The sequence below is a fragment of the Carcharodon carcharias genome, chromosome 23 (genome assembly GCF_017639515.1).
Source record: "Carcharodon carcharias isolate sCarCar2 chromosome 23, sCarCar2.pri, whole genome shotgun sequence".
In the NCBI taxonomy this organism is placed as follows: domain Eukaryota; kingdom Metazoa; phylum Chordata; class Chondrichthyes; order Lamniformes; family Lamnidae; genus Carcharodon; species Carcharodon carcharias.
Window position 1 is genome coordinate 52,313,498 of NC_054489.1, and position 144,179 is coordinate 52,457,676.

A 144,179-nucleotide genomic window follows, 5' to 3' on the forward strand; every position below is an offset into this window, starting at 1 on the left:
ATTCATTTTAATGAAGTTCCCCAATATACCGTAGCCAACTCACCCCTCATACCTTCCTAGATTCCTTTAGTTAGAGTTAGGACCCTAGTTTTGGGTTGGATTACTTCACTTTCCATCCTGATGAAGAATTCTTTCATGTTATGGTCATTGTTCCCTCAAGGACCCCACACAAGGTTATTAAATAACGCCTTCTCATTGCACAGTACTAAATCTAGGATAACCCATTCCCTAGTTGGTCCCTTGATGTACTGGTCTATAAAGCCATCTTGTGCACACTCCAGGAATTCATCTGCCACAGTATTATTGCTAATTTGGTTTGCCCAGTCTACATGTAAATTAAAGTCACCCATCATTACTGAAACAGCCTTGTTACATGTATCTCTAATTTCCTGTTTAATGCTGCCCCTACCTTATCCCTACTGTGAATGTTTTCCACCCCCTGTTGCTTTTTAGCTCCACCCAGACTGATTCTTCATCTAGATTTTCTAAGCCAATATTCTTTCTCACTATTGCACTGATTTCATCCATAACTAACAACACCACACCACCTCCTTTTCCTTTTTTGCCTGTCCTTCGTAAATGTCAGCTACCCTTGGATATTCAGTTCCCAGCCTTGGTCACCCTACAGCCATATCTCTGTAATTGCAATCATATCATACCTGTTTACATCTGTTTGCGCTGAGTATTCAGATGCAGTGCCTTTAAACTTGTCTTTTTAACATTTTTATGTGTAATTTTTTGCACTATGGCCCCATTTGCTGCTGGCCCTTGTTTGCTTTCTACTTTTCTGTCTTTCATTCCTATTTTTGTTTCCCTCTCTTGTGTCTCCCCGCTCCGGTTCCCATCCCCTTGTCACTCTAGTTTAAACCCCCACAGTACTAGCGAACACCCCTGCGAGGATATTGGTCCTGGTCCTCTTAGGGTACAACCTGTCCAGCTGGTACAGGTCCCATCCTTCCCAGCATCAGTCCCAATGCCTCAGGAATCTAAATCCCTCCCTCCTACACCATCTCTCCAGCCACACATTAATCTGGTCTATTCATCTATTCCTGATCTCGCTAGCGCACGGCACTGGGAGTAATCTTGATATTACTATTACTATCTTAGAGGTGCTGTGCTTTAACTTATTTTCCCAGTTCCCTATATTCTGCTTTCAGAACCTCATCCTCTGTCATTAGTACCGATATGGACCACGACCTCTGGCTGTTCACCCTCCATCTTCAGAATGTCCTGCAGCTGCTCAGTGACATCTTTGACCTTGGCACTAGGGAGGCAACACACCAACCTTGGATCACGTCTGTGGCCACAGAGACATCTATCTGTTCCCCTTACCATAGAATCCCCTATCGCGATTGTTCTCCCACATTTCTTTTTCTTCCCCTCTTGCAAGGCTGAGCCACTTGTGGAGCCATGAACTTGGCTCTTGCTGCACTCCCCTGAGAAACCACCTCCCCCAGCAGGATCCAAAATGGAAAATCTGTTAGAGAGGGAGATGGACCCAGGGGACTCCTGCACTTCTTGCCTAGTGTCTTTAATCTGTCTGGCGGTCACCCAGCCCTTTTCCACCTATCACTCTTCGCCTGCGGTGTGACAACCTCTGTACATGTTATCCACAAAGATCTCAGTCTTGCAGGTGCTCCACAGTGACTCCAGCCTTAGCTCCAGATCCAAAACACTGATTTTGAGTAGCTGCAGCTGGGGCACCTCTTACACACGTTGCTCTGGACACTGGAAGTGTCCCTGATTTCCCACAGTGCGCAGGAGAAGCATTCCACTTGGCCAAGCTGCCCTGCCATGACTTACCAGTAAGCTGCTCCCTTTACTTTTACTTCCTCTAGTTTAAGGAATATTAAATATATATTAGGGACCTTACTTCTTATACTTTAAACACTACTTAATCTAAACTTAAGACCAATTTTTACTTTAAAGACCGGACAGGTCCTACTTACCAAGACTGCCGCTGCTGTCATGCTGGCTCCCAATCCCGTTTTGGTCTCAGGCCTGGTTCCCCTCACTCTTTAAAGCCACTCTCCCCTCGTGTTATTAAATGCCAAAAACAAAGGAGCACCTCTTTCTGCGACTCCCTCAATCACCCAGCTCCCAGCACTCTATTCTAAATCACAGTAAGTTGGCTGCCTTTATATGCTTCGAACATGAAGGCTAGCTGACCCAGTTACAGAGGAACCCGTTTCTGCTTCTTTAACTAAGCCCAACTGTTTACCCAGTAGAGACCTTGTTAAAACCCTGCTTAAGGTTGGGAACTTTAGAATTTAAACTGTGGATTTCAGTTAAATGCTAACTACAAACAAAATTAGATTTTTATAAAAAGATTTTTTAAAAATTAAGACTCCTTACCAACCACCAGCACCCAGTCCCATAAAAGTATGATGTTCACACCAATCAGAGGAGCCACTGACACCACTGGGTCTACAGACATCAGGCCTGTGGTTGTTCAAAAGGAGTGCGGGTCAAATTGAGACTCCCAATGTGGTTATTGATTTCTGCCTAAATATATATAAAAACAAAAAAACTGCGGATGCTGGAAATCCAAAACAAAAACAGAATTACCTGGAAAAACTCAGCAGGTCCGGCAGCATCGGCGGAGAACAAAAGAGTTGACGTTTCGAGTCCTCATGACCCTTCGACAGAAGTGGAAACTTTTGTAGTTCTGTCGAAGGGTCATGAGGACTCGAAACGTCAACTCTTTTGTTCTCCGCCGATGCTGCCGGACCTGCTGAGTTTTTCCAGGTAGTTCTGCTTTTGTTTTTGTTATTGATTTCTGCCTGTTTATTTTACCACAATTGTTTCAAATCAAATATTATCAGTAAAATCACTCTCTCAACACTAAACCAACAGCATTGGAAATGTTGACTTGGCACAGTGGTAGCAAGCTTTCCCTTCAGTTCAAAGTCATGAATATGAGCTCCACTTAACTGACTTGAGCACATAGTCCAGGTTAATACTTCAGGACCGGACTAAGGTGCTACAGTGTTGGACATACCCTCTTTCAGGTGAGATATATTATTGTTTGGAAGAATTATAAAAGAACCTGTGAGATTATCCCTCTGACTACTGCCTGGCACTCAGCCCTGCACTGAAACTGGTTCCTGGGTTCAGTTGTTTGCATGATCCTGCTATGTACAGATTAGCTGCAACATTTGCTTGAGTGCACCTCAGAGCCAATTTAGATTCCGAGGATGTGAAAAGTATTACAAAATATGCAAGGTTTTTTTTCAGGTGCTTGGGCCAGAAGGAAGAATCATGGAAATTCGAATGATCTGCACTGGAAAAATAGGAGCAGGAGTAGGCCATTCATAGCCCCTCAAGCCTGCCCCACCATCTGCCCCAGGCTTCAACTCCTTTTCCATGCCAGCTCCTCATAGCCCTTAACTCCCTGATTTAAAAATCTATCTTCCTTCTCTTTAAATATTTTCAGTGATCTAGCCTCCACAATTTTCTGGGGTAGAGAATTCCAGACATTCACTACCCTCAGAGAAGAAATTCCTTCGCATCTCAGTTTTAAATGAGTGTCTCCTTATTCTGTAACGATGTTCCCAAGTTCGAGATTCCCCCACTAGTGGAAACATCTTCTCCACATCTACCCAGTCAAGCCCCCTCAGAATCTTGTACGTTTCAATAAGATCACCCCTCATTCTTCTAATCTCTAATGAATAATGGCCTAACCTGTTTAGCCGTTCTTAGTAAGTCAACCCCTTCATCCCAGGAATCCACTTTAGTGAATCTCTTTTGAACTGCCTCCAATGCCAGTATATCCTTTCTTAAAAACGGGGACCAAAACTGTGCACAGTACTCCGGGTGCAGCCTAATCAACACCCTGTACAGTTGTAACAAGACTTCCCTATTTTTAAACTCCAACCCCCTAGCAATACAGGCCAAAATTCCATTTGCCTTTTTAATTACTTGCTGCACCTGCATGCTAACTTTGTGTTTCATGCATAATAACACCCATGTCCCTCTGTGCTGCACTTTTTTGGAGTCTCTTTCCATTTAAATAATAGTCTGCCTTTTGATCTTTCCTACCATAGTGTATGATCTCACACTTTCCTACATTAAACCCCATCTGCCAAGTTTTTGCCCATTACTCAACCTGTCTATATCCCCTTGCAGATTCCTTATGTCTTCACCACAACATGTCCTCCCGCCTATTTTTGTATCATCAGCAAATTTGGATACATTACACTCTGCTCCCACCTCCAAATCATTAATATAGATAGTAAATAATTGAGGCCCTAGGACTGATCCTTGTGGCACTCCACTAATTACATCTTTCCAACCTGAAAAAGCTCTATTAATACTGAATCTCTGTCTTCTGTGTGTTAACCAATCCTCAATCCGTGCTAATAATCCATGCCAATACTGTGAGCTCCTATCTTGTGCAGTAACCTTTTATGTGGCACCTTATTGAATGCCTTCTGGAAATCCAAATACACTACATCTACCAGTTCCCCTTTATCAACTCTGCTTGTTGTATCCTCAAAGAACTCTAGCAAATTTGTCAAACATGATTTCCCTTTCACAAAACCATGTTGACTCTGATTGAATTAAGCTTTTCTAAATGTCCTGCTATTTCTTCCTTAATAATAGACTCTAGCATTTTCCCAATGACAGATATTAGGCTGACTGGCCTATAGTTTCCTACTTTTTGTCTCCCTCCCTCCTTGAACAGGGGCGTCACATTAGCGGTTTTCCAATCCGCTGGGACCCTCCCAGAATCCAGTGAGTTCTGGAATATTTTGACCAATGCCTCCACTATCTCTGCAGCCACTTCCTTTAAAATCCTTGATGCAGGCCATCAGGTCCTGGCGACTTGTCTGCCTTCAGTCCTATTAGTTTGTCAAATACTTTGTCCCTCGTGATAGAGACTGTTACAAGATCTTTCCTCCCATGAGCTCCTTGCTTATCTGATATTATTGGAATGTTTATAGTGTCCTCCACCATGAAGAGCAATGCAAAATATTGGTTTAAATTATCTGCCATTTCCCTGTTCCCATTATCAATTCTCTAGTTGCATCCTCCAAGGGTCCCATGCTCACTTTAGCTGCTCTTTTCCTTTTTTATCTACCCGTAGAAGCTCTTGCTGTCTATTTTTATATTTCTTGCCAATTTACTTTCATAATCAGTTTTCTCCCTTTTTATTGGGTTTTTAGTCATCCACTGCTGGTTCCTAAAAAAATTCCCAATCCTCTGGCCTACCACTAATTTTTGCCGCTTTATCTACTGTTGAAGATGAAGATTAAAACCTGACCCTTCCAACCCCAGCTCCTGTTTGCACCAATCTCAAAAACCTGAAAAAGCTGACAAATTCACAGAACCTTTATAATTCAAAATGCAAGTTATAAATGCAAAACAGCCTCAAATAAAAAGAGAGACCTGCATTTATATAGTGCCTTTCACAACCTCAGGACATCTCAAAGCCCTTTACAGTCAAACAAGTACTTCTGAAGTATATTGACTGTTGTAATATAGGAAACAGCAGCCAATTTGCACTCAGCAAGTTCCCACAAGCAGCAATGTGATAATGACCAGATCATCTGTTTCTGTGATGTTGACTGAGGGATAAAAATTGGACAGGACAACGGCATATCTTCGAAATAGGGCATGGAATCTTTTACTTCCGTGTGACACTGCCCTCGAGCAATTGATTTAACGCATCATCCAAAACAAAGGGCAGATTTTACAACCCCGTTTCGGTGGGGACAGAGCTGTAAAATGCAGCGAGACATTCTAAACCTCGTTGACTTCGGCAGGAATGTAAAATTTGCCTGCTGTAAGATTTTTCCCAATGTCTCCAACAGCGCAGCACTCCCTCAGTACCACCCTGGACTGGCAGCTTTAATTTCTGCTGTGGAACTTGAACCAACAACTTTCCGACTTGGAAGTAAGGGTGCAAACACTGAGCCACAGCTGCCACCTACCTTTTCAATGAAGGTTATTGCTTTAATAAGCAACAAATAAGTTAACTTCCTAATTATTAGAAACAATGAGTGTTAACCAGAGAATGAGAAACCAAATACTGAAAAGAGAGTGAGAAATGGACAAAGTGGAGAGGGAGACAGAAAGAAAGGGAGAGAGGCAAGGAAATTGACAGCAAGGGATGGAAACAGTGACAGATACAGAAGACAGAGAAAAGAATAGATGAGAAAGCATGGTAGATGGACAGATACAGAGTGAGGAAGATAGTGGGAGGATAGATTGATTAAAGAGAAAGGGACAGGCCAAATAAGAAATAGAGACACAGCTGGGGAAAGAAGGCAAGACACTCAACAAGAGGTTTGTTTGCACCCAGAAACCTGTTCATAGTGACCACCTGTCTGGTAGTAGGCTGCCAAGTGCTGTCTCCCAGGGATGCTACTTTTGTCCTTGGGATACGGGAAAAGAAAGACTGCATTTATATATCACCTTTCACAACCCCAGGATGTCCCAAAGCATTTTACAACCAATGAAGTACTTTATAGTCATTGTTGTAGTGTAGGCATCACAGCACCAATTTGCACACGGCCAAGATCCCACAACTAAAAACGTGATAATGACCAGATAGGAAGATAGGAGCAAGAGTAGGGTCATTGTGGTTCAGGAGGAACAGGAGTGCTTCATCACCTCCCAAGCTAAACTGCTTGCTCCCCTCAGCATCTTGGTCCACCCCAGAATTGCCAAACTCTCCTCATAATCAATAACCTCCCCCTCAGCATTGCAGACTTTCTCCACCCTAAAATTCAGATCCCTCCCAGGATTCTCGAACCTTCCCCATGATCTCCAACGTTCCCTTCAGCATTGTGGATCACCCCCAGGATCTTGGACCCCTCATTAATCAGGTTACAGGCTCCCTCAGTCTCCTGCAGCTGACAGGAAGTCTAACCTGTCAATTAGGTCAGTTTATAATCACCCAGGTATTCAGTGTTTAAAACCATCACAAACCCTTGATTAGATTCCAGCCTGTAACCCATTCACAAGCCTCTGTTATTCTATGTGAATAACCAGATTTCCGCAATCTATCTCTGAGAGAGGTGTGTTAGGTATTTGTAGTTTTACTGTATACTGAGCTGATATAAAATGGGGGGGATGGTGGTGGTGGCATGGCAGTGTGTGTTAGAGGACAAGCTGTAGGGCCACAACATATGGGAAATCCCATCCACTGAACACAGTAACCCATAGCACTGTGTAGTGCATACTATTCTGTACTGAGACTGGGTACAGTGCTGTCCAGTCCATGCTGAGTCTTGGACATATAATTGGAGAGATTGAATTTGCAGTGTTATGGGGAAATTGCTGGGTTGGAGGTCCAAATTGGAGAGTTTTTTTCAAAGACCAGTCACAGGCATGTTCTGGTGAAAGACCTCCCAATGTGTTGTAGGATTCCATGTTGTCAGTGTTGCTACTCAGCAGATTCCAGGAGTTTTCCGAAATGCTTGAGGGATGAATTCTGTTACTGTCAGCTCTAGCAGCCCAGCTGACCTTTTTAAAATAACCTGATGGTGCATCAGGGCTCACATAGGTCCTTCCAGAAACATCCAATAACATTAAAGGTTCAGCCAGCAAAATACAAATCAAGGTAAATTACTCAACATTGGAGTTTCACCAAACACTCCCAGGACAGATAAAGCATGCGGTTAGATACAGAGTAAATATCCCTCTATGCTGTCCCCATCAAACACTCCCAGGACAGGTACAGCACGGGGTTAGATACAGAGTAAAACTCCCTCAACGCTGTCCCCATCAAACACTCCCAGGGCAGGTACAGCACGGGATTAGGTAGAGAGTATATCTATCTGTACGCTGTCCCATCAAACTCTCCCTGGGCAGGTACAGCATCGGTTAGATACAATGTCTGTATGAGTGCAACTTCAACACTCAAAAAGCTTGAGACCATCCAGGACAAAGCAGCCCACTTGATTGTCACCCAGATGGCCACACCTACAACATTCACTCTCTCCACCCCTGATGCACAGTAGCAGCAGTGTGTGTTATCTGCACGATGCACTGCAGCAGCTCACCAAGGCTCCTTCAACAGCACCTTCCAAACCCACAACCACTACCATCTAGAAGGACAAGGGTGGCAGATACATGGGAACACCACCATCTGGAAGTTCCCCTCCAAGCCACTCACCCTCCTGGCTTGGAAATATATCACCGTTCCTTCACTGTCACTGGGTCAAAATCCTGGAACTCCCTCCCTAACAGCACTGTGGGTGTACCTACACCACATGGACTGCAGTGTTCAAGAAGGCAGCTCACCACTACCTCAAGCAATTAGAGATAGGCAATAAATGTTGGCCCAGCCAGGGATGCCCACACCCCATGAATGAATATAAAAATAAATTGGATAGGATTGGCGGGTCAAATGGGCCACTCCAGTGCTATAATTTCAATGGGCTTGAAATCCTTGCTCAGATCCAGTGTGATCGCTGCTCTGAAACCCCTGCAGAACCTGGTAGCGTGGAGAAGACACCCTGCCCCCCAACCTACTTTTCTCTTCTCCCTCTCCCTCCCTCCTCATCCTCCACAATCCACTCTATCCCACACCCCACCCTTCCCTACTTCCTTTCATTCTCCATCCACACTCACCATCTGCCCCACTCTCTCCTCCTACCCTCCCCCATGCTCCCAAACTCTCCAACTACTTCCAAACCCCATTCCCCCTCTGCTCCCCACCACTCCCCCTCCACCCCTCTCCCCATCACCAAGTTAAGGGCTGTTCCCATCCCTCAACCTCCCCTCCCTCATCCTTCCTACCTCTCCTCCACTTCTTCCTTTCCATTTCCCCATTCTTGCCCTCCTCCCCTGTTTCTCCCTCACCCTCCTTTGTCTTCTCTGAGGGCAGGCTCAGCTCCATAATTGAGCGTTCACTCTCATTATGGGAACTTTACATCAAGTTGTTTCATTCACAGTTTATCTATCATTCAGTGGTTGAGTGGGCACCTGGTAACAGTGGGCAATTGATACCTGGGTAGATGTCAGCAGGTTCAGTGGTCATTGGATACAGTGGCCAGTGAGAAGCTGGGTTCTGTGGGTATAGAGGTCAGTGGATATAGAGGTCAATGGGTACAGTACTCAATGGGTTTAATGGTCAGTGGGTTGAGTTCAGTGGGTAGGGTGGTCAGTGGGTATAAAGTTCATTGGATATAGTGGTCAATGAGTACAGTGGTCAGTGGTTAGATGTCAGTGGGTACAGTGGTCAGTGGATACAGTGGTCAGGGGGTAGAGTGGTCAGTGGGAAGCAGGGTACAGTGGTCGCCAGGCGGATGAAAAAGAAAGGCAGGGATGGGGTTTTAATAATTTTCTATAAGCTCCTTCCTCACACATTGCTCCTGCAGACAGGCACTGACAGATGGCAGCTCATTCAGCGCTAGCTCCTCTAGCCCAGGGGTGTTGCTCAGCCTCCCTGGTACTATCCGTTGAAAAAGCTATTTAAAGATTTGGAGCATCATCTCTCTGATCTCTGGGGCACTGAAGTGCACCGGATAACGGGGCTTTTACGAAGCGCTGGCTTTGTAACATTAAAGGGGCATTTCATTGCAGAGAAAATCTTCACAAGCCTTTTGTTCATTTGCAAGCACCAACCCCAATGGTAGAAGCTTTGTCCAAACACATCTTTGCATCACTGCAGCTTTACTTAAAGTCACTGGGTGATTCGCCTTCTTTTGGTCTCCGCTGCCTCAAAGAGTTTGTCAAATACCTATTCAGGGGGAGAGTTTCCCTTTAATTGTTTTAGCTCAGATTTCATGACCTGTCGGTTTTCTGGTTGCCATGGCAGCGCCAGCTGATGGAAGCCGCCAGCAATGCTCCAATATTCCCTGGAGGGATGGAGATTTCTTCCATTTATAGGCAGTGATTGCTGCTTTCTCAGCTGTCTAGTGGCTGAGTGAGGGTGCTATATAAGAGTGGGCTGGGGGCTGCGGATGCTCGTCCGTCTGCTTACCGCTCCTGCAGACGCTCCTCCCGCTAAACCATGGCCCCCAAGAAAGACTTGAAGAAGGAAGCTGCAAAGGCAGCACCTGCCCCCCCTCCTGAACCAGAGCCCCCCAAGGAACCAGTCTTTGACCCCAAGAGCGTGATGGTAAGTAGAGCAGCGGTGGCTCTGCCAAGGCCAGCCTGATAATGTGGGAGAATAATTATTGTGCTGTCTACCTGCTGTTAGTGGCTCCATGCTTTTTTGAAAGGAGACAATACAAAGACAAAACCAGATACCGAGGAGTTAAAGCGTTTGTTTTATTTATTTTTTGCTTTTTACTAACCGTGTGCAGAAAATCCCATTGTGGTTTAAAGGTGATAGCTTTCATTTTCCATCTTGTCAAAAGCTTCAATAAGAATTTGTTAATGCAGCTCCTGCACTGGGAGAGTGGTTACTGTTTCTCTCAGCTTCTGCACTGGGAGAGTGGGTAGTTTCTCTCAGCTCCTGCACTGGGAGAGTGGTTACTGTTTCTCTCAGCTCCTGCACTGGGAGATTGGGTACTGTTTCTCTCAGCTCCTGCACTGGGAGAGTGGGTACTGTTTCTCTCAGCTCCTTGTTCTCTTTGTTAACCCAAAATTAGATCAATAAATAGCTGCAAGCGTCTTTATCTTTTCTCATTCCTCGTCTCGCTCCCTGCCCCCCAAAGTCTCTGGTCCTCCCCAGGTACCAGCTCCATGATTCCAGGGGGTTTCTCTGTGGCCATAATCAGTAAGCATCTAGTCCAACTACTGCACCTTGAGGAAGCAAGCATTTTGACCTTGACTCACCTACACCCATCCCTCAAATGCTCCCCACCATTGCCCTGGTTGTGTTGAGGGAAACTGCTCCTTAACTCCTCCCTAAGCTGTGATAAATGAAAATATTCTCCTGTTTAAATTAATCTAATTCCTGGCCAATTCTACATTTCCTATATTTTACCAAAAGTTTCAGGCCAAGGTGAGCCAGCAGTAGGGGTGTTTTCTCAAGCCACTGTCTCCTCCACTGTCTAAAGAAATATTTCTATCTAAGGTGGCTCCATGAGCTGAAAAAGCTATTGGTGAATGTGTGTGTGATCTGTCCCGTATCACAGAGTACCCGTCACTGCAGCCTCCAACTCCCTGGGAACAGAAACATTCCTCAGTAACTGAAACAGAAGCAATGGCAGAGATACTCACAGCCTTCACAGAGATACTCACAGAGATACTCACAAAGATACTCACAGCCCTCACAGAGATACTCACAGAGATACTCACAGAGATACTCACAGAGATACTCACAGAGATACAGAGATACTCACAGCCTTCACAGAGATACTCACAGAGATACTCACAGAGATACTCACAGCCTTCACAGAGATACTCACAGAGATACTCACAGCCTTCACAGAGATACTCAGCCTTCACAGAGATACTCACAGAGATACTCACAGCCTTCACAGAGATACTCACAGAGATACTCACAGCCTTCACAGAGATACTCACAGAGATACTCACAGAGATACTCACAGCCTTCACAGAGATACTCACAGAGATACTCACAGAGTTACTCACAGCCTTTAGTCTAAATGAGGAGTGGAAATCTTAGGCGCTCCAGATAGACACAGTAACTGGATCAGGTTAGTACACTACCCGTCCGGCTGTGTGACCTCCACGCTGTCTCCGCATGAACTCAGCACACAGCTGGAGAGCCTTTACTGTCAGCTAACATCTGGCAGGCTGCTGCTGAACAAACTAGTCCTGGGTCTGGGTATTTACGCTTCCCAGGGATGTTTTTGACTTACAGAGGGCTGTGCAGTGAGGGTAATTTTTACATTGAAAAAGCGACAGTCCATTAACTGAGAGGGAAATGCAGGCAGGCATAATGCAGGATTGCTGCACAGGAATGACTTCAATTAAACTGCTGAAACTTCCTCTGAAACACAGAAGTTAGCACACAAAACACTTTAACGTTACACTGATTGGTCATCTGGACAGTGACATTCATTTGGCTTTAAGCGATAAAGTTGAAAGTTCCTCTGGGACTCTGTTAGTTGCTGGAACTCTGGCTGACTAAAGGACCCAGCTGGGGAGGGAGAGAAGCAGCAACCACGCTTCTGTACCTAGTGACTGTCCAATGGCTCGTGTGGCAAATGAGTGAAGGTCCTGAGTTAAAATGATAAACTGTGCAGGCATATCCCCTCTCCCAGAAAAACAGTCACTGAAGGAGATACCAGAGGGAAATGGGTAAGTGTCAGCCTGAAACCTGGGACAAGTTGGAAAAGCAGGGAGGAAATTGGAGGGAGAAAAACTCAAAAAGGAGGGAAGGAATTGAAACGTTGGGGAAGGAATGATGACAGGGGATGGAGCAGAGAATGATAGGAATGGTAGAAATATTGAAAATCCACTTGACCAGAGTTTTTATGACAGAAGGGTAATGAAACAAAGGCTTCAATGTTGAATGAGTTTTAAAAGAATGTTAATACAGATGGGAGAGAAAGAGAGAAAATAATTGGCATCTAGTGAAACTATAAAAAAGTTTAGATAGTTTGCAACCATCCTTACTCAAAAAACTAGACAGGAAAGAGTGGAAGAACTAGTTTACATATCCAGAAGCTCTATAGAGGGTTGAGGGAGCGCCAGAGGACTGGCAAACAGCTAATATTGTTCCTACATACAGAAAGGAAATTTGAACAAGAATTGGGAATTATAGACCAGTCAGCTTAATGACAGGAAATATGATAAAGGCAGCCTAAATTTCAAAAGGCTAATTTATGCTTAATTACCCCAATAGAATTATTTAAGGAGATAATGGAAAGAGTAGACAAGGGTAATGTGATAGATACCATATATTTGGATTTTCAAAAGGCCTTTGATGAAAGGCTCATGGCAAAGGTTAGGTTATGTGGAGTCAGGGGGCAAATAGTTGAATGGATCAGACATGTGGAGTCAGGGGGAAAATAGCTGAATGGATCAGACATGTGGAGTCGGGGGAAAATAGCTGAATGGATCAGACGTGGAGTCAGGGGGAAAATAGATTTAAAAAGAGGCTGAGATTATTTATGGTCCTCGTTATGTGTAAAGGATAGTTATTCAGATTGGAGGGATGTAGAAAGCAATGTTCCACAAAGATCAGTGCTATGACCATGGTTATTTATAATTTACATTCATGATTTCAATTTAGGGCTAAGTAACTTGATATGAAAATTTGCAGATGATATCAAACTGGAGGTTTACAGCCAACAAAGGGAAGAATGCAACACAATACCAGGTGGCATCTGAAAACTTGCAGACCGGGCAGTTTAATGACTAATGGAATTTAATATGGGAATATGTGAGATGATGAAATTTGATAGGAAATAGAAACTAAATAGGATAGAAGAGTAAAAGAATCTTCAGATATAGGTGAACAAATCATTAAAATCAGCATCAATTAAAAATGCCAACTACACACTGGAATTTATTTATAGGGATATAGAATTTAAAAGTAGTGAAGTTACAGTATATTAAACTTCTACAGGACCCTGAGCAAGCTGCGCTTGGAAAGTATTGTGCACAATTCTGGTCTTCATTATATAAAGGACGTGGAAGCACTGGATAAAATATAAAAAGGATTTACAAAGATACTTTTGGAGAGATTTGAACAGGTTGCTGCTTGGAAGAGACCTGATGAGGTATTTAAATGTATTAATGGACAGGGTAGATGTGGAGAGTATGTTTCCACTTGTGGAAGAATCTAAAACTAGGCCCACAAAAACAAGATAGTTACTAATAAATACAATAAGGAAATAAGGTTAGAATGTGAAACTCAGCACCACCACTTGTGGTCGAGGCAAAGAATTCAGCTGCTTTCAAAAGGAGAATGGACAAGCATATGAGAGAGCACATGAACAAAAATAAAATGGTGCATTGAAAGGCCAAGATGAGCTTGTTAGAAAGGGTGGGTCTAGACTAGTGTGGAGTATAAACAGCAGTGCAGATTTGTTGGTCCATTTGTCCTGTTTCTGTGCTGTGTATTCTATACAATTCTATGTAAAGAGAGAGAGAGATAGGGAAGGAGAATAGAGATGGCAAAAGGTATAGAGTGACGAGGATGGAAAGGGAGATGGAATGGAGGGACAAAGGGGTTGAAGGGATAGAGAGAGAGAGAGAGAGAGAGGGAGATGGGGGATGGAGAGAGAGATGGAAACGAGGAGAGAGAAATTTAATTCTGAAATTTAATACAAAGAAGTGTGAACTGATTCATTTTGGTAGGAAGAGCAGGGAGAGGCAATATAAAATAAAGGGTACAATTCTAAAGGGTGTGCAGGAGTGGTCACTCTGTGCATGTCGCAAGACAGTACAACATCCCAGAGCAGGATATTAACTTCTTCAAAACCTTATACAGCGACTCCAGCTGCTGCATCAAGACCAGCACGAGCATCACAGACTCATCACGAGCATCACGGACTCATTATCATCACCGGAATATGGCAATGCTCCACACTCTCCCCATTCCTGTTCCTCTTGGTTATTGATTACATCACGAGGAAGGTGATGGTGGCTGCAGACTTTGACATCCCGTTGAAACACCACTGGTTGACGGGTGTGATTTCACAGATGACACTGTCTTGCTGGCTGAAGAATTGAACACCCTCCAAGACATGACACTGATCTTGAGAGTAGCGGCACCAAGGGTGGTCTACGCTTCAGCTGTGAGAAGACCAAGACAGTGATGGCTGGACAGCAACACAGCCCTCCCATCACCAACGGTCAACAGGACATCGAGAGGTTCCCTTACTGAGGAAGCAACATCTCTGGGGGAGGGGGGTGTTGTAGAGATCGATGTCCACACAAGAAACTACAAAGTGGCATTGGCCGTCCAGCAGCTCCACACCGTCTGGGCAGCCAATACCATCAACACGGCCATGAAGCTGTGACTCTCCATGCCCATAGTAATACCAACTACAGTCTATGCCAGTGAGACATGGAAGAGGACAGCAATGGTGTCACGTCTTTCACCAACATTGCCTACATAAGATCCTGGGCATCACATGGTAAGACAGCATCACAGTGAGGAAGTGCTACAGAGGACTGGTCAGAGGCACCTGCGTGACATTGTGACAGAGAGATGACTGAGGTTGGCAGGATGTGGGTTTCACCTCCCGGACCTACATCCCACCAGAGCGTCAGATGGAAGAAGAAGACGGGGCTGGGCAGAGGAGACCTGGCGAAATACATTTAAGGAGGAGCTTCTGGAGTGGGACACCATCCAGGCTGGAGTGAAAGAGCTTGTGATGGACCAGGGGCCAGTGACTGAGTCTTGCTGCCCATTGTCCCACACGGGACTGGAGAAACAAAGTCTAATTAAGTAAGCAGGAGCAGTGGGACCTGGGTTTTATATGCATAAATCATTGAAGGTCACAGGATAGCTGGGAAAGTGGTTATGAAGGCATATGGGATTCTGAGTTTTATAAATAGAGCATGGAGCACCAAAGCAAGGAAGTTATGATGAATCCTCATAACACACTGGTTCAGCTTCAACTGGAGTATTTTGTTAAGTTCTGAGCACCACACTTTATGAAAAAAGCTATGGAGAATGGGTGAAGGAATGGGACTGGCTAAATATTTCTTGCAGAGAGTCGGCTAGGACTGGACAAACCAAATGGCCTCTTTCTATACTGCAACCATTCTCTGAGTGTACAGAGGAGAGAGAGTTAGGGGACTGTAAAGATCATGCTGATGTCACACTGAACAATGACAATGATCAGAGTTTCAGTGATATCTTTAACTGATTTGATTGGATGATCTGAATCAATGAAGACATATGAGATTGTGATTTGCTGATGTGATTATATGTTTGGTCGACATGAATTCTCAATGAGATTGGATGTTGCAATTTGGGCTAGAGATTTGGTGGTATGAGTGAGTAATGTGATGCATGTTAAGATTGGGTGATCAGTGGTAAGGTTGGTGATGTGTAGCAGTGCTGTATTTAGGTGTTATGGCTGGGTGATTTAATTGGAGATGTGATGATGCACTGCACATCAATGATGTGGATGAATGATGTGATTAGGTGTTGTGATTGCGTGAGGGAAATTAATTTGTAAATGAAAATTTCAAAAGCCTATGTGACATTACAAACAGTTGCTAAAATAACAGCTATTGGGAGTATTAATTGAGGGATTTGGATGGTTTATATATAGAATAAGAGATATCTGGGAGTAATCTGATTGGATATCGCATGATATCGTGACACCAAGAGTGTGTTTTCTAGTGGTGTAGTGTCACTACAGTTTGTGATTGGTTATTGCTGCCTAGCAGCCAATGACAGGAATCTTTATTTCAGCATGTGCACCCTTCCTGTGTTGAAGTGTGATACTGTGACAAACAATTTCCTGTGTTGAAGTGTGATACTGTGACAGACAATTTCCTGTGTTGAAGTGTGATACTGTGACAGACAATTTCCTGTGTTGAAGTGTGATACTGTGACAGACAATTGTGTCTCACTATCAGCTGACAACTAGGCTACTAACAATACCATTCCATGGGTACAATAGTGGAGTCAGTGCCATGTGTACGTCAGAGTCCTGTTGCTCTCTGCTCCAGGGTGTAGACATATCAGTATGTGAGGGTTCGACCACCCCAGCTCATGTCGTAAAGCTTTGACCAGGGGCCAGATTTTTGCCTTTGGGTCTGGGGCAGAGACAGAAGAATTCCCACTCCGGAAACCCAACCTTTATAAATGGCTGCCCGGACATCAGGTTTTCAATCTGGGAGGTGTGGGCTGGATTAGACCAGAGAGAAACTGAGGAGGATGCTGGCTGCGGAGGCGAGCTGGGCCGAAGGCCTGCTTCGAAGCTCTAGCACTGTGTCCATGGTTTAAAAATAAAGATTAAAATATGAAACACGCCTCCAGCCTTCACCCCTCACACTTCTCACTCCCCCACACAGCCCCCATGTCCTACCTTTAACATCTCATGCCCCTGACCCACCCCATAACCCCTCATACCCTCCATGCCAACCTGTGCACCTCACCCACTGCCCTTTGGCCTTACACCTACCACACCAACTCACCTAGTATCCAACATGGGCAGACCTCAGGACCCATGCAGAGATAAAATAAAGTAAAGGTCTATTGCAGTCTTTACTATATTGACAAAGCACTGTCATTCATAAAAACACATTTTCTACATTTACATGCCTTCAACTAAATAAAGCCTCATAACAAGAAACATTTCCTTCAAGTACAATCCCTCATAACATCAAGCATTTGAAAGCATAGTCCCACTTCAAAGAGTCTGTAATCCTGTTGCTGTGAATCAAACTGGGAAATGACAGGCACCCTGCTGTGATAATGGATGGTTGTGAAATCAGTTATGTAGCGCTAATCCACTAATGGAAACAGTCAGGCTTATGTCAGCAGACTGAGTGAATGATCAAGGAATTTTTATTTTAACACCAGACACCTTTTTTCAAAAATTTTAAAGAGCAGGTCTTTTAAATGCCTTGATAGTTTTGACAGGTCCCTTTGACTGGCACTTCTGACAGTTTTAACAGTTGATTTTGATAGGACTGGTGACAATCCCAATGAGCTTGAAAGTAACGCACCCTTAGGCACCTTTTACGCAGACTTTTAAAAATTCCAATGGGCCTGACCTACTCAAAAGAGCACCTTACCTCCCCCAAAGTTATCCCGGGACCAGATCCAAAGGGGTAACCTATCTCGTCACGGGGTGCCCAGACTATCCAAACAAATCCACCAAGTTCTGACCTCTTGCTTGGTTTAATCTGCACACTCTGGGTTTCACATTCCTGGCCAAACTCCCACTTCAGTGGAGGCAGCTGGTGATTTAAATGGCCAGTTGCCTACATAAAACACGCAAGTGTGAAACATGCCCCACCCCTAGAAAAAGGGGAAGTGCCATTTTTGGGGGCAGGGGACTTACGATTTTTGGCCGCATCCATCATTTTTGCCACGCGTGATGGGGAAAACGTGTCCCTAGGTCCTGCAGTTTCTACACTTTGTGTCAATGTGCTCGGGATATGTTCACTATTTATGGAGTTGGTCTAAGCCAATTTGCCGTTTCTAGTGTTCTTGAGAGAACATCACCTTTATCCAAGGTGAGCTCAGATAATTCCTGCACGTTTCACATTTCTTGTCTCAGACAGCAATAGGCAGTTTTTTGACTCAATCTGAGGTGGAATGTGGCAGTTGCAGAGGCTTTGAAGAGAGAGCAGATTGAGGTTCCTCACCACCCTGAACCAGGAATATTGTAGCAGCTTCACCTTTGTGAAATTTATTAGATTGACACATTATAGCTAAGAATGTACAGCACGGGGTTAGATACAGAGTAAAGCTTCCTCTACACTGTCCCCATCAAACACTCCCAGGACAGGTACAGCACAGGGTTAGATACAGAGTAAAGCTCCCTCTACACTGTCCCCATCAAACACTCCCAGGACAGGTACAGCACGGGGTTAGATACAGAGTAAAGCTCCCTCTACACTGTCCCCATCAAACACTCCCAGGACAGGTACAGCACGGGGTTAGATACAGAGTAAAGCTCCCTCTACACTGTCCCCATCAAACACTCCCAGGGCAGGTACAGCACGGGGTTAGGTACAGAGTAAAGCGCCCTCTACACTGTCCCCATCAAACCACCCCACCAAGGCAGAGATTTCCTGTGAATTGGTTCATATGGATGCAGTTTGTGACAATGTTGATGCAGTGGTAAGAAGGAGAGGAAGGTTGTGGGAGAAGGGGTGAGGAGCAGGATGAGGATGGACATGGTGGAGGGAGGGAGGGAAAAGAAAAGGGAGGGGAGTGGGGAGGCAGGAGAGGAGCCACAGTCCAGGAATAGGAGAGTGAAGTTTGAAAACCAGGAGGTTGGGGGAGGGGGCTTCAAGGACATGAAGGACTTTGGAAATATGTGATTTTAACTCTCACTGTTGTCTTGCTTTGCCCAAAATGGGTGCCTGTAACAAACAGTAAATGCTGTTCTGGTTATTGTAGCTAGCTGTTAAGATGTTTCTGGAGCCAGGCTGAATGTAATGGAGAATAGAGACAGGGATTTTAACCTGCCTTGACCAGAAATTCAGCCTGATACCTGTCTGATCTGATTAACCTTGTATGTAACAAACTAAATGGCCCAATATGAGGTTAAGAGGCTGGAACATTCTCTCATAAACATTTCCCCTTTAATAAGCTTGACTTTGTTTCTGTTTCAGATTGACTTCAGTGCGGACCAGATTGAAGGTGAGTTGACGTTCTTCCAAAGCAAACACTATCAAATCTTCAACTCCTTCATTCTTGCTGCTGATTGTGCTCTCAATCTTCTTAAAGCAGCTCATCCAGCCAAGGGAATGGGGGAGGGGAGTGGAATCAGGCCACAGGCTCTTCCACTGCTCTTACAAGAGAAACATATCATCATGAGATGCAGTCTGAGCATAATCGGGCAGCAAAATCTAGTTCAGTAAAATTAAAGGGGGAAAGATTTGCTGCAGCCTAAATGCAAGCAAACAGGAACCATTCCTGTGCCAGGATGGATCAATGGGGCTCACCTATCATCAGGCTTTGGGCCTCATTATCATCAAGCTATGATAACTGCACAAATACTAAAATGGAGATATAATGGGGGATCTCTATAAAATCTTACTAAGACCACAATTGGAGACTCTGCCGTTTTCAGCTCCGCACAATAGGAAGGGCTTCGAGGTAGCAGAGAGTGGAGGGTACAGTGCAGGTTCACTGAGACACCGTTGAGTATGAAGAAACACAAACACAACTGATGACTTAAAAATTATGAACATTTTCCTTAGAATAGAGGAGATTAAGGGGCATTTTAATGGGACTGTTTCAATTATGAAGGAATACAGTAAGGTAGATAAAAACAGTGATCAAGGGGTCTAGAGAAAGAGGACTTAGAGACAAGATTAAATGTAGAAGGGATTGGACAACAAACAGGAGAACATTTTTTCCACAGGGGGTTATGAGACTGTGGAATCCACGACCTTTTGTGATTGAAGTGGAAGTCATGTCAACATTTAACAATAGGTTGGATAGGTTGTTGAAGTAATGGGAGGGTTAAGGGAATAGGGGAGCAGACAGCCTTTTGGTGAGATGTGTTGGCTGTAGCTTGTTTGGTAGCACTGTTGCCTCAGACACAAGGTTGTTGGCTCATGTTACGATCTAGAATTTGAGTGTAGACACAAAGGCTGCTGCCTTTTGGGTATTGTAGATTCTGCGTTTTGGGTGAGACATTAAATTGAGGCCCTGCCTGCTCTCTTAGATGATCGCAAAAGATACCACAAGATTATTTTAAAGATCACGTGAAACCTCCCCCTGGAGGTTCTGGACAATATTTATCCTTCAATCAGCATCAATCAAAACAGATTATCTGGGTCATTATCACATTGCTGTTTGTGGAATCTTGCTGTGCACAAATTGGCTGCTACATTTCCTACATTACAACAGTGACTACACTTCAAAAGTACTTTATTGGCTGTAAAGCACTTTAAGAATATTATGTTGTTATAATGACATAAAAGCAACAATCACACATCAGGGATTAGGTAAACACACTGTGGGTTCATTTAATAAGACTAGGCACATGAGAACAGTTAAACATGGGCGCAAAGCTTGAAGGCATCTGAGCTGCAGAGCTGTGTGCTCTGCTTAAAAGCAAAAGTGAAACTAAAACTGGATTGCATGACACACCTCCTTTCCAGTGATGTCATGTTCCTATTCCTTAAATGTACAGGACAACATCCCCAATTCTTTTTAAAGAAGTATAATTATTTACAATCAATGTTCATGTTTAGTTACCATTATATAAGTGTATAGGACTGATGAATCTATGAATCTCTAAAGCGTAAAGTTAATCTGTCAGTATGGCCAGATCCTGTGATGGTAACCTTGTCTGGAGGTTTCTTTAATTGCTCACAGTGATCTGTGGGATTGTCATCCTTGGATGTTGCTCCTGGTTGCATTTGGGATCTTTTCCATGATGCAACAGGACTGCACGGTGGTTGATGAGCTGGAATGGATCTGATTGGTAAACGGTTATGCCTCATTACATGTGTAATGACTTCGTATTGTCTTGGTTCTGAACAAATCCTTGTCACCCCGGCTGGTTGCCACGTACCTTCTGTGTGATCCTGGATGTGAACTTGTTGTCCCAACTGTAAACTTAGCAATTCTGTATCTGCATTTTATAGTGCACATTGGTTTTCCCTTGTAGCTTCAAAAGTTACACTCTAGTTCTGGGAGAGTAGGATGGGTAAGACTAGGTAAATTAGTACACATTGGTCTACCAAACGTGAGCTTGGCAGTGGTGGAATAGCTGCACTTAAAGGTGTCACTCTCAGATTTGAGAATTAGGGATTTCACCATGCAATTCATTTAGCTAGGTCGTTAGATCTAGGGTAATGAGGAGAAGAAGTAGTGCGATCGATATTCCACTTTTCACACATATCCTAAAATTGCTTATCAATAAATTGCGAACCATTATCCATAATGATCTCTCTCAGCACAACAAATAAACTGAAAATTGAATGTAGAGTGTGCACAACAGTTGTGCATGATGTATTGTGCAATTAGTCGATCAACATGAAGTTAGTGACATGGACATTAAAGAGTCGGATGTGATTTTGGACAAGGATGAGTAGGAACTTCATGTGGAATCAGTGGTGCTTTGTGCTGACTTGGCATATACTCTTGACATGGTTCACACTTCTTGGCTTTGACTTCAAAGTCATTGTTCATATCTGGCCAATAGGTTGTCTCTCTTGTGAGTCTTCTCATCCAGTCAATGCTCATTTGTGATAAAGTTGTTGAAGAATATCAGGTCATAAAGATTCTGTTATGATTTAAAAATGACACCCAGGGAGATGCTTGACTGTCCTGATGAGGCCAAAACAATCTCGTGTTCATGAACAATGCTGAATTGAATCAGGCCATCCTTCGAGGATGGCTTTTCACAATTTCTGTAGTGAATCATTTGTCATTTCTTCTTGTATCCGCTAGTATTTGCATTGCACAAAATATATCAGATCAATGGATGGATTTGCAATCTCCTGCAAGTGGAATGTTGCAGCTCCCTTGAAATTGCCATTTTTGTTGAAATATTCTGGATATTTCAATGTTAGGTCATGAACTGAGGTAAGAGGAGTAGTTTCTCAGGTTGATCTGCCTTGTGATGTCTGACTGATTCCATGGATTGTTACTAGTCTGAGGTCACAGCATGCCGGTAGACCTGCAATCGCTGGGCCTTTAGTCTCCATGATGTAGAATGTCTGTGACACCCAGGAGGATTGATTGTGCTTGCACTCCAGGACTATGGAACCTAGTGAACTGTTGTATACTGAAGGTTTCACAACAGGAGGTTTCGCAATGACTTTCCATGTCTGTGGATTTATGCCTTTTAGAATTTGCAGGGGCAATATTTTGGCACTTTCCCCTATATCAATCTTTGCCAAAAATAAATAGTTACCAACTTCCTTAGGGAAGATAATTCAGGTTTTGGCAAACACTTTGGACGGTGTGATGCATTGATTTTTTCCATGAGATTGACGATGTGAAATGTGTTCACCGCTCTTCATCTCATCGTCCACATCATCGTTGTATTCAGGTTTGTCAATCACCTCGTATATATTTCTGACAGGATACCGAATGGTTATTATTATTGCTTGAAGGTACCCATTGTGTACAGTCTGTTTGGATCAGTACATGGCTCTTTGTAACTGCATCAGCCTTTGTTCTTGTGCACTGTCCCTGCCAATGGCCCTTTCTGCCACATGTCTTGTAGCTGGAAAGCTGGGCGTTTCCTTGGTGCATGCAGAAGACCACACCTGCCACATGTCTTACTAGGTTTGGGTGTTCTAGTGAGTGTGTCAACATTTGGGGTTGTACTTAGGAGCTGTAAGCTCTGTCAGCCTGTGAGGATCACTTCATACTTACTCCATCCTTCAGTAGCTCTTTGATGATGTAGGTTATGGGCTTGTCTAGCAGATCTTCCTAGAATTATTCAATGGGAGTGGATGCAATCACCAACTCAACAATTCTGTCTGCTAGCTCCGTGTTTGAACAATCACAGTACGTACCCTTTTCTCTGCATCTGCTGATGAAGTGGTCTATGGATTCTGTAGGCTGTTGTCGAAATGACACAAACTCTAGTTGGTGAATACGGAAGTTTAACCTGATTCTATCTTTTGGGGATCCTTTAGCTCTTCTGTTGTTAATCCTGACATGTTCAGCCTGTGTAGACCTTAATTCCCAATTGCTTGGTGAATTTTTATGGCTTCCTTGTCTGGTTCAGACACACCTGAATCAAGAAACCAGAGTTCTGTGCACTGTTTAAATATTCTGAATTCAGATAGTAGGTCAGCTGCATCCCAATTCAAACTGGGGAATTTGGTGGACATTTTGACCTTCCTTCTCCTGTAGTACCAGGGATGAGTGTCGCTATGACCACTGGCGTGTGCTTTTCTGAAGCTCCATCTATGATAATCGCAATTTTCTCTGGCTCAGTTTTTATTACATTTTTTTGGGTATTTTTTTGTTTGCCTCTCCCTCGCTCGGTATTGATCTGGTCCACACTCTGGTCACTCACTTTTCCTGACCGAGCTAACCAGGGGCTGGTCCTCTTGACACGCTGTCCTACTCACTGAACAGACAGGCTATGCACAGCAATCTCACCACAAGGGATCTGTCTGCTTACCAGCTCTTTATTTGAGCGCTGTGTCTTCAAAGCTTTTCTATGCAGTCTCCATGCTATGTTATCAATACTCTCCGACAATTCTGACTAAAGGTCTGACCAAAACGTCTAGGGCTGTCTCATGCCAGGTAGCATGATCTAAGACAGTTCACCATGTCGTACCTGTATGTAACCTTGCTGCCAGGCTGAACAGGGTGTGTAATGATATAAAGACACACCAATCACTCATAAGGAATTGGCTAAATACGTTGTGGGTTCTAGGCACATGTGAACAGATATATATGGATAGAAAGCTTGGAGATATCAGAGCTGTATGTGTGCTCTGCTCAAAAGCAAAAGTGAAACTACATCTGGATCATATGACACACTTCCTTTCTAATGATGTCATGCTGCAATCCTTTAGAGGCATATTACAACAGAAATCTCCAGTGGCCATGAAAGGTGCTATACAAATGCAAGTCTTACTTTAATTAGGACTCAGTTCATGTGGAGCACAAACACCAACAAGGCCGAATGGCCTCATTCTTTCAAATCCACAATCCTGATAGTGACCACAGCTCCTCACACTGACCACTCTCCTTACACTGGCCACATACCCTGACATTGACCAACACTGACCACACATCCTAATACTGATCAACCTCTTGACACTGACATTGATATTAACCTTCCTGATATTGGCCACACCCCCAAAACTGACCAACCTCCTGCTAATGACCACATCTCCTGACATTTCCCACACCCCCTTTTTTTGGTAAGGTGCAAAGCTTTGGTTTGATTTTTTTTTCTTCATTCTTTTCATGGGATGTGGGCATCACTGTCAAGACCAGCATTTATTGCCCTTCCCCAATTACCCTTCAACTGGTGGTTTACTAGGTTATTTCAGAGTCAACCACATTGCTGTGGGTCTAGAGTCACATGTAGGCCAGTCTGGGTAAGGACGGCAGATTTCCTTCCCTTAAGGACATTAGTGAACCAGATGGGTTTTTAACAATAATCGATGATAGTTTCAAGATCACTATCACTGAGATTAGCTTCCAATTCCAGATTTTATTGATTGAATTTAAATTCCACCAGCTGCCATGCTGGGATTTGGACCCATGTCCCCAGAGCATTAGCCTAGGTCCCTGGATTACTCGTCCAGCGACATTACCACTAGGCTACTGTCTCCCCACTATGTATGGTACAAGTGGCCTTATCTATCCAACAATACTGTAGAATTGAACCCAGTATTGTTGGCTGCCATCTGGCTGTGTCTGAATATGTTTAGTTTCTGTCTGATTCTCTCCAGTTGTGACTGGTTATATCTGGTTATGTCTGGTTTGCGTCTGGCTATGTCTGGTTGGTGTAATTCCTCACGTGTGGAATAACCGTCTCACCATTTGTGTCTTCAATTTCAGAGTTCAAGGAGGCTTTTGCCCTTTTCGACAGGACTCCATCCTGTGAGATGAAGATTACTTATGGACAGTGTGGTGATGTCTTACGTGCCTTAGGACAGAACCCCACTAATTCTGAGGTCATGAAAGTTCTTGGCAAACCCAAACCGGAAGGTGAGCATCAGAGAGCAAGTGGGGCTGCTCCATTTCACAGGAACACTGCTCTCACTCTGCTTTACAATACTGACTATGATCAACAGCAGTGATGGTGGCTAAGAGGCACTGGTGTGATGGTGAATGGGGTCCTGGGCTCAGATTTGTGTTGGGATGATGGAGCGGCAGGATGGGAGGAGGAAAATAACTTGGGGGAAAGAAACATGGTACATGTCTGCAAATATACATGCATGCGTGCGCTCACACACGCAAATATACATGCATGCGCACACATGCATGCAAATATACATGCATGCGCGCACACACACAAATATACATGCATGCGCACACATGCACGCACATGCACACACACATCCACACACGTGCAAACGTGCATACGTGCACACACATGCATAGACACATACGGACATGCACACACAACAAGCACATGCATATATAAACACACATACATGCATAAACACCCACACACCTAAAGTACACATGCACTAATTTACAAATATATTCAATGAAATACAAATGTGAATATACACATGAATGAACATCCCAAACACCTCATAATAAACATTTACAGCTTCATTAAGATCCATTAGAATGGGCCTTATAGTATTTTAACTTGTTTTCTATTGACTTCCTGAATCATCCTGAGGATCCTAGCAGATAAAATTTTTTTAACATACTTTTTCCCTTGAGATGTGAGGAGCTTCAAGCTTCTCCCACTCTTGACCAAGACGCCTTATGGAGGCGCCCATCAGTCTGAGTGACAGTCTGTTTGGCTCCTTGCAGAGATGAATCAGAAGATGTTGGACTTTGAGACCTTCCTCCCCATGTTGCAGCACATCTCCAGGAACAAGGACTTGGGCACGTACGAGGACTTTGTAGAAGGTTTGAAAGTCTTTGACAAGGAAGGAAATGGCACAGTCATGGGAGCCGAGCTTCGCCACGTGTTAGCTACACTGGGTAAGTTATTATAGGAAATCTTCAGTTTGGAGGGATGGATGAGCCTGGAGATGATGCCATTGCAGACATGTGGCCTGGATAGTGATGTTAGATTAATATTGATCCTTAATGAGTACTCTTTTCCCTCCATATAACTATTCAGCAAGTAACCCTCACGAGCTTCTTGTCCCTGCCTCTCTGCTGCTCAATTCTCTTAGTGGAGGCTGTACAGCTATTAGCTTCTTTTAAACGAACCACTGCCCACACCCACCGCCTCTCACCTCCACCCACACTCACCTCCACCCACACTCACCTCCGCCCACACTCACCTCCACCCACATTCACTTCCGCCCACACTCACCCCCGCCCACACACACTGTCACCCACACTCACCTCCGCCCACACTTACCTCCACCCACATTCACCTCCACCCACACTCACCTCCGCCCACACTCACTGTCACCCACACTCACCTCCGCCCACACTCACCTCCACCCACATTCACCTCCACCCACACTCACCTCCGCCCACACTCACCCCCACCCACACTCACCCCCGCCCACACTCACCTCCGCCCACATTCACCTCCACCCACACTCACCCCCACCCACACTCACCCCCGCCCACACTCACCTCCGCCCACATTCACCTCCACCCACACTCACCTCCGCCCACACTCACCCCCACCCACACTCACCTCGGCCCACACTCACCTCCGCCCACATTCACCCCGCCCACACTCACCTCCACCCACACTCACCCCCGCCCACACTCACTGTCACCCACACTCACCTCCGCCCACACTTAACTCCACCCACATTCACCTCCACCCACACTCACCTCCGCCCACACTCACTGTCACCCACACTCACCTCCGCCCACACTCACCTCCACCCACATTCACCTCCACACACACTCACCTCCGCCCACACTCACCCCCACCCACACTCACTTCCGCCCACACTCACCTTCACCCACACTCACCTCTGCCCACATTCACCTCCACCCACACTCACCTCCGCCCACACTCACCCCCACCCACACTCACCCCCGCCCACATTCACCTCCGCCCACATTCACCTCCAGCCACACTCACCCCCGCCCACATTCACCTCCGCCCACATTCACCCCGCCCACACTCACCCCCACCCACATTCACCTCCACCCACACTCACCTCCGCCCACACTCACCTCCGCCCACACTCACCTCCGCCCACACTCACTGTCACCCACACTCACCTCCGCCCACACTCACCTCCGCCCACACTTACCTCCACCCACATTCACCTCCACCCACATTCACCTCCGCCCACACTCACTGTCACCCACACTCACCTCCGCCCACACTCACCTCCACCCACATTCACCTCCACCCACACTCACCCCCGCCCACACTCACCTCCGCCCACATTCACCTCCACCCACACTCACCTCCGCCCACATTCACCCCCACCCAGACTCACCTCCGCCCACACTCACTGACACCCACACTCACCTCCGCCCACACTCACCTCTGCCCACACTCACCTCCACCCACATTCACCTCCACCCACCCTCACCTCCGCCCACACTCACCCCCACCCACACTCACCTCGGCCCACACTCACCTCCACCCACACTCACCCCCGCCCACACTCACCACCGCCCACATTCACCTCCTCCCACACTCACCACCGCCCACACTCACCTCCGCCCACACTCACCTCGGCCCACACTCACCTCCGCCCACATTCACCTCCACCCACACTCACCTCCGCCCACACTCACCCCCACCCACACTCACCCCCGCCCACACTCACCCCCACCCACACTCACCCCCGCCCACAATCACCCCCACCCACACTCACCCCCGCCCACACTCACCCCCGCACACACTCACCCCCGCCCACACTCACCTCGGCCCACACTCACCTCGGCCCACACTCACCTCGGCCCACACTCACCTCGGCCCACACTCACCTCCACCCACACTCAACTCCACCCACACTCACTTCCGCCCACACTCACCTCCGCCCACACTCACCTCGGCCCACACTCACCTCGGCCCACACTCACCTCCACCTACACTCACCTCCGCCCACATTCACCTCCACCCACACTCACCTCCGCCCACACTCACCCCCGCCCACACTCATCCCCGCCCACACTCACCTCCGCCCACACTCACCTCGGCCCACACTCACCTCCGCCCACACTCACCACCGCCCACACTCACCTCCGCCCACACTCACCTTCACCCACACTCACCTCCACCCACACTCACCGCCGCACATATTCACCTCCGCCCACACTCACCCCCGCCCACACACCCCCCCGCCCACACACCCCTCCGCCCACACTCACCCCCGCCCACACTCACCTCCACCCACACTCACTTCCGTCCACACTCACCTCCGCCCACACTCACCTCGGCCCACACTCACCTCGGCCCACACTCACCTCCGCCCACACTCACCACCGCCCACACTCACCTCCACCCACACTCACCGCCACACATATTCACCTCCGCCCACACTCACCCCCGCCCACACTCCCCTCCGCCCACACTCACCCCCGCCCACACTCACCTCCACCCACACTCACTTCCGTCCACACTCACCTCGGCCCACACTCACCTCGGCCCACACTCACCTCGGCCCACACTCACCTCCATCCACACTCAACTCCACCCACACTCACCTCCGCCCACACTCACCTCGGCCCACACTCACCTCCGCCCACACTCACCTCTGCCCACACTCACCTCCGCCCACACTCACTTCCGCCCACACTCACCACCGCCCACACTCACCTCCGCCCACACTCACCTCGGCCCACACTCACTTCCGCCCACACTCATCTCCGCCCACACTCATCTCGGCCCACACTCACCTCCGCCCACACTCACCTTCACCCACACTCACCGCCGCCCACACTCACCTTCGCCCACACTCACCTCGGCCCATACTCACCTCCGCCCACACTCACCTCGGCCCACACTCACTTCCGCCCACACTCATCTCCGCCCACACTCACCTCCGCCCACACTCACCTTCACCCACACTCACCTCCACCCACACTCACCGCCGCCCACACTCACCTTCGCCCACACTCACCTCGGCCCATACTCACCTCCGCCCACACTCCCCTCCGCCCACACTCACCGCAGTCTCACCCCTGCCCACACTCCCCTCCGCGCACACTCACCCCCGCCCACACTCACCTCCGCCCACACTCACCCCCGCCCACACTCACCTCCGCCCACACTCACCCCCGCTCACACTCACCTCCGCCCACACTCACCTCGGCCCACACTCACCTCCGCCCACACTCACCCCCGCCCACACTCACCTCTGCCCACACTCACCCCCGCCCACACTCACCTCCGCCCACACTCACCCTCGCCCACACTCACCCCCGCCCACACTCACTGCAGTCTCACCCCCACCCACACTCACCTCCGCCCACACTCACCCCCGCCCACACTCACCCTCGCCCACACTCACCCCCGCCCACACTCACTGCAGTCTCACCCCCACCCACACTCACCCCTGCCCACATTAACCTCCGCCCACAATCACCACCGTCCATACTCACCTCCGCCCTCACCTCCACCCACACTCACCCCCGCCCACACTCACCTCCGCCCTCACTCACCTCCGCCCACACTCACCTCTGCCCACACTCACCTCCACCCACACTCACTTCCGTCCACACTCACCTCCGCCCACAATCACCACCGTCCATACTCACCTCCGCCCTCACCTCCACCCACACTCACCTCCGCCCACACTCACTGTCACCCACACTCACCCCCGCCCACACTCACCTCCGCCCTCACTCACCTCCACCCACACTCACCCCCGCCCACACTCACCTCCACCCACACTCACTTCCGTCCACACTCACCTCCGCCCACACTCACCTCGGCCCACACTCACCTCGGCCCACACTCACCTCCGCCCACACTCACCTCCGCCCACACTCACCCTCGCCCACACTCACCCCCGCCCACACTCACTGCAGTCTCACCCCCGCCCACACTCACCTCCGCCCACACTCACCTCCGCCCACACTCACCTCCGCCCTCACTCACCTCCGCCCACACTCACCTCCGCCCACACTCACCTCCGCCCACACTCACCTCCGCCCACACTCACCTCTGCCCTCACTCACCTCCGCCCACACTCACCTCCGCCCACATTCACCTCCGCCCACACTCACCTCCGCCCACACTCACCTCCGCCCACACTCACCTCCGCCCACATTAACCTCCGCCCACACTCAACTCCGCCCACACTCACCTCCGCCCACACTCACCTCGGCCCACACTCACCTCGGCCCACACTCACCACCGCCCACACTCACTTCCGCCCACACTCACCTCCGCCCATACTCACCTCCACCCACACTCACCTCCTTAACAAACTGACTGTTTCTGATGTCTTAAAACCTCCCAACACCATAACTGAATAGTAAATACCCAGAAGGAATAAAAGCAGTTTGGCCCTGTACTCTTATTTCCCAGTTTTTACTGTTTTTTCTTTCTGGGTACCCTGTGACAGGCAGGGTCCATCGCTGCCTGTGATCAATTGGCACCATCTTGCACCTTTACCCAGTCCACGGGCAGGTGAACCTTTGGGTGATGGGGTTACTGCAGATTCTCTCTCCACTGATGCTGCCAGACCTGCTGAGTTTTTGCCAGCATTTTCTGTTTTTATTTATGATTTCCAGCACCTGCAGATTTTGCTTTTATTTGAGTGCAGAGGTATGCCCACTGATGGGCTTTGATTTGCCATGACTCATCCAAAAGTATGGAGGTTAAATTTCAATTATACAGAGCACCAGTGAGGCCACATCGGGAGTACTGTGGACAGTAATGGTCACCTTATTTAAGGAAGGATGTAAATGCGTTGGAAACAGTTCAGAGAAGGTTTTACCAGACTAATACCTGGAACGGGCGGGTTGTCTCATAAGGAAAGGTTGGACAGGGTAGGCTTGTATCCACAGGAATTTCGAAGAGTAAGAGGCAACTTGACTGAAACATATAAGACCCTGAGGGGTCTTAACGGGGGGATGTGGAGAGGATGTTTCCTCTTGTGGAAAAATCTAGAACTCGGGGTCACTGTTTAAAAATAAGGGATCACCCATTTAAAACAGAGATGAGGCAAAATTTTTATACTCAGAGGGTCATGACTCTTTGGAACTCTCTTCCTGAAAAGGTGGTGGAAGCAAAGTCTTTGAATATTTTTAAGGCAGAAGTGGATAGATTCTTGGTAAGCAAGGGGGTGTAAGATTATTGGGGGTAGGTGGGATGCAGATTGAGGTAACTATCAGATCAGCCATAATCTTATTGAATGGCAGAGGAGGCTCAAGGGGCTGAATGGCCTACTCCTGCTCCTTGTTCCTATGTTTGTATTTAGTTGTCCCTAGGGCTAACCCCAGTCAGGAACAATCTAGCAGAATCCTCCAGGACTGCAGTTAATCACTAGCAAAGAACTAAGGGAGTGTCTTAAACCAGAGGCTCGGAGGAACATCCTCCCCTACAACAGGTAATTGGAATAGCGGTTAGAGACAATAATTGGAATGGATGTAGGGCTCCCTCTAGAGCAGTTCAGCACTGGGAGGGAGCAGGAGAATTGTTTGTACAATATAATGGGAATGATTTGCTTTGAGATCCAGGTTTTGGCCATTGTCCAGCCATCAGAAGTTGGGACAGTTGTGATTGTTGTTTTAAGGCCAGCCTTACTGAGTGAGGGCCACGTGGTCAGAACAGCCAATCAACACTGAGCGCGAAGAATCTCATAAGGGGGTGGAGTTTTCCTAGCTTGTGGGAAAGTATTGTAGCCTTGCTGGAAGCAGGCAGCTTATCCAACAGCTCTGTAAATAAAGTTCATTGTTCAACTAAAGAAGCCTCTTGGTAGTACATCTCTACAGCTGGTGATGAGGTTAAATGATCATGGCTCTGTCTCTTGCCTTACAACTGTGAGTATCTCGTTTTAAAAAAGGAAGGAAAGAAAAAGAATATACTCACCAGGATGCTTCTCTTCGGGAAGATTGACCCGTTTTACTCCTCCACGGAGGACTGGACTTAATACATCAAACTCCTCGGGTTTTATTTGCGGGCCAACAAGATAGGGGAGGAGGCACAGCACAAAGCAATTCTCTGGAGCATCTGTGGGAGTCAAACCCACGATCTTATTCACAGTCTCACAGCCCCAAGTGCACCCAACTCCAAATCATTCAGTGAGCTTGTGGGTTTAGTGCAGGGCCGTTTTTATTATGCTAAGATTTAAATGTAATATGAGGCTGAGGGCCCCAGGTGAATCGATCGCGACTTATATTGCTAAGTTGAAGCAATTGTCAGAGAATTGTGATTTGGGAGCGACCTTAAATGACCTGCTGTGGGACTGGATAGTTTGTGGCGTGCGCAATGATGCCATTCAGCGTCGATATAGTCGATATAACTTTGAAATGAGCATTGGAGATGGCGCAGGCCATGGAAGGTACTGAAAACGATTCACAGGAGCTACAGAGTTTGCAAAATGGCACCGTTTACTGGTTAGAGTGAGATCCTGCGCCAAGCTTGGCACCAAAACTGCCGAAGCAACCGTGAAGCGAGAATCATTCCCAATCATCCAGAAATCAAGAAGATATACCGGAGACAATCAGACAGCAATCCTGAAGTTGAAATGTTACTGATGTGGGAGTAACTACACTCCTGAAATATGTAGATTTAAGGAGGCTGAGTGCTATTTACTGTCGCAGAAGAGGATATGTGATAAAGCCGTGCGGAGCTAAGTCCAGGCAGCCAAGTAACCAGCCAGCAAAGATGTTAGAAGTACATAACGTGAAAGAGCCTGAAATAACTGATTCTGACATTCACTCTCTTTTTAATCTTAAAGCAGTCAAAGCAAACCCTATTACTGCCACACTCCACATAAGTGGGGAGCCTCTCATCATGGAGGTAGATACAGGGGCATCAGCCACAGTGATGGGTGAGCACACATTTCAGTACCTGAGAGTGGGTTCCCAATCCTTAAGCCTGGAGAGAGCTTCTGCCCAGTTGAAGACTGACACAGGAGTAGCAATGTAAGTAAAAGTCCCCGCCATGGTACCTGTGAGTAGGCAGCCCAGCTCCCAGTAATAATAGTGACTGGGGAAAGACCGAGCCTTCTGGACCATAAGTGGCTAAAAGAGATCAAGTTAAATTGGTCCAAGATCTCTCAATTGCGGCCAGGAGGACCGCTAGAATTGTTAAAACAAAACATCGTCCCCATACTGAAACCGGATAAGACAGGCTGCATTTGCGGCGATTATAAGCTAACAGTTAATCGGGCCGCCAGGTTGGATAATTATCCAGTTCCAAGAGCTGAAGACTTGTACACAAAGCTGGCAGGAAGTCAATCCTAAACGAAGTTTGGATATGAGACTCACGTACCAGCAACTCGAGTTAGATAACACATCCCGGGGTAGGTCACAATAAACACTCACAAAGGCCTGGTCCAGTATACGCGCCTCCCTTTTGGCATGTCCTCCGCATGTGCGACATTTCAAAGGACGATGGAGAGTTTGTTACAGGGAGTACCACAGGTTGGAGTATACCCTGATGATATCCTCATGACTGGATTGACAGAGGCCGAGTATTTAGCAAATTTAGAGGAGGCATTAAAAAGATTTCTGGAAGCTGGAGGTCACCTAAAAAAGGAGAAATGCACTTTCCAAATCACCATGGTTACCTGTCTGGGGCACTGTGTAGTCACCATGGTTACCTGTCTGGGGCACTGTGTAGTCACCGTGGTAACTGTCTGGGGCACTGTGTGGTCACCGTGGTTACCTGTCTGGGGCACTGTGTAGTCACCGTGGTTACCTGTCTGGGGCACTGTGTGGTCACCGTGGTTACCTATCTGGGGCACTGTGTAGTCACCGTGGTTACCTGTCTGCGGCACTGTGTAGTCACCGTGGTTACCTGTCTGGGGCACTGTGTAGTCACCGTGGTAACTGTCTGGGGCACTGTGTGGTCACCATGGTTACCTGTCTGGGGCACTGTGTAGTCACCGTAGTAACTGTCTGGGGCACTGTGTGGTCACTGTGGTTACCTATCTGGGGCACTGTGTAGTCACCGTGGTAACTGTCTGGGGCACTGTGTAGTCACCGTGGTTACCTGTCTGGGGCACTGTGTAGTCACCGTGGTTACCTGTCTGGGGCACTGTGTAGTCACCGTAGTAACTGTCTGGGGCACTGTGTGGTCACTGTGGTTACCTATCTGGGGCACTGTGTAGTCACCGTGGTAACTGTCTGGGGCACTGTGTAGTCACCGTGGTTACCTGTCTGGGGCACTGTGTAGTCACCGTGGTTACCTGTCTGGGGCACTGTGTAGTCACCGTGGTAACTGTCTGGGGCACTGTGTAGTCACCGTGGTAACTATCTGGGGCACTGTGTGGTCACCGTGGTTACCTGTCTGGGGCACTGTGTGGTCACCGTGGTTACCTGTCTGGGGCACTGTGTGGTCACCATGGTTACCTGTCTGGGGCACTGTGTAGTCACCGTGGTTACCTGTCTGGGGCACTGTGTAGTCACCGTGGTTACCTGTCTGGGGCACAAGGATTACACCATTTGGAAGAAAAGGTTAAGGGGATAAAGGAGACGTCTTCCCCACAAATACCATGGAATTCAAATCATGTTTAGGGATAGTTAAACACCACGGGCAATTTTTACCCAACCTATCGACTGTACTGGCCTCCTGGCACTTACTGCTGAAGAAGTACTATCGTCAATCCTGGAAGGGTCCCCAGGAGGAAGCCTTCAACAGATTCAAACAACTGCTGCACTCCTCAGCCTTGTTAGTGCACTTCGACCCATCTAAAGAATTAATATTGACCTGCGGCACCTCTCCATATGGCACTGGTACAGTATTGCCCCATGGAATGGATGATGGCTCTGAAAGGCCAATAGGTTACGTATCAAGAACCCTCTCAGTGGCTGAAAAAGGTTATTTGCAGATCGAGAAGGAAGAACCGTCAATAGTCTTTGGAGTTAAAAAAATTCCACCAGTACTTACTATCGTCTCCGATCATAAACCACTTTTGGGCCTTTTCAAAGACAAGGCTATCCCACCAATAACCTCGGTAAGAATTCAGGGACGGACATTAATTCTGCCCGCCTATGAATACACTTTCAAGCACCGACCTGGGGTACACATCGCAAATGCGGATGCTCTTAGCTGCCTGCCCTTGCAAGAAAGCATCGGCTGTACTTCTGTACCCCAAGAAATCGTCCTTGCAGTGAATTTTTTGGACATATCGCCCATCTGCGCAAAGCAGATCAGGAACTGGACCAATCGAGATCCTCTTCTGTCCAAAGTGAGAGCCCAGATACTTACAGGATGGTTAAATGAGCCAGTCTCTGAGGAAATGAAACCATTTTTTTACCCGCAAATACAAATTGAATTGTCAGGATGGATCATACTCCAGGGAGAAAGAGTAGTTGTTCCTGTGCCAGGCAGAGAACTCCTCCCGAATTACACAGCACTCATCCTGGCATTTCTAAGTTGAAAATGCTCACCAGGAGTGACATGTGGTGGCCTGGTATAGATGCAGCTATCGAGGAGCTAGTCAAGTACTGTCAACAGTGCCAACTGCAGCAAAAGTTGCAGCCACAGACCCCCTACAACCTTGGAAATGGCCTGGTCGGCCATGGGTGTGGATCCATATAGACTATGTGGGTCCATTCCTAGGCACTATGTTTCTGCTCAGAAGGAGGTATTGGGCTGGGGGGAGCATGTTGGTGATAGTGACCATAACTCAGTAAGATTTAAGGTAGTTATGGCAAAGAACAAAAATGGACTGGAAATAAAAGTCCTGAATTGGGGGAAGGCCGATTTTAATACGATAAGAAAGGATCCGGTCAAAATGGACTGGGAGCAGCCACTTGTAGGAACATCTACACCAGAGCAGTGGGAGTCATTCAAACAGGAAATAGTGAGAGTGCAGGGCCAACATGTTCCCGTAAAGGTGAAATCTGGGACCGACAAGTCCAGAGAACCCTGTATGTTGAGGAATGTACAGGATTGGATAAGGGAAAAAAGGGAAGCTTATGGTAGATACCGAGGGCTCAAAATAGTGGAAGCCCTGGAGGAGTCTAGAAAGTGCAGGGGGTTACTTATAAAAGAAATTTGGAGAGCGAAGAGGGACAATGAAAAAACACTGGCAGAAAGAATAAAGGAAAATCCAATGACGTTTTATAAGTATATTAGGGGCAAGAGGGAAAGAGTAGGACCCATTAGGAACCAGAGTGGAGTCTGAAGATATAGGTGAGATTTTAAATGAGTACTTTGCATCTGTATTCATTATAAAGAAGGATGATGTAGGTATAGAAATCAGGGAGGGGAACTGTGATATACTTGAACAAATTAGCATTGCAAGGGAGGAGGTATTAACGGTTTTAGCATGTTTAAAAGTAGATAAATCCCCAGGCCCAAGTGAGATGTATCCCAGGCTGCTATGTAAGGCAAGGGAGGAGATTGCAGGGGCTCTGACACTAATTTTCAAATCTTCTCTGGCCACAGGAGAGGTGCCAGAGGACTGGAAGACAGCGAATGTGGTACCATTATTCAAGAAGGGTGGTAGGGATAAACCAGGTAATTACAGGCCAGTGGTAGGGAAACTTTTGGAAAAAATTCTGAAGGACAGAATTAATTTCCACTTGGAGAGGCTGGGATTAATCAAGGATACAACAGGGCTTTGTCAGGGGGAGATCATGTCTAACAAATTTGATTGAATTTTTCGAGGAGGTGACTAGGTGTGTAGATGAGGGTAGAGTACAGTTGATGTAGTCTACATGGACTTCATTAAAGGCTTTTGACAAAGTCCGTTATGGGAGACTGGTCAAGAAGGTAAGAGCTCATAGGATCCAGGGCAATTTGGCAAATTGGATCCAAAATTGGCTTAATGGCAGGAGGCAGAGGGTGATGGTTGAAGGTTGTTTTTGTGATGAATGGTGTACCGCAGGGATCAGTGCTGGGAGCCTTGCTGTTTGTAGTGTACATTAATGATTTAGACGTGAATGTAGGAGAGATGATCAGTAAGTTCACAGGTGACGCGAAAATTGGTGATGTCGAAATAGTGAGGAGGAAAGCCTTAGCTTAAAGGTCGATATCGATGGGCTGGTAAGATGGGCAGACCAGTGGCAAATGGAATTTAATCTTGAGAAGTGTGAGGTGATGCATTTTGGGAGGACTAACAAGGCAAGGAATTATACAATGAATGGTAGGACCGTAGGAAGTACAGAGGATTAGAAGGACCTTGGTACATGTCCATAGATCCCTGAAGGCAGCAGGACAGGTAGATAACGTGGTTAAGGAGGCACGTGGGATACTTGCCTGTATTAGCCGAGGCATAGAATATAAAGGCAGGGAGATTATGTTGGAGCTGTATAAAGTGTTAGTTAGGCCACAGCTGGAGTACTGCAGTTCTGGTTGCCACATTATAGGAAGGATGTGATTGCACTGGAGAGGGTGCAGAGGAGATTCACCAGGAAGTTGCCTGGGCTGGAGCATTTCAGAAGAGTGATTGGATAGGCTAGGGTTGTTTTCCTTAGAGCAGAGAAGGCTGAGGGGGGACAAAATTATGAGGGGTAGACAGAAAGCAACTTTTCCCCTTAGTGGTGGGGTCAATAACCAGGGGGCATAGGTTTAAGATAAGGGGCAGGAGGTTTAGAAGGGATTTGAGGAAACATTTTTCACCCGGAGGGTGGTTGGAATCTAGAACACACACTACCTGAGGGGGTGATAGAGGCAGGAACCCTCACAACATTTAAGAAGTATTTAGATGAATGCTTGAAACACCATAGCACACAGGGCTACAGACCAAGTGCTGGAAAATGGGATTAAAGTAGATAGGTGCTTGATGACCGGCACGGACACGATGGGCCGAAGGGCCTGTTTCTGTGCTGTATAATTCTATGGCTCTATTACTCTAAACGACGCACACCCAAAATGGATGGAGATTTTTCAGCTTTTCCACTCACTGATTACCCAGAGCCATTTTATCAGACCATGGAGCCATATTTACAAGTGCTGAATTTCAGAACGTCACCAATTTAAATAGCATTAAACACATCCAAATTGTGCCTTACCACCCAGCATCAAACGGACTAGCCGAGAGAGCCATCCAAACTTTCAAGTCAGGACAAAAAAAATTGTCCAGAGGCACCTTGGAAACCAAAATCTCACGTTTCCTTCTTAGCTACCACACGACTCCAAAGTAACAACGGGAGTTCCACCAGCAGAAGCGCCTGTGAAGTGTTGTCTCAGAACGAGACTGAACCTTTATTTCCAAATTTGCCAGGGAGGGTAGAGAATGACCAAGGTAATCAGAAAACAAATCACATTTACAGAGGAGAGCCTGGAAATTTATGGTAGATGTTGCTGTATATGTAAGAAACTTCGGTAGTGCTCCAAGTTGGATCCCAGGAATTACTATCCGTGAGATCAGATCCCTTTCATACCAAGTAAACGTGGAAGGCTGGATCTTTCGTAAACATGTGGATCACCTGAGGAGCAGGGAGACGCTTCCACAGTCAGTGCTGCCACCCAGGAATGTTATCGAACCTGTAAGCACTGAAGTACCTGATCGACCTGTTATAGACATAACTGATGTTTCCATTGAATCAAATAATGATGAACTGCTTGTTCCAAAAAGAGATACCCGCTATTGCAGTTCCTGTTAGTGTCAACCCTGCAGGAGAGCCTCAGGCTATAGAATTACACCACTCCACCCAGAACAGAAAACCCTCTGAATGACTTGATTTGTATTTCCTGGACCTGTGTAAGTGTGTAATCTGAATTCATGACAAAGTGCCAGAGTGATTATTTCTAAGAGTTTGATATTGTTTTCTATTCACCTGTATAAAGTAATTTGTGTAAGGAATGTAAAACAAGGAATTAAAGGGGCAAGGGATGTGGTAATTGTTGCTTTAAGGCCAGTCTTAGTGAGTAAGGGTCACATGGTCAGAACAGCCAATCAACACCAAGCGTGAGGAATCTCATCAGAGGGTGGAGTTTTCTGAGCCTGGGGGTGTGTATTGTAACCTTGCTGGAGGCCTGTACTAATCTAGCAGATCTGTAAATAAGGTTTGTTGTTCAACTAAAGAAGCCTCTCGGTTGTACATCTTTACAGACCCAGACCAATTTTCATTGCTCTCTATTCTGCTGGAGCAGGGATAGCACTCACCTTCCACATGACCAGGTGCACCCCATCGGTTTCTGGTTTCAGAACATTGCTGCACAGCCTCACCGTGCAACAAGCCAGGAACAGAGGCTCATTCCCAGAATTCAGCCATAGCGAGCCCCAGGCTGTTAGTCACAGTCTCGTCCTAACTGCGCAGTCTTTCTGTGAAGTTACAAGATGTGAAGGGCCTATCATTCTCCAGCTGTCCACTAGACATCAGGTAGAGCTGGGTGTCAATAGCAGTGAATTGCAGCAGCTAGGCTGTTCCCGCACTGGGCTGTATGACACTGGTCTAGAGCAGCTCCGATTCTGAGGACATGTATAATCTGCTACTTCCACCAAGGCAACATCACCCATCTCTGTCCCTAGCTCAACTCATCTGCTGCTGAAACCCTCATCCCTGCCTTTGCCACCTCTAAACTTGACTATCCCAATACGATCCTGGCTGTCCCCCCCCTTAAACCTGACTTCATCCAATCTCTGCCACCCCATCAGTATGACATCTGTTCCACACCAAATCATGTCAATGAGTGCTCACAGCAGCGGTTAATGCCATCCCAATACCTGTGGGTGATCAACCTGAATTCCTTTCACCTCTTTCTGTGGAGTCTGCTAATACAATTGACTCCATCCAGCCTGAAACTTAAGCACATCCAGATCACCAAACCTATCAGATTCATCATTCCAGCCCACTAGATCACATCCAGATCACTAAGACTATCAGAGCTCATCATTCCAGTCCACTAGATCACATCCAGATCACCAAACCTCAGAGCTCATTATTCCAGTCCACTAGATCACATCCAGATCAACAAGCCTAACAGAGCTTATCATTCCAGCCCACAAGATCACATCCAGTTTACCGAACCTATCAGAGCTCATAATTCTAGCCCACTAGATCACATCCAGATCAATCTGTTATTCTGTATATAAACTCCCTGAGCCCTTCGCATAGATTACAGTCTGTAACTCATTCTTGAGTATCTGTTATTTTATACAAATTTCCTGAACTTCTTGAATAAATTCTAGCCTTTAACTCAGTCCCAGGGATCTTTATGTCTATATAGAAACCATCTCAAATCCCTCAGTAAGATCCCAGCCTACAGTTTATGTTGTTTTGGTCCCATTGTGGGACATTTAGACATTTTTGAACCTGAGAAGATAAATGAAGCTGGTATTATTGCTGGGATACAGCAGCCCATGTTCAAATGCAGCAAGACCTGGACAATATCCCGGCTTGGGCTGACAAGTGGCAAGTAACATTCGGGCCACACAAGTGCCAGGCAATGACCATCTCCAACAAGAGAGAATCCAACCATTGCCACTTGATGTTCAATGGCATTACCATCGCTGAATCCCCCACTATCAACATCCTGGGTATTACCATTGACCAGAAACTGAACTGGACTAGCCATATAAATACTATGGCTACAAGAGCAGTTCAGAGGCTTGGAATCGTGTGATAAGTAACTCACCTCCTGACTCTCCAAAGCCTGTCCACCATCTACAAGGCACAAGTCAGGAGTGTGATGGAATACTCCCCACTTACCTGGATGAGTGCAGCTCCCACAGCACTCAAGAATCTTGACACCATCCAAGACAAAGCAGCCCGCTTGATTGGCACTACATCCACAAACATTCACTCCCTCCACCACCGACGCACAGTGACAGCACTGTGTACCCTCTACAAGATGCACTGCAGGAACTCACCAAGTCTCCTTAGACAGCACCTTCCAAACCCATGACAACTACCATCTAGAGGGACAAGGGCAGCAGATAGATGGGAACACCACCAGCTGGAGGTTCCAGTTCAATTCACTCACCATCCTGACTTGAAAATATATCGCCATTCCTTCACTGCCACTGGGTCAAAATCCTGGAACTCCCTTCCTAACAGCACTGTGGGTATACTTACATCACATGGACTGCAGCGGTTCAAGAAGGCAGCTCACCACCACCTTCTCAAGGGCAACTAGGAAGGGGCAATAAATGCTGGCCTAGCCAGCGAAGTCCACATCTCATGGATGAATAAAAAAAAGTATTGGTATTATTGCTGAGATACAGCAATATTGGCATCATTGCTGGGATACAGCAGTCTTGGTATTATTACTGGGATACGGCAATGTTGGTATTATTACTCAGATACAGCAGCATTGGTACTATTGCTGGGATACAGCAGCATTGGTATTATTGCTTGGATACAGCAGTGTTGGTGTTATTACTTGGATACATCAATATTGGCATTATTACTGAGATACAGCAGTGTTAGTATTATTACTGGGATACAGCAGTGTTGGTATTACTACTGAGACACAGCAATATTGTTATTATTAGTTGGAAACAGCAGTATTGGTATTATTGCTGGGACACAGCAGTGTTAGTATTATTATTTGGAAACAGCAGTATTGGTTTTATTGCTGGGATACGGCAGTGTTGGTATTATTACTGAGATACAGCAGTATTGGTGTTATTACTGGTATACAGCGGTATTGGTATTATCACTTGGAAATAGTAGTATTGGTATTATTATTACTGGGGTACAGCAATGTTGGTATTATTACTCGGATACAGCAGTATTGGTATTATTTCTGGGATACAGCAGCATTGGTATTATTGCTTGGATACAGCGGTGTTGGTGTTATTACTTGGATATATCAATATTGGCATTATTACTGAGATACAGCAGTGTTGGTATTATTACTGGGATACAGCAGTGTTGGTATTATTACTGAGACACAGCAGTATTGTTATTATTAGTTGGAAACAGCAGTATTGATATTATTGCTGGGACACAGCAGTGTTGATATTATTACTTGAAAACAGCAGTATTGGTATTATTGCTGGGATACGGCAGTGTTGATATTATTGCTGGGATATAGCAGTAATGGTATTATTAGTTGGAAACAGCAGTGTTGGTATTATTACTGGGTTACAGCAGTACTTGCTTTATTACTGGGATACATCATTATTCGTATTATTACTGGGATACAGCAGTATTGATATTATTGCTGGGTTACAGCAGTATTTGCATTATTATTGGGATACAGCATTATTGTTATTATTATTGGGATGCAGCATTGTTGGTATTATTGCTAGGTTACAGCAGTATTTGCATTATTACTGGGATACATCATTATTGGTATTATTACTGGGATACATAAGTAGAGAGGGTTTTTCTCCTAACTGAGCTACCATTAATAATGTAATGAGTCTGTCACTCGGTAGGTGAGAAGATGACAGAAAATGAAGTGGAGCAGCTAATGATCGGTCAAGAGGATTCGAATGGATGTGTCAATTATGAAGGTGAGACCAGGATAAAAGCTGCAAACACCTTTCCAAACACCATTGAGAAAGGTCACTGAGGTACACAGCTCTCTCCAACTCACACTCTGTCCCCTCACTCCAAATCTCTCCAACTCACACTCTGTCCCCTCACTCCAAATCTCTCCAACTCACACTCTGTCCCCTCACTCCAAATCTCTCCAACTCACACTCTGTCCCCTCACTCCAAATCTCTCCAACTCACACTCTGTCCCCTCACTCCAAATCTCTCACACTCACACTCTGTCCCCTCACTCCAAATCTCTCCAACTCACACTCTGTCCCCTCACTCCAAATCTCTCCCACTCACACTCTGTCCCCTCACTCCAAATCTCTCACACTCACACTCTGTCCCCTCACTCCAAATCTCTCCAACTCACACTCTGTCCCCTCACTCCAAATCTCTCACACTCACACTCTGTCCCCTCACTCCAAATCTCTCCAACTCACACTCTGTCCCCTCACTCCAAATCTCTCACACTCACACTCTGTCCCCTCACTCCAAATCTCTCACACTCACACTCTGTCCCCTCACTCCAAATCTCTCCAACTCACACTCTGTCCCCTCACTCCAAATCTCTCACACTCACACTCTGTCCCCTCACTCCAAATCTCTCCAACTCACACTCTGTCCCCTCACTCCAAATCTCTCCAACTCACACTCTGTCCCCTCACTCCAAATCTCTCCAACTCACACTCTGTCCCCTCACTCCAAATCTCTCCAACTCACACTCTGTCCCCTCACTCCAAATCTCTCACACTCACACTCTGTCCCCTCACTCCAAATCTCTCCAACTCACACTCTGTCCCCTCACTCCAAATCTCTCACACTCACACTCTGTCCCCTCACTCCAAATCTCTCACACTCACACTCTGTCCCCTCACTCCAAATCTCTCACACTCACACTCTGTCCCCTCACTCCAAATCTCTCCAACTCACACTCTGTCCCCTCACTCCAAATCTCTCACACTCACACTCTGTCCCCTCACTCCAAATCTCTCCAACTCACACTCTGTCCCCTCACTCCAAATCTCTCACACTCACACTCTGTCCCCTCACTCCAAATCTCTCACACTCACACTCTGTCCCCTCACTCCAAATCTCTCCAACTCACACTCTGTCCCCTCACTCCAAATCTCTCACACTCACACTCTGTCCCCTCACTCCAAATCTCTCACACTCACACTCTGTCCCCTCACTCCAAATCTCTCACACTCACACTCTGTCCCCTCACTCCAAATCTCTCCAACTCACACTCTGTCCCCTCACTCCAAATCTCTCACACTCACACTCTGTCCCCTCACTCCAAATCTCTCACACTCACACTCTGTCCCCTCACTCCAAATCTCTCACACTCACACTCTGTCCCCTCACTCCAAATCTCTCACACTCACACTCTGTCCCCTCACTCCAAATCTCTCCAACTCACACTCTGTCCCCTCACTCCAAATCTCTCACACTCACACTCTGTCCCCTCACTCCAAATCTCTCACACTCACACTCTGTCCCCTCACTCCAAATCTCTCCAACTCACACTCTGTCCCCTCACTCCAAATCTCTCCAACTCACACTCTGTCCCCTCACTCCAAATCTCTCACACTCACACTCTGTCCCCTCACTCCAAATCTCTCCAACTCACACTCTGTCCCCTCACTCCAAATCTCTCACACTCACACTCTGTCCCCTCACTCCAAATCTCTCACACTCACACTCTGTCCCCTCACTCCAAATCTCTCCAACTCACACTCTGTCCCCTCACTCCAAATCTCTCCAACTCACACTCTGTCCCTCACTCCAAATCTCTCCAACTCACACTCTGTCCCCTCACTCCAAATCTCTCACACTCACACTCTGTCCCCTCACTCCAAATCTCTCCAACTCACACTCTGTCCCCTCACTCCAAATCTCTCCAACTCACACTCTGTCCCCTCACTCCAAATCTCTCACACTCACACTCTGTCCCCTCACTCCAAATCTCTCACACTCACACTCTGTCCCCTCACTCCAAATCTCTCCAACTCACACTCTGTCCCCTCACTCCAAATCTCTCACACTCACACTCTGTCCCCTCACTCCAAATCTCTCACACTCACACTCTGTCCCCTCACTCCAATCTCTCACACTCACACTCTGTCCCCTCACTCCAAATCTCTCACACTCACACTCTGTCCCCTCACTCCAAATCTCTCACACTCACACTCTGTCCCCTCACTCCAAATCTCTCACACTCACACTCTGTCCCCTCACTCCAAATCTCTCACACTCACACTCTGTCCCCTCACTCCAAATCTCTCACACTCACACTCTGTCCCCTCACTCCAAATCTCTCACACTCACACTCTGTCCCCTCACTCCAAATCTCTCACACTCACACTCTGTCCCCTCACTCCAAATCTCTCCAACTCACACTCTGTCCCCTCACTCCAAATCTCTCCAACTCACACTCTGTCCCCTCACTCCAAATCTCTCCAACTCACACTCTGTCCCCTCACTCCAAATCTCTCACACTCACACTCTGTCCCCTCACTCCAAATCTCTCACACTCACACTCTGTCCCCTCACTCCAAATCTCTCACACTCACACTCTGTCCCCTCACTCCAAATCTCTCCAACTCACACTCTGTCCCCTCACTCCAAATCTCTCCAACTCACACTCTGTCCCCTCACTCCAAATCTCTCACACTCACACTCTGTCCCCTCACTCCAAATCTCTCACACTCACACTCTGTCCCCTCACTCCAAATCTCTCACACTCACACTCTGTCCCCTCACTCCAAATCTCTCCAACTCACACTCTGTCCCCTCACTCCAAATCTCTCACACTCACACTCTGTCCCCTCACTCCAAATCTCTCACACTCACACTCTGTCCCCTCACTCCAAATCTCTCACACTCACACTCTGTCCCCTCACTCCAAATCTCTCACACTCACACTCTGTCCCCTCACTCCAAATCTCTCCAACTCACACTCTGTCCCCTCACTCCAAATCTCTCACACTCACACTCTGTCCCCTCACTCCAAATCTCTCACACTCACACTCTGTCCCCTCACTCCAAATCTCTCACACTCACACTCTGTCCCCTCACTCCAAATCTCTCACACTCACACTCTGTCCCCTCACTCCAAATCTCTCCAACTCACACTCTGTCCCCTCACTCCAAATCTCTCACACTCACACTCTGTCCCCTCACTCCAAATCTCTCACACTCACACTCTGTCCCCTCACTCCAAATCTCTCCAACTCACACTCTGTCCCCTCACTCCAAATCTCTCACACTCACACTCTGTCCCCTCACTCCAAATCTCTCACACTCACACTCTGTCCCCTCACTCCAAATCTCTCACACTCACACTCTGTCCCCTCACTCCAAATCTCTCACACTCACACTCTGTCCCCTCACTCCAAATCTCTCCAACTCACACTCTGTCCCCTCACTCCAAATCTCTCACACTCACACTCTGTCCCCTCACTCCAAATCTCTCACACTCACACTCTGTCCCCTCACTCCAAATCTCTCCAACTCACACTCTGTCCCCTCACTCCAAATCTCTCACACTCACACTCTGTCCCCTCACTCCAAATCTCTCACACTCACACTCTGTCCCCTCACTCCAAATCTCTCACACTCACACTCTGTCCCCTCACTCCAAATCTCTCACACTCACACTCTGTCCCCTCACTCCAAATCTCTCCAACTCACACTCTGTCCCCTCACTCCAAATCTCTCCAACTCACACTCTGTCCCCTCACTCCAAATCTCTCACACTCACACTCTGTCCCCTCACTCCAAATCTCTCACACTCACACTCTGTCCCCTCACTCCAAATCTCTCCAACTCACACTCTGTCCCCTCACTCCAAATCTCTCACACTCACACTCTGTCCCCTCACTCCAAATCTCTCACACTCACACTCTGTCCCCTCACTCCAAATCTCTCCACTCACACTCTGTCCCCTCACTCCAAATCTCTCACACTCACACTCTGTCCCCTCACTCCAAATCTCTCACACTCACACTCTGTCCCCTCACTCCAAATCTCTCCAACTCACACTCTGTCCCCTCACTCCAAATCTCTCACACTCACACTCTGTCCCCTCACTCCAAATCTCTCCAACTCACACTCTGTCCCCTCACTCCAAATCTCTCCAACTCACACTCTGTCCCCTCACTCCAAATCTCTCACACTCACACTCTGTCCCCTCACTCCAAATCTCTCACACTCACACTCTGTCCCCTCACTCCAAATCTCTCCAACTCACACTCTGTCCCCTCACTCCAAATCTCTCACACTCACACTCTGTCCCCTCACTCCAAATCTCTCCAACTCACACTCTGTCCCCTCACTCCAAATCTCTCCAACTCACACTCTGTCCCCTCACTCCAAATCTCTCACACTCACACTCTGTCCCCTCACTCCAAATCTCTCCACTCACACTCTGTCCCCTCACTCCAAATCTCTCCAACTCACACTCTGTCCCCTCACTCCAAATCTCTCACACTCACACTCTGTCCCCTCACTCCAAAATCTCTCACACTCACACTCTGTCCCCGCACACCAAATCTCTCACACTCACACTCTGTCCCCTCACTCCAAATCTCTCACAATTCACACTCTGTCCCCTCACTCCAAATCTCTCACACTCACACTCTGTCCCCTCACTCCAAATCTCTCACACTCACACTCTGTCCCCTCACTCCAAATCTCTCCAACTCACACTCTGTCCCCTCACTCCAAATCTCTCACACTCACACTCTGTCCCCTCACTCCAAATCTCTCCAACTCACACTCTGTCCTCACTCCAAATCTCTCACTCTCCACTCTGTCCCCCTCACTCCAAATCTCTCACACTCACACTCTGTCCCCTCACTCCAAATCTCTCCAACTCACACTCTGTCCCCTCACTCCAAATCTCTCCACTCACACTCTGTCCCCTCACTCCAAATCTCTCACACTCAACACTCTGTCCCCTCACTCCAAATCTCTCCAACCTCACACTCTGTCCCCTCACTCCAATTCGTGCGCACACGTCACACTCTCGTCCCCTCACTCCAAATCTCTCACACTCACCACTCTGGTCCCCTCACTCCAAATCTCTCACACTCAACACTCTGTCCCTCACTCCAAATCTCTCCAACTCACACTCTGTCCCCTACGACTCCAAATCTCTCACACTCACACTCTGTCCCCCTCACTCCAAATCTCTCACACTCACACTCTGTCCCCTCACTCCAAATCTTCTCCAACTCACACTCTGTCCCTCACTCCAAATCTCTCCAACTCACACTCTGTCCCTCATGCAAATCTCTCACACTCACACTCTGTCCCCTCACTCCAACTCTCTCACACTCCACACTCTGGTCCCCTCACTCCAAATCTCTCACAACTCACACTCTGTCCCCTCACTCCAAATCTCTCACACCTCACACTCTGTCCCCTCACTCCAAATCTCTCACACTCACACTCTGTCCCCTCACTCCAAATCTCTCACACTCACACTCTGTCCCCTCACTCCAAATCTCTCACACTCACACTCTGTCCCCTCACTCCAAATCTCTCACACTCACACTCTGTCCCCTCACTCCAAATCTCTCCAACTCACACTCTGTCCCCTCACTCCAAATCTCTCCAACTCACACTCTGTCCCCTCACTCCAAATCTCTCACACTCACACTCTGTCCCCTCACTCCAAATCTCTCACACTCACACTCTGTCCCCTCACTCCAAATCTCTCACACTCACACTCTGTCCCCTCACTCCAAATCTCTCCAACTCACACTCTGTCCCCTCACTCCAAATCTCTCCAACTCACACTCTGTCCCCTCACTCCAAATCTCTCACACTCACACTCTGTCCCCTCACTCCAAATCTCTCACACTCACACTCTGTCCCCTCACTCCAAATCTCTCCACTCACACTCTGTCCCCTCACTCCAAATCTCTCCAACTCACACTCTGTCCCCTCACTCCAAATCTCTCCAACTCACACTCTGTCCCCTCACTCCAAATCTCTCCAACTCACACTCTGTCCCCTCACTCCAAATCTCTCACACTCACACTCTGTCCCCTCACTCCAAATCTCTCACACTCACACTCTGTCCCCTCACTCCAAATCTCTCACACTCACACTCTGTCCCCTCACTCCAAATCTCTCACACTCACACTCTGTCCCCTCACTCCAAATCTCTCACACTCACACTCTGTCCCCTCACTCCAAATCTCTCCAACTCACACTCTGTCCCCTCACTCCAAATCTCTCCACACTCACACTCTGTCCCCTCACTCCAAATCTCTCCAACTCACACTCTGTCCCCTCACTCCAAATCTCTCACACTCACACTCTGTCCCCTCACTCCAAATCTCTCACACTCACACTCTGTCCCCTCACTCCAAATCTCTCCAACTCACACTCTGTCCCCTCACTCCAAATCTCTCACACTCACACTCTGTCCCCTCACTCCAAATCTCTCCAACTCACACTCTGTCCCCTCACTCCAAATCTCTCACACTCACACTCTGTCCCCTCACTCCAAATCTCTCCAACTCACACTCTGTCCCCTCACTCCAAATCTCTCACACTCACACTCTGTCCCCTCACTCCAAATCTCTCACACTCACACTCTGTCCCCTCACTCCAAATCTCTCACACTCACACTCTGTCCCCTCACTCCAAATCTCTCACACTCACACTCTGTCCCCTCACTCCAAATCTCTCCAACTCACACTCTGTCCCCTCACTCCAAATCTCTCCAACTCACACTCTGTCCCCTCACTCCAAATCTCTCACACTCACACTCTGTCCCCTCACTCCAAATCTCTCACACTCACACTCTGTCCCCTCACTCCAAATCTCTCACACTCACACTCTGTCCCCTCACTCCAAATCTCTCACACTCACACTCTGTCCCCTCACTCCAAATCTCTCACACTCACACTCTGTCCCCTCACTCCAAATCTCTCCAACTCACACTCTGTCCCCTCACTCCAAATCTCTCCAACTCACACTCTGTCCCCTCACTCCAAATCTCTCCAACTCACACTCTGTCCCCTCACTCCAAATCTCTCCAACTCACACTCTGTCCCCTCACTCCAAATCTCTCCACACTCACACTCTGTCCCCTCACTCCAAATCTCTCACACTCACACTCTGTCCCCTCACTCCAAATCTCTCCAACTCACACTCTGTCCCCTCACTCCAAATCTCTCACACTCACACTCTGTCCCTCACTCCAAATCTCTCCAACTCACACTCTGTCCCCTCACTCCAAATCTCTCACACTCACACTCTGTCCCCTCACTCCAAATCTCTCACACTCACACTCTGTCCCCTCACTCCAAATCTCTCACACTCACACTCTGTCCCCTCACTCCAAATCTCTCACACTCACACTCTGTCCCCTCACTCCAAATCTCTCACACTCACACTCTGTCCCCTCACTCCAAATCTCTCCAACTCACACTCTGTCCCCTCACTCCAAATCTCTCACACTCACACTCTGTCCCCTCACTCCAAATCTCTCACAACTCACACTCTGTCCCCTCACTCCAAATCTCTCACACTCACACTCTGTCCCCTCACTCCAAATCTCTCACACTCACACTCTGTCCCCTCACTCCAAATCTCTCACACTCACACTCTGTCCCCTCACTCCAAATCTCTCACACTCACACTCTGTCCCCTCACTCCAAATCTCTCACAACTCACACTCTGTCCCCTCACTCCAAATCTCTCACACTCACACTCTGTCCCCTCACTCCAAATCTCTCACACTCACACTCTGTCCCCTCACTCCAAATCTCTCACACTCACACTCTGTCCCCTCACTCCAAATCTCTCACACTCACACTCTGTCCCCTCACTCCAAATCTCTCACACTCACACTCTGTCCCCTCACTCCAAATCTCTCACACTCACACTCTGTCCCCTCACTCCAAATCTCTCACACTCACACTCTGTCCCCTCACTCCAAATCTCTCACACTCACACTCTGTCCCCTCACTCCAAATCTCTCACACTCACACTCTGTCCCCTCACTCCAAATCTCTCCAACTCACACTCTGTCCCCTCACTCCAAATCTCTCACACTCACACTCTGTCCCCTCACTCCAAATCTCTCCAACTCACACTCTGTCCCCTCACTCCAAATCTCTCACACTCACACTCTGTCCCCTCACTCCAAATCTCTCCAACTCACACTCTGTCCCCTCACTCCAAATCTCTCACACTCACACTCTGTCCCCTCACTCCAAATCTCTCACACTCACACTCTGTCCCACACTCCAAATATCTCACACTCACACTCTGTCCCCTCACTCCAAATCTCTCACACTCACACTCTGTCCCTCACTCCAAATCTCTCACACTCACACTCTGTCCCCTCACTCCAAATCTCTCCACTCACAGCTCTGTCCCCTCACTCCAAATCTCTCACACTCACACTCTGTCCCCTGCACTCCAAATCCTCTCACTCTCACACTCTGTCCCCTCACTCCAAAACTCTCACTCACACTCTGTCCCCTCACTCCAAATCTCTCACACTCACACTCTGTCCCCTCACTCCAAATCTCTCACACTCACACTCTGTCCCCTCACTCCAAATCTCTCACACTCACACTCTGTCCCCTCACTCCAAATCTCTCACACTCACACTCTGTCCCCTCACTCCAAATCTCTCCAACTCACACTCTGTCCCCTCACTCCAAATCTCTCCAACTCACACTCTGTCCCCTCACTCCAAATCTCTCACACTCACACTCTGTCCCCTCACTCCAAATCTCTCACACTCACACTCTGTCCCCTCACTCCAAATCTCTCCAACTCACACTCTGTCCCCTCACTCCAAATCTCTCACACTCACACTCTGTCCCCTCACTCCAAATCTCTCCAACTCACACTCTGTCCCCTCACTCCAAATCTCTCCACTCACACTCTGTCCCCTCACTCCAAATCTCTCACACTCACACTCTGTCCCCTCACTCCAAATCTCTCCAACTCACACTCTGTCCCCTCACTCCAAATCTCTCACACTCACACTCTGTCCCCTCACTCCAAATCTCTCCACTCACACTCTGTCCCCTCACTCCAAATCTCTCACACTCACACTCTGTCCCCTCACTCCAAATCTCTCAACTCACACTCTGTCCCCTCACTCCAAATCTCTCACACTCACACTCTGTCCCCTCACTCCAAATCTCTCACACTCACACTCTGTCCCCTCACTCCAAATCTCTCCAACTCACACTCTGTCCCCTCACTCCAAATCTCTCACACTCACACTCTGTCCCCTCACTCCAAATCTCTCACACTCACACTCTGTCCCCTCACTCCAAATCTCTCCAACTCACACTCTGTCCCCTCACTCCAAATCTCTCCACTCACACTCTGTCCCCTCACTCCAAATCTCTCACACTCACACTCTGTCCCCTCACTCCAAATCTCTCCACTCACACTCTGTCCCCTCACTCCAAATCTCTCACACTCACACTCTGTCCCCTCACTCCAAATCTCTCCAACTCACACTCTGTCCCCTCACTCCAAATCTCTCACACTCACACTCTGTCCCCTCACTCCAAATCTCTCCAACTCACACTCTGTCCCCTCACTCCAAATCTCTCACACTCACACTCTGTCCCCTCACTCCAAATCTCTCACACTCACACTCTGTCCCCTCACTCCAAATCTCTCACACTCACACTCTGTCCCCTCACTCCAAATCTCTCACACTCACACTCTGTCCCCTCACTCCAAATCTCTCACACTCACACTCTGTCCCCTCACTCCAAATCTCTCCAACTCACACTCTGTCCCCTCACTCCAAATCTCTCCAACTCACACTCTGTCCCCTCACTCCAAATCTCTCACACTCACACTCTGTCCCCTCACTCCAAATCTCTCACACTCACACTCTGTCCCCTCACTCCAAATCTCTCACACTCACACTCTGTCCCCTCACTCCAAATCTCTCACACTCACACTCTGTCCCCTCACTCCAAATCTCTCCAACTCACACTCTGTCCCCTCACTCCAAATCTCTCACACTCACACTCTGTCCCCTCACTCCAAATCTCTCACACTCACACTCTGTCCCCTCACTCCAAATCTCTCACACTCACACTCTGTCCCCTCACTCCAAATCTCTCACACTCACACTCTGTCCCCTCACTCCAAATCTCTCACACTCACACTCTGTCCCCTCACTCCAAATCTCTCCAACTCACACTCTGTCCCCTCACTCCAAATCTCTCACACTCACACTCTGTCCCCTCACTCCAAATCTCTCACACTCACACTCTGTCCCCTCACTCCAAATCTCTCACACTCACACTCTGTCCCCTCACTCCAAATCTCTCCAACTCACACTCTGTCCCCTCACTCCAAATCTCTCACACTCACACTCTGTCCCCTCACTCCAAATCTCTCACACTCACACTCTGTCCCCTCACTCCAAATCTCTCACACTCACACTCTGTCCCCTCACTCCAAATCTCTCCAACTCACACTCTGTCCCCTCACTCCAAATCTCTCACACTCACACTCTGTCCCCTCACTCCAAATCTCTCCAACTCACACTCTGTCCCCTCACTCCAAATCTCTCACACTCACACTCTGTCCCCTCACTCCAAATCTCTCCAACTCACACTCTGTCCCCTCACTCCAAATCTCTCACACTCACACTCTGTCCCCTCACTCCAAATCTCTCACACTCACACTCTGTCCCCTCACTCCAAATCTCTCACACTCACACTCTGTCCCCTCACTCCAAATCTCTCACACTCACACTCTGTCCCCTCACTCCAAATCTCTCACACTCACACTCTGTCCCCTCACTCCAAATCTCTCACACTCACACTCTGTCCCCTCACTCCAAATCTCTCACACTCACACTCTGTCCCCTCACTCCAAATCTCTCCAACTCACACTCTGTCCCCTCACTCCAAATCTCTCACACTCACACTCTGTCCCCTCACTCCAAATCTCTCCAACTCACACTCTGTCCCCTCACTCCAAATCTCTCACACTCACACTCTGTCCCCTCACTCCAAATCTCTCACACTCACACTCTGTCCCCTCACTCCAAATCTCTCCAACTCACACTCTGTCCCCTCACTCCAAATCTCTCACACTCACACTCTGTCCCCTCACTCCAAATCTCTCACACTCACACTCTGTCCCCTCACTCCAAATCTCTCACACTCACACTCTGTCCCCTCACTCCAAATCTCTCACACTCACACTCTGTCCCCTCACTCCAAATCTCTCACACTCACACTCTGTCCCCTCACTCCAAATCTCTCCAACTCACACTCTGTCCCCTCACTCCAAATCTCTCACACTCACACTCTGTCCCCTCACTCCAAATCTCTCACACTCACACTCTGTCCCCTCACTCCAAATCTCTCACACTCACACTCTGTCCCCTCACTCCAAATCTCTCACACTCACACTCTGTCCCCTCACTCCAAATCTCTCCAACTCACACTCTGTCCCCTCACTCCAAATCTCTCACACTCACACTCTGTCCCCTCACTCCAAATCTCTCACACTCACACTCTGTCCCCTCACTCCAAATCTCTCCAACTCACACTCTGTCCCCTCACTCCAAATCTCTCCAACCACAACACTCTGTCCCCCTCACTCCAAATCTCTCCAACTCACAATCTGTCCCCTCACTCCAAACTCTCTCACACTCACACTCTGTCCCCTCACTCCAAATCTCTCCACCTCACACTCTGTCCCCTCACTCCAAATCTCTCACACTCACACTCTGTCCCCTCACTCCAAATCTCTCACACTCACACTCTGTCCCCTCACTCCAAATCTCTCACACTCACACTCTGTCCCCTCACTCCAAATCTCTCACACTCACACTCTGTCCCCTCACTCCAAATCTCTCACACTCACACTCTGTCCCCTCACTCCAAATCTCTCCAACTCACACTCTGTCCCCTCACTCCAAATCTCTCCAACTCACACTCTGTCCCCTCACTCCAAATCTCTCACACTCACACTCTGTCCCCTCACTCCAAATCTCTCCAACTCACACTCTGTCCCCTCACTCCAAATCTCTCACACTCACACTCTGTCCCCTCACTCCAAATCTCTCACACTCACACTCTGTCCCCTCACTCCAAATCTCTCACACTCACACTCTGTCCCCTCACTCCAAATCTCTCACACTCACACTCTGTCCCCTCACTCCAAATCTCTCCAACTCACACTCTGTCCCCTCACTCCAAATCTCTCACACTCACACTCTGTCCCCTCACTCCAAATCTCTCACACTCACACTCTGTCCCCTCACTCCAAATCTCTCCACTCACACTCTGTCCCCTCACTCCAAATCTCTCCAACTCACACTCTGTCCCCTCACTCCAAATCTCTCACACTCACACTCTGTCCCCTCACTCCAAATCTCTCACACTCACACTCTGTCCCCTCACTCCAAATCTCTCCAACTCACACTCTGTCCCCTCACTCCAAATCTCTCACACTCACACTCTGTCCCCTCACTCCAAATCTCTCCAACTCACACTCTGTCCCCTCACTCCAAATCTCTCACACTCACACTCTGTCCCCTCACTCCAAATCTCTCCAACTCACACTCTGTCCCCTCACTCCAAATCTCTCACACTCACACTCTGTCCCCTCACTCCAAATCTCTCACACTCACACTCTGTCCCCTCACTCCAAATCTCTCACACTCACACTCTGTCCCCTCACTCCAAATCTCTCACACTCACACTCTGTCCCCTCACTCCAAATCTCTCCAACTCACACTCTGTCCCCTCACTCCAAATCTCTCACACTCACACTCTGTCCCCTCACTCCAAATCTCTCCACTCACACTCTGTCCCCTCACTCCAAATCTCTCACACTCACACTCTGTCCCCTCACTCCAAATCTCTCACACTCACACTCTGTCCCCTCACTCCAAATCTCTCACACTCACACTCTGTCCCCTCACTCCAAATCTCTCACACTCACACTCTGTCCCCTCACTCCAAATCTCTCCAACTCACACTCTGTCCCCTCACTCCAAATCTCTCACACTCACACTCTGTCCCCTCACTCCAAATCTCTCACACTCACACTCTGTCCCCTCACTCCAAATCTCTCCACTCACACTCTGTCCCCTCACTCCAAATCTCTCACACTCACACTCTGTCCCCTCACTCCAAATCTCTCACACTCACACTCTGTCCCCTCACTCCAAATCTCTCACACTCACACTCTGTCCCCTCACTCCAAATCTCTCACACTCACACTCTGTCCCCTCACTCCAAATCTCTCACACTCACACTCTGTCCCCTCACTCCAAATCTCTCACACTCACACTCTGTCCCCTCACTCCAAATCTCTCACACTCACACTCTGTCCCCTCACTCCAAATCTCTCCAACTCACACTCTGTCCCCTCACTCCAAATCTCTCACACTCACACTCTGTCCCCTCACTCCAAATCTCTCACACTCACACTCTGTCCCCTCACTCCAAATCTCTCACACTCACACTCTGTCCCCTCACTCCAAATCTCTCACACTCACACTCTGTCCCCTCACTCCAAATCTCTCACACTCACACTCTGTCCCCTCACTCCAAATCTCTCCACTCACACTCTGTCCCCTCACTCCAAATCTCTCACACTCACACTCTGTCCCCTCACTCCAAATCTCTCCAACTCACACTCTGTCCCCTCACTCCAAATCTCTCACACTCACACTCTGTCCCCTCACTCCAAATCTCTCACACTCACACTCTGTCCCCTCACTCCAAATCTCTCACACTCACACTCTGTCCCCTCACTCCAAATCTCTCACACTCACACTCTGTCCCCTCACTCCAAATCTCTCACACTCACACTCTGTCCCCTCACTCCAAATCTCTCACACTCACACTCTGTCCCCTCACTCCAAATCTCTCCAACTCACACTCTGTCCCCTCACTCCAAATCTCTCCAACTCACACTCTGTCCCCTCACTCCAAATCTCTCACACTCACACTCTGTCCCCTCACTCCAAATCTCTCACACTCACACTCTGTCCCCTCACTCCAAATCTCTCACACTCACACTCTGTCCCCTCACTCCAAATCTCTCACACTCACACTCTGTCCCCTCACTCCAAATCTCTCACACTCACACTCTGTCCCCTCACTCCAAATCTCTCACACTCACACTCTGTCCCCTCACTCCAAATCTCTCACACTCACACTCTGTCCCCTCACTCCAAATCTCTCACACTCACACTCTGTCCCCTCACTCCAAATCTCTCCAACTCACACTCTGTCCCCTCACTCCAAATCTCTCACACTCACACTCTGTCCCCTCACTCCAAATCTCTCCAACTCACACTCTGTCCCCTCACTCCAAATCTCTCACACTCACACTCTGTCCCCTCACTCCAAATCTCTCACACTCACACTCTGTCCCCTCACTCCAAATCTCTCACACTCACACTCTGTCCCCTCACTCCAAATCTCTCCAACTCACACTCTGTCCCCTCACTCCAAATCTCTCACACTCACACTCTGTCCCCTCACTCCAAATCTCTCCAACTCACACTCTGTCCCCTCACTCCAAATCTCTCACACTCACACTCTGTCCCCTCACTCCAAATCTCTCACACTCACACTCTGTCCCCTCACTCCAAATCTCTCACACTCACACTCTGTCCCCTCACTCCAAATCTCTCACACTCACACTCTGTCCCCTCACTCCAAATCTCTCACACTCACACTCTGTCCCCTCACTCCAAATCTCTCACACTCACACTCTGTCCCCTCACTCCAAATCTCTCACACTCACACTCTGTCCCCTCACTCCAAATCTCTCCAACTCACACTCTGTCCCCTCACTCCAAATCTCTCACACTCACACTCTGTCCCCTCACTCCAAATCTCTCCAACTCACACTCTGTCCCCTCACTCCAAATCTCTCACACTCACACTCTGTCCCCTCACTCCAAATCTCTCACACTCACACTCTGTCCCCTCACTCCAAATCTCTCACACTCACACTCTGTCCCCTCACTCCAAATCTCTCACACTCACACTCTGTCCCCTCACTCCAAATCTCTCCAACTCACACTCTGTCCCCTCACTCCAAATCTCTCCAACTCACACTCTGTCCCCTCACTCCAAATCTCTCACACTCACACTCTGTCCCCTCACTCCAAATCTCTCACACTCACACTCTGTCCCCTCACTCCAAATCTCTCACACTCACACTCTGTCCCCTCACTCCAAATCTCTCACAACTCACACTCTGTCCCCTCACTCCAAATCTCTCACACTCACACTCTGTCCCCTCACTCCAAATCTCTCACACTCACACTCTGTCCCCTCACTCCAAATCTCTCACACTCACACTCTGTCCCCTCACTCCAAATCTCTCCAACTCACACTCTGTCCCCTCACTCCAAATCTCTCACACTCACACTCTGTCCCCTCACTCCAAATCTCTCACACTCACACTCTGTCCCCTCACTCCAAATCTCTCACACTCACACTCTGTCCCCTCACTCCAAATCTCTCACACTCACACTCTGTCCCCTCACTCCAAATCTCTCACACTCACACTCTGTCCCCTCACTCCAAATCTCTCACACTCACACTCTGTCCCCTCACTCCAAATCTCTCACACTCACACTCTGTCCCCTCACTCCAAATCTCTCACACTCACACTCTGTCCCCTCACTCCAAATCTCTCACACTCACACTCTGTCCCCTCACTCCAAATCTCTCACACTCACACTCTGTCCCCTCACTCCAAATCTCTCACACTCACACTCTGTCCCCTCACTCCAAATCTCTCACACTCACACTCTGTCCCCTCACTCCAAATCTCTCACACTCACACTCTGTCCCCTCACTCCAAATCTCTCACACTCACACTCTGTCCCCTCACTCCAAATCTCTCCACACTCACACTCTGTCCCCTCACTCCAAATCTCTCACATCTCTGTCCCCTCTCTCTCTCTCACACTCACACTCTGTCCTCACTCCAAATCTCTCCACTCACACTCTGTCCCCTCACTCCAAATCTCTCACACTCACACTCTGTCCCCTCACTCCAAATCTCTCACACTCACACTCTGTCCCCTCACTCCAAATCTCTCACACTCACACTCTGTCCCCTCACTCCAAACTCTCACACTCACACTCTGTCCCCTCACTCCAAATCTCTCACACTCACACTCTGTCCCCTCACTCCAAATCTCTCACACTCACACTCTGTCCCCTCACTCCAAATCTCTCCACTCACACTCTGTCCCCTCACTCCAAATCTCTCCAACTCACACTCTGTCCCCTCACTCCAAATCTCTCACACTCACACTCTGTCCCCTCACTCCAAATCTCTCACACTCACACTCTGTCCCCTCACTCCAAATCTCTCCAACTCACACTCTGTCCCCTCACTCCAAATCTCTCCAACTCACACTCTGTCCCCTCACTCCAAATCTCTCCACTCACACTCTGTCCCCTCACTCCAAATCTCTCACACTCACACTCTGTCCCCTCACTCCAAATCTCTCACACTCACACTCTGTCCCCTCACTCCAAATCTCTCACACTCACACTCTGTCCCCTCACTCCAAATCTCTCACACTCACACTCTGTCCCCTCACTCCAAATCTCTCCACTCACACTCTGTCCCCTCACTCCAAATCTCTCACACTCACACTCTGTCCCCTCACTCCAAATCTCTCACACTCACACTCTGTCCCCTCACTCCAAATCTCTCACACTCACACTCTGTCCCCTCACTCCAAATCTCTCACACTCACACTCTGTCCCCTCACTCCAAATCTCTCACACTCACACTCTGTCCCCTCACTCCAAATCTCTCACACTCACACTCTGTCCCCTCACTCCAAATCTCTCACACTCACACTCTGTCCCCTCACTCCAAATCTCTCACACTCACACTCTGTCCCCTCACTCCAAATCTCTCACACTCACACTCTGTCCCCTCACTCCAAATCTCTCACACTCACACTCTGTCCCCTCACTCCAAATCTCTCACACTCACACTCTGTCCCCTCACTCCAAATCTCTCACACTCACACTCTGTCCCCTCACTCCAAATCTCTCACACTCACACTCTGTCCCCTCACTCCAAATCTCTCACACTCACACTCTGTCCCCTCACTCCAAATCTCTCACACTCACACTCTGTCCCCTCACTCCAAATCTCTCCACTCACACTCTGTCCCCTCACTCCAAATCTCTCACACTCACACTCTGTCCCCTCACTCCAAATCTCTCACTCACACTCTGTCCCCTCACTCCAAATCTCTCACACTCACACTCTGTCCCCTCACTCCAAATCTCTCACACTCACACTCTGTCCCCTCACTCCAAATCTCTCACACTCACACTCTGTCCCCTCACTCCAAATCTCTCACACTCACACTCTGTCCCCTCACTCCAAATCTCTCACACTCACACTCTGTCCCCTCACTCCAAATCTCTCCAACTCACACTCTGTCCCCTCACTCCAAATCTCTCCACTCACACTCTGTCCCCTCACTCCAAATCTCTCACACTCACACTCTGTCCCCTCACTCCAAATCTCTCACACTCACACTCTGTCCCCTCACTCCAAATCTCTCACACTCACACTCTGTCCCCTCACTCCAAATCTCTCCAACTCACACTCTGTCCCCTCACTCCAAATCTCTCACACTCACACTCTGTCCCCTCACTCCAAATCTCTCACACTCACACTCTGTCCCCTCACTCCAAATCTCTCACACTCACACTCTGTCCCCTCACTCCAAATCTCTCACACTCACACTCTGTCCCCTCACTCCAAATCTCTCACACTCACACTCTGTCCCCTCACTCCAAATCTCTCCAACTCACACTCTGTCCCCTCACTCCAAATCTCTCACACTCACACTCTGTCCCCTCACTCCAAATCTCTCACACTCACACTCTGTCCCCTCACTCCAAATCTCTCCACTCACACTCTGTCCCCTCACTCCAAATCTCTCCACTCACACTCTGTCCCCTCACTCCAAATCTCTCCAACTCACACTCTGTCCCCTCACTCCAAATCTCTCACACTCACACTCTGTCCCCTCACTCCAAATCTCTCCAACTCACACTCTGTCCCCTCACTCCAAATCTCTCACACTCACACTCTGTCCCCTCACTCCAAATCTCTCACACTCACACTCTGTCCCCTCACTCCAAATCTCTCACACTCACACTCTGTCCCCTCACTCCAAATCTCTCACACTCACACTCTGTCCCCTCACTCCAAATCTCTCACACTCACACTCTGTCCCCTCACTCCAAATCTCTCACACTCACACTCTGTCCCCTCACTCCAAATCTCTCACACTCACACTCTGTCCCCTCACTCCAAATCTCTCACACTCACACTCTGTCCCCTCACTCCAAATCTCTCACACTCACACTCTGTCCCCTCACTCCAAATCTCTCACACTCACACTCTGTCCCCTCACTCCAAATCTCTCACACTCACACTCTGTCCCCTCACTCCAAATCTCTCACACTCACACTCTGTCCCCTCACTCCAAATCTCTCACACTCACACTCTGTCCCCTCACTCCAAATCTCTCACACTCACACTCTGTCCCCTCACTCCAAATCTCTCAACTCACACTCTGTCCCCTCACTCCAAATCTCTCACACTCACACTCTGTCCCCTCACTCCAAATCTCTCCAACTCACACTCTGTCCCCTCACTCCAAATCTCTCAACTCACACTCTGTCCCCTCACTCCAAATCTCTCACACTCACACTCTGTCCCCTCACTCCAAATCTCTCACACTCACACTCTGTCCCCTCACTCCAAATCTCTCACACTCACACTCTGTCCCCTCACTCCAAATCTCTCACACTCACACTCTGTCCCCTCACTCCAAATCTCTCACACTCACACTCTGTCCCCTCACTCCAAATCTCTCCAACTCACACTCTGTCCCCTCACTCCAAATCTCTCCACTCACACTCTGTCCCCTCACTCCAAATCTCTCACACTCACACTCTGTCCCCTCACTCCAAATCTCTCACACTCACACTCTGTCCCCTCACTCCAAATCTCTCCACTCACACTCTGTCCCCTCACTCCAAATCTCTCCAACTCACACTCTGTCCCCTCACTCCAAATCTCTCACACTCACACTCTGTCCCCTCACTCCAAATCTCTCCAACTCACACTCTGTCCCCTCACTCCAAATCTCTCACACTCACACTCTGTCCCCTCACTCCAAATCTCTCACACTCACACTCTGTCCCCTCACTCCAAATCTCTCACACTCACACTCTGTCCCCTCACTCCAAATCTCTCACACTCACACTCTGTCCCCTCACTCCAAATCTCTCACAACTCACACTCTGTCCCCTCACTCCAAATCTCTCACACTCACACTCTGTCCCCTCACTCCAAATCTCTCACACTCACACTCTGTCCCCTCACTCCAAATCTCTCACACTCACACTCTGTCCCCTCACTCCAAATCTCTCACACTCACACTCTGTCCCCTCACTCCAAATCTCTCACACTCACACTCTGTCCCCTCACTCCAAATCTCTCACACTCACACTCTGTCCCCTCACTCCAAATCTCTCCAACTCACACTCTGTCCCCTCACTCCAAATCTCTCACACTCACACTCTGTCCCCTCACTCCAAATCTCTCCAACTCACACTCTGTCCCCTCACTCCAAATCTCTCACACTCACACTCTGTCCCCTCACTCCAAATCTCTCACACTCACACTCTGTCCCCTCACTCCAAATCTCTCACACTCACACTCTGTCCCCTCACTCCAAATCTCTCACACTCACACTCTGTCCCCTCACTCCAAATCTCTCCAACTCACACTCTGTCCCCTCACTCCAAATCTCTCACACTCACACTCTGTCCCCTCACTCCAAATCTCTCCAACTCACACTCTGTCCCCTCACTCCAAATCTCTCACACTCACACTCTGTCCCCTCACTCCAAATCTCTCCAACTCACACTCTGTCCCCTCACTCCAAATCTCTCACACTCACACTCTGTCCCCTCACTCCAAATCTCTCACACTCACACTCTGTCCCCTCACTCCAAATCTCTCCAACTCACACTCTGTCCCCTCACTCCAAATCTCTCACACTCACACTCTGTCCCCTCACTCCAAATCTCTCACACTCACACTCTGTCCCCTCACTCCAAATCTCTCACACTCACACTCTGTCCCCTCACTCCAAATCTCTCCAACTCACACTCTGTCCCCTCACTCCAAATCTCTCCACTCACACTCTGTCCCCTCACTCCAAATATCTCCAACTCACACTCTGTCCCCTCACTCCAAATCTCTCAAACTCACACTCTGTCCCCTCACTCCAAATCTCTCCAACTCACACTCTGTCCCCTCACTCCAAATCTCTCCAACTCACACTCTGTCCCCTCACTCCAAATCTCTCCAACTCACACTCTGTCCCCTCACTCCAAATCTCTCACACTCACACTCTGTCCCCTCACTCCAAATCTCTCACACTCACACTCTGTCCCCTCACTCCAAATCTCTCACACTCACACTCTGTCCCCTCACTCCAAATCTCTCACACTCACACTCTGTCCCCTCACTCCAAATCTCTCACACTCACACTCTGTCCCCTCACTCCAAATCTCTCCAACTCACACTCTGTCCCCTCACTCCAAATCTCTCACACTCACACTCTGTCCCCTCACTCCAAATCTCTCACACTCACACTCTGTCCCCTCACTCCAAATCTCTCCAACTCACACTCTGTCCCCTCACTCCAAATCTCTCACACTCACACTCTGTCCCCTCACTCCAAATCTCTCACACTCACACTCTGTCCCCTCACTCCAAATCTCTCACACTCACACTCTGTCCCCTCACTCCAAATCTCTCCACTCACACTCTGTCCCCTCACTCCAAATCTCTCCAACTCACACTCTGTCCCCTCACTCCAAATCTCTCACACTCACACTCTGTCCCCTCACTCCAAATCTCTCCAACTCACACTCTGTCCCCTCACTCCAAATCTCTCACACTCACACTCTGTCCCCTCACTCCAAATCTCTCCAACTCACACTCTGTCCCCTCACTCCAAATCTCTCACACTCACACTCTGTCCCCTCACTCCAAATCTCTCCACTCACACTCTGTCCCCTCACTCCAAATCTCTCACACTCACACTCTGTCCCCTCACTCCAAATCTCTCCAACTCACACTCTGTCCCCTCACTCCAAATCTCTCACACTCACACTCTGTCCCCTCACTCCAAATCTCTCCAACTCACACTCTGTCCCCTCACTCCAAATCTCTCACACTCACACTCTGTCCCCTCACTCCAAATCTCTCCAACTCACACTCTGTCCCCTCACTCCAAATCTCTCAACTCACACTCTGTCCCCTCACTCCAAATCTCTCACACTCACACTCTGTCCCCTCACTCCAAATCTCTCCAACTCACACTCTGTCCCCTCACTCCAAATCTCTCACACTCACACTCTGTCCCCTCACTCCAAATCTCTCACACTCACACTCTGTCCCCTCACTCCAAATCTCTCACACTCACACTCTGTCCCCTCACTCCAAATCTCTCCAACTCACACTCTGTCCCCTCACTCCAAATCTCTCACACTCACACTCTGTCCCCTCACTCCAAATCTCTCCAACTCACACTCTGTCCCCTCACTCCAAATCTCTCACACTCACACTCTGTCCCCTCACTCCAAATCTCTCACACTCACACTCTGTCCCCTCACTCCAAATCTCTCACACTCACACTCTGTCCCCTCACTCCAAATCTCTCACACTCACACTCTGTCCCCTCACTCCAAATCTCTCACACTCACACTCTGTCCCCTCACTCCAAATCTCTCACACTCACACTCTGTCCCCTCACTCCAAATCTCTCACACTCACACTCTGTCCCCTCACTCCAAATCTCTCACACTCACACTCTGTCCCCTCACTCCAAATCTCTCACACTCACACTCTGTCCCCTCACTCCAAATCTCTCACACTCACACTCTGTCCCCTCACTCCAAATCTCTCAACTCACACTCTGTCCCCTCACTCCAAATCTCTCCAACTCACACTCTGTCCCCTCACTCCAAATCTCTCACACTCACACTCTGTCCCCTCACTCCAAATCTCTCCAACTCACACTCTGTCCCCTCACTCCAAATCTCTCCAACTCACACTCTGTCCCCTCACTCCAAATCTCTCACACTCACACTCTGTCCCCTCACTCCAAATCTCTCACACTCACACTCTGTCCCCTCACTCCAAATCTCTCCAACTCACACTCTGTCCCCTCACTCCAAATCTCTCACACTCACACTCTGTCCCCTCACTCCAAATCTCTCACACTCACACTCTGTCCCCTCACTCCAAATCTCTCACACTCACACTCTGTCCCCTCACTCCAAATCTCTCCACTCACACTCTGTCCCCTCACTCCAAATCTCTCACACTCACACTCTGTCCCCTCACTCCAAATCTCTCACACTCACACTCTGTCCCCTCACTCCAAATCTCTCCAACTCACACTCTGTCCCCTCACTCCAAATCTCTCCAACTCACACTCTGTCCCCTCACTCCAAATCTCTCCAACTCACACTCTGTCCCCTCACTCCAAATCTCTCACACTCACACTCTGTCCCCTCACTCCAAATCTCTCACACTCACACTCTGTCCCCTCACTCCAAATCTCTCACACTCACACTCTGTCCCCTCACTCCAAATCTCTCACACTCACACTCTGTCCCCTCACTCCAAATCTCTCCAACTCACACTCTGTCCCCTCACTCCAAATCTCTCACACTCACACTCTGTCCCCTCACTCCAAATCTCTCACACTCACACTCTGTCCCCTCACTCCAAATCTCTCACACTCACACTCTGTCCCCTCACTCCAAATCTCTCACACTCACACTCTGTCCCCTCACTCCAAATCTCTCACACTCACACTCTGTCCCCTCACTCCAAATCTCTCACACTCACACTCTGTCCCCTCACTCCAAATCTCTCACAACTCACACTCTGTCCCCTCACTCCAAATCTCTCCAACTCACACTCTGTCCCCTCACTCCAAATCTCTCACACTCACACTCTGTCCCCTCACTCCAAATCTCTCCAACTCACACTCTGTCCCCTCACTCCAAATCTCTCACACTCACACTCTGTCCCCTCACTCCAAATCTCTCCAACTCACACTCTGTCCCCTCACTCCAAATCTCTCACACTCACACTCTGTCCCCTCACTCCAAATCTCTCACACTCACACTCTGTCCCCTCACTCCAAATCTCTCACACTCACACTCTGTCCCCTCACTCCAAATCTCTCACACTCACACTCTGTCCCCTCACTCCAAATCTCTCACACTCACACTCTGTCCCCTCACTCCAAATCTCTCACACTCACACTCTGTCCCCTCACTCCAAATCTCTCACACTCACACTCTGTCCCCTCACTCCAAATCTCTCACACTCACACTCTGTCCCCTCACTCCAAATCTCTCCACTCACACTCTGTCCCCTCACTCCAAATCTCTCACACTCACACTCTGTCCCCTCACTCCAAATCTCTCCAACTCACACTCTGTCCCCTCACTCCAAATCTCTCCAACTCACACTCTGTCCCCTCACTCCAAATCTCTCACACTCACACTCTGTCCCCTCACTCCAAATCTCTCACACTCACACTCTGTCCCCTCACTCCAAATCTCTCCAACTCACACTCTGTCCCCTCACTCCAAATCTCTCACACTCACACTCTGTCCCCTCACTCCAAATCTCTCACACTCACACTCTGTCCCCTCACTCCAAATCTCTCCAACTCACACTCTGTCCCCTCACTCCAAATCTCTCACACTCACACTCTGTCCCCTCACTCCAAATCTCTCACACTCACACTCTGTCCCCTCACTCCAAATCTCTCACACTCACACTCTGTCCCCTCACTCCAAATCTCTCACACTCACACTCTGTCCCCTCACTCCAAATCTCTCACACTCACACTCTGTCCCCTCACTCCAAATCTCTCACACTCACACTCTGTCCCCTCACTCCAAATCTCTCACACTCACACTCTGTCCCCTCACTCCAAATCTCTCCAACTCACACTCTGTCCCCTCACTCCAAATCTCTCACACTCACACTCTGTCCCCTCACTCCAAATCTCTCCAACTCACACTCTGTCCCCTCACTCCAAATCTCTCCAACTCACACTCTGTCCCCTCACTCCAAATCTCTCACACTCACACTCTGTCCCCTCACTCCAAATCTCTCACACTCACACTCTGTCCCCTCACTCCAAATCTCTCCAACTCACACTCTGTCCCCTCACTCCAAATCTCTCACACTCACACTCTGTCCCCTCACTCCAAATCTCTCACACTCACACTCTGTCCCCTCACTCCAAATCTCTCACACTCACACTCTGTCCCCTCACTCCAAATCTCTCACACTCACACTCTGTCCCCTCACTCCAAATCTCTCACACTCACACTCTGTCCCCTCACTCCAAATCTCTCACACTCACACTCTGTCCCCTCACTCCAAATCTCTCACACTCACACTCTGTCCCCTCACTCCAAATCTCTCACACTCACACTCTGTCCCCTCACTCCAAATCTCTCCAACTCACACTCTGTCCCCTCACTCCAAATCTCTCCAACTCACACTCTGTCCCCTCACTCCAAATCTCTCCAACTCACACTCTGTCCCCTCACTCCAAATCTCTCACACTCACACTCTGTCCCCTCACTCCAAATCTCTCACACTCACACTCTGTCCCCTCACTCCAAAATCTCTCACACTCACACTCTGTCCCCTCACTCCAAATCTCTCACACTCACACTCTGTCCCCTCACTCCAAATCTCTCCAACTCACACTCTGTCCCCTCACTCCAAATCTCTCACACTCACACTCTGTCCCCTCACTCCAAATCTCTCACACTCACACTCTGTCCCCTCACTCCAAATCTCTCCAACTCACACTCTGTCCCCTCACTCCAAATCTCTCACACTCACACTCTGTCCCCTCACTCCAAATCTCTCACACTCACACTCTGTCCCCTCACTCCAAATCTCTCCAACTCACACTCTGTCCCCTCACTCCAAATCTCTCACACTCACACTCTGTCCCCTCACTCCAAATCTCTCCAACTCACACTCTGTCCCCTCACTCCAAATCTCTCACACTCACACTCTGTCCCCTCACTCCAAATCTCTCACACTCACACTCTGTCCCCTCACTCCAAATCTCTCACACTCACACTCTGTCCCCTCACTCCAAATCTCTCACACTCACACTCTGTCCCCTCACTCCAAATCTCTCACACTCACACTCTGTCCCCTCACTCCAAATCTCTCACACTCACACTCTGTCCCCTCACTCCAAATCTCTCCAACTCACACTCTGTCCCCTCACTCCAAATCTCTCACACTCACACTCTGTCCCCTCACTCCAAATCTCTCACACTCACACTCTGTCCCCTCACTCCAAATCTCTCACACTCACACTCTGTCCCCTCACTCCAAATCTCTCCAACTCACACTCTGTCCCCTCACTCCAAATCTCTCCAACTCACACTCTGTCCCCTCACTCCAAATCTCTCACACTCACACTCTGTCCCCTCACTCCAAATCTCTCACACTCACACTCTGTCCCCTCACTCCAAATCTCTCCACTCACACTCTGTCCCCTCACTCCAAATCTCTCACACTCACACTCTGTCCCCTCACTCCAAATCTCTCCAACTCACACTCTGTCCCCTCACTCCAAATCTCTCACACTCACACTCTGTCCCCTCACTCCAAATCTCTCACACTCACACTCTGTCCCCTCACTCCAAATCTCTCACACTCACACTCTGTCCCCTCACTCCAAATCTCTCACACTCACACTCTGTCCCCTCACTCCAAATCTCTCACACTCACACTCTGTCCCCTCACTCCAAATCTCTCCACTCACACTCTGTCCCCTCACTCCAAATCTCTCACACTCACACTCTGTCCCCTCACTCCAAATCTCTCACACTCACACTCTGTCCCCTCACTCCAAATCTCTCACACTCACACTCTGTCCCCTCACTCCAAATCTCTCCAACTCACACTCTGTCCCCTCACTCCAAATCTCTCACACTCACACTCTGTCCCCTCACTCCAAATCTCTCCAACTCACACTCTGTCCCCTCACTCCAAATCTCTCCAACTCACACTCTGTCCCCTCACTCCAAATCTCTCCACTCACACTCTGTCCCCTCACTCCAAATCTCTCACACTCACACTCTGTCCCCTCACTCCAAATCTCTCCAACTCACACTCTGTCCCCTCACTCCAAATCTCTCACACTCACACTCTGTCCCCTCACTCCAAATCTCTCACACTCACACTCTGTCCCCTCACTCCAAATCTCTCACACTCACACTCTGTCCCCTCACTCCAAATCTCTCACACTCACACTCTGTCCCCTCACTCCAAATCTCTCACACTCACACTCTGTCCCCTCACTCCAAATCTCTCCAACTCACACTCTGTCCCCTCACTTCCAAATCTCTCACACTCACACTCTGTCCCCTCACTCCAAATCTCTCACACTCACACTCTGTCCCCTCACTCCAAATCTCTCCAACTCACACTCTGTCCCCTCACTCCAAATCTCTCACACTCACACTCTGTCCCCTCACTCCAAATCTCTCACACTCACACTCTGTCCCTCACTACAAATCTCTCACACTCACACTCTGTCCCCTCACTCCAAATCTCTCACACTCACACTCTGTCCCCTCACTCCAAATCTCTCACAGCTCACACTCTGTCCCCTCACTCCAAATCTCTCACACTCACACTCTGTCCCCTCACTCCAAATCTCTCACACTCACACTCTGTCCCCTCACTCCAATATCTCTCCAACTCACACTCTGTCCCCTCACTCAAATCTCTCCAACTCACACTCTGTCCCCTCACTCCAAATCTCTCACACTCACACACTGTCCCCTCACTCAAACTCTCACACCTCACACTCTGTCCCCTCACTCCAATCTCTCCAACTACACTCTGTCCCCTCACTCCAATCTCTCCAACTCACACTCTGTCCCCTCACTCCAAATCTCTCACTCCACACTCTGTCCCCTCACTCCAAATCTCTCACACTCACACTCTGGTCCCCTCACTCCAAATCTCTCCACACTCACACTCTGTCCCCTCACTCCAAATCTCTCCACTCACACTCTGTCCCCTCACTCCAAATCTCTCACACTCACACTCTGTCCCCTCACTCCAAATCTCTCCAACTCACACTCTGTCCCCTCACTCCAAATCTCTCACACTCACACTCTGTCCCCTCACTCCAAATCTCTCACACTCACACTCTGTCCCCTCACTCCAAATCTCTCACACTCACACTCTGTCCCCTCACTCCAAATCTCTCACACTCACACTCTGTCCCCTCACTCCAAATCTCTCCAACTCACACTCTGTCCCCTCACTCCAAATCTCTCACACTCACACTCTGTCCCCTCACTCCAAATCTCTCACACTCACACTCTGTCCCTCACTCCAAATCTCTCCAACTCACACTCTGTCCCCTCACCTCCAAATCTCTCACACTCACACTCTGTCCCCTCACTCCAAATCTCTCACACTCACACTCTGTCCCCTCTATCTCCAAATCTCTCCAACTCACACTCTGTCCCCTCCCTCCAAATCTCTCACACTCACACTCTGTCCCCTCACTCCAAATCTCTCCAACTCACACTCTGTCCCCTCACTCCAATCTCCAACTCACACTCTGTCCCCTCTCTCCAAATCTCTCCACTCACACTCTGTCCCCTCACTCCAAATCTCTCACACTCACACTCTGTCCCCTCACTCCAAATCTCTCACACTCACACTCTGTCCCTCACTCCAAATCTCTCCAACTCACACTCTGTCCCCTCACTCCAAATCTCTCACACTCACACTCTGTCCCCTCACTCCAAATCTCTCCACTCACACTCTGTCCCCTCACTCCAAATCTCACACACACCTCTGTCCCCTCACTCAAATCCACAACTCACACTCTGTCCCCTCACTCCAAATCTCTCCAACTCACACTCTGTCCCTCACTCCAAATCTCTCACACTCACACTCTGTCCCCTCACTCCAAATCTCTCACACTCACACTCTGTCCCCTCACTCCAAATCTCTCACACTCACACTCTGTCCCCTCACTCCAAATCTCTCCAACTCACACTCTGTCCCCTCACTCCAAATCTCTCACACTCACACTCTGTCCCCTCACTCCAAATCTCTCACACTCACACTCTGTCCCCTCACTCCAAATCTCTCACACTCACACTCTGTCCCCTCACTCCAAATCTCTCACACTCACACTCTGTCCCCTCACCTCCAAATCTCTCACAACTCACACTCTGTCCCCTCACTCCAAATCTCTCACACTCACACTCTGTCCCCTCACTCCAAATCTCTCCAACTCACACTCTGTCCCCTCACTCCAAATCTCTCACACTCACACTCTGTCCCCTCACTCCAAATCTCTCACACTCACACTCTGTCCCCTCACTCCAAATCTCTCACACTCACACTCTGTCCCCTCACTCCAAATCTCTCACACTCACACTCTGTCCCCTCACTCCAAATCTCTCACACTCACACTCTGTCCCCTCACTCCAAATCTCTCACACTCACACTCTGTCCCCTCACTCCAAATCTCTCACACTCACACTCTGTCCCCTCACTCCAAATCTCTCACACTCACACTCTGTCCCCTCACTCCAAATCTCTCACACTCACACTCTGTCCCCTCACTCCAAATCTCTCACACTCACACTCTGTCCCCATCTCTCCAACTCACTCGTCCCACTCAATCTCTCACCACACTCTGTCCCTCACTCCAAATCTCTCACACTCACACTCTGTCCCCTCACTCCAAATCTCTCAACTCACACTCTGTCCCCTCACTCCAAATCTCTCACACTCACACTCTGTCCCCTCACTCCAAATCTCTCACACTCACACTCTGTCCCCTCACTCCAAATCTCTCCAACTCACACTCTGTCCCCTCACTCCAAATCTCTCACACTCACACTCTGTCCCCTCACTCCAAATCTCTCCAACTCACACTCTGTCCCCTCACTCCAAATCTCTCACACTCACACTCTGTCCCCTCACTCCAAATCTCTCACACTCACACTCTGTCCCCTCACTCCAAATCTCCTCACACTCACACTCTGTCCCCTCACTCCAAATCTCTCCAACTCACACTCTGTCCCCTCACTCCAAATCTCTCACACTCACACTCTGTCCCCTCACTCCAAATCTCTCCACTCACACTCTTCCCCTCACTCCAAATCTCTCACACTCACACTCTGTCCCCCTCACACTCCAAATCTCTCACACTCACACTCTGTCCCCTCACTCCAAATCTCTCACACTCTCACTCTGTCCCCATCACTTCCAAATCTCTCCAACTCACACTGCTGTCCTCCACACTCCAAATCTCTCAACTCACACTCTGTCCCCCTCACTCCAAATCTCTCCACTCACACTCTGTCCCTCACTCCAAATCTCTCACACTCACACTCTGTCCCCTCACTCCAAATCTCTCACACTCACACTCTGTCCCCTCACTCCAAATCTCTCACACTCACACTCTGTCCCCTCACTCCAAATCTCTCCAACTCACACTCTGTCCCCTCACTCCAAATCTCTCACACTCACACTCTGTCCCCTCACTACCAAATCTCTCACACTCACACTCTGTCCCCTCACTCCAAATCTCTCCAACTCACACTCTGTCCCCTCACTCCAAATCTCTCCACTCACACTCTGGTCCCCTCACTCCAAATCTCTCAAACTCACACTCATGTCCCCTCACTCCAAATCCTCTCACACTCACACCGCTGTCCCCTCACTCCAAATCTCTCACACTCACACTCTGTCCCCTCACTCCAAATCCTCACACTCACACCTCTGTCCCCTCACTCCAAATCTCTCACACTCACACTCGTGTCCCCTCACTCCAAATCTCTCCAACTCACACTCTGTCCCCTCACTCCAAATCTCTCAACTCACACTCTGTCCCCTCACTCCAAATCTCTCACACTCGACACTCTGGTCCCCTCACTCCAAATCTCCACACTCCACTCTCGTCCCCTCACCCAAATCTCTCCAACTCACAACTCTGTCCCCTCACTCCAAATCTCTCACACTCACACTCTGTCCCCTCACTCCAAATCTCTCCAACTCACACTCTGTCCCTCACTTCCAAATCTCTCCACACTCACACTCTGTCCCCTCACTCAAATCTCTCAACTCACACTCTGTCCCCTCACTCCAAAATCTCTCACACTCACACTCTGTCCCCTCACTCCAAATCTCTCCACTCACACACTCTGTCCCCTCACTCCAAATCTCTCACACTCACACTCTGTCCCCTCACTCCAAATCTCTCACACTCACACTCTGTCCCCTCACTCCAAATCTCTCACACTCACACTCTGCCCCCTCACTCCAATCTCTCACACTCACACTCTGGTCCCCTCACGCGTCCAAATCTCTTCCACTCACACTCTGTCCCCTCACGTCCAAATCTCTCACAACTCACACTCTGTCCCCTCACTCCAAATCTCTCACACTCACACTCTGTCCCCTCACTCCAAATCTCTCACACTCACACTCTGTCCCCTCACTCCAAATCTCTCACACTCACACTCTGTCCCCTCACTCCAAATCTCTCACACTCACACTCTGTCCCCTCACTCCAAATCTCTCACACTCACACTCTGTCCCCTCACTCCAAATCTCTCACACTCACACTCTGTCCCCTCACTCCAAATCTCTCACACTCACACTCTGTCCCCTCACTCCAAATCTCTCACACTCACACTCTGTCCCCTCACTCCAAATCTCTCACACTCACACTCTGTCCCCTCACTCCAAATCTCTCACACTCACACTCTGTCCCCTCACTCCAAATCTCTCCAACTCACACTCTGTCCCCTCACTCCAAATCTCTCCAACTCACACTCTGTCCCCTCACTCCAAATCTCTCACACTCACACTCTGTCCCCTCACTCCAAATCTCTCCAACTCACACTCTGTCCCCTCACTCCAAATCTCTCACACTCACACTCTGTCCCCTCACTCCAAATCTCTCACACTCACACTCTGTCCCCTCACTCCAAATCTCTCCAACTCACACTCTGTCCCCTCACTCCAAATCTCTCACACTCACACTCTGTCCCCTCACTCCAAATCTCTCACACTCACACTCTGTCCCCTCACTCCAAATCTCTCACACTCACACTCTGTCCCCTCACTCCAAATCTCTCACACTCACACTCTGTCCCCTCACTCCAAATCTCTCCAACTCACACTCTGTCCCCTCACTCCAAATCTCTCACACTCACACTCTGTCCCCTCACTCCAAATCTCTCACACTCACACTCTGTCCCCTCACTCCAAATCTCTCACACTCACACTCTGTCCCCTCACTCCAAATCTCTCACACTCACACTCTGTCCCCTCACTCCAAATCTCTCACACTCACACTCTGTCCCCTCACTCCAAATCTCTCACACTCACACTCTGTCCCCTCACTCCAAATCTCTCACACTCACACTCTGTCCCCTCACTCCAAATCTCTCACACTCACACTCTGTCCCCTCACTCCAAATCTCTCACAACTCACACTCTGTCCCCTCACTCCAAATCTCTCACACTCACACTCTGTCCCCTCACTCCAAATCTCTCACACTCACACTCTGTCCCCTCACTCCAAATCTCTCACACTCACACTCTGTCCCCTCACTCCAAATCTCTCAAACTCACACTCTGTCCCCTCACTCCAAATCTCTCACACTCACACTCTGTCCCCTCACTCCAAATCTCTCCAACTCACACTCTGTCCCCTCACTCCAAATCTCTCACACTCACACTCTGTCCCCTCACTCCAAATCTCTCCAACTCACACTCTGTCCCCTCACTCCAAATCTCTCACACTCACACTCTGTCCCCTCACTCCAAATCTCTCCACTCACACTCTGTCCCCTCACTCCAAATCTCTCACACTCACACTCTGTCCCCTCACTCTCCAAATCTCTCACACTCACACTCTGTCCCCTCACTCCAAATCTCTCACACTCACACTCTGTCCCCTCACTCCAAATCTCTCACACTCACACTCTGTCCCCTCACTCCAAATCTCTCCAACTCACACTCTGTCCCCTCACTCCAAATCTCTCACACTCACACTCTGTCCCCTCACTCCAAATCTCTCCAACTCACACTCTGTCCCCTCACTCCAAATCTCTCACACTCACACTCTGTCCCTCACTCCAAATCTCTCACACTCACACTCTGTCCCCTCACTCCAAATCTCTCACACTCACACTCTGTCCCCTCACTCCAAATCTCTCACAACTCACACTCTGTCCCCTCACTCCAAATCTCTCACACTCACACTCTGTCCCCTCACTCCAAATCTCTCACACTCACACTCTGTCCCCTCACTCCAAATCTCTCATCTCTCACACTCTGTCCCTCCTCCATATCTCTCCAATCACACTCTGTCCCCTCACCAAATCTCACACTCACACTCTGTCCCCTCTCTCCAAATCTCTCCACTTCACACTCTGTCCCCTCACTCCAAATCTCTCACACTCACACTCTGTCCCCTCACTCCAAATCTCTCCAACTCACACTCTGTCCCCTCACTTCCAAATCTCTCACACTCACACTCTGTCCCCCTCACTCCAAATCTCTCACACTCACACTCTGTCCCCCTCACTCCAAATCTCTCACACACTCACAACTCTGTCCCCTCACTCCAAATCTCTCCAACTCACACTCTGGTCCCCTCACTCCAAATCTCCACACTCCCCCCCCCTCTCTCGTCCCCTCACTCCAAATCTCTCCAACTCACCACTCTGTCCCCCACTCCAATCTCTCACACTCACACTCTGTCCCCTCACTCCAAATCTCTCACACTCACACTCTGTCCCCTCACTCCAAATCTCTCCACTCACACTCTGTCCCCTCACTCTCCAATCTCTCACACTCACACTCTGTCCCCTCACTCCAAATCTCTCACACTCACACTCTGTCCCCTCACTCCAAATCTCTCCACTCACACTCTGTCCCCTCACTCCAAATCTCTCACACTCACACTCTGTCCCCTCACTCCAAATCTCTCACACTCACACTCCTGTCCCCTCACTCCAAATCTCTCACACTCACACTCTGTCCCCTCACTCCAAATCTCTCACACTCACACTCTGTCCCCTCACTCCAAATCTCTCCAACTCACTCTCTCTGTCCCCTCACTCCAATCTCTCACACACACTCTGTCCCTCACTCAAATCTCTCAACTCACACTCTGTCCCCTCACTCCAAATCTCTCACACTCACACTCTGTCCCCTTCACTCCAAATCTCTCACACTCACACTCTGTCCCCTCACTCCAAATCTCTCACACTCACACTCTGTCCCCTCACTCCAAATCTCTCCACTCACTCTCTGTCCCCTCACTCCAAATCTCTCACACTCACACTCTGTCCCCCTCACTCCAAATCTCTCCAACTCACACTCTGTCCCCTCACTCCAAATCTCTCACACTCACACTCTGTCCCCTCACTCCAAATCTCTCCAACTCACACTCTGTCCCCTCACTCCAAATCTCTCACACTCACACGCTGTCCCCTCACCTCCAAATCTCTCCAACTCACACTCTGTCCCCTCACTCCAAATCTCTCACACTCACACTCTGTCCCCTCACTCCAAATCTCTCACACTCACACTCTGTCCCCTCACTCCAAATCTCTCACACTCACACTCTGTCCCCTCACTCCAAATCTCTCCAACTCACACTCTGTCCCCCTCACTCCAATCTCCACACTCACACTCTGTCCCCTCACTCCAAATCTCTCAAACTCACACTCTGTCCCCCTCCACTCCCAAATCTCTCACACAACTTTCACACTCTGTCCCCTCACTCCAAAATCTCTCACACTAACACTCTGTCCCCTCACTCCAAATCTCTCACACTCACACTCTGTCCCCTCACTCCAAATCTCTCCAACTCACACTCTGTCCCACTCAATCTTCTCCAAATCTCTCACACTCACACTACTCTGTCCCCCTCACTCCAAATCTCTCCAACTCACACTCTGTCCCCCTCACTCCAAATCTCTCCAACTCACACTCTGTCCCCTCACTCAAATCTCTCACACTCACACTCTGTCCCCTCACTCCAAATCTCTCCACACTCACACTCTGTCCCCTCACTCCAAATCTCTCACACTCACACTCTGTCCCCTCACTCCAAATCTCTCACACTCACACTCTGTCCCCTCACTCCAAATCTCTCACACTCACACTCTGTCCCCTCACTCCAAATCTCTCACACTCACACTCTGTCCCCTCACTCCAAATCTCTCACACTCACACTCTGTCCCCTCACTCCAAATCTCTCACACTCACACTCTGTCCCCTCACTCCAAATCTCTCACAACTCACACTCTGTCCCCTCACTCCAAATCTCTCACACTCACACTCTGTCCCCTCACTCCAAATCTCTCACACTCACACTCTGTCCCCTCACTCCAAATCTCTCACACTCACACTCTGTCCCCTCACTCCAAATCTCTCACACTCACACTCTGTCCCCTCACTCCAAATCTCTCCAACTCACACTCTGTCCCCTCACTCCAAATCTCTCACACTCACACTCTGTCCCCTCACTCCAAATCTCTCACACTCACACTCTGTCCCCTCACTCCAAATCTCTCACACTCACACTCTGTCCCCTCACTCCAAATCTCTCCACTCACACTCTGTCCCCTCACTCCAAATCTCTCACACTCACACTCTGTCCCCTCACTCCAAATCTCTCACACTCACACTCTGTCCCCTCACTCCAAATCTCTCACACTCACACTCTGTCCCCTCACTCCAAATCTCTCACACTCACACTCTGTCCCCTCACTCCAAATCTCTCACACTCACACTCTGTCCCCTCACTCCAAATCTCTCACACTCACACTCTGTCCCCTCACTCCAAATCTCTCCAACTCACACTCTGTCCCCTCACTCCAAATCTCTCACACTCACACTCTGTCCCCTCACTCCAAATCTCTCACACTCACACTCTGTCCCCTCACTCCAAATCTCTCCAACTCACACTCTGTCCCCTCACTCCAAATCTCTCACACTCACACTCTGTCCCCTCACTCCAATCTCTCCACTCACACTCTGTCCCCTCACTCCAAATCTCTCACACTCACACTCTGTCCCCTCACTCCAAATCTCTCACACTCACACTCTGTCCCCTCACTCCAAATCTCTCACACTCACACTCTGTCCCCTCACTCCAAATCTCTCACACTCACACTCTGTCCCCTCACTCCAAATCTCTCACACTCACACTCTGTCCCCTCACTCCAAATCTCTCCAACTCACACTCTGTCCCCTCACTCCAAATCTCTCACACTCACACTCTGTCCCCTCACTCCAAATCTCTCCAACTCACACTCTGTCCCCTCACTCCAAATCTCTCCAACTCACACTCTGTCCCCTCACTCCAAATCTCTCACACTCACACTCTGTCCCCTCACTCCAAATCTCTCACACTCACACTCTGTCCCCTCACTCCAAATCTCTCACACTCACACTCTGTCCCCTCACTCCAAATCTCTCACACTCACACTCTGTCCCCTCACTCCAAATCTCTCCAACTCACACTCTGTCCCCTCACTCCAAATCTCTCACACTCACACTCTGTCCCCTCACTCCAAATCTCTCACACTCACACTCTGTCCCCTCACTCCAAATCTCTCACACTCACACTCTGTCCCCTCACTCCAAATCTCTCACACTCACACTCTGTCCCCTCACTCCAAATCTCTCACACTCACACTCTGTCCCCTCACTCCAAATCTCTCACACTCACACTCTGTCCCCTCACTCCAAATCTCTCACACTCACACTCTGTCCCCTCACTCCAAATCTCTCACACTCACACTCTGTCCCCTCACTCCAAATCTCTCCACACTCACACTCTGTCCCCTCACTCCAAATCTCTCACACTCACACTCTGTCCCCTCACTCCAAATCTCTCACACTCACACTCTGTCCCCTCACTCCAAATCTCTCACACTCACACTCTGTCCCCTCACTCCAAATCTCTCACACTCACACTCTGTCCCCTCACTCCAAATCTCTCACACTCACACTCTGTCCCCTCACTCCAAATCTCTCACACTCACACTCTGTCCCCTCACTCCAAATCTCTCACACTCACACTCTGTCCCCTCACTCCAAATCTCTCACACTCACACTCTGTCCCCTCACTCCAAATCTCTCACACTCACACTCTGTCCCCTCACTCCAAATCTCTCACACTCACACTCTGTCCCCTCACTCCAAATCTCTCACACTCACACTCTGTCCCCTCACTCCAAATCTCTCACACTCACACTCTGTCCCCTCACTCCAAATCTCTCACACTCACACTCTGTCCCCTCACTCCAAATCTCTCACACTCACACTCTGTCCCCTCACTCCAAATCTCTCACACTCACACTCTGTCCCCTCACTCCAAATCTCTCACACTCACACTCTGTCCCCTCACTCCAAATCTCTCACACTCACACTCTGTCCCCTCACTCCAAATCTCTCACACTCACACTCTGTCCCCTCACTCCAAATCTCTCACACTCACACTCTGTCCCCTCACTCCAAATCTCTCACACTCACACTCTGTCCCCTCACTCCAAATCTCTCACACTCACACTCTGTCCCCTCACTTCAAATCTCTCACACTCACACTCTGCCCCTCACTCCAAATCTCTCCACTCACACTCTGTCCCCTACTCTCAAATCTCTCACACTCACACTCTGTCCCTCACTCCAAATCTCTCACACTCACACTCTGTCCCCTCACTCCAAATCTCTCACACTCACACTCTGTCCCCTCACTCCAAATCTCTCACACTCACACTCTGTCCCCTCACTCCAAATCTCTCACACTCACACTCTGTCCCTCACTCCAAATCTCTCACAACTCTACACTCTGTCCCCTCACTCCAAATCTCTCACACTCACACTCTGTCCCCTCACTCCAAATCTCTCACACTCACACTCTGTCCCCTCACTCCAAATCTCTCCAACTCACACTCTGGTCCCCTCACGTCCAAATCTGCTCACACTCACACTCTGTCCCCTCACTCCAAAATCTCTCAAACTCACACTCTGTCCCCCTCACTCCAATCTCTCCACACTCACACTCTGTCCCCTCACTCCAAATCTCTCACACTCACACTCTGTCCCCTCACTCCAAATCTCTCCAACTCACACTCTGTCCCCTCACTCCAAATCTCTCACACTCACACTCTGTCCCCTCACTCCAAATCTCTCACACTCACACTCTGTCCCCTCACTCCAAATCTCTCACACTCACACTCTGTCCCCTCACTCCAAATCTCTCACACTCACACTCTGTCCCCTCACTCCAAATCTCTCACACTCACACTCTGTCCCCTCACTCCAAATCTCTCCAACTCACACTCTGTCCCCTCACTCCAAATCTCTCCAACTCACACTCTGTCCCCTCACTCCAAATCTCTCCAACTCACACTCTGTCCCCTCACTCCAAATCTCTCACACTCACACTCTGTCCCCTCACTCCAAATCTCTCACACTCACACTCTGTCCCCTCACTCCAAATCTCTCACACTCACACTCTGTCCCCTCACTCCAAATCTCTCACACTCACACTCTGTCCCCTCACTCCAAATCTCTCACACTCACACTCTGTCCCCTCACTCCAAATCTCTCACACTCACACTCTGTCCCCTCACTCCAAATCTCTCACACTCACACTCTGTCCCCTCACTCCAAATCTCTCACACTCACACTCTGTCCCCTCACTCCAAATCTCTCCAACTCACACTCTGTCCCCTCACTCCAAATCTCTCACACTCACACTCTGTCCCCTCACTCCAAATCTCTCACACTCACACTCTGTCCCCTCACTCCAAATCTCTCCAACTCACACTCTGTCCCCTCACTCCAAATCTCTCCAACCTACACTTTGTTGCCTCATTCCAACTCTCTCCAACTCACACTCTGTCCCCTCACTCCAAATCTCTCCAACTCACACTCTGTCCCCTCACTCCAAATCTCTCCAACTCACACTCTGTCCCCTCACTCCAAATCTCTCACACTCACACTCTGTCCCCTCACTCCAAATCTCTCACACTCACACTCTGTCCCCTCACTCCAAATCTCTCACACTCACACTCTGTCCCCTCACTCCAAATCTCTCACACTCACACTCTGTCCCCTCACTCCAAATCTCTCCAACTCACACTCTGTCCCCTCACTCCAAATCTCTCCAACTCACACTCTGCCCCTCAGTCCAGCTATATGCACTAACAACCCTGAAAGTCTCTAAATGTTGTATTGTGTTAAAATCAGTGAGACTGGAGGTGCAATGAAAAGCCCTTATGGACCCAACGATGTACAATAATACAGTTAGAGTGCAATAAGGACACCCATATTTGAATAAACGAACAAAGAGCAGGTGAAGGCCTTTCAGCCCCTTGAGCCTGTTCAACCATTTAATAAGATCATGGCTGGTCTGATCGTAACCTGTAATCTGCATCCCACTGACCCCCAATAACTTATCATCCCCGTGCTTAACAAGAATCTATCCACCTCTGCCTTAAAAACATTCAAAGACTCTGCTTCCACCACCTTTTCAGGAAGAGAGTTCCAAAGAGTCATGACCCTCTGAGTGAAAAATTTTGCCTCATTTCTGTTTTAAATGGGTGACCCCTTATTTTTAAACAGTAATGCCCGAGTTCTAGATTCTTCCACAAGACGAAACATCCTCTCCACATACACCCTGTCAAGAATTTATGTTTCATTCAACTCACCTCTTACTCTTCTAAAATCAGCAGATACAAGCCTCGTCTGAGCAACCATTCCTCATAAAACAACCCACCCATTCCTGGTATACCTTCTTTTAACAGCTTCCAACACATTTACATCCTTCCTTAAATAAGGTGACTAATGCTGTCCACAATATTCCAAATGTAGTCCCACTAGTGCCCTGTAGAACTGAAGCATAAGCTCCCTACTTTTATATTCAAATCCCCTCACAATAAATGATAACATTCTATTAACTTTCCTAATTATTTGCTGCACTTGCATACTCGCCTTTTGTGATTCATACACCATGTCAGCCAGATCCCTCTGCACCTCAGAGCTCTGCAATCCCTCACCATTTAGGTAATAAGCTTCTTTTGTTCTTCCTGCCAAAATGGACAATTTCACATTTTCCCACATTAGACTCCATTTGCCAGATCTTTGCCCACTCACGTAACCTACCTACATCACTGTGTAGCCTCCTTATGTCCTCTTCACAGTTACTTTACTACCTACCTTTGTGTCATCAGCAAATTTGGCAACCATTCCATCCATCCCTTCATCCAAGTCATTTATATAGATTGTTAACAGTTGAGGTCCCACCACTCAAACTCAAGTTCTGTCGAAGGGTCATGAGGACTCGAAACGTCAACTCTTTTCTTCTCCGCCGATGCTGCCAGACCTGCTGAGTTTTTCCAGGTAATTTTGTTTTTGTTTTGGAGGTCCCACCACTGATCCCTGTGGTATACCACTCGATAAATCTTGACAACCTGAAAAAGACCCATTTATGCCTACTCTCTGCCAACCAATCTTCTATCCATGCCAATATGTTACCCCCTATACCATGAGCTCTTATTTTCCACAATAATCTTTGATGTGGCACATTATTAAATGCCTTCTGGAAATCTAAGTACAGTACATCCACAGGTTCCCCTTTATCCACAGTAAATGTTACTTCCTCAAAGAACTCCAATAATTGGTTAAACACGATTTTCCTTTCACAAAACCATGTTGACTCTGCCTGGTGACCTGGAACTCATTCCAGTGCCCTGCTATCACCTCTTTAATAATAGCTTCCATATGACAGATGTTAAGTTAACTGACCCAAAACACATTAATTCTGCTTCTCTCTCCACATATGCTGCCAGATCTGTTGAGTTTTTCCAGCATTTTCTATGTTTATTATGACAAAATGTAATTTTGTAGAGAAGCAAAAAAAAAACCTGAATAAGCTCTAAACCCAGAAATACTGTATAGAACCCAGATACACATATTTTATATTTTGACAAAGTTACAGAAAGTATCTTCTTTTATATTTATCATGTTGTCCAAAAGGATATGGTAGTTGATGAGAGACAGATAGTGGAGAGGTAGAAACAAGGAGTAATGTAGACCCCATATGCCTGTGTTCTGGTATACCAGCCCACATTGCTTCAATAAATTTTGTTAATTGAATGACAATAATTTTTTTGTTTATTTTTCAGCTTTTGCGAAACACATCTTATCAGGATGAAAAGTTCCACACCGGTGAGTTAGCTAAAGTCCCAGGTGATTAGTGTATGGAGGCTTTTCAGCTTGAAATGCCATGATTCACTCAATGAGACTGAGGCGCCGGATGGTCAGTCAGTGAAAATGGATCCAATGTAGAGGAAACTGTACTTCAAATAAACATAAGAATTAGGAGCTGGATTAGGCCATTTGGCCCCACAAGTCTGCTCCGCCTTTCAATAAGATCATGGCTGATCTTCTATCTCCTCTCCACTCCCCTCCACTATCACCATATCTCTTAATCCCCTGAGTATCCAAAAATCTATCACACTCTGTCTTAAATATACTCAAAGGCTGAGCATCCACAGAATTACAAAGATTCACAATCCTTTTGAATAGGGTGGCCAGACATTGGGTTTTATACTGGACAGTGCAGTTTTTAGCTGTTCCAGCCACTGTCTGGTACTGGATAGCTTTTCATCTGATATTTTGACCCATAGTCCACCTACCTTAGGAAAGGTGCAGCAGGGGCCTCTCCTGATTCCTTTCCCAGTCTGCAACAGCCTCAATTTGAAGGGAGCACAGAAAGCTGAGTTGATTCATATCATTTCTGATCCTCCCACCCCCAACCTGGTGGACCCTCCAAACGTGGTGATGTAATATGTACATGAGTGTGAGATGATGTCACCTGACACGTGCCATGAAGGTGTCTGGTTAGTGTGGCCTTTGACCACCCTAACGTTGAGTGAAGAAATTTCTCCTCATCTCAGTCTTAAATGACTGACCCCTTATCCTAACACCATTGGACCTCTTGATTCTGATGAAGCCAAATGTGCTTGTGCATACACACCCAAGTGCAGCTTAGTGTCTATAATCAGCCCTTTTTAACTTTCAAGGGCTCAGTATAGATTGGTTCCAATAACAAATCTCTTGCTGGAATGTTGCTGTCTGCCCCTCCCCTTGATGCTGGCTCAATTCGGCCATTTTAATGCAACATGTGGAATCAACATCAAATATCTGTGGGCTTTCAATGCCTACCCGCAAAGTATTATCAAAATAATTATATTGGGGTATGTGGGTGATATCAGTAATACAGGCACTGCACCTTCTGCAGTCATCGAAAGCAGCCTCTGAGACTGTGAGGCTGTATTCTAGATTCCCCAGACTGTGGGGCTGTGTTCTAGATTCTTCAGACTGCGAGGCTGTGTTCGAGATTCCTCGGACTGTGAGACGGTGTTCTAGATTCTCCAGACTGTGGGACCGTGTTCTAGATTCTCCGGACTGTGGGGCCGTGTTCTAGATTCTCCAGACTGTAAGTCTGTGTTCTAGATTCCTCCCACTGTGAGGCTATGTTCTAGGTTCCCCAGACTGTGAGGTTGTGTTCTAGGTTTCCCAGACTGTGAGGCTGTGTTCTAGATCCCCCAGCCAGTGGGATACATTTACTCAATATCCAGCCTGTCAAGCCCTTAAGAGTTTTACATGTTTCAATTAGATATCTCTCGTTCTCGAAACTCCAGGGAATATAGCCCTGGTGAAGAATCCTCCACTCCCACCATCAGTGGGAATCCTGGCGGACAGAGGAGCAAGATCTGGCAGGAGGCCAAAAATCAGTTTCCCAATGGCAGGAAATTAGTTTAGAATCTTGTTCTCCCGGCTTTCATGGCAGTTTTAAGGCGGTTCCGAGATCCCACGGAGCTATGTCGGGAGTACCATTTGCATGTCATGAATGCTCATTAAAAGGCCAACATACAGGAATCTTGTTCCCCCTCCAAATTTAACACCCGCCAGTGAGAATTTAGAACATTCACTTTCACTACTGTACATAAGTGGTGTGCAGGAGGTGAGGTAGACCTCTTCCTGGACTTTCAGGTCAGTCGATGCTGCTTACTCCTTCCTTTCACACTGTCACTGAGAGATTGCCTGTAGCACAAGCTGCACCGAGGCTGGGAATGGGAGAGGAGTCAGACCAAAGTAAGACTGGGCGAGAGGTCAAGGAGCAGAGCAGGAGAGTGAATGGCTGTCCAAGTGCTGCTTTAAGTAGTGCCTGGACGTTGGAGCCTGTGAGGTGACGGTGGGGCAGGTCACTTCCTGCCCGCCTCCCAGGAGATTCACCCTGCTTCTCACGGATGTATAATTAATGAGCTGAACAGTGCAAGATCCTCACGTCTATCCCACTGTCCAGCAGAACTCACTTCGACTTCCGCTCCTGCCACTGGCCTTAGTCTCCAGTGGGGAAGATTCCACCCCTAGTCCACTAAATCCTTCTCACTGGACACACTCCTCCTCCCAGGAACCAGTCTGGTGAACTTTGTTACACTCTCTCTAGGGCAGATATGTCCTTCCTTAACTAAGGAGACCAAAACTGGACACAATGCTCCCAGCGTGATCTCATCAATTCTAAATATAATTCTTTACCCATATACTCCAATCTGTGTGCAATGAAAGCTAACTCACAATTTACCTTCCTAATTGCTTGTTATAACCACATGTTAACTTTCTGTGATTCATGAACAAGGACCTTCTGAGTACAAACATTTCCAATCCAACCTCTCACCATTAAAAAATTGCTTTATTATGTTCCTGCCAAAGTGGATGACTTAATGTTTTGCCACATTATATTCCATCTGTCAGGGTCACTCACCAAAACTGTCTCAATCACTCTGCAACCTCTTGTGTCCTTTTCACCAGTTATTTTCCCACCTAATCTTGTATCATCTGCAAACTTGGATATATTACACTCATTGGATATATTACACATGGAGCTGCCTCAGGGAGATTGAAGCGCTTTTAAAAAAAATACATTAAAAACTTAATGAAACATGTCCCCTCATGTGACTGTTACATAAAATGGGACATGTTTTTATTTTTCAAATCCATTTTTTATTTAATTTGTAATAGCTTTAAGAAACTTCATGTTGTTCATTAGGCCGCTTGGCCTTTTCGCCTGCAGCATAAAGTTCACCTTAGTTACCTTGTTAGTGGCCCTAACAGGGTCTTTCAATTATTGGCGGACACACAGCCGAGTCCAACACACACCCGCCGAGCGCAATATCACACGAGTTCATGATGACGTGGGGATGTACACCCAGCGTGATCACGCATTCTTTTACATTCCAATGTGTTGGGCACGCACCCACACACCAAACTTAAAATTCTGCCCATTAATATAAATTGTAAATAGTTGGGACCCATGTACTGATCCTTGTGGTACCCTGCGAGTTACAGCCTGACAATCCAAACATGTCTCTTTTATCCGTGCTCTCTGTTTTCATAAACAATAGGAGTAGGAATTCAACATTCAACATGATCATGGCTAATCTTGGGTTTCAACTCCATTTTCCCAGATCCCCTGATTCCCTGAGAAACCAAAAATCCTGTCTATCCCAACCTTAAATATATGCAATGATGGAAAATCCACAACCCCCTGAGGTAGAGAATTCCAAAGATTCACAACCCTTGAGTGAAGTAATTTCTCCTCATCTCAGTCCTAAACGATCACCCCCTTGGCCTGAGATGAGGAAAAATTTGCATCCTAGATCTAGATTTCCCAGCCAGAGGGAACAATGTCTCAGTGTCTACCCTGTCAAACTCCTTCAGAATCGTGTATGTTTCAATGAGATCACCTTCTAAACTCCAGAGAATATCGACCCAATTTACTTAGCCTCTCATCATAGGACAACCCTCTCATCCTAGGGACCAATCTAGTGAATCTTTGCCATTCTCTAGTAACTTTCTTTGTTCCTTGTGCATGTACAGCCAAGTCTCTCTGAACATCAGTATTTACATGTTTCACACTTTTTAAAAAGTATTCTGCTTTTCTATTCTTTTGACCAAAGTGAATAACTTCATACTTCCCATATTATACTCCATCTGTAACCTTGTTGCGCACTCAGTTAACCTGTCTGTATCTCTTTGCAGTCTCTTTGTGCCCTCCTCACAGCTTAAATTCCCATTAATTTATTTTTTTTTTACACGGAAAATAACTCGGTTTATTTTTCATTTCCAGAAACAGGAGAAAATGTTCCATAATTACAGTCGAGAATTTTCTGTCTGTGTTGTTGCTCAGTATAAGTATTTACAGCATTTGCGGGGAGGAGGGGGGCCAATGAAGTACCCACAGCCACTTCCCTACCCGGGGGGAAACACCCACAGTCCCCGAGGGCCGTACCCAGTGTGGCCTCCGCTCACTCCCCACTCAGCCCCCAGTAAAAAATTCCCATTAATCGTCAGCAAACTTAGGATTTAGATTAGAAACAGCTGAGGCCCAAGCACTGATCCTTACGACACTCCAGTAGTCACAACCTGCCAACTTAAAATGTTAACCACTGTCTATTTACCTCCTTACCTTCCAGACTATTTATCCAATTAAATTTAGCCAGCTCTCCCCTCCTACCAATGTAACCGGTAATGTTTAAGTTTAACATTCTTGTTTATGATTGAAGTATGTCATTTTCAAACTTAAAGTAGAATTCAATTAGATTATGATCACCATTTCCCAGTGAATCTTTTACTAATTAATCTTAGGTCACGTTAATTTGTGTTGCAGTTCTGTGAATGTTAATGTCTGGCCTCCTTTCTAATTGCTGATCATTTTCTTTCTTTTGGTTCCAGAGTGTGAACAGTGCAGTTGCCAATGAACACATAACCAGAAGCAGTCAAATCTTTACATCAACAACCTTTCCTGATTCCACACTGATGTCACTCAGCGAGTGAGAAGCCATTGTGTGTCATTGGGAAGACCTACTCAGTCCTGACATTAGCACTGAAATCAATCTGCTCATACCATGTGTGCTGTATGTGGATATGTTCCATCACACTCAGCCCATGCTCCATTGTCCAGTAACTTGTATTTTAATTTATATGAGTTTTTACCATAAATTAAATTCAACAAAAACATTTCTGCTTTTTTCTTCCTGCACATTTCCTTGGGGCTTAAGTGAGAAAATAACTGCACAGCATGGCCACAGGCAACAATTCCGGGTACAGATCACAGACAGGAATTACAAGTTGGGATTAGACATATCCTGTCAACACCAGAACCACAGGGAGAAGCCTCACCCACAGAGGCCTCACCTACAGGGAGAAGTCTCTTGGCATCAGGTCAAACATGGGCAAGGAAACCGCCTGCTGATTACCATGTACCGCCCTCCCTCAGCTGATGAATCAGTGCTCCCCCATGTTAAACATCACTTTGAGGAAACACTGAGGGTGCCAAGGGTGCAGAATGTACTCTGGGTGGGGACTTCAATGTTCATCACCAAGAGTGGCTCGGTAACATCACTATTGACCGAGCTGGCCGAGTCCTAAAGGACATAGCTGCTAGACTGGGTCTGCAGCAGGTCAAAAGGGAACCAACAAGAGGGAAAAACATACTTGACCTCATCCTCACCAACCTGCCTGCTGCAGATGCATCTGTCCATGACAGTATCGGGAGGAGTGACCACCACACAGTCACTGTGGAGACGGAGTCCTGCCTTTGCATCGAAGATACTCTTCATCGTGTTGTGTGGCACTACCGCTGTGCTAAATGGCATAGATTTTGAACAGATCTAGCAACTCAAGACTGGGCATCCATGAGGCACTGTGGGCCATCAGCAACAGCAGAATTGTATTTGAACACAACCTGTAACCCCATCGCCTGGCATATCCCCCACTCTACCATTACCATCAACTCTGGTTCAACGAAGAGTGCAGGAGGGCATGCCAGGAGCAGCACCAGGCATACCTAAAAATGAGGTGTCAATCTGGTGAAGCTATAAAACAGGACGACTTGCGTTCCAAACAGCATAAACAGTAAGTGATAGACAGAGCTAAGCAATCCCACAACCAATGAATCAGATCTAAGCTCTGCAGTCCTGCCACATCCAGTCGTGAATGGTGGTGGACAATTAAACAACTCTCTGGAGGCAGAGGCTCCATAAATATCCCCATCCTCAATGATGGAGGAGCCCAGCACATCAGATAAGGCTGAAGCATTTGCAACCATCTTCATCCAGAAGTGCCGAGTGGATGATCCATCTTGGCCTCCTCCAGAGGTCCCCAGCATCACAGATGCCAGTCTTCAGCCAATTTGATTCACTCCTTGTGATATCATGAAACGGCTGAAGGCACTGGATACTGCAAAGGCTATGGGACCTGACAATATTCTGGAAATGGTACTGAAGACTTGTGCTGGACAACTTGCTGAGCCCCTAACCAAACTGTTCCAGTACAGCTACAACACTGGCATCTACCCGGCTATGTGGAAAATTGCCCAGGTATGTCATGTATACAAAAAGTAGGACAAATCCAACCCGGCCAATTACTGCCCCATCAGTCTACTTTCCATCATCAGCAAAGTAATGGAAGGGGTCATCAACAGTGCTAATAAACAGCATTTACTCAGCAATAATCTGCTCATTGACACCAAGTTTGGGTTCTGCCAGGGCCACTCAGCTCCTGACCTCATTACAGCCTTGGTTCAAACATGGGCAAAAGAGCTGGACTCCGTGGTGAGTTGAGAGTAACTGCCCTTAACATCAAGGCAGCATTTGACCGAGTGTGGCATCAAGGAGCCCTGGCAAAACTGGAGTCAATGGGAATCAAGGGAAAACTCTCCACTGGTTGGAGTCATACCCAGCACAAAAGAAGATGGTTGTGGTTGTTGGAGGTCAGTCATCTCAGTTCCAGGACATCACTGCAGGAGTTCCTCAGGGTAGTGTCCTGGGCCCAACCATCTTCAGCTGCTTCATCAATGACCTTCCCTCCATCATAGGGTCAGAAGTGGGGATGTTCACTGATGATTGCACAATGTTCAGCACCATTCACAACTCCTCAGATACTGAAGCAGTCCATGTCCAAACGCAGCAAGACCTGGACAATATCCAGGTTTTGACTGACAAGTGGCAAGTAACATTCATGCCACAAAAGTGTCAGGCAATAACCATCTCCAACAAGAGAGAATCCAACCATCACCCCTTGATGTTCAGTTGCATTACCATCACTGAATCCCCCACGATCAACATCCTGGGGTGGGTGGGGGGTGGGGTTACCATTGACCAGAAATTGAACTGGACTAGCCATATAAATACTGTGGCTACAACAGCAGGTCAGAGGCTAGGAATCCTGCAATGAGTAACTCAACTCCTGAATCCCCAAAGCCTGTCCACCATCTATAAGACACAAGTCAGGAGTGTGATGGAATACACTCCACTTGCCTGGATGAGTGCAGCTCCCACAACACTCAAGAAGCTGGATACCATCCAGGACAAAGCAGCCCACTTGATTGGCACCACATCCATAAACATTCACTCCCTCCACCATCGATGCACAGTAGCAGCAGTGTGTACCATCTACAAGATGCACTGTAGGAATTCACCAAGACTCCTTAGACAGCACCTTCCAAACCCACGACCACTACCATCTAGAAGGACAAGGGCAGCAGCCATATGGGAACACCACCACCTGGATGTCCCCCTCCAAGCCACACACCATCCTGACTTGGAAATATATCACCGTCCCTTCACTGTCGCTGGGTCAAAACCCTGGAACTCTCTTCCTAACAGCACTGTGGGTGTACCTACACCACATGGACTGCAGCGGTTCAAGAAGGCAGCTCACCACCACCTTCTCAAGGGTAACTAGGGATGGGCAATAAATGCTGGCCCAGCCAGCGAAACACACATCCCGTGAATGAATTAAAAAATGCTTCAGCCATTTTAAATGGTCATTGTCCAGTTTTTTTAAAGTTTAGAAACTAGCCATGAGGATATATATAGCATGAAGTCTAAGCTCCCTGGCAATGGCCTTCAACTTTTCAAATGCCTTTTAGCATGACTGACCATTCGGACATCCGGGGCAAAATTTTGACCGATGGCATGTCACGATGGCAGAACAGGAAGTGGGTGCCACTTCTGCTGTCTTGCTTTTTGCTGGTTCCCATGTGATCCTGTCATTTTCCAGGAGGTGCTGGAAATATGCAGCAGGTGCAGCATCTGTGGAGAGAGAATTACCTCCTCTCTTACATTGTTTAAATTCCACAGGCTCTATAATTGGGCGCATTTATAGTTTAGTTTAAAGTGTCTACTGCAGGTCCCACAATCCTACTGACACCCCTGGCCCTGGTCTTCTACTGCCCTGTGTCCGTTTCCTGGATCCTGCCAATCCCTTTGTCGCTGCCCATCCCCTGCCCCACAAACCCCTAGACTTTCTCACTGCCCATCCAACTCTCTCACTGACCTTCTGGCCAGTGTGTCGACTGGGGCCTAACCGCTAACCTTGCCTATCCCCTTCCCAACAATTCATCCCACCCACTGCTGACCCTGTGGACTCTGCCAGCAGATCATCTCTCATTGCCCCTCTACACAGCCTTTTCCAGAATGTCTGTTCACTTGTGACCGAAGTTCTTTGCCATCCAAGGACCTTATTGTGGATGATTGCATCAATATCATGTCTTAACAGAAAGCCAGCTGAGGGCTGATGATTCTTTCCTCCCAACTGAAGCCTCATCCAATGGCCCCACCACCCCTGACTATTCCTACCACAAGTTGTCTTGCCTAGACTGTCACGTGATAAGTGTGGAGCTTATCACAAAATCACACCTTGCACACCTTGGCCTGTCCCCTGATCCTTTGGCAGTTCTCCTCCTATCAGCATCTCACCTTGTTCCACCCTCTCACCTTTCATGAAACTCTTTCTACTCCATTGCCCAACCCCCAGCCCAACGCCCCCAAAAGTACAATCAAAATGTTCTCACTGAGCTATCCTCACTGCTCTCCTCCCTCAGCCTCAGGGCTAATGATTTCTTATCCTCATTGATTTCAACTTGCATCTAAATTCATCACACTATCTCTCCTCTGAATCCACTGCCCTCCATTCCTCCCCTGAAGTGCTCCCACATATAATCTTTTCTATCCAAAGTGTACTGTCTCCAGCTCCTACAAATCTGCTCTCATTACCCCTCAAAACAAACTAACCCTTCTTTTCAAATATCACCATCTCCAAACTCCTTTTTCTTTCCAAACTCCTTGAACTCATTGTCACCTCCCAAATCCATGCCCACATTTTCCTAAATTCCATGTTTGAATCCTTCCAATCAGGTTTCTGCCCAAGCCATTGTATTGAAAAGGCTCTTATTAAGGAAGCAAATGACATCCTGTGTGACTGTGACAAAGATAAACTTTCACACCACGTCCTTCTCGACCTGTCTGAAACCTTTGACACCTCCTCCCACAACCCCTCTCCATCATATCCAGCTGGGTGGGACCTCCTCCCACAACCCCTCACCATCATATCCAGCTGGGTGGGACCTCTTCCCCCAACCCCTCTCCATCATATCCAGCTGGGTGGGACATCCTGCCCCAACCCCTCTCCATTGTATCCAGCTGGGTGGGACCTCCCCCCCCCAACCCCTCTCCATCATATCCAACTGGGTGGGACCTCCTCCCCCAACACCTCTCCATCGTATCCAGCTGGGTGAGACCTCCTACCCCAACACCTCTCCTTGTATCCAGCTGGGTGGGACCTCCTCCCCCAACACCTCTCCATTGTATCCAGTTGGGTGGGACCTCCTCCCCCGACCCCTCTCCATCATATCCAGCTGGGTGAGACCTCCTCTCCCAACCCCTCTCCATTGTATCCAGCTGGGTGGGACCTCTTCCCCCAACCCCTCTCCATTGTATCCAGCTGGGTGGGACTGCACTCATTTGGTTCTAGCGTATCAGTTGCAATGGCTTCTCTTCCCATTTTCACAACAACTGACATTTATATAGCACCTTGAACATCATGAAACATCCCAAGGTGCTTCACACAAGCAGTATAAAACATAGTATGACACTGAGTCACATGAGCACATATTAGGTCAGATGACTAAAAGCTTGGTTAAAGAGCCAAGTTTTAAGAAGTCTCCTAAAGGAGGAAAGGGTGGGAGAGAGACACAGCGGTGTAGGGAAGACATCCCAGAACTTCAAGCCTAAGTAGCTGAAGTCATGGCCACCAACTGTGGAGTGATTAAATCCAGGGAAGCTCAAGAATCCAGAATTAGAGGGGCACAGATATTTCGGGCTGTGGGGTTGTGGGGCTGGAGGGGATTACAGAGACAATGGAGTGAATTGGAAACAAGGAATTTTTAAATCAAGACATTGCTTGACCAGGAAACATTGTCGGTCAGCAAGAGCAGACCAATTTGGTGAACTAGACTTGTTGCAACTTAGGACAGAGGCAGCAGAGTTTGGAATGAACTCTAGTTTATGGAGGGTAAAATGTGGGAGACCAGCCAGGTGTGAATTGGAATAGTTGAGTCTGGAGGTAACCAAGGCCTGAATGAAGGTTTCAGTAGCAGATGCACTGAGAAAGGGGTGAAGTTGGGCAATATTAGCGCAGTGGAAATAGGTGGTCAAAGTGATTGTGCAGATATGTGGTTGGAAGCTCATCTTGAGGTTAAATGTGACTCCAATGTTGTGAACAGTCTGGTTTAGCCTCAGTTAGTTGCCAAGGCAACGGATGGAGTTGGTAGTTAGGGAATAGAGTTTTGGGCGGGGACTGAAAACAATGGCTTCAGTCTTCCCAATATTTCATTGGAGGAATTTTCTCTTATCCAGTGCTGGATTTTGGATAAGTGATTTGATAATTTAGTAAGAGTGGAGGAGTTGAGAGAGGTGGTAATGAGGTAGAACTGTGTTTCATCAGTGTACATGTGAAAATTAATGTTGTGCTTTTGTCTGATGTCACCAAGAGACGATATGTAGATAACATAAGACCCCTCAAGCCTGTTGTACCAGTCAGCATGATAATGGTTGCTCTCCTGGTTCAACTCCACTTTCTGTGCATCCATTCCGCAGCCAGAGAAACCTCTCAATGTCTAACTTGTCAAGACCCCTTTGAAATCACTTATCCTTCTAAACTTCAGAGAGTATAGGCCCAATTTACCTAGTCTCTTAACACAGGTCAACCCTCTCAACCCTTTCCTTAATAATAGATTTCAACATTTTCTCAATGACTGATGTCAGGCTCTCTGCCCTGTAGTTCCGTTTTCTCTCTCTCCTGCGTTTTTGAATATCGGTGTTATATTTACCTGTAATCTGCTGGCACTGTTCCAGAACCTAGGGACGTTTTGAAGATCACAATCAGTGCATTCACTATCTCTGCAGGTAACTCTTTCAGACCCTGAGCATGTAAGCCATCCTGATCCTGAGGATTCGCCAACTTTCAGTCCTTTAATTTTCTCTAATATCCTTCCTCTGCTGAGGTCAATTACTTTAAGGCCAGGATTTTCTCTTTAGCATGTGGGGGGAAGGCCCCGCAAGCTGATGTGTAAAACGACACACCGTGACAGCGAGCGTGCGTCCTGACATCACCCCGTGTCATTCTGATCTTCCGCTCGGCGAACACGCAGCAGAGTCGGCTATGAGCGCATCGAGCTGTCAAAGGCCTGTTAAGGCCATTAATCAGCCAATTAAACAAATTGTCAGGGCTGCCTGTGCAACCTTAATGTTGTCGGGGGGCAGGTGAAGAGCCCAGGCGGCCTTCGCATTTTTCATGAAACCTCATCCACGGGCGGGATGAGGTTTCATGAAGGTTTTATTAATTAAATAAAAAATTTTCAAATGTTTGATACACATGTTCCAGCTCATGTGATGCTGTCACATTGAGGGGACATGTCTAAATAACTTTTTTCTGCCTTTAATAAAAACTTTCATTCCGAACTTAGTTAGTCCCTGAGTTGGCTCTGTGCCTCAGGGAGATTTCTGAGCTCTTCCACGTGCATGCTTGAAGGAGCACAGGCCCCGACTCTCCCTCCTCCCCCCGCCCGCACAGGTAGCACTGAGAACTACCGAGCGCATGTCACGCTGGGCAGGCCTCAATTGGCCCACCCATGTAAAATGGTGGTGTGCAGCCGATCGTGGGTGGTGATAGGCTCCACGCCTGCCTGTGCCTGCTCCTGACCATCCCTCCTGACGGGGAGAAAATTCTCCCCTAAGTTTCTCATTTTTATTAGCCCCTACTTACCCTCTATTTTTGGTACGTAATTTGCATCTTCTACTGTGAATTTAGATATAAAATATTAATTCACCACCTCTGCCATTTTCTCATTCCTTATGATCTCTTCGAAGAGACCAATGTTTACTTTAACAACTCTCCTCCTCATTAAAGACTTGTAAAAGCTCTTGCAATCTGCTTTTCGATTCCTGGTTGGTTTACTCTCATAATCTATTTTTTTCTCTTCTTACCAACTTATGGGGATGCTCTCCCCGGTTCCATTCTTGTTTATTGAGTCATAGCCCGACAATTACCTGCAATGACTTCTTTTCCTGCTATCCTGGGCCCCCTGTTCTTTCTCACCAACATGCTGTCCCTCAGCGATATGATCTGAAAACATAGCATTTTCCCCTGTTCACTGTTGACATTCAACTTTACTTCATCATCATCTCTCTTAACCCATCCAGTGTATCTAAGTTATCAGACTGGATGAGAAGGAACTTCCTCCAGTTAAATATTGGGAAGACTGAAGCAATAGTCTTCAGTTCCTGCTACAAACCTGCTCCTCAGCCACTAACTCCATCCCTCACCCTTGCAGCTGGCAGACGGTTAACAGTGTTGATGTCCTATTTGATGCTGAGATTCCAACTCCATAACCTCCCCATCAGTAAGATAGCCCACTGCCACCTCTGTAATATGGCTTTTCTCTGCTCCTGCCTCAATCCATTGGCTTGTAACCTTCAGTGATGCCTTGTCACCTCTAGATTTGACTGTTCCAATCCTCCCCTGGCCAGTCTGCCATTTTGCATGCTTTGTAAATTTGAAGTCATCCAAACCTCTGCTGCCTATACTGCTCTTACTTGCACCAAGTCCCACTCTCCAATCATCCCTGTGCTTGCTGATGTACATTGTCTCCTGTTTAAGTAATGCCTCAGGTTCAAAATTCTCATCCTTGTTTTCAAACTCTCCATTGCCTTCCCCACCCTATGGCCATGATTTTCCGGCCCCGCCATGGTGGGACACACTGTGGGGGATGTGATGGGCCAGCCAAAATTCCATTGACTTTCGGTGGAACTGAAAGACTCCAGCGGCAGGAGGGACTGGAAAACCCTGGCCTAGTCTGTAAACTCTTGCAGCCCAAACCCCTCCAAGATACCTGCGCTCCTCCAATTCTGACCTCCTCTGGCATTTCTGATTTCAGTTGCTCTATCATTGATGGCCCTGCCTTCAGCCTGGGCCTGAATCTCTGGAAGTTCCTCCCTAAACCTCTCACCTCTCTCTACTCCTTTATGACCTACTCTCTTTGACAGAACTTTGGTCGCCTGTCTTATTATCTCACGCGCCTCGGTTTTATTTGAGAATCGCCACTACAAAGCACCTTGAGACATTTAATAACATTTAAACCGCTATACAAATGCAAGTTGTTGTTGAGTAGAGGCCTGTAAATCGAAGTATGCAACAAGTCCTGCAGCCTGTACTTCAGTTCTTATGAGGCTCTGAGGACTTATTCCTAAAAAAAAAATCACAATCAGTGTAAAGTAACATTTTTCTCTTGCTTAACCTTTCAGCTTTTCCTAAAAATCGCAGACCCAGTTTCACTCTCTGAAAGTCACCTCTGATTTCGTTACACAGGCTGGCAAACAGCGAGGGCCAAGAACCACACATTTCACAGCTGGGAATTTATTTTTTAGTTCATTCATGGGACATGCTAGAACAGCATTTATTGCCCATCCCTAGTTGCCCTTGAGAAGGTGGTGGTGAGCTGCCTTCTTGAACCGCTGCAGTCCATGTGGTGTAGGTACACAACAAAAACAGAATTACCTGGAAAAACTCAGCAGGTCTGGCAGCATCGGCGGAGAAGAAAAGAGTTGATGTTTTGAGTCCTCATGACCCTTCGACAGAACTTGAGTTCGAGTCCAAGAAAGAGTTGAAATATAAGCTGGTTTAAGGTGTGTGTGTGGGGGGTGGAGAGATAGAGAGAGAGAGAGGTGGGGGGGGTGTGGTTATAGGGACAAACAAGCAGTGATAGAAGCAGATCATCAAAAGATGTCAACAACAATAGTACAATAGAACACATAGGTGTTAAAGTTAAAGTTGGTGATATTATCTAAACGAATGTGCTAATTAAGAATGGATGGTAGGGCACTCAAGGTATAGCTCTAGTGGGGTTTTTTTTTTTATTTTTTTTATAATGGAAATAGGTGGGAAAAGGAAAATCTTTATAATTTATTGGAAAAAAAAAGGAAGGGGGAAACAGAAAGGGGGTGGGGATGGGGGAGGGAGCTCACGACCTAAAGTTGTTGAATTCAATATTCAGTCCGGAAGGCTGTAAAGTCCCTAGTCGGAAGATGAGGTGTTGTTCCTCCAGTTTGCGTTGGGCTTCACTGGAACAATGCAGCAAGCCAAGGACAGACATGTGGGCAAGAGAGCAGGGTGGAGTGTTAAAATGGCAAGCGACAGGGAGGTTTGGGTCATTCTTGCGGACAGACCGCAGGTGTTCTGCAAAGCGGTCGCCCAGTTTACGTTTGGTCTCTCCAATGTAGAGGAGACCACAGTGGGAGCAATGAATGCAATAGACTAAGTTGGGGGAAATGCAAGTGAAATGCTGCTTCACTTGAAAGGAGTGTTTGGGTCCTTGGACGGTGAGGAGAGAGGAAGTGAAGGGGCAGGTGTTGCATCTTTTGCGTGGGCATGGGGTGGTGCCATAGGAGGGGGTTGAGGAGTAGGGGGTGATGGAGGAGTGGACCAGGGTGTCCCCGAGGGACCGATCCCTACGGAATGCCGATAAGGGGGGTGAAGGGAAGATGTGTTTGGTGGTGGCATCATGCTGGAGTTGGCGGAAATGGCGGAGGATGATCCTTTGAATGCGGAGGCTGGTGGGGTGATAAATGAGGACACTAGAGCTATACCTTGAGTGCCCTACCATCCATTCTTAATTAGCACATTCGTTTAGATAATATCACCAACTTTAACTTTAACACCTATGTGTTCTATTGTACTATTGCTGTTGACATCTTTTGATGATCTGCTTCTATCACTGCTTGTTTGTCCCTACAACCACACCCCCCCCACCTTTCTCTCTCTCTATCTCTCCGCCCCCCACACACACTTCTTAAAAAAGCTTATATTTCAACTCTTTCTTGGACTCGAACTCAAGTTCTGTCGAAGGGTCATGAGGACTCGAAAGGTCAACTCTTTTCTTCTCCGCCGATGGTGTAGGTACACCCTCAGTGCTGTTAGGGAGGGAGTTCCAGGACCTTTATCGACAATCAGGATCTGGAGTATAGGGTTTCAGGACCTATACAGACAGTGCTGGAGTCATCACTCATAGCTTGCCCCAGACCTTCCCCGTCCCAACCTGGACAAGGCCAGTGTAGTGAGGGTTTTAGCTTGAGGCTTCACTTTACATTACAGTTTTTTCCATGCTGACTCAGCCCTTTACCCTTGTCATAATCTGACAGCTAATTTTATCTCAGGCTACATTAACACGACGCAACTGCCAAATTAGGGGCATCTTCAAGCTTCCAAGTGATGTTCATTGGGGACCAACCTGAGATACCCATTAGGCCTCTATCATAGCTGTGTTATGTGAGCCTCAAGCATTCTCTAAACATTCAAGAGCAGGTCTCCTGATGCTTCTGCTCTCCAGATCCCTTTAATTAACATTATCTGTGTCCACAAATAGTTCCTAAAATAAATAATGAGCCTCCAGGCTGCCCAGAGGCCTCATTATAACCACTAACAGGACAGGACAGCTCAGTAGTTACTGGCCTCACTCCCAGTCATTCACTGATACATCAGTTCAATGTAACTTCTTCACTTCCTGAAAGGTGTTGTTAAAGGGAACACAAGGGGTGGAATTGTCCCAGATTTGCACTAAGTGCAGCAGTGGATGGGAGAAACATTTTACTCATCGACCACAATGGCGGCTTCTCTCGCCTCATCATCCCAAATTAATTATGCAGCCCTGGGAAACACCGTTTTGATGGCAGACAGGATCCGATTCACCTGTCCCGCCTGTCACCTCACCGCTTCATCATACTGGGAACCATGTTTAAAGTGCAGCCGCGCTCGAAGTCTCTCTACTGTACAAAGAACAAAGAACAAAGAACAATGGAAAGTACAGCACAGGAACAGGCCCTTCGGCCCTCCAAGCCTGCGCCGATCATATTGCCCGTCAACTAAAACATTTTGCACTTTCGGGGTCCGTATCCCTCTATTCCCATCCTATTCATGTATTTGTCAAGCTGCCTCTTAAACACCACGATCGTACCTGCTTCCACCACCTCCTCTGGCAGCGAATTCCAGACACTCACTACCCTCTGTGTAAAAAACTTGCCCCTCACATCTCTATAGTTTTCTTCTCTCACCTTAAATCTATGTCCCCTAGTAATTGACTCTTCCACCCTGGGAAAAAGCTTCTGACTATCTACTCTGTCCATGCCACTCATAATTTTGTAAACTTCTATCAAGTCACCCCTCAATCTCCGTCGCTCTAGTGAGAACAATCCGTGTTTCTCCAACCTCTCCTCATAGCTAATAACCTCCAGACCAGGCAGCATCCTGGTAAACCTTCTCTGCACCCACTCCAACACCTCCATATCCTTCTGGTAATGTGGCGACCAGAATTGCACGCAATATTCCAAGTGTGGCCTATCCAAGGTTCTATACAGCTGCAGCATGACTTCCCAGCTTTTATACTCAATACCCCTACCAATGAAGGCAAGCATGCCATGTGCCTTCCTGACTATCTTATCCACCTGCGTTGCCACTTTCAGTGACCTGTGGACCTGTACACCCAGATCCCTCTGCCCCCCAATGCACTTAAGGGTTCTGCCTTTTACTGTATAATTCCTGCCTGTATTAGACCTTCCAAAATGCATTACCTCGAATTTGTCCAGATTAAACTCCATCTGCCATTTCTCCGCCCAAGTCTCCAGCCGATCTACATCCCGTTGTATCCTTTGACAATCCTCTTCACTATCTGCAACTCCTCCAACCTTAGTATTGTCTGCAAACTTACTAATTAGCCCAGTTACATTTTCCTCCAAATCATTTCCGTATACTACAAACAGCACTGATCCCTGCGGAACTCCACTAGTCACAGCTCTCCATTCAGAAAAGCACCCTTCCACTGCTACCCTCTGTCTTCTATGACCAAGCCAATTCTGTATCCATATTGCGATTAATCCCGTGCGACTTTACCTTCCGTACCAGTCTGCCACGAGGGACCTTGTCAAAGGCCTCACTGGAATCCACGTATATAACATCCACTGTGGGAATGGGCGGTCTAGGGATGAGGAGGAGACTCTTCCAATTCCTCCTGACTGTACCATATGGACTGCAGTGGTTCAAGAAGGCAGCTCACCGTCATATTCTCAAGGGCTGTTAGGAATGGGCAATAAGTGCTGGCCTAGCCAGTAAAGCCTACATCCCATAAATGAATAAAAATATCCTCTGGGGTGCCAACCAGTTGGACTCGGGTTAGTCATCATCCTTCCTGATGATAGAACCCCTTTTCTCTCGAGATCTTTAATCCAGGCCTTGTCATCCTTTTACAGTTGTGGTGAGTGCCTGGTGTGGTAACTTTTCCTGTAGGAGGAAGTCTGCTTCCACCTGTAGGCCTGTTCTCTTGTTTGGATGTCCTGGTGGTTCTTGGTGACCAATCCTGGTTTGAGATTTCTCAGCAGGATTGGAAGTTGTATGCAGAGATTCTTGCCCATCAGGAGTTCAGAAGGGGCCAGGCCAGGGGTGAACCCGTAGGTGACCTGTGCTGTAGGAAAGTCTTCATTCCTTTGTAGGAGGACTTTCACTGTACAGGACCCTCTTTCAGCCTCTTCATTTGACTGTGGGTATTGCGGGGAGCTGGTACAGTGGTGGAAGCCAGATGTGGTGGCAAAGTGCTCAAAGTACTCATTTGAAAATTGTGAGCTGTTATCGGACACAATCTCGTCCAGGATGTTGTGGCTACAAACATCTCTTTCAATGTTTTAATTACTGCCTCTGTGGTAAATGTAGAGAATTGCTTCATCTCAACCTATCTGGAACAGTAATCCATCACTATAAGGAATGATTTGCTGCTGAAGACAAATAGGTTGATGCCCAGCCTCTGCCATGGCCTGGTAGGGAGCTGTGTGGGGATGAGGGGTTCTCTTTGGTCCTGTCTGTGCAGTGCACACACCTGGCTGTTTGCTATATTGTTCTCAATTGTCCTGGAAATGCCTGGACACCAGACAGCGGATTGGGCCCGTTTCCTGCACTTGGTGATGTCCAGGGGGCCCTAAAGTATTTTTTGAAGGTTCTCCGGCTAAAGGGAAACTGGGATGACCAGCCACTCGGTGTAGACAAGGCGATTGTCTATGATTGGAACATGCTTTTGTTGTTTGAATCAAGCTTTCATGGTCCTGCCACTTTGTTTCTGTTGTGACAGATTTGATGGCAGTAAGGGTTATCGGGTGTAAATGGGTCTGTGGAACTCGAAACACAAACAGATCAGCCATGATCATATTGAATGGTGAAACAGGGTCAAGGGGCCGAATGGCCTATTCCTGCTCCTATTTCGTATGTTTGTTAAATTCCCAGCCTTGACCTGCTTTTGTCTGTCTGTCTGTCTGTCTGTCTGTCTGTCCGTCTGCTTGCCACCATTCCTACCAGGAGATTTGCTGTCTGCCCTTCTGTATTGTGCCATCCTCATCCCATGTACGTTGCCTGTGATCGCTCTGTGATGCCCATCATCCAGCTACTCCGAGGTTGACCCCTCTTTCTGCTGCTCTTGTAGCCACAGTATTTATAGAGATAACCCAGTTAAATGTCCAGTGTAATAACTCAATGAAGCAGCAAGTTTGGTGAAGAAAAGGCTAAACTTTATTTAGGAGACATGTAGAGGTGTTTACACACTAGACACAATCTCTCTGTCGAAAGCCCTGCCCACAGGATTACTGCGCAATAAGCTTATTTGTCGATGCCCCCATAATCGCATCACATGACAGGATTGACAGGAGGGAGGGTCAATACATCGAGTTACTATATTTCTTCCCCTTTAAGTTTCTTACATTTACAATAAAATAAATCAGTAAAACCAGCAGGAGGTCACTGAAGAGGATTAATGGGATCAGGGGCTGCTCTCGAAGATACATCATTGGAACTGGTTAGTTTTGTATTTGGAAACTCGTTAGATACACCAGGAATATCAGCTCTAGGACAATCACACACCTCAGAGTCAACGGCGAAACATCAATCACAGGTTGACCTTGCAGTCGTTGGGATGTTTCTCTATCCCCAAAATGATCTACCTGTTTAGATACAATTCTATCTTCAACTTGCACTTGAAAAGATAATGGACCACTCTCTGAAATGATGGCTCCTGGAGTCTAACAGGATCGACTTCCAAAATTACACACGTACACAGGGTCACCTACATGGAACATACAAGCCTTGCTGTGTAGATTGGGGTGAATTTTTGATTATTCTAGCTCTGTGTCACCTTCCCTCTAGATTTGGAAACAGCATGTGTAAACGCTTACGCAAACAGTAACACTGCAGATGTCGAGCCTGTAGTAGTAAGTGGTGTTTCACAGTAACTGAAATCTGGAAAGGCCAGACTCCAGAGTACCTGCAGATAACTTCTTCATACCAGCTTTAAAAATCTGGGCAGCTGTTTCGGTGAGACCATGGGATGAAGGATGCCAGGGAGTGGTCTTTATGTGCCAGATACCGTTCAGATCTGTGAATCCCTGCAATTCCAAGCTGGTGAAATCTGTTGCATTATCAGAAACAATAATCTCAGGTAAACCATGTATACTGAAGGAATGATGCAGCTTTTCAATAGTTGCAGCTGAAGTTGGCATTTTTACTTCATAGACATCAAGCCATTTTGAATGTGCATCGATATTAATTGGAACATGGTGCCTAGAAACAGTCCCATTTAATCGATATGCAGTCTAACCCAAGGTTGAGCTGGCCATTCCCATGGGTGAAGAGGAGCTGAAACAGGTAGCTTCTGGTGTTGCTGCCAAAGGGAACAGTGTTTAACCATGCTCTCGATGTCACTGTCTATTCCTGGCCAACAGACATAACTACATGTCAGCATCTTCATCTTCGATATGCCTGGGTGTGCACTATGGAGCTCTGCCAAGAGTGACTCTCTTACCCTGTGATGGGACCATGACTCTTGAATCCCACAGCAAAATTCTGTCTCGACAACTCAATTCAGTGTTTCTGGAATAAATCTGGAGTAAGTGATCAGACACAAGTGTTCTTGGCCATCCTTGTAGAAAAAGTCTTTGACTTTTGACGGGTACTGGGTCTCTGTTCATCCAATTCCTGATCTGTTTGGCACATTCGGGTGATCAATCCAAGAAATTTAACAATAACACTAACTCTTGTGGAACAGGTGTAATGACGAGACTACCCACTAATGGAAGATGGCTAAGTACATCAGCATTCACTATATGTGAGACAGGGCTGTACGCAGAATCACAGAATCACACAGTGCAGAAGAGGCCCTTCGGCCCATCGAGTCTGCATCGACACGTGAGAAACACCTGACCTACCTACCTAATCCCATTTACCAGCACTTGGCCCATAGCCTTGAATGTTATGATGTGCCAAGTGCTCATCCAGGTACTTTTTAAAGGATGTGAGGCAACCCGCCTCCACCACCCTCCCAGGCAGCGCATTCCAGACTGTCACCACCCTCTGGGTAAAAAAGCTTTTCCTCACATCCCCTCTAAACCTCCTGTCCCTCACTTTGATCTTATGTCCCCTTGTGACTGACCCTTCAACTAAGGGGAACAGCTGCTCCCTATTCACCCTGTCCATGCCCCTCATAATCTTGTACACCTCGATCAGGTCGCCCCTCAGTCTTCTCTGCTCCAACAAAAACAACCCAAGTCTATCCAACCTCTCTTCATAACTTAAATGTTTCATCCCAGGCAACACCCTGGTGAAGCTCCTCTGCGCCCCCTCCAGTGCAGGAATGTGTACACATAAGCCAATAACATCAAAGTCCAACACTGTATTCTCATTGAAGCTACAGGCAGAATAGCTTTGTCATCACTGAACAAACCTGTCAGTGGCTTATGGGCACCGACTAGGTATTGGTGAAACTTCTGGACACCAACTACAACCGACAAACCTTCTTTTTCCAACTGAGTCGCTCGTTTCAGCTTGGGAAAATGTTCTTAAAATGTAGCCAGGGTGAGGCAGTAATAACCTAACGCAAAATTAAATTGTGGAAATAAGACGGAAGGACAGTTAAGATGTAACTATCATACACAGTGGGTGTTGACTGTGTGGAACTGACTGGGCGAGGTGGGGGGTTCTGGATAGTTTGATAGAGGGATTTGAACAGGGTGATCAACTCTAATGAAATAAAATAAGGGACATGTGGTACTGGGGTGGGGGAAGGAGGGTGTGGGTCACTGCTGGCCGTACCTCCCCTGCTTTCTGACACCCGCAATGCACATGCTCGCAAAAGGAAACTGAGAGGCAAAAGCAATCGGAGACTCCCCGGTTCAGACTCCCACAGGCTGCCCTAGAAACAAAGGACAAAAGGCATCCCTTAGGGGACCTGGGACAATCCCTTAAAACACGGGACAGTTGGTCACCCTGAGAGATATTACAATTTGTGAAATGTCCCAGATGCTGAGCTCCAGCTGTTCACACTCCAACATTCCATTGGCTAAGGTCATTCTACCAATAGAATTGCTTATATGCTAATCAATGCAGGAAGCTGAAGTCAGAGAGCTTGCTGGGACATGCAAGAGATTAAGAAGGTTTAATCTCTGATTTTAGACAAGATGTTTGATTACACAGTGCAGCCTGCACACTCATATTCTACCCTGTGGAGCCATCACATGCTATACTGGGCTGGCCGCTCTGTAGTCACCCAGATTGCCTGCCTGAAACAGCTGCTGGGCCCAATGTCTGCACAGGCTAAGGGCCTATGGTGCTTATTTCAGGCCCAGTCCCTAAGATGGTTCTGGTTGATCCAATTTCTCAGGCTCTGTGAGCTGAATATCAGTAACAACAGCAGCAGCCAGTCAAAAACCACATTCCTGGAAAACCCAAAGACACAGGCAAGCAGCAGGCCCTGCTATTTAAGTCAACGAGCCACTTACTTAAGATCTCCAGTAATACTTGATGACCATTTATAGACCTGACCTGTTGTGGGGGCAATGGGAAATGATTACACAGAAATAATTGCCTCACCCTCAGGAGGATTGAGACATTTCACTCTAATGTCATTAGCGCCCTCTAAGATGATGTTCATCCGATCCCTCTCCAAACAGTGAAATGTAGATCCCAGCCCTTCACCATGTGAGGGGTGAAACATTCTAGCAGACATGCCTGTAACTGAGACACTACATCCAGTTCAAAGATTGAGCAACAAGGTCTGCAGCTTGTCATGTAAATCTAACATCCTGGCCCAGACTAGCAGCTCCGCACTGGGGCTGTGGCCTTCACACTGGGACTGTGGACTCCACACTGGGGCTGTGGGCTCCACAATGGGGCTGTGGGCTCCACACTGGGGCTGTGGACTTTACACTGGGGCTGTGGCCTTTACACTGGGGCTGTGGACTCCACACTGGGGCTGTGGGCTCCACACTGGGGCTGTGGACTTTACACTGGGGCTGTGGACTTTACACTGGGACTGTGGACTTTACACTGGGACTGTGGACTTTACACTGGGGCTGTGGACTTTACACTGGGGCTGTGGCGTTTACACTGGGGCTGTGGACTCCACACTGGGACTGTGGACTTTACACTGGGGCTGTGGCCTTTACACTGGGGCTGTGGACTTTACACTGGGACTGTGGACTTTACACTGGGGCTGTGGCCTTTACACTGGGGCTGTGGACTTTACACTGGGGCTGTGGACTTTACACTGGGGCTGTGGACTTTACACTGGGACTGTGGACTCCACACTGGGGCTGTGGACTTTACACTGGGGCTGTGGCCTTTACACTGGGACTGTGGACTCTGCACTGGGGCTGTGGACTTTACACTGGGGCTGTGGACTTTACACTGGGGCTGTGGACTCTGCACTGGGGCTGTGGACTTTACACTGGGGGTGTGGACTTTACACTGGGGCTGTGGACTCTGCACTGGGACTGTGGACTTTACACTGGGACTGTGGACTTTACACTGGGGCTATGGACTTTACACTGGGACTGTGGACTCCGCACTGGGGCTGCGGACTTTACACTGGGGCTGTGGACTTTACACTGGGGCTGTGGACTTTACACTGGGACTGTGGACTCTGCACTGGGGCTGTGGACTTTACACTGGGACTGTGGACTTTACACTGGAACTGTGGACTCTGCACTGGGGCTGTGGACTTTACACTGGGACTGTAGACTCCGCACTGGGGCTGTGGACTTTACACTGGGGCTGTGGACTCTGCACTGGGGCTGTGGACTTTACACTGGGGCTGTGGACTTTACACTGGGGCTGTGGACTTTACACTGGGGCTGTGGATTTACACTGGGGCTGTGGCCTTTACACTGGGGCTGTGGACTTTACACTGGGGCTGTGGACTCTGCACTGGGGCGGTGGACTTTACAATGGGGCTGTGGACTCCACACTGGGGCTATGGCCTTTACACTGGGGCTGTGGCCTTTACACTGGGGCTGTGGACTTTACACTGGGGCTGTGGCCTTTACACTGGGGCTGTGGACTTTACACTGGGGCTGTGGATTTACACTGGGGCTGTGGACTCCACACTGGGGCTGTGGACTTTACACTGGGGCTGTGGACTCCACACTGGGGCTGTGGGCTCCACACTTGGGCTGTGGACTTTACACTGGGGCTGTGGACTCTGCACTGGGGCTGTGGACTTTACACTGGGGCTGTGGACTCTGCACTGGGGCTGTGGATTTACACTGGGGCTGTGGACTCCACACTGGGGCTGTGGACTTTACACTGGGGCTGTGGACTTTACACTGGGGCTGTGGACTCCGCACTGGGGCTGTGGACTTTACACTGGGGCTGTGGACTCCGCACTGGGGCTGTGGACTTTACACTGGGGCTGTGGACTCTGCACTGGGGCTGTGGACTTTACACTGGGGCTGTGGACTTTACACTGGGGCTGTGGACTCTGCACTGGGACTGTGGACTTTACACTGGGACTGTGGACTTTACACTGGGGCTGTGGACTTTACGCTGGGTCTGTGGACTCCGCACTGGGGCTGTGGACTTTACACTGGGGCTGTGGACTCCGCACTGGGGCTGTGGACTTTACACTAGGACTGTGGACTCCACACTGGGGCTGTGGACTTTACACTGGGGCTGTGGACTTTACACTGGGGCTGTGAACTCCGCACTGGGGCTGTGGACTTTACACTGGGGCTGTGGAATCCGCACTGGGGCTGTGGACTTTACACTGGGGCTGTGGACTTTACACTGGAGCTGAGGACTTTACACTGGGGCTGTGGACTTTACACTGGGGCTGTGGACTTTACACTGGGGCTGTGGCCTCTACACTGGGGCTGTGGACTCTGCACTGAGGCTGTGGACTTTACACTGGGGCTGTGGAATCCGCACTGGGGCTGTGGACTTTACACTGGGGCTGTGGACTTTACACTGGGGCTGTGGACTTTACACTGGTTTTGTGGACTTTACACTGGGGCTGTGGACTTTACACTGGGGCTGTGGACTTTACACTGGGGCTGTTGACTTTACACTGGGACTGTGGACTCCGCACTGGGGCTGTGGACTTTACACTGGGGCTGTGGACTTTACACTGGGGCTGTGGACTCCGCACTGGGGATGCGGACTCTGCCCTGGGGCTGTGGACCTCCTGGCCTCCACACTGGAGTCACTAAGCTCCTAGTCAGCAACAGTAAATTAATAATGTATCACACATGGACCACGATCAAAACAGGCTTCTCCTCTCCTGTCTCTCTTCCCTGAAGAGGATGTCATTGCAATCAGACGGGGAGACAATGCAGGTGGAGAGGCTGGGAACCCAGACAAGGTGGTGGGATCATGGACTCATTCTGCTGCAGGAGGCCCAGACGCTGAGTTTGAGTTCCCAGCCTCCTCGGGAAGGTTGGTGGGGTCCCTGTGGGACGTGCTCCCTGCACTGGGCAGACTGCCTGAATGTTACTCACTGTATTGCAGGACACAGAGGAATCCAATTGCAGCTTGTGTCAGGATTTCACACAGAACATGGAGAATATTCTAAAACAAAAACAGAAACAGAATTACCTGGAAAAACTCAGCAGGTCTGGCAGCATTGGCGGAGAAGAAAAGAGTTGACGTTTCGAGTCCTCATGACCCTTCAGCAGAACTGAGTAAAAATAGGAAAGGGGTGAAATGTAAGCTGGTTTAAGGGCGGGGTGGGGGGGGGTGGTGGGGGTGAAAAGGGGGGTAGTTGTTGGGACAAGCAAGCAGTAATAGGAGGAGATAACTAGTCTGTTCAACATGAAGTGAGCAGTCAGCCCCATCAACACCAATGTGGATCCACCATGATGGAGTCTATCTGGACCTCTCGGAGCTGCTGTGGATGCTCAGGCGATTAGCGTCTTATCCCGGGGACCAGTGTTGGCAGAGGTTGCAGAAAGCAGCATCACTCCTGAACTCTCTCAGGCAGAACGCCTGGTTTGCTGTTACCGAATCCAGGGCACTGGCCTGAGGTCCACAGGAGAGGCACATGTTGTCTTCTCAGGGCGAAAGATTTCCTGTTCCTCCGTCACCTACTCTACCTGTTCCCTGCATAATAGAACACAGCTGGCAGCTCCAGAGCACTCCAGCTAGGCCAAGAGGCTACAACATTATCTGGGCCCTCAAGACCCAAAGCGGTTCGAGATCACCACCCCAAAGCCACAATGACATGCTCTCATTGGGGTACAGTCCCACACACACTGACTCTCACTGGGGTACAGTTCCACACATACTGACTCTCACTGGGGTACAGTTCCACACACACTGACTCTCACTGGGGTACAGTTTCACACACCCTGACTCTCACTGGGGTACAGTTCCACAAACCCTGACTCGCACTGGGGAACAGTTCCACACACAGTGACTCTCACTGGGATACAGTTCCATACACACTGACACTCAATGGGGAACAGTTCCACAAACAGTGACTCTCACTGGGGTACAGTTGCAAACAAACTGACTCTGATTGGGATACAGTTCCGCACACACTGACTCTGATTGGGGTACAGTTCGATACACACTGACTCTCACTGGTGTACAGTTCCACACACACTGACTCTCACTGGGATACAGTTCCACACACACTGACTCTGATTGGTGTACAGTTCCAAACACACGGACTCTCACTCGGATACAGTTACACACAAACTGACTCCCACTGGGATACAGTTCCACGCACACTGACTCTCACTGGGGTACAGTTCCAAACACACTGACTCTCACTGGGAGACAGTTTCACACACACTGACTCTCACTGGGGTACAGTTTCACACACACTGACTCTCACTGGGATACAGTTCCACACACACTGACTCTGACAGAGGTACAGTTCCACACACACTGAATCTCACTGGGGTACTGTTCATCATACACTGACTCAGACGGGGGTACAGTTCCACACACACTGACTCTCATTGGGATACAGTTCTACAAACACTGACTCTCACTGGGGTACTGTTCCACACATGCTGTCTCTCACTGGGATACAGTTCCACACACACTGACTCTCAATGGGGAACAGTTCCACACACACTGACTCTCACTGGGATACAGTTCCACACACACTGACTCTCACTGGGGTACAGTTCCACACGCCCATACATTCACTGGGGTACAGTTCCACACACACTGACATTCACTGGGGTACAGTTCCACATACACTGACTCTCACTGGGATATAGTTCCACACACACTGACTCTCACTGGGGTACAGTTCCACAAACACTGACTATCACTGGGGTACAGTTCCACAAACACTGACTCTCACTGAGGAACATTTCCACACAAACTGACTCTAACTGGGATAAAGTTCCACACACACTGACTCTCACTGGGGTACCGTTCCACACACACTGACTCTCACTGGGGTACAGTTCCACACACACTGACTCTGACTGGGATACAGTTCCACACAAACTGTAACTCACTGGGGTACAGTTCCACACAAACTGACAATCACTGGGGAACAGTTCCACACAAACTGACTCTCAATTGGTACAGATACACACACACTGACTCTCACTGGGGTACAGTTCCATACACACTGACTCTAAGTGGAGTACAGTTCCACGCACACTGACTCTCACTGGGGTACAGTACCAAAGACCCTGACTCTCACAGTGCTACAGATCCACACACACTGACTCTCACTGGGGTACAGTTCCACACACACTGACTCTCACTGGGGTACAGTTCCACACACGCTGACTCTAACTGGGATACAGTTACACTCACACTGACATTCACTGGGGTACAGTTCCACACACACTGACTATCACTGGGATACAGTTCCACACACACTGACTCTCACTGGGGTACAGTTCCACACACCCTGACACTCACTGGGGTATAGTTCCACACACCCTGATACTCACTGGGGTACAGTTCCACACACACTGACTATCACTGGGATACAGTTACACTCACACTGACATTCACTGGGGTACAGTTCCACACACACTGACTATCACTGGGATACAGTTCCACACACACTGACTCTCACTGGGGTACAGTTCCACACACCCTGACACTCACTGGGGTATAGTTCCACACACCCTGATACTCACTGGGGTACAGTTCCACACACACTGACATTCACTGGTGTACAGTTCCACACACACTGACTCTCACTGGGATACAGTTCCACACACAGTGACTCTCATTGGGGTACAGTTCCACACAAACTGACTCTCACTGGAGTACAGTTCCACACACACTGACTCTCACTGGGGAACAGTTCCACACACACTGAGTCTAATTGGGATACAGTTCCAAAGACACTGACTCTCACTGGGGTACAGTTCCACACACACTGACTCTCACTGGGGAACAGTTCCACAAACACTGACTCTGTTTGTGGTACAGTTCCACAAGCACTGACTCTGACTGGGATACAAATCCAGACAAACTGACTCTAACTGGGGTACATTTCCACACACACTGACTCTTACTGGGGTACAGTTCCACACAAACTGACTCTCAATGGGATACAGTACCACACACACTGACTCTCACTGGGGTACAGTGCCACACACACTGACTCTCACTGGGATACAGTTCCACACACACTGACTCTGTCTGGGATACAGTTCCACACACACTGACTCTCACTGGGATACAGTTCCGCACACACTGACTCTCACTGCCCTACAGATTCACACGCACTGACTCAGATTGGGGTACAGTTCCAGGCACACTGACTCTCCCTGGGATACAGTTCCACACACACTGACACTCAATGGGGTAAAGTTCCACACACACTGACTCTCACTGGAGTAAAGTTCAACACACACTGACTCTCAGTGGGGTACAGTTCAACACAAACTGACTCTCACTGGGGTATATTTCCAGAAACACTGACTCTCACTGGGGTACAGTTCCACACACACTAACTGTCACTGGGGTATAGTCACACACACACTGAATTTCACTGGGGTAAATTTCCGCCCACACTGACTCTGACTGGGGTACAGTTGCACACCCACTGACTCTCACTGGGGTACAGTTCCACACACCCTGACAATCACAGGGGTACTTTTCCACACAATCTGACTCTTACTGGGGTACAATTCCACACACACTGACTCTCGCTCGGGTACAGTTCCACACACACTGACTCTCACTGTGCTACAGTTGCACACACACTGACTATCACTGGGGTACAGTTCCACACACCCTGACACTCACTGGGGTACAGTTCCACACACACTGACTATCACTGGGGTACAGTTCCACACACACTGACTCTCACCGGGGAACAGTTCCACAGAAACTGACTCTAACTGGGATAAAGTTCCACACACACTGATTCTCACTGGGGTACAGTTCCACACACCCTGACACTCACTGAGGTACAGTTCCACAAACACTGACATTCACTGGGGTACAGTTCCACACACACTGACTCTCACTGGGATACAGTTCCACACACAGTGACTCTCACTGGGGTACAGTTCCACACACACTGAGTCTCACTGAGGAACAGTTCCACACACACTGAGTCTAATTGGGATACAGTTCCACACAAATTGACTCTCAATGGGGTACAGTTCCACACACACTGATTCTCACTGGGGTACAATTCCACATACACTGACTCTGATTGTGGTACAGTTCCAAAAACACTGACTCTGACTGGGATACAGTTCCAGACATACTGACTCTAACTGGGGTACATTTCCACACACACTGACACTCACTGGGGTACAGTTCCACACAAACTGACTCTCTTTGGGATACAGTTCCACACAAACTGACTCTCACTGGGGTACAGTTCCACACACACTGACTATCACTGGGGAACAGTTCCACACAAACTGACTCTCAATGGGTACAGTTACACACACACTGACTCTCACTGGGGTACAGTTCCACACACACTGACACTCACTGGGGTACAGTTCCATACACCCTGACTCTAAGTGGGGTACAGTTCCACACACACTGACCCTCACTGGGATACAGTTCCACACACACTGACTCTGACTGGGATACAGTTCCACACACACTGACTATCACTGGGGAAAAGTTCCACACAAACTGACTCTCAATGGGTACAGTTACACACACACTGACTCTCACTGGGGTACAGTTCCACACACACTGACACTCACTGGGGTACAGTTCCATACACCCTGACTCTAAGTGGGGTACAGTTCCACACACACTGACCCTCACTGGGATACAGTTCCACACACACTGACTCTGACTGGGATACAGTTCCACACACACTGACTCTCACTGGGGTACATTTCCATACACACTGACTCTCACTGGGATACAGTTCCACACACATTGACTCTCACTGGGATACAGATCTGCACACACTGACTCTCAATGGGATACAGATACAAACGCACTGACTCAGACAGGGGTACAGATCCAGACACACTGACTCTCACTGGGGTACATTTCCATACACACTGACTCTCACTGGGATACAGTTCCACACACACTGACTCTCACTGGGATACAGTTCAGCACACACATACTCTCAGTGAGATACAGATACACACGCACTGACTCGGACTGGGGTACTGTTCCAGACACACTGACTCTCACTGGGATACAGATCCACACACACTGACTCTCACAGGGAGACAGTTTCACACACACTGACTCTCTCTGGGGTACAGTCCCACACACACTGACTCTCACTGGGGTACAGTTCCACACAACCTGACTCTCACTGGGTTACAGTTCCACACAAACTGACTCTCAATGGGGTACAGTTCCACACACAATGATGCTCGCTGGGATCCAGTTCCACACACACTGACTCTCACTGGAATACAGTTCCACACACACTGACTATCACCGGGGAATAGTTCCACAGACACTGACTCTAACTGGGATATTTTTCCACAAACACTGACTCTCACTGGGGTACAGTTGCACACACCCAGACACTCACTGGGGTACAGTTCCACACACACTGACATTCACTGGGGTACAGTTTCACATACACTGACTCTCACTGGGGTACAGTTCCACACACACTGACTCTCACTGGGGTACAGTTCCACACACACTGACTCACACTGGGATACAGTTCCACACACACTGACTCGGTCTGGGATACAGTTCCACACACACTGACTCTCACTGGGAAACAGTTCCGCACACACTGATTCTCACTGCCCTACAGATTCACACGCACTGACTTGGACTGGGGTACAGTTCCAGGCACACTGACTCTCCCTGGGATACAGTTCCACACACACTGACACTCAATGGGGTAAAGTTCCACACACACTGACTCTCACTGGAGTAAAGTTCAACACACACTGACTCTCACTGGGGTACAGTTCCACACACCCTGACACTCACTGGGGTACAGTTCCACACACACTGACTATCACTGGGGTACAGTTCCACACACACTGACTCTCACAGGGGAACAGTTCCACAGAAACTGACTCTAACTGGGATAAAGTTCCACACACACTGATTCTCACTGGGGTACAGTTCCACACACCCTGACACTCACTGGGGTACAGTTCCACAAACACTGACATTCACTGGGGTACAGTTCCACACACACTGACTCTCACTGGGATACAGTTCCACACACAGTGACTCTCACTGGGGTACAGTTCCACACACACTAACTCTCACTGAGGAACAGTTCCACACACACTGAGTCTAATTGGGATACAGTTCCACACAAATTGACTCTCAATGGGGTACAGTTCCACACACACTGACTCTCACTGGGATACAGTTCCACAAACACTGACTCTGATTGTGGTACAGTTCCACAAACACTGACTCTGACTGGGATACAGTTCCAGACATACTGACTCTAACCGGGGTACATTTCCACACACACTGACACTCACTGGGGTACAGTTCCACACAAACTGACTCTCAATGGGATACAGTTCCACACAAACTGACTCTCACTGGGGTACAGTTCCACACACACTGACTATCACTGGGGTACAGTTCCACACACACTGACTATCACCGGGGAATAGTTCCACAGAAACTGACTCTAACTGGGATAAAGTTCCACACACACTGACTCTCACTGGGGTACAGTTCCACACACCCTGACACTCACTTGGGTACAGTTCCACACACACTGACGTTCACTGGGGTACAATTCCACACAAACTGACTCTCACTGGGGTACAGTTCCATACACATTGACTCTCACTGGAGTACAGTTCCACACACACTGACTCTCACTGGGATACAGTTCCACACACAATGACTCTGTCTGGGATACAGTTCCACACACACTGACTCTCACTGGGATACAGTTCCGCACACACTGACTCTCACTGCCCTACAGATTCACACGCACTGACTCGGACTGGGGTACAGTTCCAGGCACACTGACTCTCCCTGGGATACAGTTCCACACACACTGACACTCAATGGGGTAAAGTTCCACACACACTGACTCTCACTGGAGTAAAGTTCAACACACACTGACTCTCAGTGGGGTACAGTTCAACACAAACTGACTCTCACTGGGGTATACTTCCAGTAACACTGACTCTCACTGGGGTACAGTTCCACACACACTAACTTTCACTGGGGTATAGTCACACACACACTGAATTTCACTGGGGTAAATTTCCGCCCACACTGACTCAGACTGGGGTACAGATGCACACCCACTGACTCTCACTGGGGTACAGTTCCACACACCCTGACAATCACAGGGGTACTTTTCCACACAATCTGACTCTTACTGGGGTACAGTTCCACACACACTGACTCTCGCTCGGGTACAGTTCCACACACACTGACTCTCACTGTGCTACAGTTGCACACACACTGACTCTCACTGGGGTACAGTTCCACACACCCTGACACTCACTGGGGTACAGTTCCACACACACTGACTATCACTGGGGTACAGTTCCACAGAAACTGACTCTAACTGGGATAAAGTTCCACACACACTGATTCTCACTGGGGTACAGTTCCACACACCCTGACACTCACTGGGGTACAGTTCCACAAACACTGACATTCACTGGGGTACAGTTCCACACACACTGACTCTCACTGGGATACAGTTCCACACACAGTGACTCTCACTGGGGTACAGTTCCACACACACTGACTCTCACTGAGGAACAGTTCCAAACACACTGAGTCTACTTGGGATACATTTCCACACAAATTGACTCTCAATGGGGTACAGTTCCACACACACTGACTCTCACTGGGGTACAGTTCCACAAACACTGACATTCACTGGGGTACAGTTCCACACACACTGACTCTCACTGGGGTACAGTTCCACACCCACTGACTCTCACTGAGGAACAGTTCCAAACACACTGAATCTAATTGGGATACATTTCCACACAAATTGACTCTCAATGGGGTACAGTTGCACACACACTGACTCTCACTGGGGTACAGTTCCACATACACTGACTGATTGTGGTACAGTTCCACAAACACTGACTCTGACTGGGATACAGTTCCAGACATACTGACTCTAACTGGGGTTCATTTCCACACACACTGACACTCACTGGGGTACAGTTCCACACAAACTGACTCTCAATGGGATACAGTTCAACACAAACTGACTCTCACTGGGGTGCAGTTCCACACACACTGACTATCACTGGGGTACAGTTCCACACAAACTGACTCTCAATGGGTACAGTTACACACACACTGACTCTCACTGAGGAACAGTTCCAAACACACTGAGTCTACTTGGGATACATTTCCACACAAATTGACTCTCAATGGGGTACAGTTCCACACACACTGACTCTCACTGGGGTACAGTTCCACATACACTGACTGATTGTGGTACAGTTCCACAAACACTGACTCTGACTGGGATACAGTTCCAGACATACTGACTCTAACTGGGGTACATTTCCACACACACTGACACTCACTGGGGTACAGTTCCACACAAACTGACTCTCAATGGGATACAGTTCAACACAAACTGACTCTCACTGGGGTGCAGTTCCACACACACTGACTATCACTGGGGTACAGTTCCACACAAACTGACTCTCAATGGGTACAGTTACACACACACTGACTCTCACTGGGGTACAGTTCCACACACACTGACACTCACTGGGGTACAGTTCCACACAAACTGACTCTCAATGGGATACAGTTCAACACAAACTGACTCTCACTGGGGTGCAGTTCCACACACACTGACTATCACTGGGGTACAGTTCCACACAAACTGACTCTCAATGGGTACAGTTACACACACACTGACTCTCACTGGGGTACAGTTCCACACACACTGACACTCACTGGGGTACAGTTCCATACAACCTGACGCTAAGTGGGGTACAGTTCCACACACACTGACCCTCACTGGGATAAAGTTCCACACACACTGACTCTGACTGGGATACAGTTCCACACTCACTGACTCTCACTGGGGTACATTTCCATACACACTGACTCTCACTGGGATACAGTTCCACACACACTGACTCTCACTGGGATACAGATCTGCACACACTGACTCTCAATGGGATACAGATACAAACGCACTGATTCAGACAGGGGTACAGATCCAGACACACTGACTCTCACTGGGGTACATTTGCATACGCACTGACTCTCACTGGGATACAGTTCCACACAACCTGACTCTCACTGGGTTACAGTTCCACAGAAACTGACTCTCAATAGGGTACAGTTCCACATACAATGACGCTCGCTGGGATCCAGTTCCACACACACTGACTCTCACTGGAATACAGTTCCACACACACTGACTCTCACTGGGGTACAGTTCCACACACCCTGACACTCACTGGGGTACAGTTCCACACACACTGACATTCACTGGGGTACAGTTCCACATACACCGACTCTCACTGTGGTACAGTTCCACACACACTGACTATCACTGGAGTACAGTTCCACATACAATGACTATCACCGGGGAATAGTTCCACAGAAACTGACTCTAACTGGGATAAAGTTCCACACACACTGACTCTCACTGGGGTACAGTTCCACACACCCTGACACTCACTGGGGTACAGTTGCACACACACTGACATTCACTGGGGTACAGTTCCACACACACTGACTCTCACTGGGATACAGTTCCACACACAGTGACTCTCATTGGGGTACAGTTCCACACAAACTGACTCTCACTGTGGTACAGTTCCACACACACTGACTCTCACTGGGGAACTTTTCCACACACACTGATTCTAATTGGGATACAGTTCCGCACACACTGACGCTCAATGTGGTACAGTTCCAAACAGACTGACTCTCACTGGGGTACCGTTCCACACACACTTACTCTGAATGTGGTACAGTTCCACAAACACTAACTCTGACTGGGATACAGTTCCAGACACGCTGACTCTCAATGGGATACAGTTCCACACACACTGACTCTTACTGGGGTACAGTTCCAAACACACTGACTATCACTGGGGAACAGTTCCACACAAACTGACTCTCAATGGGAACAGATACACACACACTGACTCTCACAGGGGTACAATTCCACACACCCTGACTCTCACTGGCATACAGTTCCATACACACTGACTCTAAGTGGGGTACAGTTCCACACAGACTGACTCTCACTGGGATACAGTTCCACACACACTGACTCTGACTGGGATACAGTTCCACACACACTGACTCTCACTGGGGTACAGTTCCACACACACTGACACTCACTGGGGTACAGTTCCACACACACTGACATTCACCTGGGTACAGTTCCACATACACCGACTCTCACTGTGGTACAGTTCCACACACACTGACTATCACTGGGGTACAGTTCCAGACACACTGACTATCACCGGGGAACAGTTCCACAGAAACTGACTCTAACTGGGATAAAGTTCCACACACACTGACTCTCACTGGGGTACAGTTCCACACACACTGACAATCACTGGGGTACAGTTCCACACACACTTACTCTCACTGGGATACAGTTCCACACACAGTGACTCTCATTGGGGTACAGTTCCACACAAACTGACTCTCACTGGTGTACAGTTCCACAGACACTGACTATCACTGGGGAACAGTTCCACACAAACTGACTCTCAATGTGAACAGATACACACACACTGACTCTCACAGGGGTACAATTCCACACACCCTGACTCTCACTGGGATACAGTTCCATACACACTGACTCTAAGTGGGGTACAGTTCCACACACACTGACTCTCACTGGGATACAGTTCCACACACACTGACTCTGACTGGGATACAGTTCCACACACACTGACTCTCACTGGGGTACAGTTCCACACACACTGACACTCACTGGGGTACAGTTCCACACACACTGACATTCACCTGGGTACAGTTCCACATACACCGACTCTCACTGTGGTACAGTTCCACACACACTGACTATCACTGGGGTACAGTTCCAGACACACTGACTATCACCGGGGAACAGTTCCACAGAAACTGACTCTAACTGGGATAAAGTTCCACACACACTGACTCTCACTGGGGTACAGTTCCACACACACTGACAATCACTGGGGTACAGTTCCACACACACTTACTCTCACTGGGATACAGTTCCACACACAGTGACTCTCATTGGGGTACAGTTCCACACAAACTGACTCTCACTGGTGTACAGTTCCACACACACTGACTCTCAATGGGGTACAGTTCCACACAGACTGACTCTCACTGGGGTACAGTTCCACACACACTGACTCAGATTGGTGTACAGTTCCAAACACACTGACTCTCACTCGGATACAGTTACACACACACTGACTCCCACTGGGATACAGTTCCATGCACACTGACTCTTACTGGGGTACAGTTCCAAACACACTGACTCTCACTGGGAGACAGTTTCACACACACTGACTCTCACTGGGGTACAGTTTCACTCACACTGACTCTCACTGTGATACAGTTCCACACACACTGACTCTGACAGAGGTACAGTTCCACACACACTGAATCTCACTGGGGTACAGTTCATCATACACTGACTCAGACGGGGGTACAGTTGCACACCCACTGACTCTCACTGGGGTACAGTTCCACACACCCTGACAATCACAGGGGTACTTTTCCACACAATCTGACTCTTACTGGGGTACAGTTCCACACACACTGACTCTCGCTCGGGTACAGTTCCACACACACTGACTCTCACTGTGCTACAGTTGCACACACACTGACTATCACTGGGGTACAGTTCCACACACCCTGACACTCACTGGGGTACAGTTCCACACACACTGACTATCACTGGGGTACAGTTCCACACACACTGACTCTCACCGGGGAACAGTTCCACAGAAACTGACTCTAACTGGGATAAAGTTCCACACACACTGATTCTCACTGGGGTACAGTTCCACACACCCTGACACTCACTGGGGTACAGTTCCACAAACACTGACATTCACTGGGGTACAGTTCCACACACACTGACTCTCACTGGGATACAGTTCCACACACAGTGACTCTCACTGGGGTACAGTTCCACACACACTGAGTCTCACTGAGGAACAGTTCCACACACACTGAGTCTAATTGGGATACAGTTCCACACAAATTGACTCTCAATGGGGTACAGTTCCACACACACTGATTCTCACTGGGGTACAATTCCACATACACTGACTCTGATTGTGGTACAGTTCCAAAAACACTGACTCTGACTGGGATACAGTTCCAGACATACTGACTCTAACTGGGGTACATTTCCACACACACTGACACTCACTGGGGTACAGTTCCACACAAACTGACTCTCTTTGGGATACAGTTCCACACAAACTGACTCTCACTGGGGTACAGTTCCACACACACTGACTATCACTGGGGAACAGTTCCACACAAACTGACTCTCAATGGGTACAGTTACACACACACTGACTCTCACTGGGGTACAGTTCCACACACACTGACACTCACTGGGGTACAGTTCCATACACCCTGACTCTAAGTGGGGTACAGTTCCACACACACTGACCCTCACTGGGATACAGTTCCACACACACTGACTCTGACTGGGATACAGTTCCACACACACTGACTCTCACTGGGGTACATTTCCATACACACTGACTCTCACTGGGATACAGTTCCACACACATTGACTCTCACTGGGATACAGATCTGCACACACTGACTCTCAATGGGATACAGATACAAACGCACTGACTCAGACAGGGGTACAGATCCAGACACACTGACTCTCACTGGGGTACATTTCCATACACACTGACTCTCACTGGGATACAGTTCCACACACACTGACTCTCACTGGGATACAGTTCAGCACACACATACTCTCAGTGAGATACAGATACACACGCACTGACTCGGACTGGGGTACTGTTCCAGACACACTGACTCTCACTGGGATACAGATCCACACACACTGACTCTCACAGGGAGACAGTTTCACACACACTGACTCTCTCTGGGGTACAGTCCCACACACACTGACTCTCACTGGGGTACAGTTCCACACAACCTGACTCTCACTGGGTTACAGTTCCACACAAACTGACTCTCAATGGGGTACAGTTCCACACACAATGATGCTCGCTGGGATCCAGTTCCACACACACTGACTCTCACTGGAATACAGTTCCACACACACTGACTATCACCGGGGAATAGTTCCACAGACACTGACTCTAACTGGGATATTTTTCCACAAACACTGACTCTCACTGGGGTACAGTTGCACACACCCAGACACTCACTGGGGTACAGTTCCACACACACTGACATTCACTGGGGTACAGTTTCACATTAACTCACTCTCACTGGGGTACAGTTCCACACACACTGACTCTCACTGGGGTACAGTTCCACACACACTGACTCACACTGGGATACAGTTCCACACACACTGACTCGGTCTGGGATACAGTTCCACACACACTGACTCTCACTGGGAAACAGTTCCGCACACACTGATTCTCACTGCCCTACAGATTCACACGCACTGACTTGGACTGGGGTACAGTTCCAGGCACACTGACTCTCCCTGGGATACAGTTCCACACACACTGACACTCAATGGGGTAAAGTTCCACACACACTGACTCTCACTGGAGTAAAGTTCAACACACACTGACTCTCACTGGGGTACAGTTCCACACACCCTGACACTCACTGGGGTACAGTTCCACACACACTGACTATCACTGGGGTACAGTTCCACACACACTGACTCTCACAGGGGAACAGTTCCACAGAAACTGACTCTAACTGGGATAAAGTTCCACACACACTGATTCTCACTGGGGTACAGTTCCACACACCCTGACACTCACTGGGGTACAGTTCCACAAATACTGACATTCACTGGGGTACAGTTCCACACACACTGACTCTCACTGGGATACAGTTCCACACACAGTGACTCTCACTGGGGTACAGTTCCACACACACTAACTCTCACTGAGGAACAGTTCCACACACACTGAGTCTAATTGGGATACAGTTCCACACAAATTGACTCTCAATGGGGTACAGTTCCACACACACTGACTCTCACTGGGATACAGTTCCACAAACACTGACTCTGATTGTGGTACAGTTCCACAAACACTGACTCTGACTGGGATACAGTTCCAGACATACTGACTCTAACCGGGGTACATTTCCACACACACTGACACTCACTGGGGTACAGTTCCACACAAACTGACTCTCAATGGGATACAGTTCCACACAAACTGACTCTCACTGGGGTACAGTTCCACACACACTGACTATCACTGGGGTACAGTTCCACACACACTGACTATCACCGGGGAATAGTTCCACAGAAACTGACTCTAACTGGGATAAAGTTCCACACACACTGACTCTCACTGGGGTACAGTTCCACACACCCTGACACTCACTTGGGTACAGTTCCACACACACTGACGTTCACTGGGGTACAATTCCACACAAACTGACTCTCACTGGGGTACAGTTCCATACACATTGACTCTCACTGGAGTACAGTTCCACACACACTGACTCTCACTGGGATACAGTTCCACACACAATGACTCTGTCTGGGATACAGTTCCACACACACTGACTCTCACTGGGATACAGTTCCGCACACACTGACTCTCACTGCCCTACAGATTCACACGCACTGACTCGGACTGGGGTACAGTTCCAGGCACACTGACTCTCCCTGGGATACAGTTCCACACACACTGACACTCAATGGGGTACAGTTCCGCACACACTGACTATCACTGGGGTAAAGTTCCACACACTCTGACTCTCACTGGGATACAGGTTCACACAAACTGACTCGGACTGGAGTACAGTTCCACACACACTGACTCTCACTGGCATACAGTTCCACACAAAATGACTCAGACTGGGGTACAGTTCCACACACACTGACTCTCACTGTGGTAGAGTTCAACACACACGGACTCTCACTGGGGTACAGTTCAACACACACTGACTCTCACTGGGGTACAGTTCCACACACACTGACTCTCACTGGAATACAGTTCCACACAAACTGACTCTCACTGGGGTACTGTTCCACACATTCTGACTCAAACTGGGATACAGTTCCACACACACAGACTCTCATTGGGGAACAGTTACACACACAATGAGACACACTGGGGTACAGTTACACACACACTGAATCTCACTGGGGTACAGTTCCACATACAGTGACTCTCACTGGGATACAGTTCCACACACACTGACTCTGAGTGGGATACAGTTCCACACACACTGACTCTAACTGGGGTACAGTTCCATACACACTGACTCTCACTGGGATACAGTCCAACACACACTGACTCTGATAGGATACAGTTCCACACACACTGACTCTCACTGGGGTACAGTTCCACACACACTAACCCTCACAGGGGTATATTTCCACACACACGGACTCTCACTGGTGTACAGTTCCACGCACACTGACGATCACTGGGGTACTGTTCCACACATACTAAATCAAACTGGAAAACAGTTCCACACACACAGACTCTCACTGGGGAACAGTTCCACACACAATGACACTCACTGGGGTACTGTTCCACATACACTGAATCTCACTGGGGTACAGTTGCACACACAATGACTCTCACTGGGATACAGTTCCACGCACACTGAATCTGATTGTGGTACATTTCCCCACAAACTGACTCTGAGTGATATACAGTTCCACGCACACTGACTCCCACTGGGGTACAGTTCCATACACACTGACTCTCACTGGGATACATTTCCACACACATGACTCTCATTGGGATACAGTTCCCCACAAACTGACTCTGAGTGATATAAAGTTCCACAAACACTGACTCCCACTGTAGTACAGTTCCAAAAGCACTGACTCTCAATGGGGTACAGTTCATCATACACTGATTCTGACTGGTGTACAGTTCCACACACACTGACTCTCACTGGGATACAGTTCCACACACAATGACTCTCACTGGGGTACATTTCCACACATGCTGTCTCTCACTGGGATAAACGTACACATAGACTGACTCTCACTGGGGAACTGTTCCACACACACTGACTCTCACTGGGATACATTTCCACACACACTGACTCTCACTGGGATACAGTTCCACAAACACTGTCTCTCACTGTAATACAGTTCCACACATACTGCATCTCACTGGGGTACAGTTCCACACACACTGACTCTCACTGGGGTACAGTTCCACACACACTGACTCGCACAGGGGCACAGTTCCACACATAATGACTCTCACTGGGGTACAATTCCACACACACTGACTCTCACTGGGGTACAGTTCCACACATGCTGTCTCTCACTGGGGTACAGTTCCAAACACACTGACTCTCACTGGGGAACAGATCCACACATACTGACTCTCACTGGGGTACAGTTCCACTCACACAGACTCTCACTGGGGTACCTTTCCACACACACTGACTCTCACTGGTGTACAGTTCCACACACACTGACTCTCACTGTGGTACTGTTCAACACACACTGACTCTCACTGGGGTACAGTTCAACACAAACTGACTCTCACTGGGGTACAGTTCCACACACACTGACTCTCATTGGGGAACAGTTCCACACAGTGACTCTCACTGTGATACAGTTCCACACACACTGACTCTCACTGGGGAACAGATCCACACATACTGACTCTCACTGGGGTACAGTTCCACTCACACAGACTCTCACTGGGGTACCTTTCCACACACACTGACTCTCACTGGTGTACAGTTCCACACACACTGACTCTCACTGTGGTACTGTTCAACACACACTGACTCTCACTGGGGTACAGTTCAACACAAACTGACTCTCACTGGGGTACAGTTCCACACACACTGACTCTCATTGGGGAACAGTTCCACACAGTGACTCTCACTGTGATACAGTTCCACACACACTGACTGACACTGGGGTACTGTTCCACACGTACTGACTCTCACTGTGATACAGTTCCACACACTCCAACTCTCACTGGGGAACAGTTCCACACACACTGACTCTCACTGGGGTCTAGTTCCACACAAACTGACTCTCACTGGTGTAGAGTTCCACACACACTGACTCTCACTGGGATACATTTCCAGACACACTGACTCTCACTGGGATGCAGTTCCACACCCACTGCCTCTCACTGGGCTGCAGTTCCACAAGCACTGACTCTCACAGGGGTACAGTTCCACACACACTGACTCTCACCGGCGTACAGTTCCACACACAATGACTCGCACCGGGTTGCAGTTCCACACACACTGACTCTCACTGGGGAGCAGTTCCACACACACTGACTCTCACTGGGATACAGTTCCACACACACTGAATCTTACTGTGGTACAATTCAACACAAACTCACTCTCACTGGTGTACAGTTCCACGCACATTGACTCTCACTGGTGCACAGTTCCACACACAATGACTCTCATGGGGATCAGTTCCGCACACACTGACGCTGACTGGGGTACAGTTGCACACACACTGACTCTCACTGGGGTACAGTTCCACACACACTGTCTCTCACTGGGATACAGTTCCACACACACTAACTCTGAGTGGGATACAGTTCCACACACACTGACTCTCACTGGGGTACAGTTCCATACACCCTGACTCTCACTGGGATACAGTTCCAAACACAACGACTCTCACTGAGATACAGTACAACACACACTGACTCTGATGGGATACAGTTCCAGACTCACTGACTCTCACTGGGATACAGTTCCAAGCACACTGACGCTCACTGGTGTACAGTTCCACACACAATGACTCTCATGGGGATCAGTTCCGCACACACTGACGCTGACTGGGGTACAGTTGCACACACACTGACTCTCACTGGGGTACATTTCCACACACACTGAAACTCAATGGGGTACAGTTCCGCACACACTGACTATCACTGGGGTAAAGTTCCACACACTCTGACTCTCACTGGGATACAGGTTCACACAAAATGACTCTGACTGGGGTACAGTTCCACACACACTGACTCTCACTGTGGTAGAGTTCAACACACACGGACTCTCACTGGGGTACAGTTCAACACACACGGACTCTCACTGGGGTACAGTTCCACACACACTGACTCTCACTGGAATACAGTTCCACACAAACTGAATCTCACTGGGGTACTGATCCAAACATACTGACTCAAACTGGGATACAGTTCCACACACACAGACTCTCACTGGGGAACAGTTCCACACACAATGAGACACACTGGGGTACAGTTACACACACACTGAATCTCACTGGGGTACAGTTCCACATACAGTGACTCTCACTGGGATACAGTTCCACACACACTGACTCTGAGTGGGATACAGTTCCACACACACTGACTCTAACTGGAGTACAGTTCCATACACACTGACTCTCACTGGGATACAGTTCCATACACACTGACTCTCACTGAGATACAGTCCAACACACACTGACTCTGATGGGATACAGTTCCACACACACTGATTCTCACTGGGGTACAGTTCCACACACACTAACCCTCACAGGGGTATATTTCCACACACAAGGACTCTCACTGGTGTACAGTTCCACGCACGCTGACGATCACTGGGGTACTGTTCCATACATAATAAATCAAACTGGGATACAGTTCCACACACACAGACTCTCACTGGGGAACAGTTCCACACACAATGACACTCACTGGGGTACTGTTCCACATACACTGAATCTCACTGGGGTACAGTTGCACATACAATGACTCTCACTGGGATACAGTTCCACGCACACTGAATCTGATTGTGGTACAGTTCCCCACAAACTGACTCTGAGTGATATACAGTTCCACGCACACTGACTCCCACTGGGGTACAGTTCCATACACACTGACTCTCACTGGGATACATTTCCACACACATGACTCTCATTGGGTTACAGTTCCCCACAAACTGACTCTGAGTGATATAAAGTTCCACACACACTGACTCCCACTGTCGTACAGTTCCAAAAGCACTGACTCTCAATGGGGTACAGTTCATCATACACTGATTCTGACTGGGGTACAGTTCCACACACACTGACTCTCACTGGGATACAGTTCAACACACAATGACTCTCACTGGGGTACATTTCCACACATGCTGTCTCTCACTGGGATAAACGTACAAATAGACTGACTCTCACTGGGGAACTGTTCCACACACACTGACTCTGACTGAGGTTAACTTCCTTACACACTGACTCTGACTGGGGTACAGTTCCACGCACACTGACTCTCACTGGGATACAGTTCCACACACACTGAATCTTACTGTGGTACAATTCAACACAAACTCACTCTCACTGGTGTACAGTTCCGCACACACTGACTATCACTGGGGTAAAGTTCCACACACTCTGACTCTCATGGGGATCAGTTCCGCTCACACTGACGCTGACTGGGGTACAGTTGCACACACACTGACTCTCACTGGGGTACAGTTCCACACACACTGTCTCTCACTGGGATACAGTTCCACACACACTGACTCTCACTGTGGTAGAGTTCAACACACACTGACTCTCACTGGGGAACAGTTCCACACACCCTGACTCTCACTGGGATACAGTTCCATACACACTGACTCTCACTGAGATACAGTACAACACACACTGACTCTGATGGGATACAGTTCCAGACTCACTGACTCTCACTGGGATACAGTTCCAAGCACACTGACGCTCACTGGTGTACAGTTCCACACACAATGACTCTCATGGGGATCAGTTCGCAAACACTGATGCTGACTGGGGTACAGTTGCACACACACTGACTCTCACTGGGGTACATTTCCACACACACTGAAACTCAATGGGGTACAGTTCCGCACAAACTGACTATCACTGGGGTAAAGTTCCACACACTCTGACTCTCACTGGGATACAGGTTCACACACACTGACTCAGACTGGAGTACAGTTCCACACACACTGACTCTCACTGGCATACAATTCCACACAAACTGACTCTGACTGGGGTACAGTTCCACACACACTGACTCTCACTGTGGTAGAGTTCAACACACACGGACTCTCACTGGGGTACAGTTCAACACACACTGACTCTCACTGGGGTACAGTTCCACACACACTGACTCTCACTGGAATACAGTTCCACACAAACTGACTCTCACTGGTGTACTGTTCCACACATACTGACTCAAACTGGGATACAGTTCCACTCACACAGACTCTCACTGAGGAACAGTTCCACACACAATGAGACACACTGGGGTACAGTTACACACACACTGAATCTCACTGGGGTACAGTTGCACACACAATGACTCTCACTGGGATACAGTTCCACGCACACTGAATCTGATTGTGGTACAGTTCCCCACAAACTGACTCTGAGTGATATACAGTTCCACACACACTGACTCCCACTGGGGTACAGTTCCATACACACTGACTCTCACTGGGATACATTTCCACACACATGACTCTCATTGGGATACAGTTCCCCACAAACTGACTCTGAGTGATATAAAGTTCCACGCACACTGACTCCCACTGTCGTACAGTTCCAAAAGCACTGACTCTCAATGCGGTACAGTTCATCATACACTGATTCTGACTGGGGTACAGTTCCACACACACTGACTCTCACTGGGATACAGTTCAACACACAATGACTCTCACTGGGGTACATTTCCACACATGCTGTCTCTCACTGGGATAAACGTACACATAGACTGACTCTCACTGGGGAACTGTTCCACACACACTGACTCTCACTGGGATACATTTCCACACACACTGACTCTCACTGGGCTGCAGTTCCACAAACACTATCTCTCACTGTAATACAGTTCCACACATACTGCATCTCACTGGGGTACAGTTCCACACACACTGACTCTCACTGGGGTACAGTTCCACACACACTGACTCGCACAGGGCCCAGTTCCACACATAATGACTCTCACTGGGGTACAATTCCACACACACTGACTCTCACTGGGGTACAGTTCCACACATGCTGTCTCTCACTGGGGTACAGTTCCAAACACACTGACTCTCACTGGGGAACAGATCCACACATACTGACTCTCACTGGGGTACAGTTCCACACACACAGACTCTCACTGGGGTACCTTTCCACACACACTGACTCTCACTGGTGTACAGTTCCACACACACTGACTCTCACTGTGGTACTGTTCAACACACACTGACTCTCACTGGGGTACAGTTCAACACAAACTGACTCTCACTGGGGTACAGTTCCACACACACTGACTCTCATTGGGGAACAGTTCCACACAGTGACTCTCACTGGGATACAGTTCCACACACACTGACTCTCACTGGGGTACTGTTAAACACGTACTGACTCTCACTGTGATACAGTTCCACACACTCTAACTCTCACTGGGGAACAGTTCCACACACACTGACTCTCACTGGGGTCTAGTTCCACACAAACTGACTCTCACTGGTGTAGAGTTCCACACACACTGACTCTCACTGGGATACATTTCCAGACACACTGACTCTCACTGGGATACAGTTCCACACCCACTGCCTCTCACTGGGCTGCAGTTCCACAAACACTGAGTCTCACCGGGGTACAGTTCCACACACACTGACTCTCACCGGCGTACAGTTCCACACACACTGACTCGCACCGGGTTGCAGTTCCACACACACTGACTCTCACTGGGGAGCAGTGCCACACACACTGACTCTGACTGGGGTACACTTCCACACACACTGACTCTGACTGGGGTACATTTCCACACACACTTACTCTCACTGGGGAACAGTTCCAGTTACACGGAATCAGATTGGGTTTAAGTTCCACACACACTGACTCTCACTGGGGAACAGTTCCACACACACTGACTCTGACTGGGGTTAACACCCATACACACTGACTCTGACTGGGGTACAGTTCCACACACACTGACTCTCACTGGGATACAGTTCCACACACACTGAATCTTACTGTGGTACAATTCAACACAAACTCACTCTCACTGGTGTACAGTTCCACGCACATTGACTCTCACAGGGGCACAGTTCCACACACAATGACTCTCATGGGGATCAGTTCCGCACACACTGACGCTGACTGGGGTACAGTTGCACACACACTGACTCTCACTGGGGTACAGTTCCACACACACTGTCTCTCACTGGGATACAGTTCCACACACACTAACTCTGAGTGGGATACAGTTCCACACACACTGACTCTCACTGGGGTACAGTTCCATACACCCTGACTCTCACTGGGATACAGTTCCATACACAACGACTCTCACTGAGATACAGTACAACACACACTGACTCTGATGGGATAAAGTTCCAGACTCACTGACTCTCACTGGGATACAGTTCCAAGCACACTGACGCTCACTGGTGTACAGTTCCACACACAATGACTCTCATGGGGATCAGTTCCGCACACACTGACGCTGACTGGGGTACAGTTGCACACACACTGACTCTCACTGGGGTACATTTCCACACACACTGAAACTCAATGGGGTACAGTTCCGCACACACTGACTATCACTGGGGTAAAGTTCCACACACTCTGATTCTCACTGGGATACAGGTTCACACAAACTGACTCGGACTGGAGTACAGTTCCACACACACTGACTCTCACTGGCATACAGTTCCACACAAAATGACTCAGACTGGGGTACAGTTCCACACACACTGACTCTCACTGTGGTAGAGTTCAACACACACGGACTCTCACTGGGGTACAGTTCAACACACACTGACTCTCACTGGGGTACAGTTCCACACACACTGACTCTCACTGGAATACAGTTCCACACAAACTGACTCTCACTGGGGTACTGTTCCACACATACTGACTCAAACTGGGATACAGTTCCACACACACAGACGCTCATTGGGGAACAGTTACACACACAATGAGACACACTGGGGTACAGTTACACACACACTGAATCTCACTGGGGTACAGTTCCACATACAGTGACTCTCACTGGGATACAGTTCCACACACACTGACTCTGAGTGGGATACAGTTCCACACACACTGACTCTAACTGGGGTACAGTTCCATACACACTGACTCTCACTGAGATACAGTCCAACACACACTGACTCTGATGGGATACAGTTCCACACACACTGACTCTCACTGGGGTACACGCACACTGAATCTGATTGTGGTACAGTTCCCCACAAACTGACTCTGAGTGATATACAGTTCCACACACACTGACTCTCACTGGGATACATTTCCAGACACACTGACTCTCACTGGGATACAGTTCCACACCCACTGCCTCTCACTGGGCTGCAGTTCCACAAACACTGACTCTCACAGGGGTACAGTTCCACACACACTGACTCTCACCGGCGTACAGTTCCACACACAATGACTCGCACCGGGTTGCAGTTCCACACACACTGACTCTCACTGGGGAGCAGTTCCACACACACTGACTCTGACTGGGGTACACTTCCACACACACCAACTCTCACTGGGGTACATTTCCACACACACTTACTCTCACTGGGGAACAGTTCCAGTTATACGGAATCAGATTGGGTTTAAGTTCCACACACACTGACTCTCACTGGGGAACAGTTCCACACACACTGACTCTGACTGGGGTTAACTTCCATACACACTGACTCTGACTGGGGTACAGTTCCACACACACTGACTCTCACTGGGATACAGTTCCACACACACTGAATCTTACTGTGGTACAATTCAACACAAACTCACTCTCACTGGTGTACAGTTCCACGCACATTGACTCTCACTGGTGCACAGTTCCACACACAATGACTCTCACGGGGATCAGTTCCGCACACACTGACGCTGACTGGGGTACAGTTGCACACACACTGACTCTCACTGGGGTACAGTTCCACACACACTGTCTCTCACTGGGATACAGTTCCACACACACTAACTCTGAGTGGGATACAGTTCCACACACACTGACTCTCACTGGGGTACAGTTCCATACACCCTGACTCTCACTGGGATACAGTTCCAAACACAACGACTCTCACTGAGATACAGTACAACACACACTGACTCTGATGGGATACAGTTCCAGACTCACTGACTCTCACTGGGATACAGTTCCAAGCACACTGACGCTCACTGGTGTACAGTTCCACACACAATGACTCTCATGGGGATCAGTTCCACACACACTGACACTGACTGGGGTACAGTTGCACACACACTGACTCTCACTGGGGTACATTTCCACACACACTGAAACTCAATGGGGTACAGTTCCGCACACACTGACTATCACTGGGGTAAAGTTCCACACACTCTGACTCTCACTGGGATACAGGTTCACACAAAATGACTCTGACTGGGGTACATTTCCACACACACTGACTCTCACTGTGGTAGAGTTCAACACACACGGACTCTCACTGGGGTACAGTTCAACACACACGGACTCTCACTGGGGTACAGTTCCACACACACTGACTCTCACTGGAATACAGTTCCACACAAACTGACTCTCACTGGGGTACTGATCCAAACATACTGACTCAAACTGGGATACAGTTCCACACACACAGACTCTCACTGGGGATCAGTTCCACACACAATGAGACACACTGGGGTACAGTTACACACACACTGAATCTCACTGGGGTACAGTTCCACATACAGTGACTCTCCCTGGGATACAGTTCCACACTTACTGACTCTGAGTGGGATACAGTTCCACACACACTGACTCTAACTGGAGTACAGTTCCATACACACTGAATCTCACTGGGATACAGTTCCATACACACTGACTCTCACTGAGATACAGTCCAACACACACTGACTCTGATGGGATACAGTTCCACACACACTGACTCTCACTGTGGTACAGTTCCACACACACTAACCCTCACAGGGGTATATTTCGACACACACGGACTCTCACTGGTGTACAGTTCCACGCACACTGACGATCACTGGGGTACTGTTCCATACATAATAAATCAAACTGGGATACAGTTCCACACACACAGACTCTCACTGGGGAACAGTTCCACACACAATGACACTCACTGGGGTACTGTTCCACATACACTGAATCTCACTGGGGTACAGTTGCACATACAATGACTCTCACTGGGATACAGTTCCACGCACACTGAATCTGATTGTGGTACAGTTCCCCACAAACTGACTCTGAGTGATATACAGTTCCACGCACACTGACTCCCACTGGGGTACAGTTCCATACACACTGACTCTCACTGGGATACATTTCCACACACATGACTCTCATTGGGATACAGTTCCCCACAAACTGACTCTGAGTGATATAAAGTTCCACACACACTGACTCCCAATGTCGTACAGTTCCAAAAGCAGTGACTCTCAATGGGGTACAGTTCATCATACACTGATTCTGACTGGGGTACAGTTCCACACACACTGACTCTCACTGGGATACAGTTCAACACACAATGACTCTCACTGGAGTACATTTCCACACATGCTGTCTCTCACTGGGTTAAACGTACACATAGACTGACTCTCACTGGGATACATTTCCAGACACACTGACTCTCACTGGGATACAGTTCCACACCCACTGCCTCTCACTGGGCTGCAGTTCCACAAACACTGACTCTCACAGGGGTACAGTTCCACACACACTGACTCTAACCGGCGTACAGTTCCACACACACTGACTCGCACCGGGTTGCAGTTCCACACACACTGACTCTCACTGGGGAGCAGTTCCACACACACTGACTCTGACTGGGGTACACTTCCACACACACTGACTCTCACTGGGGTACATTTCCACACACACTTACTCTCACTGGGGAACAGTTCCAGTTACACGGAATCAGATTGGGTTTAAGTTCCACACAAACTGACTCTCACTGGGGAACAGTTCCACACACACTGACTCTGACTGGGGTTAACTTCCATACACACTGACTCTGACTGGGGTACAGTTCCACACACACTGACTCTCACTGGGATACAGTTCCACACACACTGAATCTTACTGTGGTACAATTCAACACAAACTCACTCTCACTGGTGTACAGTTCCACGCACATTGACTCTCACAGGTGCACAGTTCCACACACAATGACTCTCATGGGGATCAGTTCCGCACACACTGACGCTGACTGGGGTACAGTTGCACACACACTGACTCTCACTGGGGTACAGTTCCACACACACTGTCTCTCACTGGGATACAGTTCCACACACACTAACTCTGAGTGGGATACAGTTCCACACACACTGACTCTCACTGGGGTACAGTTCCATACACCCTGACTCTCACTGGGATACAGATCCATACACAACGACTCTCACTGAGATACAGTACAACACACACTGACTCTGATGGGATACAGTTCCAGACTCACTGACTCTCACTGGTGTACAGTTCCACACACAATGACTCTCATGGGGATCAGTTCCGCACACACTGACGCTGACTGGGGTACAGTTGCACACACACTGACTCTCACTGGGGCACATTTCCACACACACTGAAACTCAATGGGGTACAGTTCCGAACACACTGACTATCACTGGGGTAAAGTTCCACACACTCTGACTCTCACTGGGATACAGGTTCACACAAACTGACTCGGACTGGAGTACAGTTCCACACACACTGACTCTCACTGTGGTACAGTTCCACACACACTAACCCTCACAGGGGTATATTTCGACACACACGGACTCTCACTGGTGTACAGTTCCACGCACACTGACGATCACTGGGGTACTGTTCCATACATAATAAATCAAACTGGGATACAGTTCCACACACACAGACTCTCACTGGGGAACAGTTCCACACACAATGACACTCACTGGGGTACTGTTCCACATACACTGAATCTCACTGGGGTACAGTTGCACATACAATGACTCTCACTGGGATACAGTTCCACGCACACTGAATCTGATTGTGGTACAGTTCCCCACAAACTGACTCTGAGTGATATACAGTTCCACGCACACTGACTCCCACTGGGGTACAGTTCCATACACACTGACTCTCACTGGGATACATTTCCACACACATGACTCTCATTGGGATACAGTTCCCCACAAACTGACTCTGAGTGATATAAAGTTCCACACACACTGACTCCCAATGTCGTACAGTTCCAAAAGCAGTGACTCTCAATGGGGTACAGTTCATCATACACTGATTCTGACTGGGGTACAGTTCCACACACACTGACTCTCACTGGGATACAGTTCAACACACAATGACTCTCACTGGAGTACATTTCCACACATGCTGTCTCTCACTGGGTTAAACGTACACATAGACTGACTCTCACTGGGATACATTTCCAGACACACTGACTCTCACTGGGATACAGTTCCACACCCACTGCCTCTCACTGGGCTGCAGTTCCACAAACACTGACTCTCACAGGGGTACAGTTCCACACACACTGACTCTAACCGGCGTACAGTTCCACACACACTGACTCGCACCGGGTTGCAGTTCCACACACACTGACTCTCACTGGGGAGCAGTTCCACACACACTGACTCTGACTGGGGTACACTTCCACACACACTGACTCTCACTGGGGTACATTTCCACACACACTTACTCTCACTGGGGAACAGTTCCAGTTACACGGAATCAGATTGGGTTTAAGTTCCACACAAACTGACTCTCACTGGGGAACAGTTCCACACACACTGACTCTGACTGGGGTTAACTTCCATACACACTGACTCTGACTGGGGTACAGTTCCACACACACTGACTCTCACTGGGATACAGTTCCACACACACTGAATCTTACTGTGGTACAATTCAACACAAACTCACTCTCACTGGTGTACAGTTCCACGCACATTGACTCTCACAGGTGCACAGTTCCACACACAATGACTCTCATGGGGATCAGTTCCGCACACACTGACGCTGACTGGGGTACAGTTGCACACACACTGACTCTCACTGGGGTACAGTTCCACACACACTGTCTCTCACTGGGATACAGTTCCACACACACTAACTCTGAGTGGGATACAGTTCCACACACACTGACTCTCACTGGGGTACAGTTCCATACACCCTGACTCTCACTGGGATACAGATCCATACACAACGACTCTCACTGAGATACAGTACAACACACACTGACTCTGATGGGATACAGTTCCAGACTCACTGACTCTCACTGGTGTACAGTTCCACACACAATGACTCTCATGGGGATCAGTTCCGCACACACTGACGCTGACTGGGGTACAGTTGCACACACACTGACTCTCACTGGGGCACATTTCCACACACACTGAAACTCAATGGGGTACAGTTCCGAACACACTGACTATCACTGGGGTAAAGTTCCACACACTCTGACTCTCACTGGGATACAGGTTCACACAAACTGACTCGGACTGGAGTACAGTTCCACACACACTGACTCTCACTGGCATACAATTCCACACAAAATGACTCTGACTGGGGTACAGTTCCACACACACTGACTCTCACTGTGGTAGAGTTCAACACACACGGACTCTCACTGGGGTACAGTTCAACACACACGGACTCTCACTGGGGTACAGTTCCACACACACTGACTCTCACTGGAATACAGTTCCACACAAACTGACTCTGAGTGGGATACAGTTCCACACACACTAACTCTAACTGTGGTACAGTTCCATACACACTGACTCTCACTGGGATACAGTTCCATACACACTGACTCTCACTGAGATACAGTCCAACACACACTGACTCTGATGGGATACAGTTCCACACACACTGACTCTCACTGGGGTACAGTTCCACACACACTAACCCTCACAGGGGTATATTTCCACACACACGGACTCTCACTGGTGTACAGTTCCACGCACACTGACGATCACTGGGGTACTGTTCCACACATACTAAATCAAACTGGGATACAGTTCCACACACACAGACTCTCACTGGGGAACAGTTCCACACACAATGACACTCACTGGGGTACTGTTCCACATACACTGAATCTCACTGGGGTACAGTTGCACACACAATGACTCTCACTGGGATACAGTTCCACGCACACTGAATCTGATTGTGGTACAGTTCCCCACAAACTGACTCTGAGTGATATACAGTTCCACACACACTGACTCCCACTGGGGTACAGTTCCATACACACTGACTCTCACTGGGATACATTTCCACACACATGACTCTCATTGGGATACAGTTCCCCACAAACTGACTCTGAGTGATATAAAGTTCCACACACACTGACTCCCACTGTCGTACAGTTCCAAAAGCACTGACTCTCAATGGGGTACAGTTCATCATACACTGATTCTGACTGGGATACAGTTCCACACACACTGACTCTCACTGGGATACAGTTCAACACACAATGACTCTCACTGGGGTACATTTCCACACATGCTGTCTCTCACTGGGATAAACGTACACATAGACTGACTCTCACTGGGGAACTGTTCCACACACACTGACTCTCACTGGGATACATTTCCACACACACTGACTCTCACTGGGATACAGTTCCACAAAAACTGTCTCTCACTGTAATACAGTTCCACACATACTGCATCTCACTGGGGTACAGTTCCACACACACTGACTCTCACTGGGGTACAGTTCCACACACACTGACTCGCACAGAGGCACAGTTCCACACATAATGACTCTCACTGGGGTACAATTCCACACACACTGACTCTCACTGGGGTACAGTTCCACACATGCTGTCTCTCACTGGGGTACAGTTCCAAACACACTGACTCTCACTGGGGAACAGATCCACACATACTGACTCTCACTGGGGTACAGTTCCACACACACTGACTCTCACTGGGGTACCTTTCCACACACACTGACTCTCACTGGTGTACAGTTCCACACACACTGACTCCCACTGTGGTACAGTTCCACATACAGTGACTCTCACTGGGATACAATTCCACACACACTGACTCTGAGTGGGATACAGTTCCACACACACTGACTCTAACTGGGGTACAGTTCCATACACACTGACTCTCACTGCGATACAGTTCCATACACACTGATTCTCACTGAGATACAGTCCAACACACACTGACTCTGATGGGATACAGTTCCACACACACTGACTCTTCACTGTGGTACAGTTCCTTACACACTAACACTCACATTGGTATATTTCCACACACACGGACTCTCACTGGTGTACAGTTCCACGCACACTGACGATCACTGGGGTACTGTTCCAAACATACTAAATCAAACTGGGATAAAGTTCCACACACACAGACTCTCACTGGGGAACAGTTCCACACACAATGACACTCACTGGAGTACTGTTCCACTCACACTGAATCTCACTGGGGTACATTTGCACACACAATGACTGTCACTGGGATACAGTTCCACGCACACTGACACTGATTGGGGTACAGTTGCACAAACACTTACACTCTCTCGGGTACAGTTCCACACATACTGACTCTCACTGGGGTACAGTTCCACACACATTGACTCTCTTTGGGGTACAGTTCCACACATGCTGTCTCTCACTGGGGTACAGTTCCACACATGCTGACTCTCACTGGGGAACAGTTCCACACACACTTACTCTCACTGGGGAACAGTTCCAGTTACACGGACTCAGATTGGGTTTAAGTTCCACACACACTGACTCTCACTGGGGAACAGTTCCACACACACTGACTCTGACTCTGACTGGGGTACACTTCCATACACGCTGACTCTGACTGGGGTCCAGTTCCACACACACTGACTCTCACTGAGATACAGTTCCACACACACTGAATCTTACTGTGGCACAATTCCACACACACTCACTCTCACAGGTGTACAGTTCCACGCACACTGACGCTCACTGGTGTACAGTTCCACACACAATGACTCTCATGGGGATCAGTTCCACACACACTGACGCTGACTGGGGTACAGTTGCACACACACTGACTCTCACTGGGTTACAGTTCCACACACACTGTCTCTCACTGGGATACAGTTCCACACACTATAACTCTGAGTGGGATACAGTTCCACACACACTGACTCTCACTGGGGTACAGTTCCATACACACTGACTCTCACTGGGATACAATTCCATACACACTGACTCTCACTGAGATACAGTCCAACACACACTGACTCTGATGGGATAAAGTTCCAGACTCACTGACTCTCACTGGGATACAGTTCCACGCACACTGACGCTCACTGGTGTACAGTTCCACACACAATGACTCTCATGGGGATCAGTTCCGCACACACTGACGCTGACTGGGGTACAGTTGCACACACAGTGACTCTCACTGGGGTACATTTCCACACACACTGAAACTCAATGGGGTACAGTTCCGCACACATTGACTATCACTGGGGTAAAGTTCCACACACTCTGACTCTCACTGGGATACAGGTTCACACACACTGACTCGGACTGGAGTATAGTTACACACACACTGACTCTCAATGGCATACAGTTCCACACAAACTGACTCTGACTGGGGTTAACTTCCATACACACTGACTCTGACTGGGGTCCAGTTCCACACACACTGACTCTCACTGAGATACAGTTCCACACACACTGAATCTTACTGTGGTACAATTCCACATACACTCACTCTCACTGGTGTACAGTTCCACGCACACTGACGCTCACTAGTGTACAGTTCCACACACAATGTCTGTCATGGGGATCAGTTCCACACACACTGACGCTGACTGGGGTACAGTTGCACACACACTGACTCTCGCTGGGTTACAGTTCCACAAACACTGTCTCTCACTGGGATACAGTTCCTCACACTCTAACTCTGAGTGGGATACAGTTCCACACACACTGACTCTCACTGGGGTACAGTTCCATACACACTGACTCTCACTGGGATACAGTTCCATACACACTGACTCTCACTGAGATACAGTCCAACACACACTGACTCTGATGGGATAAAGTTACAGACTCACTGACTCTCACTGGGATACAGTTCCACGCACACTGACGCTCACTGGTGTGCAGTTCCACACAAACTGACTCTGACTGGGGTACAGTTCCACACACACTGACTCTCACTGTGGTAGAGTTCAACACACACGGACTCTCACTGGGGTACAGTTCAACACACACTGACCCTCACTGGGGTACAGTTCCACACATGCTGTCTCTTGCTGGGGTACAGTTCCCCACACACTGACTCTCACAGGGGAACAGCTCCACACACACTGACTCTCACTGGGATACATTTCCACACAAACTGACTCTCACTGGGGTACTGTTCCACACATACTGACTCAAACTGGGTTACAGTTCCACACACACAGACTCTCATTGGGGAACAGTTCCACACACAATGAGACCCACTGGGGTACAGTTACACACACACTGAATCTCACTGGGGTACAGTTCCACACACAGTGACACTCACTGGGATACAGTTCCACACACACTGACTCTGAGTGGGATACAGTTTCACACACACTGACTCTAACTGCGGTACAGTTCCATACACACTGACTCTCACTGGGATACAGTTCCATACACACTGACTCTCACTGAGATACAGTCCAACACACACTGACTCTGATGGGATACAGTTCCACACACACTGACGCTCACTGGGGTACAGTTCCACACACACTAACACTCACAGGGGTATATTTCCACACACACGGACTCTCACTGGGGAACAGTTCCACATGCAATGACACTCACTGGGGTACAGTTCCACACACACTGAATCTCACTGGGGTACATTTGCACACACAATGACTCTCACTGGGATACAGTTCCACGGACACTGACTCTGATTGGGGAACAGTTGCACAAACACTTACTCTCTCTGGGGTACAGTTCCACACATACTGACTCTCACTAGGGTACAGTTCCCACACACTGACTCTCAGAGGGGTACAGTTCCACACATGCTGACTCTCACTGGGGAACAGTTCAACACACACTGACTCTCACTGGGATACAGTTCCACACCCACTGCCTCTCACAGGGCTGCAGTTCCACACACACTGACTCTGACTGGGGTACAGTTCCACACACACAGACTCTCACCTGCGTACAGTTCCACACACACTGACTCTCACCGGGGTGCAGTTCCACACACACTGACGCTCACCGGGGTAAAGTTCCACACACACTGACTCTCACCGGGGTACAGTTCCACACACACTGATTCACACTGGGGAACAGTTCCACACACACTGACTCTGACTGGGGTACACTAACACACACACTGACTCAGACTGGGTTTAAGTTCCACAAACACTGACTCTGACTGGGGTACTGTTGCACACACACTGACTCTCACTTGGGTACAGTTCCACACACACGGACTCTCACTGGGTAACAGTTCCACACACAGTGACTCTGACTGGGGTTAAGTTCCATACACACTGACTCTGACTGGGGTACAGTTCCACACACACTGACTCACACTGGGATACAGTATAACGCACACTGACTCTCACTGGGGTACAGTTCCACACACACTGACTCTCACTGGGGTACATTTCCACACACACTGACTCTCACTGGTGTACAGCTCCACACACACTGACTCTGACAGGGGTACAGTTCCACACAAACTGACTCTCAATGTGGTACAGTTCAACACACACTGACTCTCACTGGGGTGCAGTTCAGCACACACTGACTCTCACTGGGGTCCAGTTCCACACATGCTTTCTCTCACTGGGGTACAGTTCCCCACACACTGACTCTCACTGCGGAACTTATCCACACACACTGACTCTCACTGGGGTACTTTTACACACATAATGACTCTCACTGTGATACAGCTCTACATACTCTAACTCTCTTTGGGGAGCAGTTCCACACACACTGACTCTCACTTGGGTACAGTTCCACACAAACTAACTCTCACTGGCGTACAGTTCCACACATACTGACTCTCACCGGGGTGCCGTTCCACACACACTGACTCTCACCGGAGTAAAGTTCCACACACACTGACTCTCACGGGGGTACAGTTCCACACACACTGACTCTCGCTGGGGAACAGTTCCACACACACTGATTCTGACTGTGGTACACTTCCACACACACTGACTCTCACTGGTTTACAGTTCCACACACACTTACTCTCGCTGGGGAACAGTTCCAGACACACTGACTCAGAGTGGGTTTAAGTTCCACACACACTGTCTCTGACTGGGGTACAGTTGCACACACACTTACTCTCGATGGGGTACAGTTCCACAGACGCTGACTCTCACTGGGAAACAGTTCCACACACACTGACTCTGACTGGGGTTAAGTTCCACACACACTGACTCTGACTGGGGTACAGTTCCACACACACTGACACTCACTGGGATACAGTTTAACGCACAATGACTCTCACTGGGTTACAGTTCCACACACACTGACTCTCATTGGGATACAGTTCCCCAGTCACTGACTCTGAGTGGGATACAGTTCCACACACACTGACAGTCACTGGGATACAGTTCCACACACATAGACTCTGACTGTGATAGTGTTCCACACACAATAACTCTCACTGGGGTACAGTTCCACGCACACTAACTCTCACTGGGGGACATTTCCGCACACACTGACTCTCACTGGAGTACAGTTCAACACACACTGACTCTCACTGGGGTACAATTCCACACACACTCACTCTCACTGGTGTACAGTTCCACGCACACTGACGCTCACTGGGATACAGTTCCTTACACACTGACTCTCACTGAGATACAGTCCAACACACACTGACTCTGATTGGATAAAGATCCAGACTCACTGACTCTCACTGGGATACAGTTCCATACACACTGACTCTCACTGAGATACAGTCCAACACACACTGACTATGATTGGATAAAGATCCAGACTCACTGACTCTCACTGGGATACAGTTCCACGCACAGTGACGCTCACTGGTGTACAGTTCCACACACAATGACTCTCATGGGGATCAGTTCAGCACACACTGACGCTGACTGGGGTACAGTTGCACACACAATGACTCTCACTGGGGTACATTTCCACACACACTTAAACTCAATGGGGTACAGTTCCGCACACACTGACTATCACTGGGATAAAGTTCCACACACTCTGACTCTCACTGGGATACAGGTTCACAAACACTGACTCGGACTGGAGTACAGTTCCACACACACTGACTCTCACTGGCATACAGTTCCACACAAACTGACTCTGACTGGGGTACAGTTCCACACACACTGACTCTCACTGTGGTAGAGTTCAACACACACGGACTCTCACTGGGGTACAGTTCCACACACACTGACTCTCACTGGGGTACAGTTCCACACATGCTGTCTCTTGCTGGGGTACAGTTCCCCACACACTGACTCTCACAGTGGAACAGTTCCACACACACTGACTCTCACTGGGATACAGTTCCACACAAACTGAATCTCACTGGGGTACAGTTCCACACATACTGACTCAAACTGGGATACAGTTCCACACACACAGACTCTCACTGGGGAACAGTTCCACACACAATGTGACACACTGGGGTACAGTTACACACACACTGAATCTCACTGGGGTACAGTTCCACACACAGTGACTCTCACTGGGATACAGTTCTACACACACTGACTCTGAGTGGGATACAGTTCCACACACACTGACTCTAACTGGGGTACAGTTCCATACACACTGACTCTCACTGGGATACAGTTCCATACACACTGACTCTCACAGAGATACAGTCCAACACACACTGACTCTGATGGGATACAGTTCCACACAAACTGACTCTCACTGGGGTACAGTTCCACACACACTAACACTCACAGGGGTATATTTCCACACACACGGACTCCCACTGGTGTACAGTTCCACGCACACTGACTCAAACTCGGATACAGTTCCACACACACAGACTCTCACTGGGGAACAGTTCCACACACAATGAGACACACTGGGGTACAGTAACACACAGACTGAATCTCACTGGGGTACAGTTCCACACACACTGACTCTCACTGGGATACAGTTCCATACACAC

At 48.6% G+C, this 144,179-nt stretch overlaps 1 protein-coding gene across 1 annotated transcript; it reads left to right on the top strand.

Annotated features, from left to right (window-relative positions):
• Positions 1–9,967: 9,967 nt before the first annotated feature.
• Positions 9,968–87,822, top strand: myl4 (myosin, light chain 4, alkali; atrial, embryonic). Its single transcript, XM_041173423.1, has 7 exons — positions 9,968–10,075; positions 19,135–19,162; positions 25,022–25,171; positions 25,955–26,128; positions 42,541–42,618; positions 83,053–83,095; positions 87,668–87,822. Exons 1-6 carry the CDS (start codon positions 9,968–9,970, stop codon positions 83,079–83,081), a joined length of 567 nt encoding a protein of 188 aa, XP_041029357.1. The 3' UTR covers positions 83,082–83,095; positions 87,668–87,822.
• Positions 87,823–144,179: the final 56,357 nt, after the last annotated feature.

What these genes read in the sequence shown, in the direction of transcription:
- myl4 (XM_041173423.1), top strand. Translation starts at nt 9,968, where the DNA reads ATGGCCCCCAAGAAAGACTTGAAGAAGGAAGCTGCAAAGGCAGCACCT. An exon ending in TTGACCCCAAGAGCGTGATG is followed by an intron (nt 10,076 to 19,134) that starts GTAAGTAGAGCA and finishes TTTCTGTTTCAG; the next exon opens with ATTGACTTCAGTGCGGACCA. An exon ending in TGGCAAACCCAAACCGGAAG is followed by an intron (nt 25,172 to 25,954) that starts GTGAGCATCAGA and finishes GGCTCCTTGCAG; the next exon opens with AGATGAATCAGAAGATGTTG.